The sequence below is a fragment of the Equus asinus genome, chromosome 16 (genome assembly GCF_041296235.1).
Source record: "Equus asinus isolate D_3611 breed Donkey chromosome 16, EquAss-T2T_v2, whole genome shotgun sequence".
Lineage (NCBI taxonomy): Eukaryota > Metazoa > Chordata > Mammalia > Perissodactyla > Equidae > Equus > Equus asinus.
In genome coordinates, this window is record NC_091805.1 from 41,573,803 (window position 1) to 41,696,907 (window position 123,105).

Below are 123,105 nucleotides of genomic sequence, written 5' to 3' on the forward strand. Positions count from 1 at the left end.
TATGCTCTTTGTTCCAAGATGGGATATAACCACTCTGTACACCCTACCTCTTTCGCCCTCGGCTAATCCTCAGATCTGGCTCATAATAAACTCACCCTAATTTTGATTTATAGATTGATTCTGGATTATTTGCATTGCATTGTACATGTGCACGCACTTATCTGGCTTTGTCTTAAGTTTTGTCCCGTACATTTTCCATTTGCTTTTTGTTTCTGCGTTTATGTATACTTTTGCAAGGAAATGTCCTGCATTAGACTTTTTTGGCTTGCCACTCCACTCCAGCTCCTAGATGGAGGCTTTGGTAGCTTTTCTTCCGCGTAACCAACCAGGCCCCAGCCAGCAGATGGCACTACAGCTAGAGGGGGAGAGAGTCCCTTTAGGAGTTCGACAACCACTGCGGACTATAGTACTTAACGATTTCTCCTCGGAGGACTCAGAGTCGCACTTTCTCCCGGACTCTAATAAAGCAGGTCGAGTTGTGTGCAATTAAGGCTTTCAGTTTACAAAAAGGAATCTGTGGCTTTGTCTCCTCCACCCCACTCCACCATTAAACTGACGATATCTTTCGTCCAGTTGTGCAAGTGTTGTGAGAAGCGCTGTCAAGATATGGCCGATTACTGGTTCAAGTGGCCAAGGTGACCCCAGCATTAACTACATACAGGAGATAATCGAGACTCTCCTGATGGTTTAAAGAAAAATCCATACAAAAATGTAATGATCTGAATGTTTCCCAACAATGTGGAGCTGTAGCATATGAAATACGCGACTCGTTTTTGATATAATGTTCCTTATTTCATTTTGCAAGTTCAGACGTAGCCTAACTATACAGATTTCCCTAAGGAGTAAGAAAGAGTCGCGCAGCAAGGACAGGCCCGGAGGTCGCAGGGGCCGCCTCTTGAACCCTGCTCTCCGGGTCCTAGTAAGCGGAAGGGCAGGACGCAGAGCTCTCCTCGTAGGTGGCCTGCTTACAAACACACCACTCACACACAGCAGGGGCCGCAGCGCAAAATGAAATGCAAAACTGCAAGCCTTTACTTTTCCAAACACACCGAGGCGAAAAGGTCAGGTTACGCCCCAGCAGTAACTTCACAGGAGAACCCAAAAGAGACTGGGTTACCATGACCACGTACGAAGCCTCTGGATAGTGCTCTTACAAGAGCGTAATCAGGCAAGCACCACCCACCCAGGCCCCCCTAGCTCGGCAATCTACTAGCCACTCCTGATTGCGTTTGGCGCTCGCCACTTTGCCCTTGTGCCTGCGTACTAAGGCTCCTGCCCGTCGCTGCGGCCGGATCGGGAAGTGTCAAGCGGGAGTTGGGTTCCGCCGCCTTCGCCGCTACCACCGCTGACCCCGGACCCCCTAGCCAGGCCTGGGTCCAGGCGCCATGACGAACGGTGAGAGCCAGTGCCCAAAGCGGAGGATGGGAGTGAAGGACGAGGGGAAACGTGGCGGGCGGGGCTGGGACTGACGTGGCCGTTCTCCCCGCCCCCTCCCAGCCCAGCCCCCCTTGGCCCCTCGGTGCTCCTAACTCTTGTCCCCCACCCTCTCCCGGGTTCCCCCGTTCTGCGCCCATCTATAACCCCCACTGCCTCTCGTGCCTACACCCCGAGTTCTCGACCTCTACCCTGTGTTTTCCCTCTCCCCTTCCTGGAAGTTCGTTCTGGTTCTTAAAGGCCTCGAGGGGAGGCCGGACCGGGTTGAACTGTTGCTTTAGCACCAGGGAAGAGAGGATCCTCCTCCCAGCCCCCTACATTCTCATACTTTCGGACAGTAGGCTCATTGGGACGACCAAGAAATCACAGAGAATCTCAAGCCCCACACATTTTGAGGATGAATGTAGACCCTAAAAAGGTTCTTGTTTGAAAAAGTGCTGGGAAGCTTTCTCTTGTTTGATTCTAAAGTCCTGCCTGGGTGATCCCATCTGGAGACCCTGGCTAGTGTTGCAAGGATTGGCTTTAGACGCTGCCTCTTCTAAATGGTGTGGCAGCTGCCACCCTGTTTATCTGAGCTAATATTCCAGGACTCTTCAAACACTTTATAGACTTGATTTCTGTATTTCAGAGAAGGGCAGGAAGCAGGGCCTTCATGGTCTTAAGAGTCAGCCTTACAGGAATGAAGACGAGGCCGCTGAGGCAGTATGATTTGAGGGACACAGGAAAGCATTTCTTAAAAGTACCTTTTCCATAAGCCTGGCACTGAAGACTCAAATTTCACCTCCTCATGAGTTTTGGCATTGTCTGCAAAAACTTATGGGAGAAAAAGACTAGCACCTGAAGGTATCACTCTGTAAGAACTCAGTGTGTGTATTAATTTGCTGGACCCTTTTTTATGTGACACCTGTGAGATAGTTTTATTGGAGGGAGAGAGGGAGATAAAGTGGTCCAGAACTGGCACATGCTAGTTATGTAAAATACCATTTTAGAGCTTCCTGGGTAGTCGGAGGTCTGAGATTACTACACATAGTAGGAGAAGGGACATCACCCAGAGGAAGAAATCGCCGGAACCAGGAAATGCAAGCAGTCTGACATAATTTCTGAATAAATTTTAGTCACCCTCACCCCCTTTGTGGTCCAATATCTTTTTTGCAGCTAGGTGATTCATTGCGCTTATATGTACACAAAATAGCTTGGTATATGTATATAAGAAATAGAATTAATTGTTCAAAGCTTTTTTCCCACAATTATTCTACTATGTTGAAGCCTTAGATATGTATATTTTTTACAAGAATCTCTTGTTATTCTGGCAGAAATTTGAGTTGTATCATGCATGAAGAGTAAGATTGTAGTCATATGGATTCGAACTCTTGCAATTTCCATTAAGCTTTATTTTTTGCCTTAACACATTCTTCACCAACAGATGCAGATCTGAGACTTGGCTAAATATCTAGCTCTCCTTTATCACATGAGTGGTTTATAATAAGAACATATTTAATTCTCTCAGCTCAGGCTCCAAGGAGTTCTTATGCTTCTCTCAACCTATTGCCAGCCCTGACATCTCTGGGAGGCTGCTTCCACATAAACTGATGTACTCTTCTCGGGATTTGTACTTCTTGAAAGGGGAAGGGAGTGGGCAGTGAAATTATTCTAACCGGGATGTCTGTAAGCAATTTGGGGGAACAGTAAGGTGGCCTTGTTTATCCCAAAACCTTGGTTCCCTCCTGTCAAGGATTGGCACTGCAGATGAGCTTATCATCTTGATGGTGTACCAGGCACACTCTGCTCTCCTGGGAGTTGTCAAGTGGGATCACCTGTCCCAAGCTAGATTCACACCAAGGTTTTCTTTTCTTTCTGTAACAGTGTACTCCTTGGACGGGATTCTGGTGTTTGGTTTGCTCTTTGTTTGCACCTGTGCCTACTTCAAGAAAGTCCCTCGTCTCAAAACCTGGCTGCTGTCAGAGAAGAAGGGAGTTTGGGGTGTGTTTTACAAAGGTAAGATCATATCTGGACAGGGCGAAGAGATTGCCATCTCTGGGCAGTGAGGTGCTACAAAGTGGGGGATGGGATAGGCTGGGCTTGTATTTGGTTCCACTTTTACATAATTGTTTATTTTAGCATCAAGGTAATTTTAGTGTTCTCCATGGAGTAAAAGTATATAAATTTAAACAGTTTTAGGCTGGACTGGAATTGTTCGGAGGAATATTTTCCCAATGGAAAGTTTTTCTGTTTCTTTTTTTTTTTTTTTTTTGATGATTGGCACCTTAGGGGCTGGCTCCGTGGCTGAGTGGTTAAGTTCACACCCTCCGCTGTGGCGGCCCAGGGTTCGGATCCTGGGTGCAGACATGACACCACTCGTGAGGCCACGTTGAGGTGGCGTCCCACATCCCACAATAGAAGGACCTGCAACTAAGATATACAACTATGTACGGGGGGGTTTGGGGAGATAAAGCAGAAAAAAAAAAAAAAGCTTGGCACCTGAGCTAACAACTGTTGCCAATCTTCTTTTTTTTCATTCTTTTCCCCAAAGCTGCCCCCCACCCCCACCCTGTATCCCCATACATAGTTGTATATTCTAGTTGTGAGTGTCTCTGGTGTACTGTGTGGGACGCCACCTCAACATGGCCTGATGAGCGGTGCCATGTCCACACCCAGGATCCAAACCAGTGAAACCCTGGGCTGCTGAAACGGAGCTTGTGAACTTAACCACTTGGCCACAGGGCCAGCCCCTGGAAAGTTTTTCTGAATTCCTGGAACTAATATATTGGAGTCTCTTTTAAGTTCTGATTTCATTAGCTCAGATTTTTTTTACTTTTTATTTTGGGCACCTTTGTCTGGAATCCTACCTACCTAAGTCTTTTCTCAAAATAGGGCAAAATACAAACAGTTTATTGACCTAGAACCTAGAGCTTAAGGGTAGTATTTAAATACATTCCTGGATGGGTTCTTGAGACCCTTGCTAGTTCTCTTCATCTGTGACTAGAGATTTCACAATATCACCTTGAAAGTGAGGACTTCTGTAAAGGGCAGCGTGTGATTTCTTTTCTCTTTTTACTTTTGTCTGCTAGCCGCTGTGATTGGAACCAGGCTGCATGCTGCTGTGGCAATCGCCTGCATTGTAATGGCCTTTTACGTCTTATTTATAAAATGAATTCCAAAGCATCCATCTCACCAACTGCCAACCAAGGGGACGAGGGTGAAGAACCTGTCGGGGCCTGGGCCCACCGTAGGAGAGTTCAGCTAAAATCATCCAAGTCCCCAGGATGACACCATAGCATCTGCCCCTGCCATATGTGGGGAAAACTCTTCATGGTTACAGACATTATTTATGCTTCAGGAGACTCCAGAAAGCCAACTTACTTTGATCTGTGTGTAAATCAGTCCTTGGCAGAGAGCATATAATGTCCAGATGAATTACATCCCTCGGTGATAAGATTACATAGCTCCTGCTTACAAACCTGCCACCTATTTTGTTCTTTAGCTCCTCATCAGAGTCTTTTCAAACTGAGGCTCAGAAGGGAACGACATAGGCTGTGTTCACACCTCTTGGAAGGAGTGATAATCTTCAAGACTTGACTTTTTTTTCACTGTTTGATTTGGATTTGGCAAATTGGGAGAGGGACTGGGTGGGAAACAGGAGTTATACATGCCAAGAAATGTTTTGGCTTTGGAAATGTGTCTTTCATATACCCATCTGGGAACATAAGAGAGATGCATGGTCCTCATTGCAAAAAGAGAACAGATGAAATAGCTATGCTGTGGGCTGGTAACTCAAGAGTTTTGCCAAGAGAATCTGGGCATACATAAGATTTGGGAATTATCTGTCTGTGATGAGACCAGAAAGCAGTAACTTAGACAAGAAGAAATGTTCTATTCACCAGAATCCCCAAAAGGAGACTTCACCCCATCAAATGGTATATGGAAAATGAATGCATTGTTGCTATTTTCCTAAAGTCTTTTGTATTTTCTAAATTACTGAGTGCTATACACTGTTACTCAGTTTTAAATGCCACAACTAGAGGAAAGAGAAACTATTGAAGAAATAGTTGTTTAATATATTTGCAGTTAGAGTAGAAGAGATAAATAAATCTAGTATATTCATATACTAGTAAAGTCATCCAGTGTAAGAATTTGTTGTGATGTTAGATGGAAGTTTTGTCCTGTTATCCAATATACAAACTTATTCTTTGTTTAAATCTGGGTTTTTATGGCAATTTTTGGTTGATTACTTGTTTGTCTTGGCCAACTCTTAATTTTCTTCCTATTGCGGTACTCTTTAGCTGTCTCTTGGAAAGTCTGTGTATTATAAGAACATGAGAAATTTGAGTAAGTGAGAGAAGTTGCTGAGATTCTTAGGCATGTTTGGACAGTTTATAGAATCCATGAATAAAATGAGGGTGTTTTCTAAAGTAAAGGAAAGCAGAGGTTTGCAGTTGAGACTGATGGGCTTTTCCATGGAGTACGATAGCCCCTGAGCAAATCATTTTAGATGACTCAACGTTTGAAGGGAAGAGTTCTCCATTCCCTCCTCATATATGCAAAAGGATCAACTGTTGCATTTATGAAGCCTAGAACTCCTCTATTTTTTTTAAAAAGGAGTTGGTCTGAAATTAAGTTGTTGTAAAATGCAAGCATAGGTATAAGTCTACCAGTTGAATTGTCCATTAAAGTGAAACTTGACTGTGGACAAGGTAGCTGTGGTTGACCCCTGTGTGGCAATAAATTGTCTTTTGTCTTACTCCAAAAGGACAAAAGCTGCTAGGAAGTTTAGGTTCTGAATTATGCAGTATAGTGCTTTGAGGGTTTTTAGAAGTATAGAAGGTCATCAAGTAAACACTACATGTCTTTTCATCTCAGAGTCATGGCTGTTATCTCTTCAGGAATTGGTCCACAGGGTAAATTTCAATGATTCATATGGTTTCCATTGTTATTTCTGAGGCTCTTTCACATGAGAGAAAGGAAATCTAGTGGAACAGGAAAGAAGAGTTACACCTGTGGGTGTCAGTTTGGATCTGTTGGCCAACAAGAATGTCACTCCCTGGAAATACAGGTTCAGCACGTTTTGCACTTGTTATTTTGTAGCTTTAATGACTTTTGTTTTCTAATAGGGCTAACGTCTCTAAGCTTGGTGCTTAGAGCTGCTTCATGTTTTACACTAGTTCTATTTCACAGTTCTAGTTCTTCAAACCAATTTTTACAGCCTGTTGTGTGGGTCATCTTAACCTAAACTCTTGAATTGTTATATTTTGAGATATTTTCATACCAGAATGTACCCCAAAAGTGTACGGAGTGAAGGTAATTTACAGCAAGAAATACACAGCTTATTTCATTTCTTGACTTTATGTAAGCAGATGAGCAGAAACCTGTTTAACTCATTACTTTGGTTGATGTGTCATATATTTTTGACTGAAAATTGCAGGAAATTGTTCCTCAAAGGGAGTCTTTTTAGGGGTGGAAGAGTGAGGATAGCAATATTGCCTCTGATTCAGACTGGCATCACCATAAACCCTATATGCCAGGGTGGAATGAAGTCAGCTTTTTATAGTTGAAACACAATTTTTTTATTCACCATTGTCTGCACAAATCCTTGAAAATAAAATTTCTTTCCCTACCATTTTTTTCCATTTTATTTGTCACATGCTGAATTTGTTGAACTTTATTCAGTACTCCCCTGGAGTCTGCCCATAGTGTGTATACCTTTTTAGTTTATATTAGTGAGTAGCATCATTCCTGTTAACCCATTGTGATGGTCACTGAATGTATGAATCTGTGAGGGTATAGCTTTCTCTTTTGGGGGAGCTGATATATGTATCAGCATATATACATGAGTAAATTTTTGTGTGTATTAAATAAGGTAGATAAAACTCCCCAATACATTTTACTACCACTGCTGTTAAAATACAGTTATCATCTGCCATTACCAGCCATAAACATCTTCATTCAAATGAGATTATCAGGTTAACCAGAATATCCTTGAGCCAAGGGGATTTTGGCATATGCAATGAATCCTTTTCTGGCATATGCAATGAATACTTTCCCCCCATGTGTTTATTCCAAATGCACGGTGGGACTAGCACAAGTTATAAATTCACAAATGGTTTTCTACTAATCTCCAAAGTTCTTCTGAATTATCTTCTCCCTACGCATACCTATTTCATTGAAAAAGGAGAAAGAAGCAACTGAGACATTAAAATGGTGCTCTCTGTTGTGAAAGGAACTAATTCTACTTATATAATCACTACTTTTTTTCAGTCTACTCGTTCTGGAGTTTGAAAGTCAGATATGTTTCTTATTCTTCTCCCCAAAGCCCTCCTGTACATAGTTGTATACTCTAGTTGTAGGTTCTTCTAGTTCTGCTGTATGGGATGCTGCCTCAGTATGGCCTGATGAGCAGTGCAATGTCCGCGCCCAGGATCCAAACTGGCGAAACCCTGGGCTGCCAAAGCCGACCACGTGAACTTAACCACTCAGCCCTGGGGCTGGCTCCTCAGATATGTTTTAAAAGATATCAGGGTAAATGAAGGTTCAGCAATATGACTGCCATACCATCAAGTTCTGGGTAGCAAGGGGGCTCTCTGTGAGGACAGGGATATGCCTTCCTACCTTTACTCATATTACAAATATTCTGACTACCTAGTCTTTGGATTTAAATGATGTCTTCTCACCTTTCCCTTTGGTAAAATAATGTTTGCCTTCTCCCTTGGAGGAAGGAGCTCCTGGGCAAGCTGCTGTTGGTAATGACCAGGATTCACCTCAATGGGAAAAGAGTCATTCACCCATAAATTTCCTGAGATTGAATCATCTTGTTTCCAGAACTTGGATCAAAGACTTGGATCAAAGATTAAAGAAAAATTATAGGTATGGATATAAATTTGTAGCTGCACAAAGATCAAAAGACAACCATGATTCAGTATTGTAGGAATTTGTCCCGTCCCTCCTTGGGACCTGGGTTCCCCTCCGAGCCACGAGAGGGCAGCAGAGCGATCGCTCGACGGGGCCCTGCGCTCGGCGTTTCCTCCCAGAATCCTCCGAGGCGGGGGAGGGGCAGAGAGCTTTAAAGGAGGGTGCGGACTTCCGCTGCTTTACGGAGGGAAAGCGGCCTGGGGTTGGGGAGTGTGTGTTGTGCTGTGGTGTTGTGTGGAAGGCGCGTGCTGGCCGAGCGTGTGAGTGGACGGGCGCATGTGTGAGTGCGAGCGTGGGGCGTGCAAGGCGAGTGCGCGTGCCCGCCCCTGCGCCCTTCCCCCCGCCTACACCTTGATCTTATTTGATCGGGTTGTGACCCCAGCCCCGCCGGGCCGACCCGAAATGAGAAGCTCCCCTCCTGCGAAGCCCACTCCTCGGGGCGCTGTGCAGCGAGGCCCCCTAGGCGGCGGCATCGCCGCGGCCCTGAAGGTCCCGGAGCCGGTCCTACGGGGCCCGGCGCTCAGAAGTGATGAATTGATCAGATAGACGAGGCCGGGCTTGTCCCAGGCCGCTGATTATCGAGGCGATTCTGATCTGAGCCCGACTCCGGGGGCTCGGCCGCCCGTGGCGCTGGGGCTAATGCGTTAACGGTCGGCGGGGACCCGCCCCCCCCCCCCCCCCCCCCGCCGCGGCAGCGGGAGCTGTACCGGGACGGAGGCCTTGTTTCTGCTGCAGCTTTTCTTCCTTGCTTCCTCCCTTGTTTTCTTTAGGCCTGCCTTGTCATGATGACTGTATGGTGCCAACACTGGTGCCCTCTGGTGTAAAGGCACTATACAGCGTCTGCCGCTAAGGGATATAGGTATATATGCGTGTCTGTATACGTGTATGTATCCGTAAGAGAACTTGGAAAGCTTACAAGAATTCAGATTCCAGGGACCCGCCCCAGATTTACTGAATTAGAATTATCAGGGAGGTCTGGGAATCTATATTTTTAAAAGCCTCGATGCATGATGGATCACGGTAATTTTTTGATGTTCAGTATCAAATAACCTGCATGAGGTGACTATTCAGAGTCACCTCTCTGCCACTTTCAGCCATTCTAAGTAATGAGAACTGAAACTTCATGGTGCCGTTTGGCAGCAGATAGCATCTGAATAGATTGGAGTGTCTGTGGAAGAGGGTTGAGATGGTTTGATGGTATTTAAGGACTGCGCCTGAGTACCAGGAAGAAGCCTTTTCAGATCTGAATTAACAACGCAGATGCTATCCAAACTTAGAAATGGGAATTTGCCCTAAAATATTCTAAAAGGTCTGCCCATATCATGCCCAGTCCAACAGTAGGTTCTTGTGAGTGGCTTGTAATATTAGAAACCACATTAATGCATCAGTTTTTGGGTTTCAAACCCAAGCACCAGATTGTTGAACCACGTTTATAAGAATTGGGGGTTATATATCACAGCACAAATTGACACAGAAAAGGGAAGACTTCCAGGCAAGGAGACACTAGCAGAGTGAGAGAATGAGCAAAGGCAAGGAGCCAGGACCAGGGAGATGGGGCCCTCATGGAAAAGTAGAGCCAGCAGATGACAGCTCAGGAGGTCTGAAATCTGTTAAGTGTGACCCCAGCATAAATATTAATGCTACATAGAGCTACTAAAATTACAGTGTTGGTAAGCTCATTAAGAGCATGGGCTGTGTCCATTCTTGTTTCCCCAATGCTTAGCTGAGTGCCTGACATAAAGGTTTGTGAGAAATGTTGAATGGATGTATCTTATGGTTGGAATGACTCCAGTTTACAAAATATGAATACCTGTCTCCTGCCGTAAACAGCGCTGTTGTGTCCTAAATCGTTTACAGCAAGATGACTTTCCAGGTTGCAAATATGCGCAGCAGGACTAGTTTCTAGAAGTTAGGAAACTTCCCTGCCATATTTTAAGAGTAGTCACGTGGCAACTCATAGTCCATGGGTAACAGACACTTCAGGCTTCATCTTGCACAAATCTATTTAATGGAGGATGTTCTACTATGACTGATTAATCCAGGGGCTTGTCAGCACTAGGTGGAGAAGAAGCCACCATCGGTCTTTCGGGAGTAGCCTCCATTGGTGGCCGCAGTGTGAGGGGAAACTGGAGAAAAGAGAGAGTGCGCTGTGAATTTCAGATCCTTTACCTTGTCTGGGAACCTGTAATCACCCATACATTTATAGGTACTCTGGAGAAGGTTCTTGTAACAGCTCGGGAAACTGGCATATAGAGGACTGATGAGAGGGGGCTATAGGTCTTCCACTCGCAGGTTTCTGCCTCTTGCTGGAAATTTAGTCCCCTAGACCTAAGGCTGAGTTAGAGGCTCTGAAAATGGAATTCATTTGCTAGCTGTATAGTCAGCATGTCCCTGGTATTAGTCTGAGATGTGCCAACTTAATCACTGCTCTTCCAAGACTCTCAGTTATCCCTGAAGGTCCCTAATAGCCAGTTACCTCAACTCCTTGAATCTTGGGTCCATTTAGAAAAACTCTTGCCCCAACTATCTGCCCACACAGTCTTTTAACCCTTACCTATGGATCCCTGGATGCTGTGGATAGACTCCTTCTTAGGGTTGATCCAGTGTCTGATGTTAGCTCGGGAAGTGATGGGGGGTAGCGAGGGAGGGGGTAAACATTCTCCAGGGAATTGGATCTTGCTGCGTCTAGAAGATGGTGTGGGGAAGAACAGGGGAGAGTGAAATCAATCAGGAGGAGAAAAGTGAGGAGGGAAAGATAGTTGCATGTAACCTCAAAAATCAGCCAAAGGCCCTTTTTACTCTCTGTGGAATTAGCCGAAGATTTTGTTTATACAGATGAGCACAATCTTGGACGATCTCTGTTCATTTTAGATAATAAAAATAGTGAAATTGCATTACAGATACAGATGTAAGAAAACAGGGAAATCTGTGTACAAATGAGTACCCATTGATTGTTATTTCCCATGTGACACTTTACCTTACATGATTGGATGGCATTGCCCTTAGGGTGGAGGGGCTCCGCCTCCACCACTTACCCACGGGTATCCTGGGTGGTCTCCTGCTGTAACAGTATCTCACTTTTGTTCTTGAACATCCCCATGTGGTGATCGTACAAGGCTGCTAAGCGGAAATCCAGGTCATCCTTTGGTATCTACAGGGAAAGTCAGCCACCCCCAGGGTTAACTTGCCACCTCTGACCCCTCTCTGGTCAGGTTCTGTTGGGCTCTACTCTTCCCCAAAAGCAGAGCAAACCCCTTTTGGGCCTGAAGATCTACCAGCTCCATACACACCAAATTGTTGTACGTGATGACTTCTTAACTCTTGTCAATATAGAATTGTCTCTTATGGTTAGGTCCAAGGAGTGGTGAGCTCTCCCTGGAGACATGGGAATCACTATACTGTCCTTGACTTTGGCTTAATGGGTGTTACCTCATTCATGGTTGTAATCAGAAAAGTGGGAAGTCTGATGAGAAAATGATTTGCACCAGATAATCAACTGGAGCAAAACCCAAGCCTTCTGACTCCCCAGAGGCCAGATAAATTGGTATTTGGTTTCGGATTTGGTAGAATCTTGGACTGGGGACAAAATAAAGGTGCTGAAGCAGTCAGGGACAGGCTGCCTTTTAAAAAGGATATTAATGAGTCCTAAGTGGATGTAAAGAGAAATAGCATTTCAATGCTTGGTACCTCAGGATCAAAAAAATAAGCATCTCGCCTCATGGAGTTGATTGTGGGAGTTGAGTTGAGCCGATTCCAGGGTTCCTGTTGCTGAGCAAGGTGAGTTGGGTTCTTATATGGCAGTTTCTGCAAAAGAAAAACGACACCCAGGGCCTGGTTATAGGAGGCCTTGCTGATGTGGTAGCTTCAGTGACATCCATCCCCTTATGCCATCCTATTTTAATTGAATCTCAGAGGGACATCTGCCAAGAGAAGAACGAAATGGGGCAAGACTCTCAGGCTTCTGATCCTCCTAAGTTTTCAATCTCAGAACTGGCAGAAATGGGCCAGGAATAGAGGGAACAGGGTGGAGTGGGACAGGGGGTGAAGGGTGGGGAGCAGATAGGAAAGATGATGAGCTCAGGTTAAGATGTCCTATGTTTCAAGGAAAGGTAAGACATCCTAATGCAATTAACAGGTAGAAAATTGGAAGTCTGCAGTTGTTGGAGGAGAGCTAAGGACAAGTAATAGAGATCTGAGGGTCCACATGAGGTGGTGATTGAAGCCTGCAAAAAGGAGTCTGGCCAAAAGGGAAAGGGTGGTTCATGAGAACTGCACACTATTGTAACTGGGGCGAGGGAAGGGACACTAAGGCAATCAGAGACAGGAGAATCAGGAGCATGCAGTGTCTGAGCAGGAGAGAGAAAGATTTCAGTAAGCAGGAAAGGGTCATCGTGACTGCAGGAATGTCAAAGAAAAGATCCATTGGGCATTGAATCCCCTAAATAAAACCCCACAAGCATGAATGTGAAAAATACATAACTGATTTCTTCATCACATGTAAAATGCCATACTGTCTGCCACTGTATCCCAGTGCCTAGCACAGCGACCTAACCCGTGGTACACACGGTGTTTAAAAATTAAATATTGGGGCTGGCCTGCTGGTGTAGCAGTTAAGTTCATGCACTCTGCTTTGATGGCCTGGGGTTTGTGGCTTCGGATCTCAGATGTGGACCTACACACCACTCATTAAGCCATGCTGTGGCGGCGTCCCACATACAAAATGGAGAAAGATTGGTACATCTCTCCTCAAGCAAAAAGAGGAAGATTGGCAACAGATGTTAGCTCAGGGCCAATCTTCCTCACCAAAAAAAAGAAAAAAAAGGAAAAAGAAAAAAAAATATTGGCTGAATCAGTGACTGAATTCCAGTGAGTACAACTACAGCCTAGTAGAAATCTCATTCGACCTATCTGATGTTGGAAACCCCCCCATCCCATATATGGCAAAGTGCTGTGTGACTCAGCTCAATTAGATATTAAATGAACAGTATGTACCAGGTACTGTGCTATCACCAAGAAAGACAAAAATGAAACAAAACTACAAATATATATGATGCAAGCATAGGCAGCTCTCCTCCCATTCCTTGAAGGCTACATACATCTCTATCAGCAGAAAGATGAGATTGTTACACTGAAAAAGTTGACTGTTAAGCATGAATGCCATCTTCACATCCACTTTCCTTCCATCTCAAAGAAAGGGAAGTCCCTTTTACTCAAGAATAACTCTTCTTCCCTAAACCCAGGCCTTCGTTGCACCATCCTGGCATCCCCTGGACCCAGCTTCTCTCCCATTCCTTTATCACTGTCTAGCTGCCACTCTATCACCTTCCCTACAGAGCTAGGCTTCTTTAAGAGTCAACATTTGGGCCAGCGCGGTGGTGCAGCGGTTGAGTTCACACGTTCCACTTCAGCGGCCTGGGGTTCACTGGTTTGGATCCCAGGTGCAGACATAGGCACCACTTATCAAGCCATGCTGTGGCACGCATCCCACACATAAAATAGAGGAAGATGGGCACGGATGTGAGCTCAGGGCCAATCTTCCTCAGCAAAAAGAGGAGGATTGGCAGTAGATGTTAGCTCAGGGCTAATCTTCCTAAAAAAAAAAAAAAAAAAGAGTCAACATTTACTATCTCCACTTCTTCCCCATTCCCAACCCCTCTTCAGCCCACTGCAATCTGGCCTCTGCCTCAAGCACCCACTGAAACTGCTCTTGCTGGTGACCAATGATCTTTGTGGCTACATCAGGTGGATCCTTTCCAGACCTAATCTTATTTGACATCTGCTGTGTCTGGCACCACAATTCTGATTCCAGGAAATCATCTCTCCTCCTATGTGGGTTCAGCTCCTCTCGGTTTTCCTCCTGTTTCTAAGCTGTTACTTCTCAGCTTCCTTCTCAGCTCTGCTTTTTCTCTCTGCCCCTTAGAGGTATTCTCCAGGGGGTTAGTTTCTGCCTTTCTCACTCTCACATTCACTAGAGGAGCTGATTCCCTCCTATGGCTTCAACCGCCACGTGAATACTGTGCTTCCAGATGTACATCTCCAGCCCACAACTCTCAACCATGTTGCCTACTATTCACCTTCACTTAGATGTCCCACAGGCACCACAAAAGCAACATCTACATAATTGATCTCAACATCTTCCGCCCTGAACCTCCTTTCCCTGGACTCCTCATTCAGTAAATAGTATCAATTAAGCCCTCAGAAACCTAGGAGTTATCCTAGATGGTCCGCTCACTTGGGGCCATATTCAGTGGGCCACAAGGTCCCATCAGTCCTGCCCATTGCATCTTATCGCCATCCCCTGCATCACTGCTTTAGATCATTACTCTTCCTCCTGGAGATTGCTGCACCTGCCTCCAGCTGATCCCTCTTGTCCCACTCCCATCTTATCCAATCCACTGCCCCTTGTGTTTTCTAAAACGCCCATGTAGTATGTCACTCCAGTGCTTAAAGTCCCAAGATGATTCCCCAGCACTTCCAGGGTGAAATCCTAGCTCACTAGCATGGTTACACAGCACACCCAGCCCAATAGGATCACTTCTCCAGCTCCTGCTCTCTTCACTCCTCCATCTCACACCAATGCTCCAGCCATTGCCGAGTCTTTGGCCCCAAATAGGCCACCCTCATTCTCCTTTCCATGTACGTGTACCTGCTGCTTCCTTTGCCTGAAATATCTGGTTCCTGTTTCTTTCTTCCTAACTCACATTCCACCTCCTCCCTCACCTGGCCCAGCTAACTCATATTTGGATATCAAAATTCACCTGCTCTGGGGAGCTTTCCTTTAAGCTCCCAGTTCTCATGACACACTGCGTATAAATCCCTCACAATACATGTGCTATTGTGCAGGCACTTTTGCTGTTGCTTTGTCAGTCTGGCTTTTCTTCTAGAGTTCCTTGAGAGCGGGAGCTGTGTCTAATTTATCTATATATCCTCAGTGTTTAGCAGAGTGCCTGGCATATAGTAAATAATAAATGTTGAATAAACAAAAGGAAACTTTTTGATTTTATTAAGCCACAGTTGCCATTTAATCCACCTTATTTTGCACCACTTCAAACATCTTAAATGCTTCTACCAGAAAAAAGATCATCTAAATTCTCAAATCACTGACACACATACAGAAACACATTCCAGCTTGACAAGAAGACAGAGATGGTGTGAAGACAGATGTATAAAGCGTGGCCTGGTGGCTTTCAGAGGATTCTCTCCCATTCCATATCTCATATCTCTTCAGAGAACAGCTTTCCAAACAGGCCAAAGGGTGGCTTGGTGGAACCTGGGCCTGTTGAAGCTCCATTATACCAATCACTCTGCTTTGGGCAGAGAGCCCCTTGCTCCTCTGGACCAGAGCTCTACTTCCCTGTGCTCAAAAGCATGTCTGAAACGTTAGCAGACCCGAATATGGGGACATGGAGGCAGGCAGAAATAAGACTTCTCCGTTATCTGACTCAATGTCCTCACGAGAGTCCTTTAAGTTACTACTTCTGCTTGTCGTGCCGACAGAAAGAAGAATGCCCTCGACCCTGCTGAGAATCTATGCCAGATACCACAGTACCTTGGAAGCCCGCATTTTTCCCAAGTAGGAATCATCGTTATCCAACGTAGGCTGCTGGAAAGGGTTTCGGGTGGGAGGCATGGTAAAATGCAGGGAGAGACGCTCTTATGAGGGATGGGAGGCCTGCGCAGCCGCACAAAACCTGGCACGTGGAGGATCCCGGGTCCCAACTGTTTGGAACGCCCAGTTTCTGTTGCCAGGTAACTGCCCTGCCATCTATGACTGAGGTGAATTCCCTTCGAGAAGGGCGCCACCTGGCGGTCCAACCAGAGAGGCCCCTCGGGAGGAAGCGGCTGGGAATACAGAGGGAAAGCGCAGCTGAGCGTACTGAGGAGCCCTGGATTTGCACTCCTGAGCCTCAGTTGAAAAACGCCGGCCTCCCGGAGTGTAGGACTTCTGCAAAAGACTTCGGTTGAGAAAAGAAGTCCTAAAAGATAACCCAGAAATTTCCTTCTGCCTCACATCTAAGAAAAGGATTTTTCAAAGCAATGAGAGAATGGGATGTCAAGAGAGGGAAGAGCCCACGTGTCGTGCTTGGAAGGTTGTCAGCTAAGGCAAAGGCTCCTTGCTTAAACTCGATTTAACTACACGAGTCTCCAGGCTTCGCATAGAGCCGGTTGTAAAGGCACGGATGTATTTGGCGGGATGGAAGTAAGATCTCTAGAGGCGGCTGTTGCAATAACGCCTACGGGGCCGCTCTTCTAGGCTATAACTTCTAGAGGAGAGACAGACGGCCTCTCAATCTTATTTCTATCGCTTCACACACAGGAGGTGCTTAATAAGTATTTGTCGGACGCCATGTCTGCACAATTAGAGATGCTCATAAATAGCCTGGGGCCCGAAAGGGTAGTGGAAAACATGAATTTGACGGCGATGGCTTGGAGGATGTTTCCACCGCGTTCTTTACACGTGTCCTATGGTCGCCTGTTGGGCCGGTTGCAGACCCCAGGCGCGTGCACTCCCACGCGGCGCGCGCCAGAGGCAGCAGCTGCCATGGCGACCAGCAGGTGAGCGGCAGAGAAGCGCGTGGTCCCTGCCCCACCCGCGCGGAGGGAAAGAGGAGGCGGTTGCCAAGGCGACGTGGGTAGGAGGAGAAGAGGAAGGAGGGAGAAGGAAGGATGGGCGGCCTTGGCGTAGCCGCAGGGAGGTGACTGAAGCGAGTCCAGCCCCTTGCATCCTCCCCCTGAGAACCTCCCTCCCCCTTTTTCCGCCTTCTGCCAGCAGTAGCAGCAGCCGCAGCACCTGAGCCGCTGCTGCCGCTTGCTCAGGACAACGCTATGGCTGAGCCTGGGCGCAGCCTCCATCCCTCTGCCAGAGGCAGGGGAAGAACTGAGCGGCGCACACTTCGGCTTCTGTGGCTGCTGCTCTGGGTTGGGACCGCCTTCCAAGTGACCCAGGGAGCGGGACCGGAGCTTCACGCCTGCAAAGAGGTACTGTCCTCCCCGACCCTACCCGACTTTGGTCAGAAAAATCTTGGATCCCGGCGAAGACCTTGGGGACCTAGGCACAGACAGTTTCAGAGGCCTCGGAGTTTAGATTTCTTGGGGTATGAGGCATGGGGGGAGGGAAGAGGAGCAGATTGGCGTCGTGGAGAGCAGCCCACTGGAGGACTCATGAAATTGATCATCCTCACAGCTTGGGCTGCTGAGCTCAGGGGGAGAGGTCCCAGCTCCAAGGAGCCCAGGAGGAAACTGGGTCGCTGGACTCGGGAATGAGGGAAGAAGAAGACATGAGTTGTTTTCCAGCTGGGATGAAATTACCTTAAAAGTGGTTGAAAACAAAGATTATGTACAGAAGGACAAAATAGAGAGTGTGAAAGGGGAGAAGTGGGGAAAGAAAAGAGTTAGGAAGGCCAGAGGAAAGTAGTGGAGTGAAGTGGGAATCTTTGTAGTTTTCTCATGGCTTCAAGAAGGAGTGTGAAGGTGGGAGATGTGTGAGAAGGACTGAAGGAGCCCATCACGTCTCTTTCTCCCCTCGACATTAAACATCCAGTTACCTTGCCCGGCTGCTAATGGATCCTCTTTATAGCTTTGCCTCCCCCAGTGCGCTTTGCTTAGTACCTGACAGCACACGACCCACCTTTGACCAGACTTTGAGTTCTGTAATATCTCATTTTCCACCAATCTCTACTTTCCTTCTCCGGACTTCTGCTGACATATGTCATCAGTCTTTTTCAAGGTGTTTCTAAAATGTTGCCAACATAATTCAGACAATAGGTAGTGAATGTCTTCCAACCAAAATGCCTTTTGAACATTCTTTTTGGAGGGATACAAAAAGGTATTAAGGAGTCACAAAACTTAGTTTCCATAGTATTGAAAAAACGATATTCGGTTGTGCTCCGAGTAAATTTTTTTAACCATATGGCAGAGGCGGTAACGAAATATTTACAACAACTGCATTGGGAAGGCAAAATAAAAGTTGTTCTGTTATCTCTGGGAAATGTGAAAGACTTCATAATAAATCAAGAGTCTAGCCTTATAAAAGTAATCCCAAATGCCATACTTGACTAAGGTTTTGAGAGGTTGAAATATCTTTTATAAGTTGTCAGTGTTAACTGATTAGCAACAACAGCCCCACCCCATATGGAAATATATTATTATGAAGATGTTCTAACCACCAGACTATCTACAGCATAACAGATCGTGAAGAAGTAAGTGAGGGAGAGAAAGTTTTGTGTAAATAAAGATATGTGACTTCTTTTGTGAATATGGCACACGTGAGCCCAGTCAGTGGGACTTTTGGTAACTTTTGTCAGTCCCGATGATGACCTGCCCTGGGCCGTCTATGTTTTCACCCAGCCGCTTTATGATTTGTTTTAAAGATGGCTAGGAACAGGATAATTTTGTCAGTGGCCGTGGCTTACTGGCCTTGGTGGCCTGTGGTCTGCCCAACTGAGGTAACCAGTTCAAGCAAGCCCACTTGCCCAAGAATTCAACATGGGAGTTTCCTGGTGAAAGGTAAGACTCTTACAGTCAACTACCACTTCTTGTTGAGATCTTTGTCAATTATGGGAAATGCGAGACATTTAAGAAATGAAACACTTCGTATCATCTTGGTTTGGAGAGAGGGAAGAATATTGATACTTGAGAACTCTAACTTGTATGTAAATTTTGCCTTTAGTCCTTTTAAATGACTGACATTCGCCTAAGCAAAAGGTGTTGCCACAGAGCATGAGCTGAGGGCAGTGGAAAGCGGTGGAATTCCACATGCCGGGGTTCCAGTCCCTGCCTGTTACTTACCACCAGTTTTTGGATCGGTAGAATGGGTATTTCAATAACACTTATCTCAAAGAAGATTGCTTTGAGGGTTGAAAGAGTAAATACAAACAAAACACAATTAAAGTTACCTAACCCCCTTTCCCGTTCTGCTTCTTTACCATTAGATCCATACCCCACGCTAGAGTGAAAGTGGCCTAGGAGTCATGCTCATTGGCCTCAGGCGTCAGCAAGTCCTGTTTACACTCTCCTTGAGCAAACAGTAGCTGCTGAACACTCTCAACTCAAAAACAATAAGGAAGAGAATAAACCCATTATTATAATATTCTTCATTTGGCAATATGAACTGACCCAACAAGTTTGGGGGCTTCCAACCCTAAATGGTGAAAAAACCAATATAGGGTAGACTAGCCTTTCTCCCTTCTTAATCTTCATATGAGTTTCTTGTGAGTCTATGTTGCGCATTAATGGCCAACGCTGCCCCTGATGATAACAAGGCTTTTCTAACCTTGTTTCTGAAATTTGAGGCATCCCCCTGGCTCTAATCAGGGGAAACAGAGAGATTTAGCAGAAGACCTACACCGAGGTGGCAGGGAACGGGGAGTTCTATACTGCTAAACTTGTGCTGGGGCTGGGGGTTTCTTTCACAGCTTTACAATAACCAGGGTCACCAGTGGAACTATACATCCTGTATGGTGTTTGTCTTCATGAATCATTTCTTTAATCCTGTGCTAGCCCACGCTAAGTGCTAACTGAGAGCCAAAGGAGCATTTCCTATAGCATAATGAATCTAAATCAAATGAGAGAGTGGCAGAAAATGCCTTTAACAGATCTGCCTTGTCCTGATGCTCCAGTGCTAATTGCCCCCAAAGGGACCTCCCAATCTATATTGAAAAGCCTGTAAGGCTTAGGAATCTGGCAGGCATGGATTGGAATAAAATTTTTTGAATGAGTGATGACTCTGCCACTTAGTAAGGATGCTACTTTGAGCAAGTTAATTAACTTCTGACGGCCTCAGATTCCTGATGTATAAAATGTGGATGGTAGTACCTATCTAATGAGGCTCTGTGAGGATTAAACTAAGTTAGATAACATGTATAAAGTGCCTAATACATCCCCTTGACATGTCATAGGTTCTTAAGAAATATTGGTAGGCAGAAAAGGTAAGTACATGGATAATGATGTATAGATGATGACATAAAGTTAACGTGTGGTAAACAATGCAGGACTGGCAATATAGAGATGGAAAGGAAAACAAGAAAACTTATTGGAACAGCTGGCACTTGACCTGCTTCTGGAATAATCATTTCAGTGGGCAGAGATGGAGGAAGGGCACTTTCTAGCTAGAGGGAGGAGCCTAGGGAAGGTCCTCAGGTGAAAAATGCAAAGGAGCCTGAGAATTGCAAGTAGAGCACGTGGCTGAAAGGTGCAGTAGGTGTGGGGTATAATAGAAATCAAGACTGGAAAGTTAGAAACTAAGTGGAGACTCCCTGAAGGATTTCTGGCAGAGATAGCAGCCTGCTCAGAGTGGATTTGCACAGATATATAATAAACATGGTTGAAGTAGGCCAAAAGATGAGCGCAGAGAGATGGGGGCAAGGAGGCCAGTTGAGAAGATTTTGCTGAGGTCAAGGAGGAGGTTAACGAAGGGACTGTACTGGGATAGTGGCAGTGGGATCAATGGAAAGGCATAGCTATGACAAATATGCGGAAGGTAATGGTTACAAGTTTTGGCAACTGATTGAAAGTGTAGGATGATGGAGAGGGGCAAGCCAAGGATTCTCGTCTGGGTTTTGGAAAGGGAAAATGGTGGGAGCGACTAGCCAAAACACAGAAAGAACAGCTGCACGGAGCAGAGTGGTCTCTTTTCATAGCTCTGACTTCCCTGGGATCAGCCCCTGTGCTGGGTGGGAGAAAGTCCTGAGACTCTGGCATGCTACTTCACTGTATGGTCATAGATTCCAGGCTTCCGTAGTTCCTCCTGTATTTGGTTCTAACACATTATTCAACGCTGGGACTCCACAGGGAAATGGGTAAAACTAGAAAATATTCAGGACCCCTGAGCTTTTGGGAAATATGTCACCAAAAGTATAAGAGATAAAATGACTATACTTGGAACAGACATTTCTCCAAAGAAGATATATGGATGGCCAAAAGGCACATGAAAAGATGTTCATCATCGCTGATCATCAGGGAAATGCAAATCAAAACTACGCTAAGATGTCACTTACACCCATTAGAATGACAAAAATAACCAAAACAAATAGTAACAAATGTTGGAGAGGTTGTGGAGAAAAAGGAACCCTCATACACTATTGGTGGGAATGCAAACTGGTGCAGCCACTATGGAAAACAGTATGGAGATTCCTCAAAAAATTAAAAATAGAACTACCATACGATCCAGCTATCCCACTATTGGGTATCTATCCAAAGAGCTTGAAATCAGCAATTCCAAAAGTCCCATGCACCCCAATGTTCATTGCAGCATTATTTACAATAGCCAAGATGTGGAAGCAACCTAAGTGCCCATCAACAGATGATTGGATGAAGAAGATGTGGTATATATACATACACAATGGAATACTACTCAGCCATAAAAAAGAACAAAACCATCCCATTTGCAACAACATGGATGGACCTTGAGGCAATTATGTTAAGTGAAATAAGCCAGATAGAGAAGGACAATCTCTGTATGACTCCACTCATAGGAGGAATTTAAAAATGCAGACAAAGAGAACAGATTAGTGGCTACCAGGGGAAAGGTGGGGTGGGGGGGCACAAAGGGCAAGGGGGTGCACCTACAACACAACTGACAAACAATAATGTACAACTGAAATTTCACAAGATTGTAACCTATCATTAACTCAATAAATTTTTTTTTAAAAAATGACTATGCTTGGGAACCATCAAGATTGGATTTTTAAACATCCTGCCATATTTGGTAAAGAGAGAAGATTAAGAATCTCCATTTACCATGAAGTACTTATGGGGTAGCCAGATGCACGGCTTTTGTTTGATATCAGAGGGACCTAACAAATAATGGATTCTCGAGATGTGAAGACAGTTAAGAAGTCACTTTGTCTATTCTCCTGTCTCAAGGTGAGAGGTATACTAAAACTGAATCAGACTGATAGTTATTTGACTTACTTAAAAAAACTTTGAAAATTACAAAAGTGATACATTTCATTTGTAGAAAAATTGGAAAATAGTAAATAAAAAGAAGATAGTAAAAATCACCTATGATCTTATCACTGAAACTATCGTTTCTATGTACACATTTGTGAGACAGGCAGAAAAGAGGTACAGGGTGTGGAGTCTGCGGAAAACGGGGCAGGCTGGGTTCCATTTCCAGCTCCTCCACTCAGTAACTGTATGACCACGGGGAAGTTATTTAATCTCCTCGTGCCTCAATGTCTTCATCATCAAGATGGGAATATTAACAGAGTCCACTTAATTATTACAATATGACAGTTAAGCGAGTTAATACACGTGAATTGCTTAGAACAGCTCCTGGTGCATAGTAAGTACTCAATAAATGTGAGCTGTTATAATTAGATTTTTAGTGAAAGTATAATTAACATGGTCTTATAGTAGTAAAACATTAATAAGAATTTAATGGTGGTAAAGGTGGGTTTAATTGAAAAGGGAAAAAGAGTAGATGTGAAAGATATTCTGAGGAAAAAGTTGACAGAACTGGGCAAAGAGAGGCAGGAGAGCATAGTGTCTAAGTCTGGAGTTGTGCTGTCTGCAGTAGTAGCCTCCAGCTGCATGTGGCTGTTGAGCACTTGAAATGTGGCTAGTGCAGCTGAGGAAACGGATTTTTAATTTTATTTCATTTTAATTAATTTAACATGTATTAATAGAGTTAAAACATATTCAACCCAATTATTGAAAAACCGTTTACTGTGTTTGTAACAACTAGAGTATGTGAATCTACTTTCTTAACTGTCAATTTTATGAAATCTAAATAGAGGTCGAATATTTTTTTCTTTTTTTTTGAGGAAGATTGGCTCTGAGCTAACATTTGTTGCCAATCTTCCTTGTTTTGTTTTTCTCCCCAAAGCCCAAGTACATAATTGTATATCTTAGTTTTAAGTCATTCTAGTTGTGCTATGTGGGATGCCGCCACATCAGGCCTTGATGAGCGGTGTGTATGTCCACGCCTAGGATTCGACCCAGAGAACCCTGGGCTGCCAAAGCGGAGCACCAGAACTTAACCACTTGGCCATGGGACTGGCCCCTGAGATCAAATATTTCTGATGAAAATTTAGCAACTGAATTGAGATTTGCTGTAAAATGTAAAAATCATGCCAGATTTGGAAGACGTAGTTCAGAGAAAAAGAATGTAAAATATCTCAATAATATTTTATACTGATTACATGTTGAAATGATAATGTTTTAGATATTGTCTAAATAAAATGTATTATTAAAATTAATTTCACCTCTGTCTTTTTACTCTTTCAAATGTGCCCACTGGAAAACTTAAAATCTTGTGTGTGGCTCACATATGTTTCTATGGGACAGTGCTTGTCTGGAGGTAATGGCTGTGCATGTCTGGGGTCTGCAGTTGAATCCTAGTTACCATTTCAGCTAGATCATCTGGGACAAGATTCTCACCACTCTTTGCCTCCATTTTTTTGCATGTGAAAAATGGGGATAATTTAGTTCTTTTCTTTTATGGGTTGGTGGGAAGATTAAGTACGGTAATGCTTAAAGTGCTTTGCAAAATCCATAGCATATAGTTAAGAGCTCAATAAATGTTGTGCTTGTTACTCTTTTATGATCTGCTTTTAAAAAACTTAACAGGAACATCAATCCAAGTCATTAAATGGTCTTGCATGGTATCATTTTAATGAGGAGCTGGATGAACTACCCTAGCTAATCTCTAATGCCACCCTTCCTCTTTGACCATCTGCATTAGACCCATCTCTTCTCACCTCCCTAATGTAGGTCAGCAAGTCTTCCCTCTCTTGGGAATTACCCATTTTTCCCCTCTACTGAATCATTCCTACCAATCTTCAGACGTTCTATTATTTCTCCTATCTTAAAAAATAGAAAAAAACAGCCCGACAACTTCTCTTGAGTTCCGCTTCCCCCTCCAGCTGCCACCCCATTTTACGGCTCCCCTTTATAGCAAAAGCTCTTAAATTCTATAATGTCTATAGCCACTGTCCTAAATCCACTCTTTGCCTTCTCTCTTGAAGTCACTCCAAGCCAACTTTCATCCCCACAACTCTACCAAAACTGCTATTGCTCAACCCAATGGAAATTGCTCAGTTTCAGTGATACTTCATCTACCCTCATTTGGTAAAGCTATGATCACCCTCACCAAGTAGGAGCACTTCTGCTCTTGACTTCCAGGACACCAACTCTTCTGGGTGGTTGATTTTTCTACCCCCTCCCCGCCGGTGGCTCCTTCTCTGTTCCCTTGATTAATTGTAAATTAATTGTAAATCTGTCAGTTTCCCAGGACTCAGTCATTGAACATTGTATCTATTGGTCGATCAATCAATCGACTTATCTCTGTTTCTATCCAGTATCTATCTATCTATCTATCTATCTATCTATCTATCTATCTATCTATCTGTCTATCACTGTTTCTATCCAATCTCTTCTATTTTCGTTCCCTTGGTGATCTCATCCAGAATCAAGGCTTTAAACACCGTCTGTACATCAACAGCTCCCAAACTCATACTTCCAGTCCAGACCTCGTCGCTGAAGTCCAGACTTGTGTATCCAGCTGCATAATGACGTCTGTATGTACATATTTGATTGGCAGCTCAGACTTACCATTTCCAAAACATCTGCTTTCCCCACCATCATCAAACATGTGCCTCCCAGAATCTTCCTCATCTCAGCTAATGGCAACCTCATCTTTTCCAGTCGCTCAGGCTCCACATCCTGACTTCTCTCTCTCCTACTCTCTAGATCCAATTCATTAGAAATTCTTGTTACCTCTCCCTTCAAAGTGTTTCCAGAATTTAACCACTTCTTACACCTCCACTGCTACCCACCCTTGTCCAGGCACCATCACCTCTCACCCAGAAGATGACAAAAGCCTCCTAACTGGTTCCTTTGCTTCCTCCCTGCCCAGTTAGCATCCAGTGCTCAGCTAGAGTCAACCCATGGAAAATGAGAGAGATTCTGTCCCTCCTCTGCTCGAAACATTCCCAAGGCTTCTATCTCAGAGCAGAAACCAACTTCTTACAATGGCCCACAAGGTCCTACCCACAATCTGCCCCTCCCCCACCTCTCCAACCACGCCAGCCTCCTTGCTGTTTCTCAGACCTGTGGGGCAACTGCTGCCTCAGGGCCTTGGCAGATGCTGTTTTCTCTGCTTGGAAGGCTCTTCCCTGGGATGTGTGGTTTATTTCCTAATCCCCTTCAGGTTTTTCTTGAAATATCATCCCACTCTCTATCCCATTTTCTGTTTTATTTTCTCCAGAGCACCTACTGCTCCCTAACATACTCTGTATTTTATTTATTTCACTTATTTCTGTCTTTCCTCTGTAGCACATAAGCTCCATGAAGACAGGGATTTTTGTGTTTTGTTTAACGCTGTGTCTCCAACACCCAAAAGAGTAACTGGCAATTGTGGGCCCTCAATAAATTAATGTAATAGATGAATTATATTCCACTGACAGGATTTATTCAACTGATCTCCTGTTGTTGAACATATAGGTTGTTTCCAACTTTTGGCTGTTATAAGCAATGCTAAGAGGAGCTTCTTTTTACCTATACCTTTCAGCACATCTGTCATTACTTCCTTGGAATAAATCCCTAGAAATAGAATCGCTGGATGAGGGGGTAAGATCACTTTCAGGCTTCTCATATGTATTTCTAAATTGCTTTCCAAAAGTCTTTTTTTTTAAATCAGTTTATTCTCTTACTAGTAGTGTATGAGAGGCTTCATTCCCCTACCGTCATCACAACACAGTTTTTTAATAATCTCATTGTTATTTTAATATGCATTTCTTTTGTCATTACTTTTGAACATATTCATTTTCTCTTATTCTCACTTGCTGTTTAAATCTATTTAATTATGTAACAATTGATATATACCAAATATACATATACACATATGTAAGTTTTTAACCCACCACCCAACTTAGGAACTAGAACATAATCCATGCTCACAAAGCTTCTCGGGGGTTTATCGCCAGTCCCAGCCCTAAACATAACTGCTGTCCTGAATTTTGGTTTTATGTTCTCTTACATATTTTCTACTTTTATTTCTCCATATACATGTATATATATATACACACACACATATATACGGAGATTTAAAAAAATATTTTCATTTTCATACATATATATATCTCCTTAAACAAAACCTTCTTTAGTTTTATTTTTTGCCTTCATAAAAATATATCATACCATGTGTAGTCTTCTAAGATTTTTTTTTTAACTCAACATCATGCTTCTAAACTCATTCATGTTGTTGTGTGTCACTCATTGTGTTTTGTTCGTTTATCAGTGTTATAAAATACTCCTTTGTGTGATGCTTTCACAATTTAAAAGTTCATTCTCCTGTTGATAGACATTTGGGTTTCCAGTGTTTTGGCATTTCAAACAATGCTGCTGTGGACGTTGTTAAACCTGTTTCCTGGTGTGCAGGTACAGATTTCTCCAAGGTATAAGCCTAAAAGTGGGGTGCTGGGTTGTGGGGTGTGAGCACATTCATCTTCACAAGAGAATGCCAAATTGTTTTCCTCTCATCTTCCGGCACTGTATTAGACAATGCTCTGCTGATATTTGTAGGGTTTTCATGGCCAATTTTTTCAGAAGTGGGTGGCCAGGTCCTTCTTCCTAGTCTGTCTTAGTCTGGAAGCTCTGCTGAAACCTGTCCACTGTGGGTGACCCTGCTGGGATGTGAAATACTGGTGGCATAGCTTTCAGCATCCCAGCAACACGCAGCTGCCACAGTATGACAACCGGTAGATGGGTGGTGTGGTTCTCTGACTGGGAGATGACTCTGGGCCGTGGTGCTGAGAACACGGAATCGTGACAACTAGACCACCAGGACTTTAGTCACTTTAGCCCCAGACATACTAAGTTAGGGCTTAACTGTGGGGTCACTCTCCCTTCAAGAGTGATGTCATTTCTGCAGAGCTCTTAAGGGTCATGTTTACCTAGAATTTTACAGTTTTCTTCAGTTTTCAGTGGTTTGTAATCTGATGCATCCCAGGTTGGATGGGTTTTCTTCTATTCTGGAAGCTGGACAGACATATTCACACTCAGGTTGCTCACTAAAATAGGGTTTGAGTGAAAGCAACTCCAGAGGTAGGCTTCTGGAAATTGGTAGCATCTCAAGGTCTCAGGGTATCACTTAGGGTAAAATAGAAGTGTCACTAGATAGGACGTTACCACTGCTCTCCACTCTACCTGAGAGGAGTCTAGTTATAGTAACGGCTCTCAGGGAAATGCCCCCTGGGCACATTTAATCCCCATATTCAGATTTGGTGGATTCAGTTACAATTTAGAGCTTCCCTTTGTGTTCACGATGAATCCTAAAATGAGGGGCTTCATGCTGCCTTACACACTGGAAGAATGACTTCTGAGAAAAGGACATTGCCAGGAACCATCTAGTCCTAAGGAATTCAGATAATTTCTGCAAATATAGATCTTGTTCATGCGTTGATCGTCCAGTAGTGGAGGTCTTCTTTGCCTGTGTACCCCTTATTTTAAAGAGAATTGCTAACTAGAGAACCTTACATTCTTAATCCAGAAATGGCTTCTCCTACCTGGATAATCTTTCAATAAAAAAGGCATCTGTATCAGTCAGCTTTTGCTGAATAACAAACCACCCCAAGACTTAATGGCTCAAAACAACAACCATTTTAGCCTACAGTTCTGTAGTTTGGCTGGGTGGTTCTTCTGGCCTAGGGAAGCTTGGCTGATCTCTGCTGGGTGCCTTATGTGACTGTGGTCAGATGGGGGGTTAACTGAGAGACGATCTAGGATTGCCTCGCTCAGATGTCTGACAGTTGACAGGCTGTTGATTGAGGTGTTCAGGTTCTCTTCCAGGTGGCCTCTCATTCTCCAGTAGGCTAGCTTAGATTCATTCATGTCTCAGAGTTCCAAGTGCAGAAGGAGAATAAGCCCCAATGTGCAAGCTCTTTTCAAGGCTTTGCTTGTGTCTTATTTGCTGATGTCCTGTTGGCCAAAGCAAATCACAAGGTCAGGCCGTGAAATAGGCTCCACCTCTTGATGGGAGACCCTGCAAAGTCACATTGCAAACGGGCATACATATTGGGATGGAAAGAATTTATTGCCATTTTTACAGTATACCACTGTGAAAAGCAGAGTTGATACTCAGAAATGAGCACTGCAGTCAACTTATAATTATACATTTGGTTAAGTGCTACGAAAAAAAGTGAAGGATATGATGAGAGATTATTACAAGGAGGACTAATGTATAATATACCACAGAGTCTTTTATATACTTTCAGCATCTTGCTGGAAAGATGTCAGCTGAGGAATCTTTAATCACTGTTATGTGTCGATATAAATCATTGCTTCAGGAATACAGCAAGAAAACTACAGCACAGTAGAGAAATATCCTACCCAAGGCAATGCATGCAGAGCATTGATTTTGGAATGGGGCTGAACTCTAGATTGCCTATTCCCTTTTGATCTATCAAATGCTGTTTTTAAATAACTTTATTATTTTTGTAACAATGCTATATTCTTATTCTAAAAATTTGATAAATATAGAATACAAAAAAGGACACAAAACTTACTGAAATTTCATAACTGGTTAAAATCACTGTAAACATTTTGTTACATCTTTCCAGACTTCTTTCTACACTTACAGAATTTTTATAACTTTATACTTATATGTATATATATAACTATATAATTCTCCATAAATGAGATCATATTACACATGCTGTTTCATCACCTGCTTTTCTCATGCAATAATATACAGGGGATATCTCTACCTGTTAATAAATATATGTCTACTTCATCATTTTTAAGACTGCATAGAGTTCTATAGCGTGTATATAATGCAATTTATTTAACCAACCAACTCAGATAGCTTCAATTTCTATTAGTATAAGCAATACTTAAATGAATGCCTTCACGTATATATTTGTAAACACTTGTTCAATTGTCATTCCATTAAGTCGTTAAGTTATATTCCTAGAAATGCTGATTCCTTGATCAAATATAAAATATATTTTATATTGCTCTATATTATCCAATTTCTCTTTTGGAGAAATTGCACCAATTTTACTTCCCATTAACTTTGCATGCCCCCACCTTTCCTCACATCCTTGGCAATAATATCAGTCTTTTCCGACTTTGGCAAATCAGTAGGCAACATGCACACGTGCACACACAAACACACACACCTTTATTCTTGCTTGGTTCATAGCTGAGGGCCCCCACATGTTTCAAACCAGACCCTACCTACAGCTCCCAAGTGACCTCAGAGTGTTTCTGGAAGTTATTACTGCAAGAGAGATAGAATGCTTGCTCATTCTATAGCAAACAATATAAAAAATTCCAGGGCCGGCCCCGTAGCCAAGTGGTTAAGTTCGCGCACTCCGCTTCAGCAGCCCAGGGTTTCACTGGTTCGGATCCTGGGCGTGGATATGGCACCGCTAATCAGGCCATGCTGAGGTGGTATCCCACATGCCACAACTAGAAGGAGCCACAACTAAAATATACAACTATGTACTGGGGGGATTTGGGGAGAAAAAGCAGAAAAAAAAAGAACATTGGCAACAGTTGTTAGCTCAGGTGCCAATCTTTAAAAAAAAAAAAAAAGAAGAAGTGCTAAGAAGTCATACATACACACAAAATCCCTATACATTATTCCTGTTCTAAATCCCTTCTCAACTGCTTCACCCTCCACCTAGCCAGGAGCGAAAACTCTGCTCTTCGCCCGCACTGTGGCCAGCCTCCCCACTCCTCTCTACCACATTTCCCAGCGTAGTCGTCCTTGGAGAGAAGCTTGTTTGCCTTGAAAAGCAGAGTTGATACTCACAAATAACCACACCAATTGACTCATAAATTTGGTTAAGAGCCACAAATGAAAAGTGAAGGATATGCTGAGAAATTATAACGAGGAGACCTAATTTAGATGGGGAAGGTCAGAGCAGGCCTCTCTGAGGAGTGAGTTGAAGCAGCGAGCAGCCAAGGATGCGGAGGGCTTTGGCGGGTGAAGATGAGGGGACAGCTTGCAGGCAAAAGAGTCTGGTGCTTAGGAAATGGAGAGAAGGCCAGTGTGGCTGGGTCACATCATTTTACACTTGGAAAATGAAAAAGTATATCCCCATTTTGGAGTTTCAAAAACTGTTAAAGGAAGATGTGAAATTTTCTTCAAAGGTTCCTGGGGGCGTGGGTTTGTTTAACATTTTTTATCATTTATTTTTACATTTTAAAGTAATATCTGCTCATAATAATAATTCACATTTATTGAGTGTTCTAAATGACCTGCTTATGTTAACTCATTTAGTCCCCAATAACTCTATGAGGTAGACACTATCAATACCCCATTCCTCTACCCCACACCATCCTTGTCCTCTTTCCTGCTTTATTTTCCCCCACAGCACGCTTTACCATCTGACATATATTTAACATATATACATACATACGTATTTTTAAATTGTCCATCTCTTCTCACTAGAATATAAACTATTTGAGGGCCAGTATTCTTGTATGTTTTATTCATTTTTATAGTTCCAGTGCCTGCCACATAATAGATACTCAGAAAAGTTCTATTCCGGGGGCCAGCCCCGTGGCTGAGTGGTTAAGTTCATGTGCTCTGCTTTGCGGGGTTTCGCCGGTTCGGATCCTGGGCGCGGACACAGCACCACTCATCAAGCCATGCTGAGGCAGCGTCCCACATGCCACAACTAGAAGGACCCACAACTAAAATATACAACTATGTACTGGGGAGATTTGGGGAGAAAAAGGAAAAATAAAATCTTTAAAAAAAAAGTTCTATTCTATTCTGAATGAATCTCCATTTTGTAGATGATGAAACTAAGGCACAGAGAGATTAGCCTGTCCGGGGTCACTGGGCTGGTAAAAGAGCAGGAACTCGGGCAGCTGGGCTCTTAGCCACCGTGCGGCTTTCTGCCTGTCCCTGCTGACATGCAGATAGTGCAGGGGCCACAAGCTGAAAGTGAAAGTTTCCCCTCCACCCGCAAGGCCCCAAAGGCTAACCTCTGTCAACATCTGCTTAAATATGCTCTGCTTGAAATGTTTTAGGCCTGTACAAGCACATCTGGCTATTCTCTTTTTTTTTCTCCCTAAATCCCCCCTGCACACAGTTGTATGTTTTTAGTTGTGGGTCTTTCTAGTTGTGGCATATTGTCTATTCTTTTTTACTTTCTGTACAATCAGATCAGAATATTCGTCCTGTTCTGTACTTCACTGTTTTCATTACTCTGCCTTTATTTTTAACTAAATTGTGATTCGTTATATGTATGTACCATAATTTATTGAAACAGAAACGGTAAATAGATCGATTCCAGTCCTTTGCGTGGTAGCAGTGCTGCAGCGAACATCCTCCTACAGAAACTGATGCATCTGTAGGATACATTCTCAAAATGTAGAGACTGAGGGTCAGATTCGAAGTGTTCCATATTTCAGCAGATTTGTGTCAAGTTGGCAGCGTGCATTTGTAAAGATAGCGTTAGTCCTCTCCATCTGCGGTCGCGTGGAGAGGCGGGAGGCTTGGCTATGAGGCCTGCCACCAGAATTTATTCTCACCCAGGAATCACTGAGTCCCGGAGGGCCCAGCTGGAGAGCCCGTCAGCTTTATCAAGCTGCCAGCTTTTCCAAGTCAGGGCAGACGGGCCCAGTGACTAATTTTGCCAAATTTTCTGAAAATAATTTGGTCAAACTCATAGCTTTTCCTCAATCTGTATTTTCCCTCTGGTAAGTGATAAAAATTGTGCCATTTGTCACATTTCTTCTTAAGCTCTCCTTCTATGTCATACCAGATAAAGCACAGAACAGATAATTATAGTTAGTTCTTGACAGCTGCTGAAAGAAAATATATTTTTCATACTTCCTAGGCGCTCCACTTTTCAAATTCCTTTAAGTCTGAGAAGCCGAATAGGAGGTTATCACTTATTATTATCACTATATAAATATATATAGGAAAAATATATTTGTCATGTATTATTAAAGGCATTTTAAAAAGACACACAGAACTATGCAGTGTGAAAAAATAGATAAATTGAGTTTCAAAGGCCTCGAATGTGATTTTTTAAATCTGAATCTTGATGATATGAAATGAAAGGCAAAAAATAAACATATGTATAGGACTTGAATGTAATAAGCCCGCATGCTAATTGGCGTATGCTTTCTCCTTCCCCCATGAAAAACAATAGAGAAAAGCTGCCACTGAATTAGAAAGGAAACCGAAATTCGCTGTTTTTTGGCTTGAAACTGATTACTTCACCCCCCAAACCCAATCCTATGAAAATAAAAGAGTAGTGAGTAAGCCACCAAGAGAAAATATAAAGGGAGCATCAATTATATCTGTTCATCTGACGTTGTTCCAATTCTCCTAAGGATGGTTCTGGCTCAGGACAGCACTTGGGGAAAGTCAAGCATGTCAAACCCTGTGCTAGACACAGACTAGATGCTCCATAAACTTTGAAGTAATGAGTTAACTTATTCTCCCTGTAAAACACTTGTAAATGCTTAGTGCTAGGGCCTCCATTTACAAATATTAATTCAGCAGTGTAAATCAGCTGTAAAAGAAAAGAAGTAACGGCGGTACCCAAACACAAAATAAATAACAGGTTAGCAGGAAGTTAGAAGAAGACAAAGAATTCCAGAGAAAAAAGGTCAGATTTTTAAAAGAACATATAGAGTTTTTAGTCCTGGATTATTTAAAAGACTAACCCCGCTTCTTGTATTCACCGCCTAGTTTCTCCCATGTGGGGATAGATCCATGTAAGATTTCCAAAGAATGTGTGATTGTGGCCAGTGCACTTGATTATCTTTAATGCAGGCAATTGCTTATACATTCTCATTTTACTCAGATGGCGAGTAACGGAAGGGAGTGGCCATGAATGAGTGTGAGCAGATAAAGGTGATACCACTGGGAGTTTGCAAACAGATTCTGGGGAGCCTCTCTGCAAGAGGAGATAGGCTTTTAATTTCTAGATAACCTAAAAATCCAAGGATTTCTTTTTAAAAAAAGTCATTGTTATCATCCCATCTTTATTAAAATCTTAATTTTATACTTGCACAAACTGAGGACCAAGGAGATCAACAGATTGGTTCACTCTGGGGAGTGTCACTTAGATGTAAAACTGTGATCCTATAGAATGCTGGTGTTAGGGAGGATCCCAGCAGTCACTCAGACCCGGGGCATCCTCACCAGCTCTCTAAAATAGCTGAGTGGGTGCTTATCCTCAGGTAGGTTATATTGCTCAGCAATTACAAATGTTTAGGAAAGAATACTTTTTAGGAAAGAATACTTATTAAAGAAGCTCACCGTGTCTAGAGTAAACTCATACCCATTGGGGCAAAAAGCATTCTTTTTAAAACATTTGTATTTGTTAAGCAACATAACTGGTCACTTGATGGCCCGTTATTTCTGACATTTATTTCCTCCACTCTGTACCCTTTCTGTTTTTTATCCCTCTTAGAAATATTGACAAATACTGTCCATATTGGTACCTGGTGCCAGAGAGCGGGTGTCATCAGAGTACTCACAGTTTGAAAACACCAATGATAGATTTCCTCTAGAGATCATGGACCCTTGTCATGTTTTCTCCACCAAATACTTTTTTTTTTTAAGATTCGCACCTACGATAACATCTGTTGTCAATCTTTTTTTGTTTTCTTCTTCTTCTTCTCCCCAAAGCCCCCCAGTACATAGTTGCATATTCTAGTTGTGAGTGCCTCTGGTTATGCTATGTGGGACGCCGGCTCAACATAGCCTGATGAACGGTGCCATGTCCGCGCCCAGGATCTGAACCAGCGGCCATTGTCACACGGCCTTCTCCCTCTGTACCTCTCTGTGTCTTCACATGGTCTTCTTCTAAGGACACCAGTCATTGAATTTAGGGCCCATCCGAATCCAGGATGACCCCATCTTAACTAATTACAACTGCAAAGACCTTATTTCTAGATAAGGTTACACATTCTGAGGCTCTGGGTGGACATGAATTTTGGAAGGACGCTGTCCACCCAGTATAAGGTCCACCCATAGTAAGGACTCAGTAAGTGGAAGCAATTATGATTAATATGTGCCAAAGGGCAAATGAACAGAGAAAAATTATTTCAGTGTGGGCTGCAGTGCTTAGGGAGAGCTTCACAAAAGTGAGAGTCAAGTAGGGCTTTGAAGAAGTGGTAAAGTCTAGATAAGAACTGAGGATGTGGCAGGGTCTCCCAGGTGGGGAGAACAGTGTGTCAGTACTTTGACAGTAGAGTTATTAACCTTGTAACATCAGAAGTCTCCTTTGGTCCAACAGGAATTAAAAACTATAATCTTTTATGAATGGATAAGCACATATATTATCTATTGCTGTCTATTATCTATTGCTTTATAACAAGTTATCCTAAAATTTAGTGGCTTAAAATAACAAACATTTATTATCTCACAGTTTCTGAGGGCCAGGAATTGAGAAGCGGCTCAGCTGGGAGATTCTGGCTCAGAGTCTCTTATGAGGTTATGGTCAAGGTGTCGGCTAGGGTTGCAGTCATCAAAAGCTTGTTTGGAATCCAAAGCTTGAGGATCAGCTTCCAAGATGGCTCCCTCACGTGGCTAAAGGCAGGAGTCAGTTCCTCGCACGTGGGTCTCTCCTTAGGACTGATGGAGTGTCCTTATGATGCGGCAGCCAGCTTCCTCCAGAGCAGGTAGTCAGAGAGAGAGCACAGAAGAAGCCACAACACCTTTTGTGATCTAATCTCAAAAGTCACACTCCATCCCTTTCACCATATTCTGTTCATTAGAAGCAAGTCACTGAGTCCAACCCACACTCAGCGGGAGGAGAATTAAGCTCTATCTCCCTCTTGAAGGTGGAATATCAAAGAATATGTGGACCTATTTTTAAATCACCACATCACAGCATATGGTGAAATCATCCATTCCTTTCTCTGTTGGACTGGTTTCCTAAATCTCCATGTTATTATTATTATTTATTAATACGATAATCATTTTGAACATTCATAGTGTGCCAGGCACTATGCTTGCACCCGGGAATTTGGAACGAATTGGCCCAATGCTTGCCCTCAGGAGTTTACAGTTTAATGGGAGAGAGGGAATATGTCCATCAACATAATGTGCTTACGTAAGAGGTGAAAGGGAATATGAACAATGGCCTTGGGTCTGGACTACATAAGGGAAACTGCAGAAATGAGAGAAGGCTCTGGGGTAGGCGGCACCTGAGGGCCCAGGGCAGCATCTGAAGATTGACCCGCCCCCTGGTATAGAGTGGATGCTGAGCAGGTCGTGGGGGAGGGACATTCCAGGCCAGGAGATGGCAATGTGCAGGGCTTGTATGGGGGAATTTCAGGTTGCCCCAGGTGGCTTTAGTGGAGTGGGGAGAAAAGAGAATGGGAAGGTGAATTGAGGCCAGTCTTGGAGGCCCTTATAGAGTAAACTGTGTTAAGGAGGAAGATCGAACTGGATTCTGAACACACTGGAGAAGTTTTTTGGGCAGGGTGGCGAATGCTTAGACAGGCATTTTGGAGAACGGAAAAAAAATCAGACCATAGACACCAGTGTGTATGTATGTATGAACTCATTCATTCACTCATTCATTCAACAAATTTTATTGCATACCTCCTATGCATCAGGCATTGTTTATAGAGAAGTTATAGTCTAGCGGAAGATGTATATGTATATATATATTATCATCAGGGAGATAAAATTACAACTGCAACAGATGATACAAAGGAAAGGTACATGGTGCAATGAGAGCACATATTAGGGGATTTGACTTAAGCAGGAAGTTAAGAGAACTCTTGTCAGGCCAGTGATAACCCAGCTGAAGTCTAAAGGATGTCCAGGGATAATAAGCCATGAAGGAGTAGGAGTCAGCACATGCAAAGGGCCCTGAGGTGAGTACAAAGGACTGAAAGAAGCCCAGTGTAAGCGGGAGGAGTAGATAAGGAGGAAAGGAGAATGTGGTTAGAAATGAGGTAGGAGAGGAAGGCAAGGATTAAACCATGAATTGTCTTATTTTAATTAACTAATTAATAGTGCTTCCACCTAAAAGGACTTCAATTTTCAGGATATATCCATTAAAATCCAAATATAAAATAAAGATTGTGGTAGGAAAAACACAACTTAAAATTGACAAATGCAGAAAGAATAGTTAAATGAATATATGCATGCTATATAAGCAAATTGAATGGAAACTTGACCCTGAGCCTCCCAGTGGCCAAGGTAAAAAAGGAAAACATTATAGAATATGTAACACTCAGAGCCCATGAAGAAAACACATGAGAAAATCACTTAGCAGGCGGATGCAACAGAAAGATGTACTGATGGGCAAGCTGTGGCATGAGAATGGAAAAGATTAAGAACGTCAGAGGAAGACATTGCAGAGAGATTCACTGATCAGTTAATATAGTCACTGAGACTCTATGATATCTGTAGATATTATCTCCTAGCATCTGCAGAGACTATTATTTGTCATTTATATATATATATAATAGAAATGGAATATATCTTACTTTTTAAGCCAGAGTAATTTCCTTTGGTCTCAAATTGAAATAGCAGGGGACATGGTGTTTAATTACAATCTCTCAACCATTATAGAAGTTGGCACTGCTCAGAGTGGGAGGGGAAAGCGAGATGGCCTGCTCATCAGCAGGTGTAAAAATAAAGAAGTAGGCAGATTTGTCCTGTCTCCTCCTGTGATTGCTAAAAAACAGGAGGATCATCTGAGGCCTTCTTGAAAACTAGGGAGAATGGCATCCTGCCTTAATTTTTTCCACCAAATTTCATTCTTGGACCCAGGCCATTTCTGCTTTGGCAAAGTGAGAAGGTGCTGATGTGAAATCTGTTCCCAGTGATGGGGATCCAGGGATGGGCTCCCCTGGCCCAGAGGAACGTTTTGAAATCGCTGTGCGCGGTGGTTGCCAGAGCCTCAGGCGCTGTCAGGTGCCTGGCTGTGGGTGGGAGCAGAGGAACGCTGTACCAATTTTAGGAGCACATAAAGCAGCATTCCATTTTCTCCCTTGTAGCAGAAGCCATCTGAAAAAGCCAGCTTAGGGCAAACGGCTTGAAATTGAGCCTCCTGCTTTAGGTCCTGTTCTTTCCTCTAGCTCCCTTTCCCCAGCCCCACCTCCCTTTTTCACAATGGACAACACTACAGTTTCCCAAAGGAGAACATTGCAGGGGAGTCAAAAGCACTGCTCCCTCCTCTTGCTTTAGGTTTAGGTGTTTTTCAGATTTTACACTGCAAAGCCTCATAACCTTCTCCAGGCAGAGCCCAGGGATGGAACCCTGGTTTGGGCCTTGCACAGGCCTTCTCAAAACCTCACACGGTTCTGGGGCTCTCTCCTCCATCTGGCTGCCACCCTCCTCTGTTACTGAGACCCTCAGGAAGAAAAGTGTCTTCCTTTAAGAACCAGGTCAGGGGCTGGCCCAGTGGCACAGTGGTTAAGTGCACACGTTCCACTTCGGTGGCCTGGGGTTCGCTGGTTTGGGTCCCGGGTGTGGACATGGCACCGCTTGGCAAGCCATGCTGTGGCAGGTGTCCCACATAGAAAGTAGAGGAAGATGGGCGTGGATGTTAACTCAGGGCCAGTCTTCCTCAACAAAAAGAGGAGGATTGGCGGCAGATTTGTCTCAGGGCTAATATTCCTAAAAAAAAAGAATCAGGTCATTCTTACAAAGGAGTCCTGAGACCCAGCCCTCTGTCCAGTGAACAGCTGGCTTTTATGACTCTCTCCTGTTGGTTTACTGATAAGAAACACATCTGTTCAGTCGGCTGCTGCACCTGCTGCTTTGGTCTTTCTTTCATGATCGTGGAGGTGAAATTCTGCAGGATTGAGTTGGTTCCACCTTTATCATTACTTCATACAACTTCGAAGCCCTTTGGCAGCTTTCAAAGCATCTTGCCAATCTTGTCATAGAGAGGACTGTCGGGTCTCTTTCCTAGACCTGACCTTTTCCTGACCTAGGAAAAGCTGAAGCTGAACTTGAATGTGCTCAGTGGCGTTTTCATCAGAACTTCTCCCAGGAGGTGTCATTTCCAACAGAGGAAAGAAACTTGAAGAAAGAGTTCAGATTTAAATAATTACCTTGAGTCACTCTCTCTCCTCCCTCCTTTTTAAAAATAGTGAGATAATGTAATGCTCAGCATGAAAAATTGCAACAATGGTTGGAGAAGAAGGCGAGGTTTCTTGAAATCCTGCAACTACATAGGCGACAAAAAAAAAAGATCAAGCCGATCCCTAAAGCCCCACCCATGCTTGATTCTCCCAGCCAGCTTCCCGGTTTACTGCAGGGGCTCCAGAACTGTAACAGCGCTCAGCGTCACCTGGAGGGCTTGCTAAAACCCAGACTGCTAGCCCCACCCTAGAGGTTCTGATTCAGTGAGGCGGTGAAGAAGCCTAAGAATTTGCATTTCTAACAAGTTCCCAGAAGCTGCTGGGGCTGCTGCTCCTGCGACCACACTTTGAGGACCAGGGGTTTAAGTCTAGTGGAAAGGACAAGGGCTTTGAGGACAGGCAGTCTTGGGCTTAAGTCCCAAACCTGCAGCTTGCTCACCAGCCGTGTGACTTTGGGGCGTGTGCCTGAGCACCTCTGAACCAGCTTCTCCATCCTTCAAATGGAAGAAATTCTATCTACCCCACAGAGTTCATTGAGTCAACAAATATTTGTTGTATGACTATTGTAGTACCGGGTTCAAAGCTGGGCAGTGGGGGCGTGACAATGAGTGAGGTACCCTCCCTCCACCAGCAGGCTAAGATGTCCTGATTTCCTACATTTCCTTCTAAAGAACATTTTCCCGTGGGTCAGAGTCATCTGAGGAACACGACAGCAGTGTCAGCTCCCACCCAGGGGGATGAAACGCTGCTGCAGGCTGTCCCCACCTGATGCGCACCCCCCAGATCCAAGAATCGTGCCTAAAAGAACCTCTCTAAGAGAGGCATTAACTTTTTAAAAAGATACTCGATTAAAAAAAATTTGTGAGAGGCCAGCTGGGTGGTGTAGTGGTGAAGTTCACACACTCTGCTTTTGAGACCCAGGGTTCACCAGTTCAGATCCTGGGTGCGGACCTATACACTGCTCATCAAGCCACGCTCTGGTGGCGTCCCACACAGAAGAACTGGAAGGACTTACAGCTAGGATATACAACTATGTACTGGGGCTTTGGGGAGGAAAAGAAATTTTTTTTTGAACAGGTAATTCATCTACGTGATAATTCAAAAGTATAAGGGGGTACAGAATAAAAAGTAAGTGTTCCTCCCACCCCTGTCCCCCGCCACCTAGTTCTTCTGCCAGGAAGCAGCCCCTGCTGCCTTCAGATTTACCCCCGGAGTTCGTTTGCGCAGTTGGGGCACCCTGCAGGCACCGGAGGTACATGGAAGACGTGATGGCAGCCCTGACCATAGGCTTCTCTCTGCAAGAACAAAACCAGAGGCAGGAGAATGCTCGTGGGACAACGTGCTAGTTACAAAATCAAAGTATAATGCATAAGTTATGAGGGGTTCCTTTAAATTAATTTTAGTTATTCAAATTGGGATTGGGGAGTTGAATTTTAAGCCAAATATTATAATCCAGGAGATTATAGGTATGGACTGGAGGTAAAAAGAAAGCTAGAAGACATTAAAGAAATCACTTTTTTAAAATTATTAAAGCATGTTATTTCTCACGTCACTTTCTACCTGATATTATGTTTCTATATCCATTTACAGCATTCTTGTCCTATGGTGTACAGCTTATAGGATGATACTTTGTATACCATTATGTGAACAGCACTTCCTGGGAGCACAGTGCACAACTGATACAGCTGTACACAGTGGTCCCTGTCTATGCCAGGACTGCCTTGCTCATGTTTGTATCCCTTCACCGTATACTTAGTAAATACTGTTAGCTGAATTACTTTGAGGTAAGGTAGGCAACGTCTCAAAATGTTATGGCTGGGGCATAAGTTCAGAATAAAGGGAGAGCTGGTTGGAGAAGTAAGCAGGGGCCAGGGAGTGAAGGCCCTTGTCAGCCTGAGAGGGAGTCCGGTGCGTACTCTGCGGGCAGCAGTGGGGCAGTGATACATTCTGCTTTGCAGTGCAGATGAGTCATTCTGGCTGTAGCTTGGAGAGTGGCTTGGAGGAGAGGAGGAAGCAAAGCCTGGGCAAGTAGTGAGGCGGCTCCTCCAGGCAAGAGGGGAATGTTCTGGCTTGACTGGTAGCAGTGCGGATGGAGAGAGGTGGACTGATGAGGAGCTATTTGGGAGGGAGCAGTAGCTAGGTCTCGGTGATTATATGTGGGGCCTAAGAGAGAGCGGTGTCAAGGACATGGTTCCTGGCTTGGGGAGGTGCTAAATCTAGCAATTTCAATATCACAGCGAAAGGACAATGCCAAGATTGGCGTTTTGGTTTTTAAAGTGTTTGGAATTTATTAAATATTTTAAAGAATTAAGTAAAACTAATTATTTGAATCCTTCAAATGCAGTTTCTATAGCACATCAAGTAAAATATACATTTGTAAAAATATAAACATTACTTATTATCATTGTAATATAAATTGCTAGCAGATAAAGTTAATGAAAAGGAAGTATTATTCAAAAAACCCTGAAGACCAGTATAGCCATCACAAAGTGGAGGATGGTACCATTGAGTTAGTTTTGGGACACCAGAGGGCAGAGCAGTTGAGAACTGTCTTTAAAGGTTGGATGTGAATGCCTGAGGAATGTAGGCAGTTAAAGATAAGGTTCAGGAGCTCAGGAGTAAGGGCTGAGTTCAACATATAAACTTGGAATCATCAGTCCATGAGGACAATTGAAACTATGGAAACAGCTTTGTGTAAGACAGTTGAGCTGAGCTTTAGAAAAGGCTAGGATTTTAATTGAACTAGAAGATGTTTAGGTAGAAGCGTGGATTTACAAACCGAAGAAAGAGCAAATCAAAGAAAGCTGTGGATTTAGGACTCAATGGATACTGTTAATGGTGTGCTGGTAAATGTTTAACAATTTGCTCTTCAGAGGTGAAGGGAAACCCTGCTTGATTGTGTTTGCTGATTTCCGTGGTGTAAATACTCCCATCGTGGTCAATTTCAAGCTGTCAGTGTCACTGAGCATGGAGTTGTGAATGGACGAGCACAGTCAGCTCTTGTGAGCTTGTGTAAGTGAGCTCTAGCCCATGGCCGGAAGTAGTCCTGATGGAAACAGAGGATCCTGTCAGGGAGTGGTGTTAGATATGTTTAAGAGATAAAGTGAACCACCAGCGTGGCTGTAACACCGCTAGGGTGTTGGCGAGGATGTGGAGAAGTTGAAAACTTTTACGGTGCTGGTGGAAATATGAAACGGCACAGCCTCTGTGAAAGGCTGTTTGGCAGTTCATCAAAACGTTAAATACAGAGTTACCATATGACCCAGCAATTGCACTCCCAAGTATATTCCCAAGAGAATTGAAAACATATGTCCACACAAAAACTTGTACACAAATGTTCATAGCAGCACTATTCATAATAGCTGAAAAGTGGAAACAACCCAAGTGCCCATCAACTGATGCACGGATAAATAAAAAGCAGTATATCCATACAATGGAATATTACTGAGCCATAAAAAGGAATGAAGCACTCATACATGCTACAGTATGGATGAACCTTGAAAACATTATGCTAAGTAAAAAGGCGCAAAAGGCTGCGTGTTGTATGATTCCGTTTATATGAAATGTCCACAATATGTAAATCCATAGAGACAAAAAGTAGATTCGTGGTTGCCAGGGGCTGGGAGAGGGGAAGGTGGAGAGTGGCTGCTAATGGGTAAGAGTTTGAGGACTCTTAACACTCAGCTTGAGAAACAGGGTTCTGGGAGATGGTGGTGTTGCAGCTGCTCAGATGTATTTGCTCCACTGGAGTTGTGGAAGCTGTCTGTTGACTTTCAGGCTAGAAGTCCGTCTTCCAAGTTCAAGTTCTCCATCGTAAACAGCTAACACATCCAAACATTAGGTGTCCTTGGAGAGTTTTGCATAGGCCAGGTCCTAGTTGGCCTGTTTCTTTCAGGTATGATTAAAAGCTCAGGTGAAAACATTTAATGGAACATTTTGATCTCATTAAAACCCAAGAAAAGCACATCTTTGAAACATTATCTCGTAAAGCCCTGCCTTGCAGACAGGTGTGAGTGCCAAACTCTCACTTATCAGAAACGGATTGGAATTTATGAAGGGACATTTCGTTTCCTGGTGACAAAGCCATTTCCATCCTAGGGATATTTACCAGCAACCCTGCAAAGCCCTGGGCACCCGATGGACTGGCAGCAGTTACCGCGTGTCTAAATGTCATCGACCAGCCCTTCTCCTGGACAGATTAGCTTTAGGGGAGTTGCTGGAGGAGAAACAGCCGAGAAAGGACAGATGTTGTTTCATATGTACGAGAAGACTGGGATTAGAGAAGAGGGTGAGTCAGGGTGGGCAGTAAACATCGGGCGAACCCGGGAGGGTCTAACTCCTGCTGTCGTCATAGCTGTTAGGCCAGAAATGTCACTGGGCTCCTTTCTCCCAGCACTGCTGCCAGAAAGAGGAGAGGAGGGCCTGGGTGCCCCCTCCACGAACCCTCTCCAGGCGAGCTCATAGAGTAGCTGGCTGCTGCTTTTGTTTTTTTCCAGACAATTTACAAGAGCTCCCCTGAACATAATCTCCTAATTGTCCCGAGAGTTTGATGTTACTCGCTTTGGGGGGATCTATTTAATTGTGTTATTGTGGGGGGGTGGGGGCCGGTTATCAGCCCTGTTACATGGGCAAGGGCAGCGAGGCACGGGGAGGTTTAAGAACCAGTCCACGGTCATGCGGTTGGGGGGTGGCAGGACAAGACGAGCGTCTGGATCTCTTAGCTACTGTGTTTCAGGCACTGTTCTGGGAACTCGGGCTCCATCAGCGAACAAAAACAAAGATCCCTGTTCTTAAGGAGCTTGCCTCTGATGTGGAGTGGGGGCAGGGACAGAAATGGACAATAAACATAATGAGTAGCTAAGTTATCAAGCGTGTTTGAAGATGGTAAGTGCTATGGAAAAAAGTCACTCAGGATTTGAGGGTCAGCGGGACGGAGGGGAACGGATTACTGCTGTAAACAGGGAGGTCCCTGCAGTAGGGATGATACTGGGGGGTTTTGTGGGGGACAAAGTGACCAGCCCAGAGTCCGGTACAAGGGTGCTCGTATGTGCTCACTAATGGACCACACCAGGCCCGTCTGCCTAGCTAGCCTGTCAGTGTCTCCCAGGAGCCTCCAGGCCAAGGCTGTGCCCAAAATGGACAGGCAGCTCAAGTTACAGACGGTCTGGACAGCAGGGTCAGGGTCCCGCCTGGCTCAGAACGTGGTGGCACACACTGGCCCAGCTGGGTGCGGAGACCCAGAATCTGCTTTGTGTGATGTGTCCATGGCCAAACCAGCAGGGCAGGCCCTGCTGGGGCCACTAACCACTTTCCCTGCTGTTTTGATCAAAATGGAAGCTGGAAACCCAGAGTAGAAGAGAAAACGCTGAAGAAGGGACAACGTAAGGCCAGGGCTCCTCCATACTCTTTCAGACTGGGAGCCCCAGTGCTCCCGGCACCATGTTGCTAGGCAACAGCACACAGATTGAGGACAGCCAGCAGGGCCAGCCGGCTGGGGGTCTGTTTGTTTCCCTGCTGCCTGCTGGGTCTGGTGCCTCCTCTGGGGGAGCGGGGCCATCGCTTTGTAGGTGGAGGAAACAAGCGACTACCTGGGGTGATTAAAGGAAGGCCAACAAGGCATCCTGGAGCCTGTGAGTCTGCCCCAGTGCCTGCAGTTCCACCTTTAGCAATTTGATGTTTCAAGTGAAGACTGTGGTGATAAACTTTTTTGTGTGTGAAACTTTGGGTTCAAACAAAATCTTAACTGACACGAAAAAACAAAAAGAGATTTAAAAAGCAATATTGCTCTGTTAAAGGGAGAATCCCCACTCCCCTTCGAAGGGGCTGGCTTTCTAAACCCCTAGACTCTGGAGTATAGTTTGAAAATCCCTGGGTTAAAGTACTTCAGGACCCTGTTAAAAAGTGAACAGCCTTTGTTTGATAAAATTTTAAGCTATTTTAAAATTACTAACGCATTATGACAGATTTTAATGTTTTTCTGTAGGTGGGGGGGATGGATAACGGACTCCTTAGAAGATGTGATACCCAGAACAACACACACATGCAAGCACTTACAATTCTGCGTCTGGTTGTGGGGGCAGCCATCCACGGACTGTTGATTAAGAACCCCTGTCTTGTGGGAGATTTGTTTATCTGATTTGCTTCCAAATGGGATAAATACTTAAGTCTTGAGGCATAGAAGAGTGAGGTTTGGAAGAGGGAGGAAGGAGAAAAAGATTTGGAGAATTAGAACCTAGGGGGCAGGGCCTGGGAATCTGAATTTTTAAGGTGACCTCCAGGTGGTTGTGATGGTCAGACAATGTAGGCACCAGAGGTCTGGGGCTGGTGTGTCTAGGTCCAGGAGACACTGCTACTGAGTGGGCAGTCCAAGAGGGTGGGAAGGAGGGACAGAGGGAGAGGCCCTGATGCCCTCCCCAGTCTGACCAGCTGGAGAACAATAGAAAAGGATCTGTGCCACTCCACGCGGGGACAAAGCGAGGTGGTTGTGCCCCCGAGCCGCAGCTGGAGCATGGCCCACAACCTCCGTGAGGGCACTCCAAAGCAAAAACAACAAACAACAGAAGTCCAGGAAACCGTCCAGCCAGGACTGGGCCTAAGAGAAAGTCTCTCTTGGGGCACTGATGTTCAAGTTCTGACATTTCTCCGTGGTCTTCCACATTCTGCGCTAAGCAGAGCTCATTCCTCCCTCCCAGCAAAAGGCTGGTCTCTCCTGGACAGGGGGAATTGTTGACTGGGGTCTGCTCCATCTGGGTCAGGTGCTCTCCAAGCAAAGGAACGTTTGCAACTGAGTCGACAAAGACTCTCAACCCTGCTGCGCCGAGCTCAGGGCACCTGCCTGGCCGACCCTGCCCCGTCTTGACATTGTCCCCGAAGGATCTTCCTTTCAGGGACGGAGAGGGGAAGGTGGGTGAGCCTGTAGTTGGGGGAAGAGCAGGAGGCGGCCCCCTCCAGACCCAAGCCCTCTAGTCAGAATCCGGGTTTACTTAAGAACCTGTTTCTTAATGCAGGCTCTGTCCCAGCCAAGACAAACCCAGGTTGTGTTGATCCCCTGCTTCCTTGGGGGGTTGTGGCTCCTGATTCTAAGGTGCAGGATCTGGGAAACCTGCTTGGCTCTGTGCTCTGTCTGTGGGGTGCCGGTGGCAGGGGGGTAGCCCTTCTCCCCCAGCAGGCTCTGGGCAGTGATTCTTAGCCCTGTCCATGTTTTCCTCAAGTGTATACATTTATCCAAATTGTACAGTTAACATTTGTGGATTTCAACGTATACCAATTTTACCTTTAAAAAGATTAACTATAAAAAATAACTTCAGTGAGCCGGCCCCATGGTGTAGTGGTTAAATTTGATGCATTTTGCTTCAGCAGCCAGAGTTCACAGGTTCAGATCCTGGGCGTGGACCTACACCACTCCTCAGCCATGCTGGGGTGGTGACCCACATATAAAGTGGAGGAAGATTGGCACAGATGTTAGCTCAGGGCTAATCTTCCTCAGCAAAAACAAAAACACTTCAAGTGGGGAGGAGTAGGTGGAAGTAAAAGGGGAGTGGGTGGAGGTGGATGAGCAAGACTGGCAGAAATTAAGTATTGAAGCTGAGTGATAGGGACATGGGGGTTCATAACATTATTTAAAATATATACATTTGAAATTTACTATAATAAAAAGTAAAAATAAAACAGCTTAGAGATGACTGTTTTCTCTTTAGAAGTCTACCTTCCGGATCAAAATCTTAAAGAAACTCCTACTCTTTACCCTAACAATTCCACTTCTGGGAATCTATCCAAAGGAAATAATCCGAGATACACAGAAAGCTTCATTGTAGTGCTATTTAAAATAAGGAAAAATTGGACAAAACTCAATGTCCAACAATAGAAGAATGGTTACAGAAACTATGGTGCAACCTTGAAGACATAAGAAAGCACTTGTGACCTGAAATTAAATGGAAAAAAGTCACAACACAGACTATGAGCCATATGATCTTCACCGTGTTTTTAAAAATGGTGTACATGGATAGAAAAAGAACCTGGAAAGAAATACAATAAAATGTTACAGGTAGTGACCTCTGTGTGGTGGGCTTAAGGCAGATGTCTATTTTCTTTTTAATTATAGGCTGTATTTTCATCTTTTCTCCAATCCACATGTATTACTTTGATTATTATTTTAAAAACCAAGATGTGCCATTTTTAAGGAAGCAGGGAAAAGGTAGAAGGAAGAACAGATTTCCACGCAGGTACCAGCTGTAAAATAATAACGTACTGGAACCGGAAGGAATCTTAGAAATGAGAAATTGCCTCAGTCCAACTTTCTCAGGCTCTGGACAAGAAGACTGCGGTCCAGAGGGGTGGTCACTCCACTGAGGGTCTTTGCATCCCAGCAGCACCTTGTTAACCCCTGGAGGGCCTGTTTAGGGAGCAGCCCTTTGACGCTCCAGTCAGTCTGGCCCCGCCTTTACCAGCATCCTTGGCCAACTGGGCTGGAGAAACACCCTGGCAGGAAGAAGGCCGGTGGAACCGCAGACCTCACCACCACCCGGTCCCGCAGTTCTCCGTCTGACAGTTCTAGCTGGCCATCTCCGTCTTCTCAGCTCTGCTGTGGCAGAGGTGACTCCTAAGCAGCTAGGCTAAATGTTTGTGGGGTCTGGCTTTCACACCATCATCAGCTGAAAAAGAAACAGTATGGTTCAATGGTTAGTGTCAAGTTGGAGTCGGAGATGTGTTAGTGTCTTTGCCAGAGTGCTTGGACATTGTCTTAGTCCATTCAGGCTGCCATAGCAGAATACCATTGACTGAGTGGCTTAAAATAGGCAAACATTTATTTCTGACAATTCTGGAGGCTGGAAAGTCCAAGCTCAAGGTGCCAGCAGATCCAGTGTCTGGTGAGAGCACTCTTCCTGTTTGCGGAAAGCCATCTGCTCGTTTGTATGTGAGCATGGCTGAGAGAGAGCGGGCTAGCTCTGTGCCTCTTCTTTTATTTATTTATTTATTTATTTTGAGGAAGATTAGCCCTGAGCTAACTACTGCCAATCCTCCTCTTTCGGCTGCGGAAGACTGGCCCTGAGCTAACATCCGTGCCCATCTTCCTCTACTTTCTATGTGGCACGCCTACCACAGCATGGCTTTTTGCCAGGTGGTGCCATGTGTCCACCCATGATCCGAACCGGCAAACCCCGGGCCACCGAGATGCGGAATGTGCGAACTTAACCACTGTGCCACCAGGCCGGCCCCCTGTTCATCATCTTGTAAAGACAATAATCCCATCATGGGGCTCTGCTTTCACAATCTAATTATCTCCCAAAGGTCCCACCTCCAAATAACATCACGTTCGGGCTTCAACATACGAATTTTGGGGACACACAAATATACAGTCCATAACAGACATCAAGAACCTTCTCTGGAGAAAGCAGGAGCAACGCACGAAGAGCGTGCAGTGACAACTAATGGTGGAGAATGGTGGAAGATGGGAAATTGGCTTGTTTGTACATGTGTTTATAGTCTGTGTCCTCCCCACCCCACCCCTGCCAGCACACTCCCCCCACATACACAGCTCCTTGAGAGCTGTGACTGTCTCACACAGCACTGTTTCACCAGAACCTAGCACATAACAGGTTCTCCATAGATACCTGTTGAACATGGAATAAGTGAACATCATTTTCCTAGGGTGTAGAAGACCTGACATGTTCTAAATTAACACGATTTCTAGAGTTTAAATATTTCAATTCCAAAAGAGCAGAATGTTTGGGGGAAAAAATTTAGCAGTTAATATTTATTTGCACAACTGCAATGCAGTGCTTTCAAATGGTTGTTAATAGCAAACATGTAAACGTCATGGAACCACTAAGAGCATCTCCCGTGAGGCTGTCACGAGGTCCACTCTGTCTGTGGCCTTCCACTCCTTCCTCCACTCCTCCCTCTTGGTGTCTCTTGAATTTGGCCAACTGATTGGATGGTAGTTTAAAAAAAAATTTATTTGGGGTATGTTTCTTAAATTTAGACTGTCAGATCATCAGGCTCCTGCTCTCCGGGGAACTTAATAGCATAACTCAGAGATTGGGCATGCTCTCCAGGACCTGTGACACAACTTTTTTTTTCTAGTTTAAAAAAATTGTGGTATCTACACATAACGTAAAATATACCATCTTAGCCATTTTTAAGTATAAGGTCAGTGGCATTAAGTACGTTTACATCGTCGTGAACCATCACCACCATCCACTGACAGAACTCTTCATCTTGCAAAACCGAAACTGCTCAGGGGCCCAGTCCTTGGCAACCACCCTTCCACCTTCTGTCTCTGTGAATTTGACTACTCAGGGTATCTCACATGAGAGGAGTCATACAGTGGTTGTCCATTTGGGACTGGCTTGTCTCACTTGGTATAATTTTCATTTTTATTGCTACTGTGGATTTTGATTGGTGGGGGCACCAAAGCCAGCCCTAGGTAGAGCTGAGAAAGGAGAGGGCTTACCTCCAGCTAGCCTGCTTTCCTGGCCCATCCTTCCCTCACTTCCGACCCATCTCAGTCCCTGCTCATGGCTGAGTGTCCTCACCCCCATCATCTCGTCTCTGACTTACCCAGGGAGAGCATCGGATTGGCCTCGTGTGGGCCACGTGTCCATGCCTTGGCAGACGAGGGGGCCACCTCATTCGACAATCCCACTGAGACTGACTATGCTCAGGAGGGGATGTGTCCTCCCAAAGAGGCTCTGTCATGAGAGGAGGGGGCAGGCGAAAACGACAGAAGTCCACAACAGGGGAGGTCTTCCAACGAGTTGAAAGTGCCTTTCAGCGCCCCCATTCCAGGCGCTGGCTCAACTCTTTCCGCCGTGGGCCCTGTTTGCAAAGTCTTTTATACCCTTGGCTTTCCTCGCAAAGTTTTCAGCAGCTTGAGAGCCAGTGCTGGGCCCCAGACACACTTTGTGAGTGTGATCTGAGCCTCCACAGGCCACCTGCAAACACCAGCAGCCTGGAACACAGGGTCTGGACTCAGATTGCCCGGGTCAGTCCTAGCCTGGCAATGTGCCGGCTGTGCGGCCTTGAGCAACTGGCTTCACCTTTCGATGCCTCAGTTTTCCCATCTGTAAAATGGTAAAATAATAGTACCTACTTTGTTAGGTTGTTTTGAAGATTGAAAAACCTCCTGTGCTGGGGCTGGCCCTGTGGCCGAGTGGTTGGGTTCATGTGCTCCACTTCAGCAGCCCAGCATTTCGCCGTTTGGCTCCTGGGCATGGACCTAGCACCGCTCATTAAGCCATGCTGGGGCAGTGTCCCACATAGCTCAACTAGAAGGATCTGCAACTAGAATATACAACTATGTACTATGCACTGGAGGCTTTGGGAAGAAGAAGAAGAAAAAAAAGTTTGGCAACAGATGTTAGCTCAGGTGTCAATCTTTAAAAAAAAGAAAACAACCTACTGTGCTAAGTGCTTGACATACATCATCTGATTATGCTCACAACCAACCTATTGCAAATGGGGAAAAGGCAGCCTTTCTGGGCCCATCAGCCCCAAAATAGAGCACACACCCAGTATACAGAACTCGAGCTAGACTGCAACCTCTACTCGCATCCTGAGCCAGGCAGCCTTGTGGGTAGCCTCCACAACTGTGCACAGCAGCCCTGCCTATGCGGCACTATCAGTATTTCCCCATCTTCCAGATAAGGCATCTGTGGCTTAGAGAAGTTGAGTACCGTGTGGTAACGGGGTGGCAGAATCACTTCCAGCTTGCCTATTTATTTAGGACGCACCAAAGAGGCTAACAACCGCCACATGCCTTTGTCACCAGCTCATCAGCTTACACTTTATACGTCTTCTACAGTGGACAGCAACCAAATGCATCTCCAGCACCTAATCCTAATTAGAGACAATCACCAATCTCTAATCTATTACTTTGATAATCATTTAAAAAACTAAGACTTGTTATTTTGAAAGAATTGAGGAGAAAAGTGGAAGGAAGGACACATTTCCATCCAGGTACCATTCTGACTTGTCAATTATTTTATCATTTCAGCAGTCCACTCAACACCTAGACGACAAGGGCTAAAAGCATTGTGGGTGTGAGTGACTCCTTCTGGAGCTGAAAGATCAGTGTTACCAACAGATAGCTCAATATTTGGCAAAGCAGGTTCCCACTTCAGTGTTTTTTCCTCTTCTTTCTCATGTTCCAGGAGCAATACATGTGGCTGGGTGTATGAGGGGAGGGCAGATTAACTAAGGTGCCCACTTCTCATTTCCAAACCTTTCTTCCCTTCTTCCCCTGATGGACAGGCAGCAGCTACTGCCCACTGTGCCTCATTTAAAATTGTGATTTGGCTGTGTCATATCACTGTACATGGGGAGAGCAAGGAATTATATGCTGGGCATATATACTGAGTATATTTGTGTGTCTTCTTTGTGAACCTGCATTTTAAGCAGACTATACACTTTCAAAGACGCATCACTGAGTGAATTGAGGTACAATCAGAGAATTGATCTGTTCACAGAACGCTGAATATAATTTGTGAGTGTTGCCGTTATGTCTCTGATTTAACTGTTCATCTAAGCTTATGTCTTGAATGGTGACATCTCAAGGTGTGGTTCAGATCTGAAACAGCTGCAGCAGAGCCAGCCGCCTTGGACGGTGTCAATGTCCCCCAACGACTTGAAGTAAATTAGCACATATTGAAAGGGAAATTTCCTAAGGCTTGGAACCACCATTTTCCCAGCAAACTTCCCACCTGAGTGGGCCCCAGGGGACACCAAATGAAAGACGATGAAAAGAAATGGACTTGGCCCAGAGTCTCCAAAAGGCCAAATGCAGTCCGAGTGAGCTGAAATTATCTGCTTGAACAGGTCAGATATTTTAACACCAATTCTCAGGCCTCGGGAGTGAGCCTGGCTGCTGGCAGACCACCAACACTGTCTTTTAAAATTCTTAGATTCGGCTGTTAAATTTGGCCCAGTGAGAGTCTGTGTTTGATTGGATGTACGAGGGTGGAGGATTCCTCATGGGAAGGCCTGGGCTCGAGCTCAGTGACTTACCAGCTATGTGACTTTGGACAAACCATTTCACCCCTGCCGAGAGTGTGCTCTTGTCTGCATAATGAAGGAAACAACCCTGCTCTGCTTGCCTCATGGGGAGTTTGAAGATCAAATGAGATGGTGTTTGGGAACTGTAGAAGCAGTATGCAAATGACCGGCATAATTATGTTCACAGGCAGAACATCAAATCCTTTCTGCCTGGTTCACTTAATTCTCCATTTAATTTACATACGGTGGATTTCACCCCTTATTCCTGCAGCAAAACCCTTTGGAGAGCATCATTTTTAAACCTGAAATTGATATATGTGCAGTTACCCTATTTACCTCAGAGTCCTCTGAGATAAGGAAAAGACTGGAATTATGAGGAAAAATAGACCCAGAGGGATGTTAGCCCAAGGGCAAAAAGAATTCCCATCCTGATAGTCTTTTTTTCCTAGATGACACTGGCATCTAAATGCAAAGCCAAAGATTCTCATCAAAAGTTAGGCTCACTGGGCCAGCCCCGGGGCCAGTGGTTAAGTTCGTGCACTTTGCTTCAGCGGCCTGGGGTTCGCTGGTTCGGATCCTGGGCGTGGACCTAACGCCGCCGCTCATCAGTCCATGCTGTGGTTGCATCCCACATGGAAGAACTAGAATGACTGAGAACTAGGATATATAACTATGTACTGGGGCTTTGGGGAGGAAAAAAAAAGATTGGCAACAGATGTTAGCTCAGGGCCATCTTCCTCACACACATACAGCAAAAGAAAAAGAAGAAGAGGTAAAACTGTATAATAGTTTGCTTTAAAAAAAAAAAAATGTTAGGCTCGCAGTTCCCTGCATTTTCCCCTTCTCCTCTGCATCTTCTCCCTCTGGATGAAAGTGCCGAGTCTGTGTGTCGCTGCCCTGAGCCGTCCCCGGCACAACGCCTAGTACCGCTAAGCGCTCGGCATACAATGTGCATTTGGTAAATATTTCTAATAGAGGAAAATACAAATGGAGCTGTCGAACTGCTCTCATCATCCTAAATTTCTGAAACTGCAGATGGAGAAACATGTTTATCATATTTCCACGAGTCTGAGATGCCATTGCTTCTAAGACACACCATTTTTTATGTCCCACAAAGAAAGGAAAAGCTCTATCAGTTAAAATAGGACACAACGCATCCTTATTGTGTCAATTATAAGCCACATCTTGATGTCACAGACGCTAAAATGTGAAAGAAATATGCACCTTAGAATAGATGAAACGCGGCACATTTACCTGGCCTGAAAGGGAAAGCTTTCTCCTTTTGATTCCGATGCATTCTTAGATTAGCAAACTTCAAAACGGCCTCATTTTTAGTCTCCGCTCCTTGCCTTTATACATGTTGTGCAATCATGCTTTCCTGTGGGTTGAAGGAGGACACTAAATCTATTTTTCTTTTTTTTTTTAAGATTTTATTTTTCCTTTTTTTCTCCCCAAAGCCCCCCGGTACATAGTTGTGTATTTTTAGTTGTGGGTCTTTCTAGTTGTGGCATGTGGGACACCACCTCAGCATGGCTTGATGAGTGGTGCCATGTCCCTACCCAGGATTCAAACCGGCGAAACCCTGGGCCGCAGAAGCGGAGCGCACGAACTTAACCACTCGGCTATGGGGCCGGCCCCTATTTTTCTTGTGGACATAATAATACAAAGTACTTCTGCACTCGAATATAGTTTTAGGTAAACGCCAATTGTAAAATACTTGTCAGAGCCCAAATCACATTCATTCTCTGGTCTGTTGTTTTTTACAAGATTTAAAAGAGTAAGAAATGTTTAATGGTGTTTGGCACATCAATTGTGCTTTCTTTCTCCCAAGTAGTGCTTTGTACTCTTCTCGTTGCTCTGCATAGGGCTGAGTTTGGCTGTTTTGTTGTTGTTACCTAGTTGAGTCTCAGTTCAGGTAAAGCAGTTGAACTGTGAATTTCTTGTTGCCCAGAGAAATTAGGCATGAACAGGCTCACGTGATGAGAACACATCACCTGCCTGGGCTAAATATGATGTTTTTAATAAAATGCAAGGTAGAATTTATAGTCTTTCTGGGCACAAGAGAGCATGAGGAACACAGGGAAAGAGAAACATTTTTTCTGTGACAATCCTTTGTAAATATATTCATGGACCAGTCCTTGCTCATAAATTCTACAGTTTGAGATAAAGAAAAACTCCATCTGTTTCTAGCCTGTTCTTTGGTTACCTTCACACATTTCTCTGATCAATCAGGACACTATTTATACACAATAGCAAGTAGAGTCACACACACACACAAGGATTTCTAAGGACTCAATGGTGTCCAGGTGGAGAGGAATGATCCAAATAATTGTAGCTCCCATATCTGCTTCATAACAATCATTTTGGCACCATGATCCCTGGCTCCCTGCCGGGGTTCCCTTCCGTCACTGTGTTGATGAGCGCTGGTAGCCATTGTGCTGGGCAGGAAGTAGGTGGGGAGCTGTTAATGTTTGATCGCTACTAATGCACGTTTTGCCTACTGTTCTCTCCCCTGCAGTCTGAGTACCACTATGAGTACACCGCGTGTGACAGCACAGGTTCCAGGTGGAGGGTCGCCGTGCCGCACACCCCGGGCCTATGCACCAGCCTCCCCGACCCCGTCAAGGGCACTGAGTGCTGTAAGTGGCCACCCTGCTTGGCTTCGGCCTCTGCCCCCAGCCTCCTGCCAGCCAAGCTAGGCCCCTCCTGAGCGTGCAGCTGCCTTAAGGAATCAGATCCTTCCCCCAGCTAGTCCCCATCCCCAAACCTTTCGAGATTTGGTGCAAGAATGTTATTTCGTGGATGCAAACTGGGTATCTGAATTTTCTTCTTTTTTTTTTTTAATGAAAATCCCATTGGGGTATAAAATATAAGTAATTCCAGCCGAGCACCAGTTAGATATTTTTTCTGTTTGCATACGGTTTCTTTTTTGCCTGTGCATTTCCCTCCAATCTGCACTCACCAGTCACAATCAGTCATTAGGAAAGATTGCTGTTTGCTCTCGTTTTGAAAAGGAAGCCAGAGTAGATGAATCTTTGCAGAGACAGACCCTTAAGATGTACTGGGCATCACGCCAGGGAACAAGAACCCTCCCCGACTGTGGGGCTGACTGTGCAATCAGCAAGGCGGTGACTTGCCTGCAGCTCCCGTCCCCACCTCTGTGACTCTGTAGTCACAACTTTCCTGCCTTGGCAGCTATTTCTCCTGCACTGGTATTTTTAGAAATGCAAAAGCGGGTAACAATAAAAATCGAGGACTAGAATCGAGGAATGCTTGAAGATTTGGCAAGGAGATTGAGGGCATTCAAAATCTAAAATAAGCTTAGCATAGTGCCTGGTTCAGAAGGTATGCAGATAAATACTTGTTAAGTTAGTAACTGGACATTGCTAAGATTTGAGCAGAACTGAGGTGTGACTAACGGGAACAAACGAGCCATCTTCAGTTAGCTTGACCAACTTTATTGAGCACCCTGTGCACATGCTGTGTGAACCACAAAGATGAATAAGGCACAGTTTCTGCCTTCAGAAGCTTACAGTCTGGTGGAAGGAGCATTCATTCACTCATTCATTTTTTCAACAAAGCTTTATGGAGCTCCTGCTATGTCTGTGTCAATCACTGAGCCTCTGTCCCTGGAAAAGCTCAGAACCTAGAGGGAAGAACACATCAATATGATGTGTTAATATGAGGTTGAAAAAGAATGGGAGTTACGATGCTTGAGGGATCAGGAACAGCTGGGAGAACCCCTTGAGCAAAAGTTTGGAGGTGGAAGAGCACCAGACACATTCAGGGGAGAACAGCGGTCCAGAGTGGAAGGAACACAGGGAGGCTGACAGGTGGGGCTGGTGTGGAGAAAGGCCTGTAGTGAGAGATCAGGCTGGAAAGTTAGCTAGATCAGGGGGAAATATGGATGACTGAACGCAGGACTGAGAGCTTCATTCCATAACCGAGGGGGAGGGCCTGATTATTTTTTAAATAACAGGAATAATAGTACATATCGGTGTTTTAGAAGGATACCGCTGACCACAGAATGAGCAAAAATAGGAAACGGGAAACTAGTTAGGAGGACGTCGCAAGGGTGGAGCTAACAGGTCACGAGAATCCCGACAAGCATGGCGGCAGGAGAACCAGAAAGGAGGCGACAGAGGCCAGAGACTCAAGGGGGAAATTCAAGGCTGAAGGGCCGTGTGCCATTCAGAGGAGCCGGCTCCAGAGACCACCGTCTCCTCTTCTCTGGAGAGCTCTGCTAATGGCCAAGGCTGCTCCCTTAGGACACGAGACCACTGGGGACAAGCCCAAAGTCCTGCAGCAAGGCAGAGCTTCCATGGGCCTACATCTTTTCTTTTTTTTCTTTTAAGTAATAGCTTTATTGAAATGTAACTTACGTGTTATAAAATTCGCCCCTTTAAGGTGTAAAATTCAGTGGTTTTTAGAATATTCACAGAGTTGCATAACCATTACCACTATCCAATCTCAGAACATTTTCGTCACCCCAGAAAGAAGCCTCATATCCATTAGCCATCTCTCCTCATGTCCCCTCCCCCAAGTCCCTGGCACCATAAATCTCCTTTCTGTCTCTCTGGATTTGCCTATTCTGGACATTCCAGGTAAATGGAATCATATAAGACATGCCACGGGTCTAAATCTTAGTGGATCAAACTCCTAGATCTCAATCCTCTGCTCCTCCCCTTGGGATGCCCACAACCCGCCCACTTCTCCTGGGACAGCAGCAGCCTCACCACCCAACCCTTGTCCCTGCTCTGTGTTCCAGCCTTCTCTTGCAAAGCCGGGGAGTTTCTGGACATGAAGGAGCAGTCCTGTAAGCCATGCGCCGAGGGTCGCTACTCCCTTGGCACAGGCATCCGGTTTGATGAGTGGGACGAGCTGCCCCATGGCTTTGCCACCATCTCAACCAACATGGAAATTGAAGACAGCACTACAGAGTCCACGGAGAACTGCACTTTGTAAGTCCTCCCACCCCCCATCTCCCAGCCTGGCCCCTCCCCGTGCTGGGGAAGGGGCTACAAAGAGCACGCCACAGCCTCCACTCCTGCCCCTCAGGCTGGGCAGGGAGGATGGAGAAGAGGGAGCCATGCTGCCAGGGTGAGGGCTGGAGCAGGTCCCCACAGACTGTTGGACCACCTCAGTCCACTCTTGCTGGCCTAAGCTTACCAGTGACTGACAGGCATGTGCAACAGGTGAAAAACATGGAGAAATAGAAGTGGACAAGATGCACAAAGGTTAAATAGCCCAGTCCATTTAAAACAAAATCCAATTGAATTTCCACCATGGAATTTCGGATCAGCCAATAAACTTCCTCAACTTGATTGCAACACAATGTGCAAAGCATTGGGTATCTTCCTGGCTCTGGTGCTAACTTCTAAAGATCTGCCAAACCTGAGTTTATAGGTTTAGGGAGATAGAATCAGACCGCAGCTTTGGCCAGTGGTGGCTGAGATCACCTTTGAGATCCTGGTGACCAGACAAATTTCCAGCTCAGAAGGAGATCTTTTCAGTAATTGAAAAGCTCTGCCCAGGTTGCTTGGAGAACCAGTGAGCTATCCTTATGAAACATTTGGATATTTAATTCCAGGGATAGGAATTAAATGATGTGCCGTCTATAGTTCAGGCACTATTCTGGATGCTTTACAACTATTATTTTCTATAATCCTCACAAGAACCCTATGAACTAGGCATTACTGTTCCCATTACACAGATGAGGAACTGGAGGCTCAGCGAGGTTAAGTGACTTGTCCTTTGTTACCCAGCTTACGACTGGTGATATTGGAATTCACAACCAGCCCCAAGCTTTCTACTGCCCCATGCTGCCACATTTGAATGACATATGGCATGTAAGGCAATATTGGGTCCTAGGGAGGAAAAGCATGGCGATACATAGACGTAAAAGACAATCGTCCACTGCTCTTTTTTAAATATCGACAATACAGGAGAAAAGTGTATGAAAGTTTCTCTTATACCCAAGCAATCAAAGGTATAAAAAGGAGTTAATAATTGTATTACACTTGGATTTCTAAAACTGGGAGCAAAGCCTTCCATTCCTGTACTTAAATCGCCGAGAACTACCATCGTCTGAGCCAGGCAGCAGGCATCCAATAGTCCGATTTTAATGTTATTTTAGAGTTCAATATTATGTATCCAAATCATTAGCATGACAACATTGTTGGCAGAAAGGAAGCTAGAGAGGGTTAAAGCTGGAAGGAGAGGGAATGTGTGGGTTAAGAGGACCAACCCCCATTTGAGTCCTAATGGAGAATGAGATTGACCCGGGACAAGGTGCAGGTCCAGCTCACTCAACCAATTCCTACCCGCGCGAAGGAAGAGTTTCTCTCTCTCTGGAGACTGTACTCACAGTCCAGAAATCGTTATCTCTCAGCAAGGCGGGATGTGGGCCTGTAGGTTAATCACAACCTGTGTTTCCACCGCACAGACTGCCTCAGGACCCGGATCTTAAGGCATCCCAGACATCCTTGGGAGGGGGGAAAGGATGTGTCTCCTCTGCAGAAATGGAGAGGAAATGGCCGCCTAGAGAGGTTTTGTGGTCTCCTCACAGCCCCTCAGGAAGGCAATAACTGAGCTGGTACCAAGATACCACGTGTCTGGCTTTCCTCTGCCGTGTATTTACCTGAATCCATGCCCATTGCCTCCAACCCAACGGGAAATAGAATGCATGGTCCAAGAGGGAGGGGATCAGGTGTGTCTTGTTCTTTGCTGTGTCTCCAGCATCTGACATCAGGCACAAAGTAGACATGGAATAAATAATTGGGAACAAAACAGGCCAACTGAATGGAGTTTCATTCATGGCAGGATCTCGAGTCTTCAGGGGCTCATCCTTGGTTTGCAGATAAATGTCCCAGGACTAAGGTGGTGAGGACAGTCCTCAGACCCAAGACTGGGATAAGCAAGAGGCAACAGAAGTGAAGAGGGAGTGATAGGAAGGACCTTGCATGTTAGTAGAGAAGAAAGGACAGAAGCCCCAAAACTGTGAAGGTGAAACAAGAATGAGAGAAAGGCAGACGTCAACATTAAAAGGGTTTCAAACATTGGAAGCTTCTAAGTTTACCTGTACGGTTTCTTCTTTCTAACCAGAACTTATGAATCAGTGCCACACAGCGTGAGCTAGGCAGGGTGACTGAGTGCTGCCATGTGAGAATTCTTCTTTGAAAACTTGCCTCCCTTTCCCCTGGGCCATGGTAAAACAAAGCAGGAATAAGCAGATCACAGCTGAATGACTGTGGGCAATTTCCCTCATCCTAAAAAGTGGTGATAAAAGTAACATTCCTGGGTCAGCTCTGGTGACCTAGTGATGAAGTTCAGCATGCTCCACTCCAGCAGCCTGGGGTTTGGTTCCTGGGCGCAGACCTATACTGTTCCGTTAGTGGCCATGCTGTGCTGGTGGCCCACATCCTAAGAAATAGAGGAAGATTGGCATGGATGTTAGCTCAGGGCAAATCTTCCTCGGCAAAAAAAAAAAGTATTCTTCTTATAGGTCATGGTAAGGACTAAATGAGATGATACATGTAAGAATTTGGAGCCATGCCTGGCACTAGAATCAATCAAGACATGTTGTCATTATTGAATGTGAAATGATCTTCCCCAGGGATAGCTCCAACAAACATTGGAATTGTGATGCATTTTTCAAATGTAACCCATTTATGGCATCCTTTTAATTATTCATCCAGCCTTAGGAGTTATTTATAGCTGATGCCATGGAGCACATCAGCATCGTGTTGTCTCTTTCAACAGGAGAAATCAATAGCATTAGGTTGGCTGGGGTATCTTGGATGAGCTCAGCTTAGGTATTCTGGATATGCTTCCATTCGAGAATAACACTAACTGTTGAAGAGCTGGAAGTACCATATTATTCTGACAAACACAGGGGGAAACCAGTGGACTAATCTGAGGTTCTCTTTGTTGATCATTACTAATAATTGGTGACCTGGGATGGTCTCAAGCACAATCAGTGAGATTGTCTTTGGTCACCCGTTTCCTCCATTAACCTGTTTAATCCCCTGTCCCTCCTGTGTGCCAGGCCCAGGGCTTGGTGCTGAGGATACAATAGTGAGCAAGATTAGTTTGGTCTCTGCCCTCAGAGCATCTATAAACCAGCCAGGAAGACAGACAAATAAGAATTAAAGTATGTTCAGAAGAGGAAATCAAATTGCAAATGAACTAAGAAAAGAAGTGCAACCTCACTAATAATCAAGGAAATAAGACTTAATGCCCAATGAGACACTAGCTGCTACCACGTCATCTTGGCAACAATTTTAAAGTCTCGCTATTTCAGATTTGGGGAGGATGTGGAGCTACAGGAACTCTCTTACACTGCCGGTGGGTGTAAATTGATAGCAACCACTTTGGAGAACAGTGTGGCAGCAGCTGGTAAAGCTGGAGGTCACATTCCCTCTAACCCAGCAGGTCTGCTCCCATCCTTCCACTCAGACGTGCGTGTAAGCAGAGGAACAAGAATGTTCCCAACAGAGTGTGCACAATAGCAAAAAATTGGAAACAATCTAAAAGTCCATCAACAAGTAATACGTAAATAAATAAGGTAGAACCACACAAAGCAATATTATATGGCGGTAAGCATGAAAGAAGAGCTTTGTGTTTGAATATGGATGAATCCTGCAATCACTATATTGAAGCCAAAAAAAAAGCAAGTTTCAGAATACATAAGTATGATACATTTACATAAGGTTTAAAACATGCAAAGCACTGTCATACAGTGTGTTGTTTAGAGAGACATGCATAATTAGTAAAGGACAGAGATTAAGCACCAAATTCAGGAACGCGGTTCCTTGGCTGTGGGGACAGGAGTGTGTGATAGGAAGGGGGTTGGGCTTAGCTGGGGGTCCACCAAGGCTTCTGCTGTACCATATTTCTTAAGCAGCATGGTAGGTCTTAAATATTTCATGATATATTTAAATGAAATCGAGTAGGATTGTGTTACGAGAAGGCAAACAGAGCTAAGGGCCCCCGTAGCAGAGGCAGGTAAAGATTCAAGTGGGACTTCTCAGATTAGGTGACATTTATTCTAAGACATGAGTAGGAATTAAACAGAGGGAGGGAGGCAGAAGTTTGTTCCCAGAAGAAGCAACAGCATGTGGGAAGACCCAGCGGTGAGAGAAGTTCAACAGAAATTCTGTAGGGCTGGAGTACAGAGAGTGGGTGAGGAGTTTGTGCCCAATCCTAAGGGCAACGGGGGGTCACAGGGGTTTTAAGCAGGAAAGTGGCGTGGTCAGATTTTTGTTCTGGAGGGTCCCTCCAACTACATTATGGAAAAGGGGCTGGAGGAGGCAGGGCTGGATGCAGGCAGGCCAGTTAGGGGCCAGCTCAGAGCTGAGGAGGGGAGGGGGGGGAGTAGGGAACACCCTTGGGCAGAGTTGAGAGATATTAGGGCATAAAATCGATATGAATAGATTGATGGTCTCTGGGGTGGCCTTCCCCCTTCCCGTACAATCCAGTTACATGTAGCATCTAAAAGTGTACATTTCCAGAAAAACAGGTAGATTAGACTGGATGGACTGCGAAGGTCTGAAAATAGCTGTATCTACTGACTTTCTTTGACAGCTTTGGAGTCAGGCAGACCTGGGTTTGAATCTCAGCCCCTGCCTCTTGCTGGCTGCGTGATATTGGGCAAGGTACTCACCAAGCCTCAGTTTCATCATCCATTAAATGGTGAAAAAAATAGTACTTCCTCTTACTGACGAAAAGAAATCATGAATATAAAACATGTAGTTCAATACCTGGGAGACAGTAAGCAACTAATAAATGTTATCCCCCCACCCCACCCTCACTTGCCCACTATCTGCTGGGCAGTTCTGCACACTGTGGGGGCATGCCCACCTGTCTTCCTCTTGTTGCCTGTACCCCTAGGCTCCTTGATCTGAAGGCCATTTTTCACCGAGCATTTTTAGGTCCAAGCTTCTACTTGTGAATCACAAATCTGGATTTCCCCAGAGACCTAGCAGGACAGGAGAACTGCACATTGCACAAAGCCTGGTGGGCTGTGCCCCTGCCAGTGAACTTGGCTCCTGTTCCCTCGCAGGTCCAAGTGGGTTCCCCTGGGCGACTACATCTCCTCCAACACGGACGAATGCACGGCCACGCTGATGTATGCTGTCAACCTGAAGCAGTCCGGCACTGTCAACTTCGAGTACTACTACCCAGACTCCAGCATCATCTTTGAGTTTTTTGTAAGCCCTTGGCCAAGGCGGGAGCGGGGAAGTAAAGACTCCCCGAGGCTCAAGTTCATTTGCAGGAACCACAAGCGCAGTCCTGCTTGGGAAATTACCACGGTTGTTTTCGCTCTGGAGAGAACTGTGGGCAAAATGAGCTGAGGCTTCAAGACGCGAGGGGAGAGGCAGAAGTCAAGGACTCTGGGGGAGAAGAGTTGAGTCTGGCAGATGTCTTGGTGTTTTGCCCTGCTCAGACATGCAAACAGCGTATAACGGCTTCTGAATTGCTCATTAGTTCTTTGGTGTTAATGCACTGATGTTTTGTGTGTCTGACTAGCCCCAACCCCACCTCAGGGCTCATGAGTTCTGAGCTCAGATGCTAAAAGAAATTGGCAAGGGCCCTCTGGAGGGCTGCTGCAGTGTGGGGTAAGGAACACATTTTCTTAGAAAGCTGAGACTATGATCTCTACCTCCTGCTGCCTCAGGTCCAGAATGACCAGTGCCAGCCCAGTGCGGATGACTCCAGGTGGATGAAGACCACAGAGAAAGGATGGGAATTCCACAGTGTGAGTATCATCCCAGCCTTCCCTTAACCTTTGCTGGAGAGACCAGCCTTTCCTAGAAATCCCAGAAAAGGGACTGAGGATCTTTCCTCCAAGAAGTGCTTCCTCCCTGTCTGGGCTTCCACCCCTCTGTCCCTAGAAGGTAGGGGTCTGATGTGAGGAGGACACTATAGTTTCTCTCCTCTTGAATTGACAGAATACGGGCAAAGACTGACTTGTTGCTCCTATGACTTGACCCCAAGGACCAGCTGCTTTCCAGCTTTAAGGGCTGGGTCTCCTGGGGATGGGCCATGGATAACTAGAACCAGAGAAGAATGAGGGAGTTCCAGTCACCTTATTATCAGTGCCTTCAGGCCCCTTCATTGGTCTCGCCCTTTTGAGATGCTCGTGGTATATGCGACTGAGGGAGAAGCGGGGGGAGAGAGCATGACAAGGTTCTAGGACGAGGCTTAAGAGGAGAGGGGAGCTTAGTCAAGATGGGAGGAAGGGCAAAGCTGAAGAAGCTGAGGGAGAGGGTCCGAAGAGACACTGTCGTGCAGACTGTAAGAGGAGGGGTCCCAACAAGAGGCTAATCCGGCAGATTAGGGAATGTCTGTCTCTGAGGCTGAACTAACTCTTGCTGTTTGTGGTTTTTAGGTGGAGCTAAATCGAGGCAATAATGTCCTCTACTGGAGAACCACGGCCTTCTCAGTGTGGTCCAAAGTGTCCAAGCCTGTGCTGGTGAGAAACATCGCCATAACAGGTACCGAGAGTGGGGCTGGGTCTGGGGTCTGTTGCTGACGGCTGGGCCTCGTGACTCTGCAGGGAGGGTGGGGGTCAGTCCCCAGGGGGCTCAGTCATTGCTTTTCTATGTTGATCTCCCTCCCTAGGGGTGGCCTACACTTCAGAATGCTTCCCCTGCAAACCCGGCACATACGCAGACCAGCAGGGCTCCTCCTTCTGCAAACTTTGCCCAGTCAACACTTATTCAAACAAGGGAGAAACTTCTTGCCACCAGTGTGACCCTGACAAATATTCAGGTGATGTGTGTGAAGGTGGGAAGAGTTTTGTGGGGTGGGTACCAACAAACACACAGGGAGAAACAGGAAGTGAAGCTGTGCTTCTGGCCATGCTGAAGATGGAAACTCTCAAACCCTTGCTTTCCAGGCCTGGGAGGAGCCTTGCCAATCCACACTTCACCAATCACTCTTGAAATGAAATCATTCAATATTTACTGAGCCTCTGCTATTTGCCAGGCCCTAGTCTAGGTGCTTGGAATACATCAGTGAACAAAACAGACAAAGGTCCCTGTCTTCCAGGGTGGATGGAATCTACATCCTGGAGATGGGGGTGGGGAGACGGACATAGGCAATAAAAAAGTAACTAGAATAAATATAGACTCCATTATATAGTACATTGGACCGTAAAAAGTGCACGCTGCCCTGGCAAAAAGGAAAAAGCAGCTCAAGGTCAGAGGGACTGGGAAAGTTAGGGAAAGGGGTTGCAGTCTTTTTTTATTTTTAAGCAGTGAAATCTTTTTTTATGAAATTTTTATATAAGATTATAATTAGAAATAATAGATACAGTAAATATGATATACATTTACATATTTTAATTTATAACAATTATTATCAAAGTTAATTCAAAACAGCCATGAGGCTGTATTGATGAGCAAAACCTTTCGATAGCAAGGGCTTAAGATGGAAGTTACAGGGCTGGCCAGGTGGCGCAGCAGTTAAGTGCACATGTTCCACTTCGGTGGCCCGGGGTTCACCGGTTCCGATCCCAGGTGCGGATATGGCACCGCTTGGCGAGTCATGCTGTGGTAGGCGTCCCACATAGAAAGTAGAGGAAGGTGGGCACGGATGTTAGCTCAGGGCCAGTCTTCCTCAGCAAAAAGAGGAGGATTGGCAGCAGTTAGCTCTAGGGCTAATCTTCCTCAAAAAAAAAAAAAAAAAAAAAGATGGAAGTTACAATCATTTATTAGCCTGAACATCCACTGAATTCAAAGCAGGCCTTTTAAGGAAATCCAGGGTTCCCTGGAACACAGTTGAAAAACCACTGCTCTAAGGGAAAATAAGAGGACAGCTGGAAGCAGCCTATTTCTACCTTCCCTGAACAGCTGTCTAAAGCACCCCAACAAGAGAAACAGGGAGCAGGGCTCTGCTGTAAGATGGGCAGGGTCCCCAGAGGGCCCTCTGCCCAGGTAGTCCAATGGTTGGCACAGGGGCCAATCTCCAAGACAGGTTTGGAACAACCAAGTAGGGAGAGAAAAGAGTCCCTTCTCTTCCCCTGCAAATAATCATAACTGTTCCATTTTTCCTTTTTCACACAAAACCATATACAAATCCAGTTCAAGGCCTCTCTCAATCAGACCCCGGTCCCCTCACACGGACACACCCACTCCTCACACAGGTCTTACAGTGTGTGTTTGCTCAGCTAAGACCATTGACCTTGTGAACTGCTTATTTTCACACTATTTCTAAAACAAAAGTCCTATTTATCTACACAGATCTTGTGCCAAATGAGCATAGTTTTCAGCAAGAACAGGAATGTTTAGATCTTGGAGGAAGTTTTTATCTGTAAGTCTAAATTCCTGCCTTTCCACTTGAATTTCTTATTCCTCTTCCCTGCTCTATCAATGGCAGCCTTTGTTGATCCCTTTCCCGCCCAGCAGTTGTACAAGGGTTTGAATGGCAAGGTGGTTCCAGAAAAACTGCCTAGGAGTGTTTGATTAACTCTACGTAAACTGCTTTTTATCCAGAGAGCTGTTTGAAAGTGTTAGGTTGGTAGTCTGGATTCCTGGAGTCCATTCTCCTTCTACCACCAATTTCTCAATCCACCCCTTTAAATAGGAAGTGAGTTTTTACTATGAAGAACATGGTCAGTTTGTTGACCACGTCACCAGCTTGGGCTACAAAGAGAGTTGCGTTTCTTTGGGACTTGACTCTTCTGGAATACAGAGTCAGTGGGAGGCTGGGAAAATGCAGAGAGAGTCTAATGAGAGTCTAGATGGAATGTGCGTGAAGGGAGTGACGGAGGCCCTGGGACCATGTAGTCACTCATTTACAAATGAATTCCGAGTGCCTGCCAGGTGCCAGGGCTTGGGCTTGGCGCTAGGGTTAGAGTTGGTGCCTGCCCTCCAGCTTATGTCAAAAAGTGGAGACATGGTCATAGAAACACCTAAGTGTAGTCAGTCAATGGTGCAGTGGGAGCTGGGATAGGAATGCTGAGTGTAGTGGTCAGTAGAGGCAAAAATGGGAAGTGGTCTGTCCTCTCTGGGGAGGGAGGGAGGAAAGTCTTCACTAGCTGTGGTCTTGAAAGATGAGCTGAATCTTGAAAGATGAGTTGGTGATTCGATGGGGGAGGATGTTCTGGAAGAAGTATGAGTCAAAGCCAAAGGCTCAGGGATCTTGGAGTAGCTTGGCCTGGCTGGGGCTTACCTGGAGAGAAGGTAATACAAGGCTAAGAGGTGGGCAGGGAACAGATTATGGATGGTCCTTCTGTGCCATTGCTAGAAAACTGGGATTTGATCCTATCAGCAGTGGAGGCCATTAAAGAATTTTAAGCTGGGGAGTGACACGATTTGGCTTGTGCTTTTGAAAGACCACTCTGGCTGTCATGTGGAAAATGGATGAAGAAAGGAAGGGCTGGTGGCAGAGGCCACAGTGGAGAGATTTTGCAACAGGCACCGTCGCTGGTATCTAGGACCTAGACTAAGGCAGAGCCAATGAGGGTAGAGATGTTAAGAACAAAGGCTTAACTAAAAGCATCTTTCTCGCTGATACCTAAAATTCGATCATTAGGATCAATTCCTTTGTGTTACATTTAACATTAGGGATTCATTTCCTAATAGAATAGCATGGGGTTTAAGAGCAGGGACTCCAGAACTAAATTACTGTGGTTCATATCCCTGCTCCACCACTTACTGTTTGTGCCACCTTGGGCAAGTCACTTGTCTGTGCCTCAGTTTCCTCATCTACAAAATGGGAATAGCAATAATCATATCTCCCTCTTAGTGTTATCATGTGAATTAATTGGTCAATACAGATGAAGGGTTTAGGACAATGCCTGGCATGTACTAAGCATTAATTTTATTAATTCATTTCCATTAAGGCCTGTCCCAGCAGTCCTCTTCTAGTATGAAAATACTCTTGGCATAGGTAACAAGTCACTTATACAGTACTTTACAGTTTACAAAGCATCATCTCACTTGTTACTCATAGCCTAGTGCAGGAGTGATGTCTCCATTTACAAATGAATAAAGAGCATCTCAGAGAAGTTAAGGGATTTGCCCAGAGTGTGCGGTGGTATCTGAGCTGGGCCTTCTGTTTATTAGGTACTTAAATCCTCAGGAGAAATGTTTTCCTTTGATAAAACGGATCAGAATGAGAGAACATTGTACTCCTGGAGGCAGGTAGAAGATACTGAAAGGAGGAGGAAGGTGCATGGAGAGGAGTGGAGCCCCCTACAGACTTTATCTTCACACAGTTTGTCCAGGAATCCTACAGGAACCACTGTTCACGCCGTTACTAAATATCTAGGCAGATCTTTCAAAGTTGACTAGTACCCGACTTAAACACCTCGATGAAACCTGAGCTGGGAAATGAGGTCAGTTTCAGCATTTGGGTTAATCATTTATTAAAATCACGTTAGCAGCTGTCAATGTGTAAACAGCTGGCCCATTTTTGCTAAAACCTGCAGTGAGGGTGTCAGGTTGAGCAAATATTTGATAGGCAGAGAAAGATCTTTGTGCAGAATGCACTTTCTAACATGTAACTTGCCATTTGCTACCCCCAAAACACACAGGCCTGGGAATTGGTGTGTTTTCACCATCTCCCCCAAATTTCTCCAGGCCAAGTCTGTCCAAAGCAGGAGTCCCTGGGTCCCTCTATGCTGAGTCAGGCCTTCTGTTTGTTAACCAAGGAAATGAGCTGAGAAGACCCCAGCTGTTTCTCAGCCAGCAGTTCCCTCTTGCCCGGGCTAATAAGACGGGGACAAAAGAGGTGTGGGAATGTGCCATTGAGGGAACTCCCCAGTGCAGGCCAATAAGGCTGTAATTAGGGGAGTCTCTGGTCTAGGAACTCATGTGGTACCTTGGGAAGAAGAAAGGATCAGTTGAGAAATAAGGCTTAACCAAAAGGGAGAGAAAGAGACTTTTAAACCTTATTAAAAATCCCACGACAGTTACCAAATAAAAATAATTCCCACAAACCCAGGTAATAATAGTTACCAGCATTTAATGAGTCCCTACTTACGACGTGTCATGTATGTGCTGCTCCAGTAAGGTAGATATTATTATTCTTCCTCAACAGATGAGAGCACTAAGGCTCAGAGAGGTTAAGTAACTTGCCTAAAGCGACGTCACCTCTAAATGATTGAGTGGGATCCAAACCCAGATCTATCTGACTTAAAATCTCCTTCCACCCTCCCACACTGCCTGTCAGGGAATGGAGAGAGAGGAGGTCTCACCATTATCAAACGCTTACCTGCAGGTGACACAGGAGTCATATTTAGAAATAGTGGTGACAGCTGTAGTGGAATTGTGCTGGCACTCTATGAAGCAGTTTTTTTTGTTTTTTGTTGTTGTTTTTTTTAAGGTTGGTGCCTGAGCTAACAACTGTTGCCAATCTTCTTCTTCTTCTTCTTTTTATTGCTTTTTCTCCCCAAATCCCCCCAGTACATAGTTATATATATTTTAGTTGTGGGTCCTTCTAGTTGTGGCATGTGGGACGCCGCCTCAACATGGCCTGATAAGTGGTGCCATGTCCGCATCCAGGATCCAAACCAGTGAAACCCTGGGCCGCTGAATCAGAGCGCGTGAACTTAACCACTCGGCCACGGGGCCGGCCCCTGAAGCAGTGTTTTTTATTCTGGAGAAAGTAAATTCCCTGGAAATTTTAAAAAATGTGTCTGCGTGAATTGTGTATATTTTTCTGGATAGAGGAAACAGATCTTTTTTCAAATTCTCAAAAGGGTTTGTAATTCAAAAAAGGTGAAATCCATTTTTAAAGAGGGATTCATTGAAATAGTTCTTGCTATCCAGGGGTTCATAGGGTTAAAGCAGAACTAACACAGATATAAGGAGAACTTACAGAGAGTAGAATAAATACAACGATAGTTAATAACATTTTTCCCTAGGTACAGATCAAGGGTTAGAGATAGTCCTGGGATGCTTATGGGGTGGGGGAAAGTGGAAAGAACCTTACATCTTAAGTGGAGTTGAAGGAAATTATCACCTCATCTGGGTAGGATTGTTGTGTGAAGAAAGGCCTTCAATCTAGGCATATATTAAGAGAAAATTCAGAGAAAGAATTGGAGTAAGTATGAAGGCACTGTCCTGGGCTTTCCTACATGTTGCTTCAATCTTTCAGGAGTAGAAAAACCACACGCACAGTCAGGATTCTGAGGCGCCTGGAAGATGGTGGGTTTCAGGGAACCTGTGTTGGTGGTTAACCTGCAAGATGCCCTTTCCAGCTACCTGCCCTCCTTGCCGGTCCTTTGGCCAGTCCGCTTCCCCACACCCTGCTCCACAGTGCAGGCCCAGGGGCTTCTCATTAGCACCAGGGAGAGGTGCAGAGGGGGTACTCAGCATGGCTTTAGGGACTGGAAATGATGCCATCAAGGCAAAGGGAAGGAAGGGTGGGTGTGCAGGATTTTGTGCTTTCTGCAATGTCTATGTCCTGCTATACCCCAGGGTCTTGGGGATCCTAGGGTCATGCGCGATCGGTCAAGAGCTCTACTTTCCTATGTAACTTCAAATATCTGTCCCTGCTTTTGCAATTTAGACAAAGGGTCCTCCTCCTGCAGAGAGCGCCCCGCCTGCACAGACAAGGACTACTTCTATACTCACACAGCCTGTGATGCCAACGGAGAGGTGGGTAGTGTGGTCTTGGGGCCCCTTTGCCCCCTCCTTGGGCTTTACCACATTGAAATCCCAGCAGTCAGTGAAGCTGGCACGAGAGAAAACCCCACAGACTTCCTCAGGGACTCTGGGCCAGTGGGGAGGCAAAAGGAGATGGCCTCATTCATTTTCAGGTCAGAAACTCTCTCGCCCACATTTGTTCCACTGCTTATTCATACACGCTCTGTTTCAAAAAACCATTTCATTTTCTTTTGCTTGGTTTCTCCCGTTTGCTCAGCCCCCCTGGGCAGTGACTGCCTGTCCATGCACACTGATTTCCACACGGAACTCGTCAGACTTGTCCTGTCAGTACAGCTTTTGTGGGTTGGCAAAGGGAATTGATTCCTGCTGCCTGGCTCACTGGAGAAGGCCTGACTTGTTCAGTCTCTGCCGTTTCCCTCCTCCCCCAGGCTTTCTGCTTCGGAAAGACTGTCCCTTGTAGTCTGCATGGTCACTGAGTCTTCAGGCATTTTTTGAGTCTTAATTGCTGTGCCAGACATTGTGCTCCAGCTGGGGATTCAGAGAGGACTAAGCCAGGCTTCTGCCCTCAGGGAGCTCACAGTCCTGAGCAGGAGGGTGGAGAGAGGAGAAAGATGGGCCTGACCAAGACCACAAGAAGGATGTGCAGGGCACCAGGAGAACCCAGAAGAGGACTGACCAGGACCAGGGACCAGGGAAGGCTTCTCAGAGGAGGTCATTTGTTCATTTCAACAGTCAGTCGCTGTGCTGGGTGCTAGGTACACAGCAGGTAACAAAACCAAGAGAATGTCTACTCTCATGGAGCTTAATTCTTGTTGGGGAGTGAGTGGAGAGAGAGACAAGAGATAAATAACAAGTGGGTATATGATATATCAGATGGTAATAAGTGGTAGGAAGAAAAAGATAAAAGAGGATTAAGAGATGGAGAATGACGGGGGGGGGGGTGTTGCTGTTTTAGAGAGGGATGGGATGACCTCTTTGAGGAGGTGACATTTGAACAGAGATCTGAATGAGATGAGGGAAGCCATAGTGCTTTCCAGGGAGAGGGGCACAGCAGGAGTAGAGGAGGCAGGCACGTGCCTGGTGAGTTCGGGGAACAGCAGTAAGTGAGCAGGAATGGCTCAAGGGCACAAGTGGAGGGAGATGTCTTAGATGAGACATTCTGGATGTACTGTCTGTATCCCTAAACCATTCTCAAGAAGATAGAATTAGGAGTCGGGAAATCTTCATTCAGCACTAAGCATACGCTTGGCATTAGGATGCATAAATGTTTGCTGGCTGGACAGCTGGCTGAACCCTCCCTTTGCTAATTAGGCGCGGGATAAAGTCTGCTCCTTAATGCTGATTGTTTTTCATAGTCGTCTCTTACTCCCCCTCACCCTCATGTTTGGAACATCATCCCCTTCTCCAGCAGCCAAGCGAGAATGGCTATATATTTTGTCCGTTGCACCTTAGGCTCGGTTCTGTAGTGTCTGATGTTCTGAATGACCTTGTAAAAATTGTCATTTTCTTGGCCTCGGTTGGCTCACTAATTAAATGAGGATAATCCTGCTCCTCTTCTCGCTCCTGGGCATAGCATGTGACTGTATGTGGCTGTCTTTGCTTCCTTCTGCCCCACTCTTTCCCCTCCCGGCTTAGGCCAAGGCCTTCTAGATGTGCAGTGTGCTCTGATGCCTGCAAGCCTGCAGGCCTGCCCTCACCTGACTGCCTCCGGGGCCTTTAGATGCTGGGTTGGGCCAGAGCCAGTGCTTCCACTTTGCAGCCCAGCCAAAGCACAGCTCAGAGGAGGAGGCCTGAAGCATGTATGGCTAAGCAGTGCACACGAACATGCAGTCACCAGGAGCACCTCACAGAAGTCTCATGCCACACTGGTTCTGTTCAGTCTCATGATTTCAGTTTGTCTGTCCTCTAAGCTATATTCTAAAATCAAAGGACACACCTCGCACTGACTCCAATGATTGCCCTTGTGGCCTTTGCTGTGCCTCAGTGGTTTCTCAGGGACCAGGATGGCCAATCCATTGGGGCTTCTAAATGTGCTGCTCCAAGAGATGGCCCAAGTCAGTCTTCCTGCTCCCCAGACCCTTCTCTCTATGAGACTTGAGGAGACAGGCTGGGTGAGACGAGGTCAGAGCACAAGCCTGGGGCTCTGGCCATTGGTTGCTCTTCACAGGGAAGAAGGCTGAGCTGAGCAGGGGGAGGAGGAGCTCCAGGGCTCACCATGAGTGAAGGCAGCATGGCCCTCTAAGACCTTGTAGTTTCTTATCCTGAATAAAATAGACAGATGCCTTCTTTATCCACCTTTTTGCATGTATGATATGCTGCACAGATCATTTTCATCATCACATCAATGCAATCCACAAGAGCACGTTTTGTCTCTGACTTGACCCAAGGGCCACACAGGAAGCTTGGAGCTGCGCAACCTCACGCCTGACTCAGCAGGGGCCTCCTGCAGGTCATCTTCTCTTCTATATCCAATGCCTCTATCCAAAGACTAAGGATGGCCCTAGTGAGTGACAAGCACAATGCTTCTCTTGTCCACTGACCTGATGGCTGCTGTTCCTCTTGGCTTCCCCTCCTCACACAGCTTCATTGAAATATAATTGACACATAACATTGTATAAGTTTAAGGTGTACAACGTGTTGATTTTATAGATTTATATTGCAAAATGATGACCACCATAGCGTTAGTTAGCCACCCCCCCATAACATCACATAGTTACCATTTCTTTTTTGTGGTGAGAACATTTAAGATCTACTTTCTTAGCAACTCGCAAATCTATAATACAGTATTGTTAACTGTAATCACCGTGCTGTACTTTAGATCCCCAGAACTTATTGGTCTTATAACTAGAAGTTTGCACCCTTTGACCAACCTCGTTCCCCTTGCCTTGATGTCCCAGAGAACACAGTGTCCGCACCCCAGCATGGATTGTTGTTATGTGATTGCTGCCCTTGCTAGATGGGGAGCTCCCTGAGCACAGGGGCCATGTCTCATTCATCTCTGAGTCACCAAGTCTGACACATAGATGTATTAGGCTTTCTATAAATGTCTACTGAACAAATGAAAAAGCAAAGAAAATACTTGGAAGACAAATTGGGACACCTCAGTCACTCCCTCTTTCCCCAGGGGTTATGAAAGCCACCTCCACTCCCTGCCTTTCTATGTTGTGGGATTTTCACCAGCTGCTTTTCCTGTGACCTTGATCGTAATAAGATTCTACATTGGAATCAGAGCATTCTCTGGAGACTGCTGGTGCCCTGTTCCCTCTGTCACACAAGTCCTCATTACCTTTACCCCTCTTCATCCAGTCAACATTCATTTCACAGATATTTATTGAGCATGACCATGTGCCAGGCACTGGGCTAAGTGCTTGGGATACACTGGTGACCAAAACAAAGCTCCCGACCCTAGTGGAACTTTCATTAAAGCCCAGATCACGCCCCTTCGCCATTCTCAAGGTAAATTCCTAAAGATGCGCTAAATCCCACGCAGGCTGAGCCGTTCTTAATCCATTTCTGCAGACGCAGCTCATGTACAAATGGGCCCAGCCGAAAATCTGTGGTGAGGATCTCGAGGGGGCGGTGAAGCTGCCCGCCTCTGGCGTGAAGACCCGCTGCCCGCCCTGCAACCCAGGCTTCTTCAAAACCAACAGCAGCACCTGCGAGCCCTGCCCTTACGGCTCATACTCCAACGGCTCTGGTAACCCCCTCCCCGCCCTATTACCTGAATTGCATCTGTTCCCACATCACCCACATGGGCGGGCCACATGGGCACTCAGAGTGGTCGGCTGAATGCCGACTCTCTCCTCCGAGGGAGGCAGTAAGGGCCAGGCCACCTCTGAGGACTAAGTTCGGGAGACGAGAGTCTGGGAGGGGTCCTGCCTGTAGGTCAGAGTCATACCTGGAACTGCCTGCCTTCCTCCTCCTTCCAACTGTGAATGTGACTCAGGCCCGAAGGTACCCAATCCTCACGACAGAGGCTTCCAGCACATGGCAGGGATGCTAACGAGGAATTGGGGGAATTTGTGTACCTGTTGACATGAACGCATTTACTGATAATAATGTGACAAATAATATGAGCTCTACGAATCAGAATGGAAGATACATTTAAGTTTTGAAATGAAAAATTTGGTGGGCAAGGAGGATAGCTGGGATCTTGGAATGAAGGGTCAGTGTTTACGTCTTGAGTTGGTTAATCACATTGTCAGAATGTTTTTGAGCCAACTTGATATAACTATGCAATGGTGCTGACCCACCGCTCTTGTTTGGCTGTCCGCTATTGTTGCTGCTTGTCTGTGTGACAGCAGCTCCAGTCAGGGTGGCCGCAGCCTTCCTGCTGAATGCGAGCATCTTGTGGTTCCCCCAGACTGTAGCCACTGCCCAGCTGGGACTGAACCTGCTGTGGGATTCGAATACAAATGGTGGAACACGCTGCCCACGAACATGGAAACGACTGTTCTCAGTGGGATCAACTTTGAGTACAAGGGCATGACAGGTAACTGCCTCTCCCCGACCATGAGCTGTCAGCTCCCTGCTCTCCCACAGAGGCTCTTCCCACTTCCCATTTCTTCATAATGGTGATGCCTGGAGGAAAATGAGCCAATCATGCCACACATTCCCTTAAAAGTTTCACTCTTCATGGACATATATTCTGCTAAACCTTAGTTTTAGAGACAGAAACAGAACTAAAATTGTGCACACACTCCAAAAGTCTTGCACACAGAGCCTCAGAGTCTTTGAACAAAGTAGCAGGATACGTAACATGGTTCCTGTTCGGCGGTGGTTCCGGACGCCTGGAGGACAGTGTTACCTCTCTCTTCCAGAGTGTCATCTGGGTGCTCTTTTACCCTGCACCCGAAGCCGCAGGGTGTTAACTCTCCCCTCTCCTTTTCCAGGCTGGGAGGTGGCTGGTGATCACATTTATACAGCTGTTGGAGCCTCAGACAATGACTTCATGATTCTCACTCTGGTTGTGCCAGGATTTAGGTGAGGAATACAAAGCTAAAGGGAAGCCCCTGCCACCTTGGCCACATCCAAGTCCCATAGAGCTTGGGATGTTGTAGAGGGGAGGGCTTCCGGTATGCTGAAGTACCAGTTCAGAACAGAGCACAGGAATGGTCTGACGAAGTTCACCTGAGTGCCAGCACGTTCTTAGTTGCTGCCCATGCTGATTTGCCTACTGCTCTGTCATCCATCTGGCTTCTCCTGTCAAATGGCTGCATGCTACCCAAATTCTTCCTCCTCACAGCATCAGATAAGATTTTTGTAAAAAATCGGGCCAGAGGTGCCCATAGACAGTTCATCTTTATTTGAGACAAGAAGAGTAGAGGGATTGCTCTTATTGTCATATTTATCCCCATATCCCAAGAAGACCTAGGACAACAAGCAATTTGTTTGCCATTAAAAAAAAATAATACTATAGGCAGTGAGGTGTGGTGGAATGAGCACTGGACTGGAAGACAGTGCACTTGAACTTGGCCACTGACTGGCTTTGTGAACTTGGGAAAGTCACCGTGAGGCTTTAGGCTTTAGGCTCCTCATCTGTAAAACAAGGGGGATTCACAGACTGTGATTTTGGACTAACTCAGGTTGTGATGACTGTTCCAGCCCATTAGTTAGCACAAGTGTGTAGACAGGAGCTGAGAACTGGAGGTCCTCAGAATTCAAGCAAATGGCCAAAGCCAAAACAAAAGCCATAAATGGATTTCCAAAGCCAAAGTGAACTCTTCCACCCATATATGCTTTAAAGACGGGAGGGAACCACTGAAGGGGCTTCTCTATTGCCAGTCTGGCTTCTCCACTCCCACCTTCAAGCCCCCTCCTTTCCTTCCCTCACAGTGCTCAGCCCACGGTAGTCATGCAAAAGGTATTCATTTCCCTTCCCCTAGCTTACCTTACTCAGAGCTGAGCAGATACATCCCATGTTTTCAAGGTGAGCAAACTTTTTAGATTTTTTGGAGGTAACATGTCCAAAAGTACTTTTCAATTTGCAACTCTGATTACAGTAGTAGAGCGCTTCTCCATCCCCCACCCCCATCCCCACCCTCTTGGGCCTGGCTTTCTCTTTCCCAAGAGAAGGACCAGCCTGAGAATTTTGCTGAAGAAATTATAAGTTGAAATACTGCTCGTTCGACCCAGGCAAAACCCATACTATCCCAGAGAGTGAGCTGCGGAGTGAATACAGTTTACATCTTATGCAGTGGTGCTTCTCGAACTTTAATGAGCATACGCATCACCTGGGAGCTGTGTTAAGGCACAGATTCTGATTCAGTGGGTCTGGGGACCTCACTCTGCTAGCGAGACTATATGGCATTTTACAAAGCACTTCCACATCTGTCATGCCTTTGGAGCTCACCCAATGATGGGAGATAATAAGAAAGATGTCATCACATCCATTTTACAGATGAGGAAACTACAGTTCGGCCAGGTCAAGGTCACATAGAATTGGACTTAGTCTATTCTCTTTCCAGCATACTCAGAACTTAATCCTGTCTCCCAGCAGACCCTTTGCTGCTGTCTGGGCTCGTCAATAAGCACCACCTGGCCTCTGGAACTGACTTAATTTCTGCCTCCATAGACCCCCACAGTCGGTGATGGCAGACACAGAGAATAAAGAAGTGGCCAGGATCACATTTGTCTTTGAGACCATCTGTTCTGTGAACTGTGAGCTCTACTTCATGGTGGTACGTTTTCCTTTCTCTGCCCACTTTGGGGCTTACAAGGACTACTGGGAGGGTTGGCTCCCTCTGCCCCATTGGCACATCAACGTAACTGACACCCTGGCTTACAGTGATTTCACAGAGGAGGGGCCCAGACTGTCCATCAGGGAGTTCACAGTTTAACATGGGTCTGACCAACTGTGATGGCCCCTAGGATGGCAGTGGTGTGAGCACCCTCTCCCCCACCCCCAACCACTCAGCCATCCCACCTTCTCCTTTTGTCTGTCTTGGGTTCAGGGTGTGAATTCCAGGACCAACACTCCTGTGGAGACATGGAAAGGTTCCAAAGGCAAACAGTCCTACACCTACATCATTGAGGAGAACGCCACCATGAGCTTCACCTGGGCCTTCCAGAGGACCACTTTTCATGAGATAGTAAGCTCCTGCCCTTCCTCAGATCCCCAGCTCCTAGAAGAGACCTCTGAACCCGGGAGGATGCCTAGTATTAGCTTAAGTATGAGTTTGAGGTTCAGGATCCAAGGGTTAGAAGGATCCTGAAGAGTCAACAGAGGACTGCCTATTCCAGCCCCCCGAGGAGCATCCAGCCTTGTCCAGATGACTTCCTGGGGAAGATGACACTGTAAGCTCCTTAAATTTCCTGTCCCTCCTCAGCAGTCCCCATGACATGTGTGGTGCCTGACCTGGTACACCCTGTCCAGCCCCCTCGTTGTTTTTAATAATAATAACTTCGGTTTTATTTTCTTAACTCAAAGTAATGCAGGTTCATTGCAGAAGACTTAGAAGATATAAAAAAGCAAAAAGAAGAAGTAAAATCACCCATAATCCTACTACCCAGAGATATCCCAGTTAACATCTAGAGTATCTCCTATATAGTCTTTATTTCTCTACAAATACATTTTTTTTTCATTTATAAGGAAAAGACCTGCTTTTTTCATATAAGAGTATCTACTGCACATTTCCCCCTTACTATTTTTATACACCATTTTAAATGGTTCAGTCTTATTTTAAAGTGACACAAAACGTACATAAAGAGTTACTGTCAAGTGAGTAAAAAGAATAGGATGCTTCTAAGATTTTTCTCAAATATCAAGATAAAAAAGATTGTCACAGTTTACCATTTCCAGAGAGCTCAATTGCTACTGTGTCTCAGGCCTCCGCCAGCTCTCCTCTTGTTTCCAGGGCAGAAAGTACACCAATGATGTCGCCAAGATCTACTCCATCAATGTCACCAATGTCATGGATGGAGTAGCCTCCTACTGCCGTCCTTGTGCCCTGGAAGCCTCTGAAATGGGCTCCTCCTGCACCTCTTGTCCTGCTGGCTATTACATTGATCGAGATTCAGGAACCTGCCACTCCTGCCCCCCGGACACAATCCTGAAAGCCCACCAGCCTTATGGCATCCAGGCCTGCACACCCTGTGGTCCAGGGACCAAGAGCAACAAGGTACCAGCAGTCAGCAGTGCATCCTAACCTTGGCCCTCGGGATGGGCCACTTCAGAGGGTGCAGGTCCTGGGTGTGGTTCTTGAGGGGCTGATACCCAAGGACTCGTCCTGGTGTATTCCCAGGTTGGAGTCCTGAAGGGCACCCATCCAGGCCGCGCTTGGGGATGGCGAGTTCTTAGCTGTAGCGGTTGGTTTTCAGGGTCTAGGCCTCAGTCATACACAAGTCTCATCTTTAGGACATAGGTCAGGAGATCTGTGGCCATCTGGTCCAGAGGGTTACTTGGCATCTGTGCAGAGACCTGAAGAGAAGGAATAGTGAGACCTGCGGCCCAAATTCAGCCTACTTCAATCCAGCCTGTTATCATAGGAATTTGCCCCCTCTTCTTTGGAAAAGGAACTCCCCTTTGCTGAGACATATGGTTAATTGGCATTAATGCCTTCTATTCAGTGGTTTCTTCTAAACTGGAACAACAGTGCTATTTCCCCACGTACTTTCTGAATCTAAGTACTATGACTAAAAGCGTTTAGTTATTCATGAACGCTTTTAAGTGAACTTGTATTTTACTGATCACAACCATGGGACGCACATCTGTAAGGCACTATTTATAGTCTGCTGACGTTGTTCACTTTAGCTGGGAAACAATTCTACAGACCCCGGAGACCTCTTTTGGGCACCGTGGACTTTTGCCACAAACTTCCTCCTGGGGCTCCCTCTGCTGCTATGGGAGGGAATGATAGCTGTATAAGGCTGCTGCTGAAGGGACCTAAAACGGAGCAAGGAAGCAGCCTACGGAAATCAAACCCCTTTTGAGGTTCAGTTTCCTAAAGAGAAGCTGGGAAAGAGGAAGCAGGAGTCAGTGAGTTTTAAATGGAGATGGGGGGTGGAGGCAAGGCTGGTAGTTTCTCTTCTGCCAAAGGAAGGAGGGCTGTCCTGTGTCTTGAGAGACTTCTATAAGCCAGGCATAGGGACAAGGCTGTAGAATCTGACCGAACTACCTGCTGCAAAACAATAGGTTTGGGTTCGTACATCACGTATGTGCTAATAATTGAGTGGCAAGATTTACATAAACCCCACCAGCCCCTGTTTCACTTCTTTTCATGCCCACCTCCAATCCTCACTTCCCCTTCTCTCACTCCACTCGGGCTGGACCAGGCTGGGGAGAATGGCTGCCACTCCGCAGGGGTCCCCTCAGCTGCCCCAGCAGCTGGCCTGATGGTCCCTTTCCCCTCAGATCCACTCTCTGTGTTACAACGACTGCACCTTCTCAGTCAGCACTCCGACCAGGACTTTCGAATACAACTTCCTGCCTCTGGCAAACCCCGTCTCTCTGGCTGGAGGGCCAAGCTTCACCTCCAAAGGGCTGAAATATTTCCATCACTTCACCCTCAGTCTCTGTGGAAACCAGGTGAGGCGTGCAGGGGCTGACAGCGTGAGCACTGGGAGGGGTTGCCAGTGGGTCAGAGGCCAGAGAGGACACGGGAGAAAAGCTAGAAGATGTCCAGGCCACAGGGCACTGAGGAGATTCAAAGGTTTTTCAATGATGATTATTCTCCCTGAGGACTTTTTTTCTCCAACATTAAATCATTTAGATTATAAACATTTAGGAAATTAAAGATGTTTAAAATAAAGTGTCCATTTACTCCTACCTGACCTTTATTCCTTCAAAATGATGATATAAAAACTCTGCAGGAGGGAGATTTCTTTTTCCCTTCACAAAGTAGTCTTCACTAATCACAGTACTTGTCCTTTGTTTTCTAGAGGCTGGATGAAATAAACTGTTGTTAGTTCATCTGCATGTGTCTTTGCTGACAGTACAAAGGAAAGCAAGGTGAAAGGCTTTATAAGATAAGGAAGGAATGTCCCCCTCAGCCATTTCACGCTGCTGCAAATGTTTTGGATACAAAAGTGAAAGGCAGAAAAGTAAAGGGCAGTCCCATCACTACTGCGCTTGACTAAATTACAGACAAGCCAGGATCAGCATTAGGAAAGTTAGTTTCAAATGTTACAAAATAAAGAATATCTCGGGGCCGGCCAGGTGGCACAGCGGTTAAGTTCACACGTCCCGCTTCTCAGCGGCCTGGGGTTCGCCGGCCTGGATCCCGGCTGCAGACACGGCACCGCTTGGCACGCCGTGCTGTGGTAGGCGTCCCACATATAAAGTAGAGGAAGATGGGCACGGATGTTAGCTCAGGGCCAGGCTTCCTCAGCAAAAAGGGGAGGACTATGCCGAGGTGAGGCCTTTATACCACAAGCTTCTACCCATCTAATGCAGCATGCAGAAAGGTTGATTTGCATTTATACAGAAAACATGTCAAAAAAGAAACTAATCTAGGAAAGACTAGAGACAGATGTCTCTACCTTGTTTTTAAAAGTCTCTGAAGAAGTTAAAATAAAGCCTCAGAAGTGACAGTGATAACTCAGGAATTGAGACTGATAAAAGCAAACCCCATGTAGCAAAAGTTTCATTCAGTGAGTTGGGAGAGGAGATGAAGATGGGGAATTTGAAGAGTTTGTGTCTTTTTTTTCCTTTGCTCCTTTATTCTTTTCAGAAATGCTTCTTGTGTACTGTCACACTATAGACCCTCAGTTCAAAGACAAAATAACGCCGTTTTATTATAATGTAAAGGTTTCTTCCTGTTCTCATATTCTTTATTTCTTACAGTCGAGAAATTACAATCTAAAATAAAGTGAGGGGCTGGCTTGGTGGTGCAGCGATTAAGTTCACACGTTCTGCTTCTTGGAGGCCCGGGGTTCGCCAGTTCGGATCCTGGGTGTGGACATGGCATGAGTTGGCAAGCCATGCTGTGGTAGGCGTCCCACATAGAAAGCAGAGGAAGATGGGCACGGATGTTAGCTCAGGGCCAGTCTTCCTCAGCAAAAAGAGGAGGATTGGCAGCAGTTAGCTCAGAGCTAATCTTCCTAAAAAAAAAAAATAAGTAAAATAAAATAAAATAAATTGAGATACCAGATTTAGCAATTTAACTCCATTTGTAATAAAATTTATGATATTGAAAATCCTACATTCTAAATGCTTAGTCCACTTGAATTTAAAATATTGAACAAATGATTTTGTATTAGCAAACAAGTTATATATTGATATTTCATAAATTTAACAATTTTGAAGGAACAATATCTCAATATTTCCTCTATACAAAGTCTCAGGGAAGAAGGGGTCTCAATTCCTACTGTCTTCCCGAGTTCTATGTGGTTTGGGCTGTTAAAGACTGGAGGAGAAGCAAACTTTCTTCCCTTGATAAATATTTTTCTTTTAAAGATTGGCAACTGAACTAACAACTGTTGCCAATCTTTTTTTTCCTGCTTTTTTTTTTCTCTTTCTCCCCAAATCCCCCCCAGCACACAGTTGTGTAATTTTTAGTTGTGGGTCCTTCTAGTTGTGGCATGTAGGACACCACCTCAACATGGCCCAATGAGCAGTACCATCTCCGAGCCCAGGATCTGAACCAGCAAAACCCCAGGCCGCCGAAGCGGAGCTGCAAACTTAACAACTCAGCCCCGGGGCCAGCCCCCACCTTTTTTAGTGTAACATGAAGTCTTCCTTCTTCTTTTTTTTGAGGAAGGTTAGCCCTGAGCTAACATCTGCTGCCAATCCTCCTCTTTTTGCTGAGGAAGACTGGCCCTGAGCTAACATTGTGCCCATCTTCCTCTACTTTCTCTGTGGGACGCCTGCCAGCATGGCTTGCCAAGCGGTGCCATGTCTGCACCTGGGATCTGAATCGGCGGACCCCGGGACCCTGGGCCGGTCCCCAATATTTTTTTAACGGAATAGGTTCCAATTGGTCCTAAGACGTCCTACCTCCAGGCAGGGAAGGGGCTGGTTATGGAGTCTGTTTTAACCCCCAGGAGTCACTGTCTGGAAAGTGCTTCCAGGACAAGCGTGGTGGAATCACACACCAAGGGAGACACAGAGGGCGAATGTGAACCAGGCCAGATGTTGAAATAAATTTCATGGGATCACTTACATATTTCAGTATCTGCCTAGAAAACTGACTAGGATAAGGAAGACCCTTAAGCGGTGGGCTGGTAGATTAGATCTCCAAATGCCACCATCGCAACCCTGCTCACATAAGGCTCCCAGGTGATGCCAAAGAAACAAAAAGACTGGGGATCTCTGGGCCAGAGTTCCAGAAGTCAGGACATCTAGGCCTTATTCTTTACTATTTTTTTTTAACCTGTCTTGTAATTAGAAATGGGATAAATCATTCCATTGCAACGTATCATTGGAAAGCTGAAGCTTTAGATGTAAAAATACTGTTCCCTCTTCCCTTTTGGGAGTTCTTCTGTGACCACCACTCCTTCCCACTTCTTCCTCCCCACATCCCCCTGCCCAGGGTAAGAAAATGTCTGTGTGCACCGACAATGTCACTGACCTCCGGATTCCTGAGGGTGAGTCAGGTTTCTCCAAATCCATCACAGCCTACATCTGCCAGGCGGTCATCATTCCCCCAGAGGTGACAGGCTACAAGGCCGGAGTGTCCTCGCAGCCTGTCAGCCTCGCTGATCGACTCATTGGTGAGTAACCCAGCTGCTCCAGCCTGTTTGAATTAGTATGTGTGTAAGAGAGCGTGAGGCTACCAGGCTCCAAGGTAGAAGGCCCCAGATGAAGGGCCCAACCTCTTTACCTCTGTTTTCTATTCCATCTTGGGTGCCAAGTGCCCCTGGGCCTCTGACAAACCTTTGGTTCACCCTTTCATGAGCCACTTGGCCTTGTGATGAGATGAAGGAAGGTTGCATGTGGACAGGTATTAAAAGAATGGAAGTGGTTGCCAGCTAATGCTGCTAGTGGGAACTAACTAGGAGCTCTAATTTGGCAGGGGTGACAACAGATATGACTCTCGATGGAATCACCTCCCCAGCTGAACTTTTCCACCCGGAGTCCTTGGGAATACCGGACGTGATCTTCTTTTATAGGTGAAAATGAGAGGCCAGGCTAATGCAAGTGAAACTTAGGGGTCCTCCACAATTTCTGTTGCATCCCTCCCTCCCCAGCCACCCACTGCTTATCAAGCCAGAACACATCCACGGTCTAGCAGATCTGCCCAGCAATGATAGCTAAAGACTGGGAGTTCCCTGATGGCAGCTTCTTGGGTATTACTGGGGCAGGTCTGCCCCTGGAGGCGGGGAGAAATATTGGATGATCTGTGGCTGATTTCCCTTCCTGCCTGGGGAGACTCCAGTGTTGTGTACATGCTAACCTTTCCTAGACCAGTGCATTTCCGCTTGACCAGATCTCCTGATCCCCACTCTCTCCGTGTGTAAACCAAGGCCTGTGCACTCTTATGCGTCAGGCTAGAGCCCAAGTCCTGACTTCCCCAGCAAGGGAATCGTTCCATGTTGACTTCACTTAGTGGCACAGATGAGTGACTCATTCTCCTGTGGGGGCTGGCTTTCTCTGCAGGTCCAATGATGTCACCCAGTCCTGCAGTTCTGGGAGATCAACCACCATCCGCGTCAGATGTAGTCCACTAAAATCTGTCCCTGGAAGTCTGTCACTGCCAAGGTAAAGGGACGTAACAAAGTCTCCCTTCCTTGGACTCACTCTATCCTCAGAGCCAAAGATTACTGAAAAAGGGAAAAAGAGACAACAGTCTGAGGTCCATTAATGGGCTCTTAGGGACACAGTCATGGCTCCAAACCCTCACTATTTAGATGTCAAGAATGAGGCAGAGGGGCCGGTCCCATGGCCGAGTGGTTAAAGTTCCACGCACTCCACTTCGCTGGCCCAGGTTCACAAGTTTGGATCCCAGGTGCAGACCTACTCCACTCATCCATCAGCCGTGCTGTGGAGGCATCCGCATACAAAGTAGAGGAAGATTAGCATAGATGTTAGCTCAGGGCTAATCTTCCTCAAGCAAAAAAAAAGGAGGATTGGCAATGGATGTTATCTCAGGGCGAATCTTCCTCACACACACACACAAAAAGGGGAATGAGCAGAAGGAAGAGTTAAAGCTACCTTCACATTCCCAGACCATTACGTGGGCAGCTGCATAGCAAAGTGGCTAACTGCTGGGGCTGAGAGCCACATTTGATTCATCTCCTCCGCTTACCAGCTATGCTATCATGGATACATTTCTTAACTTCTCTATTTCCTATCTTATCTCTTCTTCTTTTTTTCTTATCTATAAATTCAGATAATGATAAGTTTCCTCAGGAATTTATTGAAAGGATAAATGAGATTTGAGAACTTCTCATGGTGTCTGGCATGTACTTGCTATTATTAGGATTGGGAGGGGCCGGCCCGGTGGCACAGCGGTTAAAGTGCACACATTCCGTGCCAGCGGCCTGGGGTTCACCGGTTCGGATCCCAGGTGCAGACATGGCCCTGCTTGGCATGCCATGCTGTGGTAGGCGTCCCACATATAAAGTAGAGGGAGATGGGCACAGATGTTAGCTCAGGGCCAGTCTTCCTCAGCGAAAAGAGGAAGATTGGCTGCAGTTAGCTCAGGGCTAATCTTCCTCAAAAAAGAAAAAAAAAAAAAAGGATCGGGAAAGGTTTAGGGAATCCTAGGAATCTCTCCACAACTAAAAGACCCAATTCTGAGTTTAATAGCTGAGTGCACTAAATCAGAAACCCCGGGCTGCTGAGGTGGAGCACCTGAGCTTAAACACTCGCCACTGGCCCCACTCACCTCCGTTTTTTTTTTTTTCTCACATAACACCAACTAACATAGTGAGAGGCGCTAGGGTCTTGAAGAAGATGGTTTGGGAGATGCTGCTCCTGAGCAAAAACCAATCAGGGAGATGGGGGGCAAAGCAGGATGTTTTGGCCCAGCAGTGGTGTCAAAATGTAAGATCACTCTTCTTGTTCTAGAAACTGCACAGTAAAGTACATAGCAGATGTCCATGACCTGAAGCCCATTCCTGAACCCCACCCCCAGGAAGCCACAGCGAAGTGGCTTTTGCAAAATGTCACATGCCCATGGGGAGAACAGGAGCCTCTGATGGCTTGGTTGGGCAGCCACACTAGAGCTCAGACACCTTACCTTAGCTCTCATCTGATGTCAGCGGAAGCAAATGGGCAGAGGATGGGAAGTCTGGTGGAGGCTGGGAAGGCCTCTTATCATCAGGGAAACTGGAGAGCAAAACCTGTGTTAAGGACTAGTTGGAAGGATCCTGGTGGAGCTAACAGTTTGGCAAGGAGAGAATGGATCAGGGAAGCTATGAGATGACAGGATTCCAACCAGATCTTCCCCTCCAGTCCAGCAAGTGAGCACTCAAGTCTCCTTTCTGCCTTGCCAGCACTTGCTCTGATGGGACCTGCGATGGCTGTAACTTCCACTTCCTGTGGGAGAGTGTGGCCGCTTGCCCGCTCTGCTCGGCTGCTGACTACCACACTATCGTCAGCAGCTGTGTGGCTGGGATCCAGGTAGGTTTCTGTGCTTGGGGGCTTCCCAGGAGAGGAGGGAATGTGATATCAGAGTCCCTTGTTTTTCTTTCCAACAGAAGACTACTTACGTGTGGCGAGAACCAAAGCTATGCATGGGTGGCATCTCCCTGCCCGAGCAGAGAGTCACCATCTGCAAAACGATAGATTTCTGGCTGAAAGTAGGCATCTCTGCAGGCACCTGCACTGCCATCCTGCTCACCGTCTTGACCTGTTACTTTTGGAAAAAGAATCAAAAGTACATCCTGGGGTCTTGGAGTTTGGGGATGGACAGGGTTGGACCACTGAGCTGGGAGGAGAACATCTGAGAGTATAAATTCATGGGGCTTTTCTCTGAAGTTGGCCACCGACCCCATGACTCTGGCCACTTGCTGAGCCACTTTTCCAGTGTATGCCTTGTTTATCCTGGCTCCTGAAGAGAGAAGGTACCACATGGCAGTCTACAAATGGCTACTAGATTCCCAAAAGAAAAACAAAGAATATCTTTGATTTGTAACTGTTAATAATAAAAATGATGACTTTACCATTCTCATATTTCCATTAAGCTTTAAGATCACAGAAACAGCCCAGCCTTAAGGGAAAAAGATCACTGACCTAGGAGCCAGGATTCCTTAGCTCTATGCCCAGCCCAACACCATTTTGCTATGCTTCGTTCAGTTTCCTTAGCCATGGTATGGGAATACTGTTTATAGCCCAGCCTCCTTCCCCCTTTCCCTCTTATTCCACACTTTGGTGTCTTGTCTTTCCCATCCCGTTTCACAGGCTGGAGTACAAGTACTCCAAGCTGGTGATGAACGCCACCCTCAAGGACTGTGACCTGCCAGCAGCCGACAGCTGTGCCATCATGGAAGGCGAGGATGTGGAGGATGACCTCATCTTTACCAGCAAGAAGTCACTCTTTGGGAAGATCAAATCATTTACCTCCAAGGTAGGGAGCCTGACCAGTGCACTGAGGTCAGCCTGGAGGGCTGGAGAAGACACCAGTCCTAGGCCCCTGAATGGCCCCACACTGTTCAGGGACCACTACTCTGCTCCCCACCCTCCACACTATTGTTTCCCTCCACCCTGAAAATCCTGGCTTCTGCCTTCTGTATTTCCACACCAATACTCTTTCCCCTGGGGCCCAGGGCTGCTCTTGACCAGGCTCCTTCTCTCCCAACATGCACTCCAGTTGATGGACTGTTTGGGCCTTTTAACTTCCAGAAGGAGTACTGAACCATCCATGTTGTAAGAATCATTTCCCTTTTTTTTGGAGGGAGGGGAAGAGGTGATCTTTAGGATCAACTTCTGCAAGAAGTGAGGCTCTCCTTTGACCACTGGAGGGTGCTGTCCCCCAGATGTCTGGGCCCTGTCCTTTGGGGGCTGAGTCATAGCTAAGTCGAAGCTGTTCACCACTGAGCAATTCTGAGCTGGAAGAGTTGGCTCTGTGTAGGTGGGTGAGTGAGTTTGAAGCTCATAAATGCAATACAGACATCACTGTCGCTGGGGGTGGGGCCAGCAGAGAGCATGCAGGCAACTCCTCCAGGGCCACAGCCCTCTGCAGCCCCACTCTGCCAGCACCCACACCTCACTGCCCTGAACCAGTTCATCCAAACAGGTGTGGGTGGGGAGGGAGGGAAGAGGGGAGGAGAGGGCTGAGGGATGGTGAGGAAAGGAAGGTGGATAGGTGATTAGATTGCTGACTCTCGTTCCCTTTCTGCTGGCCTACCAGGCTGACTCCCTTGACCTCCTTAGATCTTGGGGGGCATTTTTTACCCATGGGAGAACAATTCACCCTGGGACCCTTGAGTCCTCACAACAGCAAAGATGCAAAGCAGGGGGTTTTAGAGATTTTTCTTATCCTCTGACTGAATGAAGGGAGCAAGAATAGAGGGTATCTTATGTCTGTGTTTCCACCAAGCCCCTGAAAGCAGAAATTCCATAAGGGTTCTTTCTGTCACCTATTTTCCATTTCTCTCCTTTGTTCTCCAAACTTGCCCCTGTGCAGCAGCCAGCTCCTGTCACCATCTCTCTTTCAGAGGACTCCTGATGGATTTGACTCGGTGCCACTGAAGACATCCTCAGGAGGCCCGGACATGGACCTGTGAGAGGCACTGCCCTGCCTCACCTGCCTCCTCGCCTTGGCACGTCACCTAGCAGGCCTGTAGCGATCTGGGTGCCAGCTTCCTGCAACACCCACTGCTGGAAATCTCTTCATTGTGGCCTTATCAGAAGAAGTTTGAATTTCAGATTTTTGTTTTTTTACAGAGTACCCAAGCCCTCCTTTCTGCTTGCGTCAAACCTGCCAAATATACCCACACTCTGTTTGTATATTACTCCCTTGCCTGCATCTTGTTTCTCCAAGTGGCTCAGCCGCCGGAGCCATAGCTTCACCTGCTCATAGTGCTTACAACTCTGGAATGAAAATATTTCTCTCTTCCTACATATAGAAACTACTTCCTCTGTCCTCCTATTGCAGGGCAGAAGCAGCTGGCAGTTTCCCTGATCATATGCCCCCGGCTCATGGTCTCTTTAGGAGAGAAGCTGGGTGAGGACGGGCTTGGCATTCCCAGTGGACCGTCTTCATGGTAGCCTGAATTCATCTCTCCCGGAAAACCAGCTCAAACTGAGTGTAACGGATAGGCCAAGGGCCAGGGGAGTAAGGCCTGGGTAAGAAAAGGCTTGATAAGCACAAAGAGACGCAATAAGGAAGCTTTTGTTTGTTTGTTTTAGGAAGACTGGCCCTCAGCTAACATCTGTTGCCAATCTTCCTTTTTTTTCTTTTCTCCCCAAAGCCCCAGTATATAGCTGTATGTCCTAGTTGTAAGACATTCTAGTTCTTCTATCTGGAATGCTGCCACAGCATGGCCTGATGAGTGGTGCTATGTCCGCACCCAGGATCCAAACCAGCGAACCCTGGGCCACCAAAGTGGAGTGAGCAAACTTAACCACGGGGCCACGGGGCTGGCCCTAGAAGCTTTTGTTTTGTTTTATTTTTTAAACTAGGTACTTTAGGGGCCAGCCCCGTGGCGCAGTAGTTAAGTTTGCACGTTCTGCCGCGACAGCCCGGAGTTTGCAGGTTTGGATCCCAGGTGCGGACATGGCACTGCTTGGCACGCCATGCTGTGGAAGGCGTCCCACATAGAAAGTAGAAGAAGATGGGCACAATGTTAGCTCAGGGCCAGTCTTCCTCAGCAAAAAGAGGAGGATTGGCAGCGGATGTTAGCTCAGGGCTAATCTTTCTCAAAAAAAGTAAATAAATAAAATAAACTAGGTACTTCATTTCCTTTTCTTAAGTAAGCGATAAATATTCTCACTGGAGCCGAAGGGAAAAGTTCATCAAGAAAGGGCCCAAAGCTCTAGTGGGTCTCTTGTCTCCATTTTTTTTTTTTTTTTTTTTACCTCCCACTATCTCCCTGTGACACTATAGAGAACCAGGTAAGCCCCAAACCCTGATGTTCTCGCCTCGTTCTCTGTCTGCTCTTATACACAGAGATGACACACCCTGCCAGTGAGGGAAATTCCCCGTTCTTGAGTCCCCATTCCTAGAGGCTTGGGCCATGTCATGGAATAGGGGTATCATATTTTGAAAGAACACAAGGAGGCCAAGGTTTTGTTTTGGGTTTTTTTGCTGAGGAAGATTCGCCCTGAGCTAACATCTGTGCCAATCTTCCTCTATTTTGTATGTGGTTCACCACCACAGCATGGCTGCTGACGAGTGGTATAGGTTTGTGCCTGGGAACCAAATCCACGCTGCCAAAGTGGAGCATGCTGAACCTAACCACTGGTCACAGGGTCAGCCCCCAAGGCCAAGGTTTTAATGCGGCCTTACTGGAGTAGACCTGAGATGGCCATGATGTCTGCTTCTGAGCTTACCTCACCTGCTCAGCCACAGAATAAACAGCTTCCAGGCTAGCCAAAAAAGGAATTGACTCCCAGCCCATACCCCAGCTGCAGAATCAGATCAGTCTTCAAAGAGGAAAGACTAGAGGAGTTGAACAAGGTGTTCACCAAACAGGGACACTTTGCACTTTCCTTTTTCCTGTTCCCATTTCCTTTGTGTGCTAAAAAACTAAAAAGACGTCTGGCCCCAATTTCTGGCAGCACCCTCTTGAAAGGTGAGTAAAGAGAGTGTCCTCTGTGCCCCTGTTCTCCACTTTTACACCAAGTGTGATCGATGAGCTTTAAGTAACTAGAATGGTAAAACCAGAGCGAGGGTTTAAATTCCCTTTTTCTTTCAACTACTAACAATTCTCCCTCACTGACTATCTCTTGGTCAAGGGCCCAGTGGCCCATGATTTGTGCCTGTCTCCTTTCTCAAATGGCCATTTGGTGACCAGATGGTAGGTATAGAAAGGAGATGGCATTTCTAAGTGGTTTGTCTGCCACAAAACTGTTTGCTGATCCTGATTAGCCATTGCTGCCCTAGTAGTGGTCTTACAAAAAGGTCACTGAGAACTGGAGCCCTGCTATAACTTCGGGCCAACGACAGATCACTGAGGGCAGGCAGTCCCTTTGGTTCAATAAATCTAGAAGCTTTTCTTTGGCATCCAAATTCTCCCTCCTCCTGTGGGAGTCAGGCTCTCAGAACCTGTGGCTATGTGGGAATTCCTCCCAATGGATGTAGATAGCTAGCTCGTGAGCTCCAGCCTAAAATTTTCTGTAGTCTCAGCAACACCTTGGGCATCTGCTTTCCCACCAAATAACTTTCTTTTGTGACAAAGGCTACAGAAGGTACTTAGTACATTATTCTGTTGACTTTATTGTGGACTGCCCCCAGAGCAACCTCAAACTCCACTGACTTAGTCATAAAACCTTAGGGATCTTCTTTTCACTATTCCGTAGTGTACCAACTTCTACAGATCTTCCCTGTGTCCTGCCAGGAACTCCTGAGTTATGCTATCCGGGTCACCTGTTGCTCCTTTAGCATCTTAGACACATGTTAGATATTTTTTAACAGCTCTGTTAGAGAGATATAATTAACATCCCATACAATTTGCTCACTTTAAACGTACAATTCAATGGGTTTTAGTGTATTCACAGAATTGTGCATCCATCACCACAATCAATTTCAGAACAGACACATGTTAGATTTTATATGGGAAAAGCCTTTAGCCCTTGAACTTAGGCTATGGTGGTTTGCACAAGCTACTGGGGGAGGACATGTGGGCTCAGGAGATAAACTATTTACATCCTATTTGGTTACCTGGAGTCCTAGAACACACAACTAACTCTCATCATGTAGGCACCACCTGCCTTTGGCTGGGAATACAAATGAAGATTGTGTTTTCAAGGACCAGGGGATTTCTTATGCCAACAAAACTTTTTTTTTGGTCTGACTTTACATTAAAGATAAGACTGACTATATTTATACAACAGAGACTTTGTAATGGATTTTTCAGCTTTGTGAAACCAAACTTTATCTCATCAAGACTGATTGGATATCCTTTTTACTCTGTACTCCAAGAGTAGTTTGTTAGGGGATGGGACTTGCATGTCATTCTTTTTTGTGTGAAATAAAAACATATCTTTCGAGTTGTTCTCCTTGAACATGGGTTGGGTCACTGGATGGGTGAGCGAGAAATGGTAAGTGTCTTTGACACTTACACTGAAGATGAGAAAGATTCTGGAACCCCAGAGTGACAGAAAAGAGCACACTCTGGAACAATACAGACCCAGGCTAGAAGCCTCTTACCACCTATTGAGGAATCAGCCAACAGCCAAAGGCTCAGTTTCCACAATAATAAAATGCAGCTAATGATACCTTACCTCCCAAGATCGGATGAGGATCAAAAGAGATAACACATAAGATCTTAGCATGTTAGTTCCCTTCCCTTCCAGTTCAGTTTTCTCTCAGGTGGCATTGAGGCCAGCAACACAACAATGTGTCCACAAATACAAGCAAAATTAGCTGCTTTGGGTGTGAGGCGGATGATAATAGACTAGGTGCGGATAAAATCCTAGGGAACATCAAGGACTGACCTTTTCCCAGAGTAGCTGGATCTTCCTGCTCCAGTCCTTCCTTCACTCTAGTTGAGGGCACTCGATCCCCTGCAAAGAATCCCCCTCAGCTGGTTGGTTGTGACTCACATCTGTTTTGACTGAGTGGTACCTGGGTTGTAAGGGTGGTTAAATGTTTTAAATATCACTCCTGCTTGTAGGATAAAGTCTAAACTCTTAAGTAGGACAGCAGGAAAGGAAACTCATGTTAATTTGGCTTCTCTATGTGTCAAGCCTGCACTAGGTAGTTTCACAGCATTGCCCACTAGTTCTCAGAACAGCCTTAAAGGTAGGTCCCAGCCCCATTACAGCAGATGGAGAAGCTGCGTCTCCAACAGATTCAGTAATGTGGTGTACAACAGTGAAGAGACGATGACATGGGAGCACGCAGTTCACTTACATGAATTCAGCCACATACTGTGCAGGGCCCTAGTGCATCAAACAAGCAACAGACCTGACCAAGCGTGAAACCGGGGGGGCACGCAGGGAAACGTGGGGATGATTTTAAGTTTCCCAATCACCGACAAAGTGAAACGCATTGTCAGGTGACCAGGCAAGAAGATACTAATGACTTGGTCTAAATCTTAAAGAAAGCATTTAATTAATCAAGAACCACAGAGCAACAATGGCTATTGAAGAGACAGGAAATTGATGTAGGGTTGCATATACAAAACTTTATGAATAAATGAAGAGCTATTCAAGGAGTATTTGGAATATAAACTAATTCCATTTTAGTGCTGAAATTAATAATCCCACATAAAGTGCAATTCCCTGTAAGATGTGGTGGGAGTGTGGTAGGAGAATTGACACCTCACTCCAGTTCTAACAGAGGGAGAGGCAGGATCAAAGCATCCCCAGGTCCTGGCAGCTTTCCCCTGACCCATGCTATTTTTAAACTGTTCTTCCTTGGTTGCCCAAGGACAGTAACATCAACTTCCTTTGTTACTATCTCTCTGATAGAAGGGTGTGGGCAGCTGCCAGCTTGAGCTTGCTTGTCAGTTCCTCCAGAAAGAGAAAGAGAAATGCTACTGTACTGTGGGAACCTAGAAGGGTGCTGAACCCATCTGCGGTCAGGGAGAAGAGGGCATCAGAGAAGGCTTCCAGAAGGAAGGAGGAATTAACCAGTTTGGAGGAACAGGGGAGGGAAAGGGAGTTCCACATAGAAGGAGCTTGTACAAAGGCACAGAGGCAAGGAGGGGGCTACAAGCAGCTAGGTATGCGGAGTGTGAGGAGAGAATGCCAAGAGGTAAAGAGGGAAGATGCTAGAGAAGCTCTGGTAGGAGGGCAGACCACGAAGGGCTTTGCAAGCTATGTTTGGACGTTCTCCTGAGGGCAACAGGTAGCCACTGAAGGCTTCTAGCAGGGGAATGAGAGGACAGGGCTTGCTTGCCAAACACTGAGAAATCCTACTCCAAATCCAAGACAAAAAGAGGAATGCAAAGAGGTACGAGGGGCCAGCCAGGTCGCACAGTGGTTAAGTTCAGTGCGCTCCACTTCAGTGGGGTGCAGACCAACACCACACATCAAGCCATGCTGTGGCAGTGATCCACATACAAAACAGAGGAAGATTGCCATGGGTGTTAGCTCAGGGCCAGTATTCCTCAAGCAAAAAGAGGAGGATTGGCAACAGATGTTACTTTAGGGTCACTCTTCCTCACCAAAAAAAAAAAAAAAAAAAAAAAAGAGGTGCTAAAGTGAGGCCCAAGAGAGCCCTCCCATATAAGCCAGCTCTGAACTGGTGAAAACTGAGGATGGCATCTATGGCTGGGTGCCCTGCCCTCTTTTCTTGCTCCCTCTCTGCAGGTACTTATTCCCTCTGGGCTGCCCCCTAGCTTCCCAGGACCCCCAAGGCAGTTTCTCACCTAGGATTCTGCTCCCTGATCCTGGCACAAGCTTCTAACCCCTCAGCCTACTCCCTGCAACTCACCTAGCCAAGGGGATGTAATAAGCACCCACCATGTGTAAGGTGCTGGGCTAGGTCCTGTGGAGATAAAGATGTAAATATCCAATGGTCCTTGCCCTATGAGAAAAAGCCACATTTTCTAGCTAAGCTCCTCAAGGCCCTGTTTTCTGCTAAGGAATGTTAACAAAGGGACAAGCCCAAACAGACTATTTTAGACACTTACCAGCATTGAGCTTTCGGCTCCATTGCTTAACCTCCCTGGGCTTAGTTTCTTCCTATAGAAGATAAAGGGGTTGGCCTAGCGGTTTTCCAGTTGGGGGTCCTTGAACCCCTGGGTCCTCAGATGCAGCACCCAAAAACTATTCTCAGCATTAAAGCCTAACAGAAATCACACATCCAAAAGTGGTATGGCCTCATGCCGTCACTTCATAACTAAAGGATGACGTTTATTTGTTTTGTTTTTGTGTTAGCTTCTGGCAGGAATTACTCAGAAATGCTAGTTGGCAGCCCTATATGTCTCATGAATAAGAAGGGAAAATGAGTTATTGCTTTTTAAATCATGCTTGTTAGACAAAGATATTTTATTTTATTTTTTATTTATTTATTTATTTTTGGAAGATTAGCCCTGAGCTAACGTCTGCTGCCAATCCTCCTCTTTTTGCTGAGGAAGACTGGCCCTGAGCTAACATCCGTGCCCATCTTCCTCTACTTTATATGTGGGATGCCTACTACAGTATGGCTTGCCAAGCAGTGCCATGTCCACACCCGGGATCTGAACCCATGAACCCCAGGCTGTCAAAGCAGAACGTGTGCACTTAACCGCTGCGCCACTGGGCCGGCCCAGACAAAGATATTTTAAAACATAGGGGACAAGGTGATGAAATGGTTAGGAATTATTAGGCTACTGGGGCTGGCCCCATGGCCTAGTGGTTAAGTTTTGCGTGCTCTGCTTTGTGGTCCAGGTTCGGTTCCCAGGCACAGACCTACACCACTTATCAGAATCCACTCTGTGGTGGTGACCCACATATAAAATAGAGGAAGACTGGCACAGATGTTAGCTCAGGGTGAATCTTCCTCAGCAAAAAAAAAAAAAAAAAGAGGAATTAGGCTAGCAGATAGCTAAGAGTCACCTCCAGCTCTAAAACTCCTACGATTCTAAGCTGATAAATGAAGTATGCTATTGTGTTAGTTTGTTATACTCATCAGACAACATAAGCATTTTAAAGGAAGATGTCTGTTATCTGATGATAAGACTAATAGTAAAAATTCCTAAGGAAATTTGGAGAGGCCAGAATTTTAAGGTCATCCTTCCAATTATACTGATGACCTCCTTAAAGGATTGGCCCAGTGGCCCTCCTCCCTGAGGCCTGGGCCCCAGGGCAGTCTCAGGAACACCCATCACTGTTTTGAAACTTAGCAGACAATAAGTTGGCAGTGCCTTCACTGACAGGGAAGCAGTCAGATCCCCACCACAGGCCTTGCCCTCAGAAGATGCCAAGGAACCCAAGGCTTCAAGGACAGTCTTCTTATATGTTTTCTTCCTAGACCACAGCTCCCTACCCCTCCTGTCTACTGGTTTTAGATCTAACATTCTGGGCAAGTGGAACCTAGAGGGGCAAACCCAGACCACCCCCTTCCAAGCCTCCCTCTGGATCACCACTTGTCAGCTCCACACTGTTAGCCCTGTCCTACATCTCAAGAGTTGGCTTGGCAGAGGCTTGCTGGGGAGTAGGGAAAGCAATGCCACATCATCATCACAGGTGCACATGCAAGTGGTGTAAGACCAAGAAGGTCTTAGCACAGCTAGCTTTGGGGCATTCGTGCGGAGCTCTAGAGTCTCTGTTAGGTGGAAGGATGGGGAACACCTATCCCCACATCCTCCTAATAATCTCATTATCAGGGAGATTCTTTGATAACTTTGGCTCCAATCAGCCACCAGAATATTTCACTGTAAAAGCCTGAATGTTATAAAATGAACATAGGAAGAAATCTTTGTTCAAGGAATTTTCAAACAGATCCAAGATATGGCCTCAGTACTTTGTACTGCCTTCAAATCTGCTAAATGGTTTCCCCTTGGGTAAACTTCCTCAAGTGTTTCTCTAAAAGATTCCATTTGCACTTTTCCAACTCTATGATCTTAAGGGTTGGTAAAGGAACATTTTGGTTCACCCAATAATCAGACTAAGAAAGGTATCCTAGCTCTAGGGCAAGAGAGCAGGAATCTTGAGTTGAGGTATCCAGGGACTAAAATACATAGTCATACCCTTGTTTCAAGATGGAGAAGAGAGCAGAGGCTCAAAGAGAGGGTCCAGTCTTAGGATCCAAGCTTGTAAGATAGTGACAAACAAACAGCAAGCCATAGGATACTGGAGTATATGAGGAAGCCATTTGGTGTAAACCTAATTCGGCCTAACCATGTGTTTTTTTTCCAAAAGGGCCTGACCTGGCCTTTGAGCATCCAATGTACATCTGCTTTAAGCATTTGCTATATCCCAAAAACGGGAGCAAATGGCCTTAAGATAAACATGCAACTTCCCCCACATGGGCATTTCTAAGGATAAGCGTCTCTCCCCAGGCTAGGAACTGATTGCTGTACTCACCTGTGACCACCCAGCTCCAGACAACAGACCTGCCACCAGCTGTATCCATCCAGACAGCAGATCTACTACCTGCTGTGTGAATAGCTGTGCTGTGCCGGCTAGATAGATAACCTCGTGACTCTTGTAAAAGGGACATTCCTATCACATGTGATGTACACTCTTTGTTCCAAGAGGGTATATAACCATTCTGTGCACCCCACTTCTTTGGTGCCCTTCCTTGGTGAAGGAAGGCACCAGGCCAGCCCTCAGATCTGGCTCATAATAAACTCACCTCAATTTTCATTTACAGATTGGTTATGGATTATTTTCACCGACAAGAGAAACCGGCATCTACCAGAGGCGCCAGCTTCCGAGCCAGTGATCATTTTGGCAGGCCTCTGCCTAGCCTGAGATTTGGCCTTTAACACGAGGAAGCAACTGAGGCACTCACTTTTCCGGGGCAATCAGAACCCCTAGAGGCAGGGAGAACGCAGAGTACGGGACAACGCCAGAGCCACACCCTGACACAGTACTAGAGGCCCATAGCCGCCTCCGGCCGAGAGGGGGCGCCCTTGCACGCCCACTGCGCCTGCGCGGGGAAGGCTGGTCAGCGCGCCGGCGCAGTGCGTCGGTCTCAGGCGGACTGCCGCGGTGAGTTCCTGACTTCTCTTACTGTTAGCGCTGGTGAAGGAAACATGGTGCTGGATCTGGATTTGTTTCGGGTGGATAAGGGAGGGGACCCAGCCCTCATCCGAGAGTCGCAGGAGAAGCGCTTCAAGGACCCGGGACTAGTGGATCAGCTGGTGAAGGCGGACGGCGAGTGGCGACGATGTAAGTTCCAGGACGCGCGGCGTATCCCGGGTCCTAATTCCAGTTTCATCTTTCGGATCGCGTTACCGCTCCTGCGGCCACAGCTTCCTCCCACGTTGCAGTGGCTCCGAGGCGCTCTCTGTCCCCTAAACGCACCCTGAGACTGGGACCGTCCCACTTCTTCCTCCGCCGGGCGGTGCGAGCTCTCTTCCACGCGTGCTCCCGGCGGTCGCTGCTTCTCGGGCTGGGGAGGAGCAGGGCGCATGCGCACCAAGAGCTGTCAAGCCTCGCCACACCGGTAGCTCGCAGAAAGCCAGGGCGGGAGGGTTGGGGGTCTCCCCTTTGCTAACCCTATCTTTGGTCGTCTCCGGTCTTTTTCTCATCTTCAGCAAGGCCAGAGTGGTCTCCCTCTGTTTTGATAGAATCTGAGAGTGAGTCACATCTGCAGCGCAATACTTCCACTCCACCCATATTGGAAGCAGTTGGGCACTTTGGAGGCCGCCCCTGGCTAAAAGCAGTGATCCCGGAACCTGTGGGAAGGCCGTCCCCCTGACCTGTAGGCATACCTTTAAGGATCGAGAAAAATCTTTCCGTTGTAGATCAGACACGGGGAGAGGGGTGAGATGAGGCAAGAAAAAGCTTGTAATTTGAGGCTGTTTAATTGTGGTTTGTGGCAGTTTTCCGGAAAAGACATTGGCAGATTTGAGCTAGAACCTGGAACTGATCCGGGCATCTTTCGTGGAGCTAAATAAAACCACAGAACCCTTGCCTATCAACCTCTGCCTAGATTAACTGGAGTAGGCACTGATTGGCCCGATGCTGTCAAGCACGTGTGCTTCGTTTTGTCTGATGCAATAGGTCTGCAACCAGCTGAGAGCCAGGTTTGTGACAGCACGCTGCAAAGGCAGTCGCTGTCCGAGCGTGTGGTGGATTTCTATTAGGAAAATTGATTTTCCTAAATTTATAAGTGTATTGCGCCCCAAGAGAGTATGTGTTTAGCTCGGGTTGTCAGCTGATTCTGTATGCAGCAGTCTGTCTAATGTAGTAGTTTGACTGTGAGATCCGGCTACCTGAATCGGAAGTCTTGAGTTGCAGTGGAATTAAATTAAATGGAAGGAAAAACTAGACTGGCCACTGTTTTACTGAGTCAGGAGTATCAGATTTTTGTGTCAGTCTAGCCATTGTCCAGTGCTGAATGGCTTTGAATGTGTTAGCTAGTCTCTTGTGTATAATGTACACATCCACAGGAAGTTCTGTCCCTTACCTGACGAGTGGGTGTGTGGTGAGGGGGTGAGTTCTTCAGGGACAAGGTTGTGTTTCGGTCATCTCCATGTCCCAGTACCTACCTTATACATGTATATACAGCATATACATGTACGCAAGCATACATATAAATCCAGTACCTAGCACTGCACTTGGTCCTTGGTAAGGCCTGGACAAAGGTTTGTTGAATTCATGAATATCTTCTGTGTTCAGAGCACCTTGCCTTTCTGTATGAAAAGTAGTTTATGTAGTTTATTTTCAACACATCTATTGATTAGACTCTTTTCTACCTGACCTCCCTTACCAATGTTCTCTTTGTAGCCAAAGGGAGTTAATGATTTTTTCCAAGTTACTGGCTGCCCAAGCTGGGCATTGACAGGTCTTGTATCAAGGTTCTTTTATATCTGAATCTCGGATCAGAGGTTATCATTATCTGCAACATCTATCGTTAGCTGCAGCAAGCATTTATTACCTAGAGCCAAGTTATGAACTCAGATCGTGTTCCCTGACTGAGGACACAGCAGGCTTCACGAGGCCCTCCATTACAGCTATACCTGTTTGTCTGCCTGTAGACCTCCAAGGTGCCGGCGGGACTCTGTGTAGAAGACCCCAGGAGGCTGACAGAACTTAGAGATACAGCACCACATCAGAGCATACCACAACTCTTCTAACTCCAAGGATTCCATCTGTGATTTCTTCTTTTTAATTCAGCGTAATATAATCAGGACACATTTGGGCATATGAGAAGCATTTGTCTCGACTATTCTAAAGCCAGTAGATTTCCATGTATCTTGAAATCGACTGCTAACTACAGGAATTCTCTCCTCCCCTCAGAAGTGCTGTCCTGAATGAGATTTCTCTTTACTATCCATTGAAGTTGTTATTTCCTCTTAACCCTACTGCACACATCTGAAGCCAGGCCCTTATTGTCAGAATAACTTTCTAGCTGCTTTCAGTTTTACCTCGTCTTGGGCCACATCTAGGATGTGATCTTTTTGGAATGCAAGTCTAATCCTTTTACTTCCAGGCTTAAGTTTTGCAGTGACATTCATACCTAAAAGCAGTGCTATCTGACAAAATATAATGTGAGCCACACGTGTAATTGTAAATTTTCTTGTAGCCACTTAAAAAACGTCAAGAGGGGCTGGCCCAAAAAATGTCAAGAGGGGCCGGCCCAGTGTTGCAGCGGTTAAGTGTGCACATTCCGCTTCAGCGGCCCGGGGTTCGCCTGTTCAGATCCCGGGTGCGGACATGGCACTGCTTGGCAAGCCATGCTGTGGTAGGCGTCCCACATAGAAAGTAGAGGAAGATGGGCACGGATGTTAGCTCAGGGCCAGTCTTCCTCAGCAAAAAGAGGAGGATTGGCATCAGATGTTAGCTCAGCGCTAATCTTCCTCAAAAAAATATATAAATAAATAAAAATTTTAAAAAAGTCAAGAAAAACAGATGAAATTAATTTTAGTAATATATTTTAACTCAATATGCCCCAAAAATTGTATTTTCAACACATAATCAATATAAAAAATTATTGAGTTAGTTTACATTCTCTTTTTTATAAATCTTTGAAATGTGGTGTATATTTTACAACTTACAGTACATCTCGATTCAAGCTAGGCATGTTTCAAATGCTCAATAACCACATATAGCTAATGGCTACCATATTGCACAGTGTAGCCTTAAAGCATAAAAATTCAAATTTCTTAGCACAATTTACGAAGTCCCACCTAACTTCCTGGTTTTATCATCTGCCACTCTCCCACAGATGCCCTCCACTCTTTCTTCTAGCCTTGTAATGCTACTTGTATACTTTTTTTTTTTTTTGAGGAAGATTAGCCCTGAGCGAACATCTGCTGCCAATCCTCTTTTTGCTGAGGAAGACTGGCCCTGAGCTAACATCCGTGCCCATCTTCCTCTATTTTTTTTTATATGTGGGATACCTACTACAGCATGGCTTGCCCAGCAGTGCCATGTCTGCACCTGGGATCTGAACCGGTGAACCTCAGGCTACCGAAGCGGAACATGTGAACTTAACCACTGCACCACCAGGCCCGGCTCCTACTTGTATATTCTTTTGATCTCAGACCTCTTAACTTCAAGTTCATGGGCCCACATGCAATAAGCCTATCACTGAGACTCAGTGCTTGGAGATGAAGAAAGGTTTACTCAAATTCGACAAAACAAGAAGGTGAGAGGATAGATTCTCTCAAATCCACCTTCCCAAAAGAAGTAAGCAGGGGATCTTTATAGAGCTAAGGGGCTTGGGAAGAGGTGTTTCAGAGAAACAAAGGGGAAATGTGTGTTTATTTCACTCCAGATAAGCCCTTGGGCAGTCTGACTTCTGGGTATCAACTGGCAGCTGGGGGCTGGTTATCTAGTGACCATAAATTCCTTAAAGGCATTCTTCATATGCAAAACAAGCTCATAAATCCTTGTGACCCTGAGTCAGCCACCCCTCAGTTAAACAGGAAAACAGCAAGTTAACAAGATTAATTTCTTTTCATCTGTGTCTGTGTTGGGAACAAGCTCAAAGGGTAATCATGTTCTTATTGAATATTTACAGTAACCCTCAGGTACCCTGCTTCACTTGCACACATCCATCACTGTTGCTTCTTCTTGGAATATTCTCTGTCGGGGTGCTGCCCCTACTCCCATCAGCCCCCTTTGCCACCCAACTCTGCTCCCTTGGCACTACCTCAATTGCTGAGTGCTCTCCATATATTATCTAATATGGCTCTGTTGTGGCAGTTATACTATTTTTATATGCAACTTTTTAAAACTTATTTTTCATTGAGATGTAATGTTTTCAATAAAGTGCACAGATCTTAATTTTTTTTTTCTTGAGGAAGATTAGCCCTGAGCTAACTACTGCCAATCTTCCTCCTTTTGCTGAGGAAGACTGGCCCTGAGCTAACATCCATGCTCATCTTCCTCTTACTTTCTATGTGGGACGCCTACCACAGCATGGCGTGCCCAGCGGTGCCATGTCCGCGCCTGGGATCCAAACTGGTGAACCCCAGGCCGTCGAAAAGCGGAACGTGCGAACTTAACCGCTGTGCCACCGGGCCGGACCCCTAACATTATTCTTAATGATGAAATAGTGAACGCTTTCTCTCCAAGGTTGGGAACAAGACAAGGATGGCTACTGTCACCACTTCTAATCAATATCACTGCTGGAGGTTCCAGACAGTATGATATAAGGCAAGGAAAAGAAATAGAAGATCAGAACAGAAGTAAAACTGTCGTTATTTGCAGGTGACTTGATTGTGTATGGAGAATCTGAACTATTAAAACTAAATAAATTTAACACGATCACTGTATATAATATACAGAATCAGTGACATTTCTGTGTGTGAATAACAATTGCAAAGCATCTGATAGAAATATATTTAATAAATGACATTCAAGATCCCTACACTGAAAACTACAATACATTGCTGAGAGAAATTGAAGATAGTGAAGAGATATGCTATGTTCATTGATTGAAACCTTCAGCTTTAATATTGTTTTTGAATTTTGTTTTCTTTTATTTCCCAGTACCTAGCATGGTGTTTTCTTTTATATTCCCAACACTTCAATACTTAGCATAGGGCCTTGCAAATAGGAGGGACTAAATAATTTTTAAAAACTTTTTATTTCAAAATAGATAGAGCTTGGGGCGGCCTGGTTGTGTAGTGGTTAGGTTCACATGCTCTGCTTTGTTGGCCTGGGGTTCTCGAGTCCAGATCCTGGATGCAGACCTACACTGCTTGTGAAGCCATGCTGTGGTGGTGTCCCACATACAAAACAGAGGAAGATTGGCACACATGTTAGCTCAGGGTCAATCTTCCTCACCAAAAAAAAGATAGAGATTTACAGAAAGTTACAAAAATAGTACAGAGAGGTCTCATGTGCCCTTCACCCAGTTTCCCCAATGATGACATCAAACATAACTGGTACAATATCAAAACCAAGAACTTGGCATTGCCACAATCCACAAACCTTACTCAGATATCACCAGTTTCGCAGGCACTCACTTGTGTGTGGCTCTATCTGATTTTATCTCAGGTGTAGGTTCATGTGACCACTGCCGCTCTCGAGGTGCAGAACTGTTCCACCCCCACAGCGATCCCTCTTGCTGGCCCTTTGTAGTCCGTTCCTGTTCCCCTCCCCCGTCTAACCCCAGCAGCCACTAATCTCATCTCATCTCTGTAATCAATGTGAATGAGAAAGTAGTTATATCATTTTGTGCTAAAGTTTAGTTTAAATTTGATTTAGTTAAAGTTTGGTGAAACCTTAAACAGTAGCTATTTCTAGGTGCTGTCTCATTTCTGGCCATCATTTTACCTGTGAAAAGCTTGATTTTTACTGTATTGCTCCTCAAGCTTAGATTCAAGAGGTCCAGCTTTTGCTAATCAGACTTAGACTGATGAGTCACAACACCAATGTGTTCCTTTGGGCCGGAATACCTATGTAACTGATTAGTGCACCATCTTCCCCTAAGAAACCAAAGTATAAGAAACTAAATTATTCTCAAGGCTGCCAGATGAGCATTCGGTCAGAGCAAAGGGAATACGTTAACTATTTCTAGCACTCAAGTTCGTGGGAATAGAAACATGACTGTCCCCTTTCTAGATTCTGGCACATACCACATAGTTTCTTTAAATGTATTTTAAGATAACTGCGCAGGTTAATGTTACTGTATTTTCCAGGTTTCTCGGATGTGTCACTCTACAGTGGCATCATCCAGGTTACGATACTTTTTTTTTTTTTGAGGAAGATCAGCCCTGAGCTAACATCTGCTGCCAATCTTCCTCTTTTCGCTGAGGAAGACTGGCCCTGAGCTAACATCCATGCCCATCTTCCTCTACTTTATATGTGGGACGCCCGCCACAGCATGACTTGCCAAATGGTGCCATGTCCACACCCAGGATCCAAACCAGGGAACCTCAGGCCTCCAAAGCGGGACATGCACACTTAACCGCTGCGTCACTGGGCTAGCCCCTATGATACTTTTTAATTTCAGTCTCAGAATGGCCTTTTCCTTGTCACCAAATGCTGGGGAACCCTATTGCAGTCACCAATATATGCCAGCTAAACTTGGGGGCTCTGAAGCCATAAGACTGTACAGCCTCATGAGACAGATCCTTGAGCTCTGCCTGCACTTTGGCCTGGGCTGAGATCAGTCCTGAAGAGCCGTGGTTAGGAGACGGAGGTATCTTAATTATGTGCATATCTTTGGTATATTCTTGGGTTCTTTATTCTTTAGGCAGGTTTCGGGCAGACAACTTGAACAAGCTGAAGAACCTGTGCAGCAAGACGATTGGGGAGAAAATGAAGGTAAGAGAACTGAGAAACAGTCTGGAGAGCTTGAGCAGAGGTATTTAATCTTATTCTTGTTTTTTCTGTTGTTGTTGTTTGGTGAGTAAAATTGGCCCTGAGCAAACATCTATTGCTAATCTCCCTTTTTTGGCTTGAGGAAGATTGGCCCTGAGCTAACATCTCTGCGAATCTTCCTCTATTGTATATGTGGGATGCCTCCACAGCATGGCTTGATGAGCAGCATGTAGGTCAGTGCCCGGGATCCAAACCTGTGAAACCCTGAGCTGCCAAGTGGAGCACGCAAACTTAACCACTTGGCCACAGGGCTGGCCCCTAATCTTATTCTTAGTTAATACATAATTTCTTACTGAGTGTCTAATTCTATGAGATACTGCATTTCTTACCAAGGGGAGAAAATTATTTTAAAAAGAAAGGAAGGAAGAAGGAGGGAACTAAGAGGTACTTTCAAGGATCGGTGGGTCCATCTTCTGTCTTCACATATGTTAGGGCTGCTGTGACGGAATACCATAGACTGCATGGCTTATAAACAACAGAAATTTATTTCCCACAGTCTGGAGGCTGGGAACTCCAAGATTAAGGTGCCAGCAGATCCACTGTTTGGTGAAGGCCCACTTCCTGGTTCACAGACAGTCTTCTTGCTGTGTCCTCATAAGGGGTGGGCCTGAGGGAGCTCTCTGGGGTCTCTTTTATAAAGGCACTAATCCCATTCATGAGGGCTCTGCCCTCCTGACCTAGTCCCCTCTGAAAGACCTCATCTCCAACTACCATCACATTGGGGATTAGGTTTCAACATACGAATTTTGGGGGACACAAACGTTCAGTCTATAGCAAGGTAAGATTCTTGCCATACAAGTCATTCAGTGTCTAGTCTATTCTTTTTTTTTTTTTTTTGGAGAAAGGTTAGCCCTGAGCTAACATCTGCTGCCAATCCTCCTCTTTTTGCTGAAGAAGACTGGCCCTGAGCTAACATCTGTGCCCATCTTCCTCTACTTTATATGTAGGACGCCTACCACAGCATGGCTTGCCAAGCAGTGCCATGTCCACACCTGGGATCCGAACCGGCGGACCCCAGGCCGCCGAAGTGCAACGTGCACACTTAATCGCTGTGCCACTGGGCTGGCCCTATTCTATTCTTATAATAAGAATATAAATTCCACCAGTAATCCTTTTCAGTTCTTTTTTTTTTTTTTTTTTGAGGAAGATTAGCCCTGAGCTAACTACTTCCAGTCCTCCTCTTTTTGCTGAGGAAGGCTGGCCCTGAGCTAACATCTGTGCCCATCTTCCTCTACTTTATATGTGGGATGCCTCCCACGGCATGGCATGCCAAGTGGTGCCATGTCCGCACCTGGGATCTGAACCGGTGAACCCTGGGCCGCCAAGAGGCGGAACGTGTGAACTTAACCGCTGCACCACCGGGCCAGCCCCTAGTTATTTCTTGAGCTCAACCTACAGTGCCAGAGGTTTCTTTCTTTGGTTTTTTTTTTTTGAGGAAGATTAGCCCTGAGCTAACATCTGCTGCCAATCCTCCTCTTTTTGCTGAGGACGGCTGGCCCTGAGCGAACATCCATGCCCATCTTCCTGTACTTTATATGTAGCACGCCTACCACAGCATGGCTTGCCAAGTGGTGCCATGTCTGCACCCGGGATCCAAACTGGTGAACCCCAGGCTTCCGAAGCAGAACGCATGTGCTTAACCACTGTGACACCGGGCCGGCCCCAACCACGGGTTCCTTATGGCACTTTATCCCAGTACAGCCATGCTCTTTAATGAAAAGAGCACAGATATGGAGTCCAAATCCTGGACTGGTAGCTGTGTGACTTTAGCAGATTACCTTCTGAGCCTCAATTTTCTCATCTGTGAAATGACAGTATAATACTCGCCTAGAGAACAGGATTGTGAGAACTAAATTTTTTAAATGTAGAGAACCTGGCACAATGACTAGAACATTGTAGTTATTCAACAATTGCGAGTAACGATGGATGGCAAGTAGTTACTGGCCTTCATCCAAAAAATCCTTCCTGTACCTGAAGCATAAGTTTCAGCTTGACCTTGCTTTGGTATCCAGAATAGTGCATGTTTTAAATCTTTCTTCAAAAATACTTATAGCCCTTTAATCGCGTCTTAAAAAACATATTAAATGCACTCTACAGTCTTTCTCATTTTTAAGTTGTAAACCTCTAACTTAACCAAAAAATTTAAATTGTGGAACCTGAACCAGTGAAGAGCATAACAAAAAGATTCCCTTGGGATTCTAGCACCTTCTACTTCGTGACAGTCGGCATCCTTCTTTTTTTTTTAATTTTATTTTCGGATATACATCATAATGTATTTTGAATTCTGTATAGATTACATCATGTCCACCACCCAAAAACTAATTATAGTGCATCCCCTCACATGTGAGCCTAATCACCCCTTTTGCCCTCCCCCCTCCCCCCTTCCCCATGGTGACCACCAATCCAATCTCCAGTGCTATGTGTGTGTTTGTTGTTTTTATCTTCTACTTAGGAGTGAGATCATATGGTATTTGACTTTCTCGCTCTGACTTATTTCGCTCAGCAAACTACCCTCAAGGTCCATCCACGTTGTCACAAATGGCCGGATTTCATCATTTCTTATGGCTGAGTAGTAGTCCATCGTGTATAAATACCATATCTTCTTTATCCATTCGTCCCTTGATGGGCACCTAGGTTGCTTCCAAGTCTTGGCCACTGTGTACAATGCTGCGATGAACATAGGGGTGCAAGTATCTTTATGCCTTTGTGTTTTCAAGTACTTTCAGCTTGTGACTGGCTGCGGAAATGGATATCGAGAATCATACAGTTTTCTTCCTATGTTGCTTATGATGCTTAATCATTTGCATGTCAGAGGCCCCATGGTTATGTTAATTCCCATGTATACTCCTGCCTGGGTGTTCTTTGGGACAGACAGATAGTGCCAGCCAAGTGTTTTCACAGCAAGAAGATGGGAGTGAGTGTTTTCATTTGCACTACCATCCTTAGATCCCTTTACTGCCAGTGCTGCGAGGAATGTTATCCCTGGCTGTCCACTGCAATAGTACTAGCAATGCTTTAATTTGGTATAGCACTTGAGAGCATTCAAAACTCTTTCATATGCGTCTCATTTTGGTTTTGATCTTTGCTGCAAACCTGGAGTGTAGGTAGTACAATTATCAGCCCTATTAAAAGGGTAAGGGAATTGGCTTAGGGAATGAAGGGGCTTGCCTGAAATCACACCGTGAGTCAGCTGCAGAGCCAGAACCTGAACTCAGAACTCGAATGTGCTGCCCTGAGGGGTCATCAGATAGCTAGGGAGCCTCAGCTATCTTGGCTACCAGATGGAAAATCTTGAGACTTAGGCCATTTTTTTCTACCTCAGTAGTCTATGTTGTTTTTGTCAAGACTCATACTGATACTTTTAGAATTCTCCAACTTTTTTTTTTGAGGAAGGTTAACCCTGAGGTGACATCTGCCGCCAATCCTCCTCTTTTTGCTGAGGAAGGCTGGCCCTGAGCTAACATCCGTGCCCATCTTCCTGCACTTTATATGTGGGACACCTGCCACAGCATGGCTTGTCAAGCGGTGCCATGTCTGCACCCGGGATCCAAACCGGCGAACCCTGAGCCGCCGAAGCAGAACGTGCGCACTTAACCGCTGCACCACCGGGCCGGCCCCAAGAATTTTCCAACCTTTTAAGATGATTTTGCTTGACTCACTGAAGGGTGTGAGTTGGGTTATGGTTAGAATCCTGACTTCTCACTTTGGTGTATGAGAATGTGTAATGAGCCTAAAGGATTCTATGCTTTATCCTTAGAAGGAGATTTAGTCCTTTCTCATGGTTCAGTTTTGTGCAATGGGACATGAAGTTGTATAAACATAATTACCTATTGTTATATGTATGGAATTTTAAAAAATCTTTAGGGTATTGAACGTGATTTCTATATATCATTTTATTTATACTTGCAAAGCAGACCCTAAATCTTCTCGACTTAGTTTTGCTTTGTTTTGTTTTGTTTTTTGAGGAAGATTAGCCCTCAGCTAACATCTGCTGCCAATCCTCCTCTTTTTGCTGAGGAAGACTGGCCCTGAGCTAACATCCGTGCCCATCTTCCTCTACTTTCTATGTGGGATGCCTACCACAGCATGGATTGCCAAGCAGTGCCATGTCCGCACCCGGGATCCAAACCGGTGAACCCTGGGCCACCGAAGCGGAACATGCGTACTTAACTGCTGCACCACCAGGCCGGCCACTCAACTTAGTTTTATTCGAGTTTTGCTGAGGTCTTATATATCTTGTTATAATGGCCTTTGATATTTTTCTTTACCTACTTTTAATTTAGGAATATTTGACTTTCAAAATTATCTTTCCTGGGGCCAGCCTGGTGGCGCAGCGGTTAAGTGCACACATTCCACTTCCATGGCCTGGGGTTCACTCATTCGGATCCCAGGTGTGGACATGGCGCCGCTTGGCAAGCCATACTGTGGCAGGCGTCCATGTATAAAGTAGAGGAAGATGGGCATGGACGTTAGCTCAGGGCCAGTCTTCTTGAACAAAAAGAGGAGGATTGGCAGCAGTTAGCTCAGGGCTAATCTTCCTCAAAAAAAGAAAAAAATTATCTTTCCTGTGGATCTGGGCAAGGATTGGAAATGATGATTTGGCAGAATATCATAAAGAAGGATGAATAGGGGCTGGCCCAGTGGCGCAGTGCTTAAGTTCCTATGCTACGCTCTGCTTCAGCGGCCTAGGGTTAACTGATTAGGATCCCAGATGCAGACCTGCACACTGCTTATCAGGCCATGCTGTGGCAGGTGTCCCACATATAAAGTGGAGGGAGATGGGCACAGATGTTAGCTCAGGGCCAGTCTTCCTCAGCAAAAAGAGGAGGATTGGCAGCAGATGTTAGTTCAGGGCTAATCTTCCTTGAAAAAAAGAAGTATGAAGAGAGAAACCAGAGAGAAGAAGTGCAGCCCTGGGTACACCCCTGCCACTTGGCCAACTTGCATTGATTGCTCTAAACTTAGTTCCAGATTTTGTGACATTTTACTCAAAAATTTCGTTTTCTTTGGCTCCCTACTAGTCCATAATCCCACCCATCTCTCCCCTTAGCCTCAGTGCTGGGGTTGTTCTCAGCAGGTGGATGAGGGTTTACAAATCCGCACGCAGGCTGGCTCCTGAGCGGCACGTGAGCATTTTCACACATTCTCGGCCGTGACTGTTCTGCGTCCAGGGCAGATATTCTTCCGGCCTTCCTGATGGTGTCAGCCCTCTGACCCTGATGGGACAGTCAGTCTGCCCAGGATCAGAAAGCTAAAAAGTGGCAGGACAGGGACTTGAGACTTTGTCTTCTTGCTTCCAATTTACAAGTTTTTCTCTCACTTGTTACATCTTTTAAAGGCAGTTATATAGAAAGTTCTGTGATTAGTTTATATGATATATTAATTTGGTATGCACTTATAAAACTATGTCAGAAAGTTTCTTTTATTCAGTAGTTTTTCTTTTTCCTGCAGAAAAAGGAGCCAGTGGGAGATGAGTCTGTTCCAGAGAATGTATTAAATCTTGATGACCTCACTGCAGACGCTTTAGCTGTAAGTTATTGTCTTTTTCTGTTTCTAGATTGGGATTTCTGTTCTCTTATCTTAACTTTACTCCTTGACGAGCAAGTGCTGACTCTGCTTCACGCAGCTTTGTGGCATCCTTGAATTTCTGCAGCTGGGAGATGTCTCCATCCGCTCTATAGATGAGCCTGGACAGCAGAGGTGGAGACGGGTGGAGTGGAAAAGACAAGGGGAGGAAGAAGAGAAAGGAGGAGCTGAGCTATTTCTGATTACTCCATTGTCACAAAGTCAAGGAATTTTTGAATTTACTGTCGTTCAGTGAATATGCACTACAGTGAGCCTAGAGCAGTAACTTTCAAGTTTTTAAGTCACTGAACCCTTTCTTAAAACCCATAACACAAAAGCATAGCAAGAGCAATAAACACAAAAGAGCAAAGTTGCTTTGCTTGAAGGGCTAGTTTGGGGGTGTTATCCCTGACCAGCCCTCCCAGCTGAGGGCTCCCTACTAGAAAGCAGAGTGGAGTTTGAAACCCCTACACTAAGGAATACAAAAGAAGCTTAAGACAAGGTCTCTTGCTCCCAATACATATATTGTCTTCCTAGAGAAGAGTTAAAGGTTGGAGAGCTAACATCATGGAGACCTAAATCGGTTTAATCAGGAATATTTCAGAAAGTGCAAGTTAAGGCAAAGAGCTCTGAAAAGAGCCACAGCTTTCAAACTCCTGAGGTTTACAGGAACAAAGAGAGTGGCCGCAGTTTATCCGTCTCTGCCGTAGGCGCCCCGAAAGAAAATGCCAGTGGATTTGTAGGACGGGACTGTATATATCCCTGTGTGAAATACATCTCAGTTCTTTGAAAGCCTTCACTGTCAGTTTTTAAAATGCTGTCGCACGGGTTGTCATTAGAGCACAGCAGGGTTAGGGCGACAGAGTCTCATTCCTACTCTGTCCGTGACTCACTGTGGCCTCTGTCGGCCTGGCCTGTTCACCTACAGAATTTGAAAGTCTCGCAAATCAAAAAAGTCCGGCTCCTCATCGACGAAGCCATCCTAAAGTGTGATGCTGAGCGGATAAAGCTGGAGGCAGAGCGGTTTGAGAACCTCCGAGAGATCGGGAACCTCCTGCATCCCTCTGTGCCCATCAGTAATGACGAGGTGGGTGTCGGGGCCACAGCGGGCGGCTGCCTCATGTCTCGCTGTCTGTTGGGAAGGGGGCGGGGTGGGAGGAGGACAGGGAAACACTGGCACTGGGTATAATAGGCCTTGTGTCAGAAGCAGGCTCTTTGTACGTTCGCTCTGCCCACCAATTGAGAAGTGAAAGAGTCAGATCCCCGCCTGATTGGGAAGTCGGGGAGACAGCAGGTAGGAAGGGACTTCTGGCATAGAAATCTCTTCTAAATCAGGCTGCTGTCCTCCACAGCGTGTTGCCCATGGTAGCAGCAGTCTCGTGGGAGGGATCTGCTAAATCAACCTCACCCCTCACCCACACCCTGCTGAGAAGCCGCAGGTTGAAGGGAAATCTGCATGATAAAAGTTGCCTGCTGAGTGGGACCGTCCCCAGCACAAAGCTGCTCTGAGCCCAGCCTTTGTTTCCTGACACCTCAGCCATGGCAGGGCCCATCTGTGCCTCTTTCATTCATTCCCTGGTGAACGAATGTTAAACTCACTGCAGGCTGGGGTGGCAGACTCTGGAGGTCAGGGCCCTGATCCCGCCCTCATGTGGCCCCGGGACCAATGAGAGCCTGGAAAAAAAAAAATCTACATTCTCCTCTGCACCCCAGGCGATGCTGATTGTCCAGGGGACAGTTGTCCTGCGGGATTTTCAAGGAGTCATTTATAAGGGGGAAAAAAAAACCCTGAGAGAATACAACGGATCTTTTGGAACATCATAACTTTGGTTCTGTGGGCTAGAATCACTTCTAGGAATTTATAAATTATTTTTCTACTGAGCACAAATTCTCTGGCAAATTCCCCTCTCTAGTCTCTGTAACAATGAACAACCCTAGTGTTTGAGTTAAGCAATGGCCTCACAAAGCTCTAGGTTGTTCTTGGAATAGGATTTAGAAAGACGGAGGTTGTAGAAGTCAGAGATCCTGCATCTTTCTCTCCTGGCCTTGTTTCCTTAGGATGCGGACAACAAAGTGGAGAGGATCTGGGGCGACTGTACAGTCAGGAAGAAGTACTCTCACGTGGACCTGGTGGTGATGGTAGATGGCTTTGAAGGCGAAAAGGGGGCCGTGGTGGCTGGGAGTCGAGGGTACTTCCTGAAGGTAAGAGCCAGGAACCAGTAGGGATGGGATTATAAAGAAGGAACTAAAAAAAAAAAGGTGCAGAAAACATAGCTTTCTTAAAGGGCCCTGCAGTTCCACCGCTTGCACTCGCCTTTCTACTGCAAGCCTATTGGCAATTAGATGCAATTCTCTAAGGCGGGAGCGTGCTTATTCAGGCTTCCCTAGGACAGAAGCCACTGAGTGATCCTCCATAATGAATGTATGTTTTGCTAACTGAATCAAAACAGTCTCCGCCCTTAAGGAGCTCAGTAATTGGGCAGCCAAACAAGTAACAGTCAAAACCCACTGTGCTAAGTGCTGTGGTGTGAGGAGGCCTGGAGTGCTGTGAGAACCAGGTGGAGGCAGACCCACATGAGTGGGACAGAGGGCAGATGAATTCAGGGAAGGCTTCCGGAAGGACATGGTAAAAGAATTTTGGAAATACTGTACATATATGCGTATACATAGGTATGCTCTACATACACAAATGAGTCCAGTGTTACAAGAGTTAGCACACGACGGGGCTGGCCCCGTGGCCACAGGGTTGGGTTCACACGCTCCACTTCGGCTGCCCAGGGTTTCACCGGTTTGGATCCTGGGCACGGACATGGCACCACTCATCAGGCCATACTGAGGCGGCGTCCCGCATGCCACAGCTAGAAGGACCCACAACTAAAAATATACAGCTATATACCGGAGGGCTTTGGGGAGAAAAAGGAAAAGTTAAATCTTTAAAAAAAAAAAAGCACAAGAAAACTCATGCCTCCGGGGCCAATCATCCTTTTCCCTTGCTTTGGTATCTTAAAGAGACTTCTCTTTACAGTGCGCCTGGATGGTGTGCTGGGCATTGGTGTTAGGAAGGAATCTCTTGAGTCAATTGTTGGGATCCACGGTCTTTGCTGGCCTCCTGTGTCCCCCCAGTTGCTGTGAGTGTGAATTCTAGCAGATGAACACGATGGCGACAGAACCCAGTCCCAGTGCTGTGTCTCTGCTCCTTTAGGGGGTCCTGGTGTTCCTGGAACAGGCACTCATCCATTACGCCCTCCGCACCCTGAGGAATCGGGGCTACACTCCCATTTACACCCCGTTTTTCATGAGGAAGGAGGTCATGCAGGAGGTGGCACAGCTCAGCCAGTTTGATGAAGAACTTTATAAGGTGAGTGGCTGGGGGCAGTCTGGCAGAAGGACTTCTGAAGTTATGAAGCTTAACTTCAAAAGACACAGAGCAGCGCTGTCCTGTCGAACTTCCTGCGATGACGGAATGTTCTGTATCTGTGGCTGTTGGGTGCTTAAAAGGTGGCTGGTACAACCAAGGAAGTAAAACTTTAATTTTCACTCATTTTAATTTAAACAGCCATATGTGGTAGTGCCGCCATATTGGAGAGTGCAGACCGAGAGCCTGTTTTATCTTTCCCCCAGGGAATCTGTGTGATGTATCTAAATGAGCATACTTTAACATTATGAGCTTAGCAAAGAAGCACATGTATTGAGTGCTTGGCTGGTCTTCCCACTCCTGACCCCAGACCGGAAGCTTCCACAGGGCAAGATATACTTTCCCTGGGATAGGTGTGGCTTCCAGTTTGTGGCTCCTTCTCACCCATCTCAGGGAGAGCCAGAGGATTCAAGCCAAGGTTCAGAGGGTCATTCTGATCAACTGGCTCTTGATACCAGCTGTAGCACCCCCAGTCTACGCCCAGCACTCAGACTTTCTAGAGCGTCTCTGCTAACGGCCGTCCATCGCAGCAGTTTGCTTGTCCCTCTCCTTCAAGACTGTTCTGACAGAAGGGGGCGACTTTGTTCTTAGTGGCTATTCCCTTCCAAGACCCATGTTGGGGAGGAGTTGGACGACTGCTCCTGGCCTCATCCCGCTTATCTTATGTGGAGATGAGTTAATAATTAGAACCTTCTTCCCACTGGGTCCTGGTGATGAGTTCAAAGTTATGTTTTCATTCAAAATACAGTGGAAAACGAACTGCTCTCCCTAAACCCTGAGCATTAGTATAACCTTGGTATCCCCCCTCTCCTTTCCTTTCTCTCTTTTGATAAGGAGAGAAAGTAGTCATGTATCAGCTGAAACTTCTGTCTTTTCTCTTTCTTTCGCATCTCAACCCCAAGATTGGATAATCTCTAACAGAACTTTAGAAGGATGCCCTTTAGAAGGTAACACCAGGGAGAAGCTTATCCAGAGGATTATGAGAAATATTAGGTAGCAGGTGCTGCCTGTGTTTCCTGCATCCTCTGTCCAGATGCTTCTCGGATCCACGGCGGGGGGAATCACAGGTCTCAAGAGTGAGGGATTTTGACTGGCACTTCTTGCCTAATAGAAACCTGAGTTTATTCGTTCTCTGGAGCAGTGCTGTCCAATGGAACTTTCTACAATGATGGAAATGTTCTGGATCCACACTATCCAGTATGGCAGCCACCAGCCACATCTGGCTGTTGAACACCTGAAATGTGGCTAGTGCAATCTGAGGAACTAAATTTTAATTTCATTTCATTTAAATAGCCATACGGGACTAGTGGCTGCATCATCCTTGACTGTCCAGCTCTAGAGTTTTTCTACGTTATGTGTGAATAGCCTCACAAGGGGCTAAATTCCCACTGTTGGGTAGCAAGGTCGTTTTCCAGGTCCCCAAACACTGGCCCAGAGGAAGTTTCCTCCCGTACCTTTTTTTTTTTAATTAAAGTAATACCACATCACAGAAAATTTGGAATTGGTGGGGGGAAATCATCTTTCCCATTACCTGATACAACAGTTGCCATTTTTAAAATTCTTTTGAGGGCTTTTTTCGTACATATATCATTTTCACATACTTGTAATCACAATGTATGTAGAATGTCTTTTTACTTAGCGTTAGATCTAAAGCATTTTTCGGTGTTACTACATGGTCTTAACCATCGTTTGTCCTTTTTTTTTTTTATTGCAGTGACATTGGTTTGTAACATTATATAAATTTCAGGTGTACATCATTATATTTTGATTTCTGTGTAGATTAGATCATGTTCACCATCCAAAGACTAATTACAATCCGTCACCACACACATGAGCTTAATATCACCCCTTTCACTCTCCTCCCTGCCCCCTTCCCCTCTGGTAACCACCAATCCAATCTCTGTCTCTATGTGTTTGTTTGTTGTTGTTTTTGTCTTCTATTTATGAATGAGTTCTTACAATATTTGACTTTCTCCCTCTGACTTATTTTGCTTAGTTTAATACCCTCAAGGTCTATCCATGTTGTCACAAATGGCTGGATTTCATCCTTCCTTATGGTTGAGTAATATTCCATTGTGTATATATACCACATCTTTTTTATCCATTCGTCCCTTCATGGGCATCTAGATTGCTTCCAATTCTTGGCTATTGTGAATAATACCGCAATGAACATAGGGGTGCATGTATCTTTCTGCATTCATGTTTTCATCTTCTTTGGATAAATACCCAGCAGTGGAATAGCTGGATCTACGTATGGTAGTTCTATTCTTAATTTTCTGAGGAATCTCCATACTGGAATAGCTGGATCGTATGGTAGTTCTATTCTTAATTTTCTGAGGAATCTCCATACTGGAATAGCTGGATCGTATGGTAGATCTATTCTTCATTTTTTGAGGAATCTCCATACTGTTTTCCATAGTGGCTGCACCAGTTTGCACTCCCACCAGCAGTGTATGAGGATTCCTTCCCTCCACGTCCTCTCCAACACACTTGCATAACCATCATTTCTTAGTGGTTTCAGAATGTTACATGGACTAGATGTAGGGCAGTCAGCTCTTACCCTGTTGAATCTTTAGGGGGCTTCCTTTTTTGCTATTAATAGGTAATGTTACAGTAAACTTTGTGCTGTTGGTAGCTTCTTTTTTCTTTTATGTTACTTTCATCGGCTGAACACCAAAGTGATTCTTTGAGGATTATAACCACTAGACGAACTCATAAGCACCGAGAAAGTGGACACTATGTCTCCTTTTGCCCAGCATTGGCAAAAAGGACTTGGCATTTAGTAATGCCTCACAAACATTTGTTTTGAGTGGATTAATTTAGATTGCTACCAGCTCAGGTTTATTGCACACCTGTCAGTATTGGCCATTATACATCATTTATAAATGTTTCATTTAATCAGAATATTTTACCTCCTTTTAGTTTGCATGTCTTTGACCTCTATTAGGGAGCCCATTTGGGACTGACCCGTTCCTCCCTTGTCTTTTTAGCGTGCCTGCTCACTCCCAGGCAAGGATAAGGACAGTTCTTCCCGTCCCGTCTCTCATATCTCCCCTGCGGTTCCTTGCTCTAGCTGAGGTCCTTCCTCCTCCCTCACGCTTGACTAGTAAAAGTCCCTCCTCCTACAGGTGATTGGCAAAGGCAGTGAAAAATCTGATGACAACTCCTATGATGAGAAATACCTGATCGCTACCTCAGAGCAGCCCATTGCTGCGCTACACCGGGACGAGTGGCTACGGCCAGAGGATTTGCCCATCAAGTATGCTGGCCTGTCCACCTGCTTTCGCCAGGAGGTGGGCTCCCATGGCCGCGACACCCGTGGCATCTTTCGAGTCCATCAGTTTGAGAAGGTGAGTAGACAGGTCAGGGTGAGGAGTAGGACCCTTCCACCTATCTGTCCAGGGTGGTTAGAGGAAAGACAGGATCTGGGTTGCTCAGGCCCACCCTGGCTCCACTCTTTCCTCTTGTTGCCTCCATCTGTGTGTCTAGGGAAGAGCCTGAGAAGCGCATGGTGGAATGGCTGTGAGCACAGACTCTGGAATCAGCCTTCCTGAGTCCAAATGCCAACTCCACCACTTGCCAGCTGTGTGGCCTTGAACAAGTTGCTTAACCTCTCTGTGCTGTTTCCTCCTCTGTAAAAGGAAGATAATAATAATACCTACCTCGTTAGGCCTACCATGAGGCTTAAACTAGTTGATATGTATAAAGCACTTAGAACTGTACCTGGCACATACATGGGAAGCTGAGTATGAGCATTTGTTCTTATTACAGTCCCAGTCCAGTTCACCATGGCGGTCTCTTGCTGGGGGCCCAGCCTCACCTGACTCCCAGTGGTGTGGGAATAGGTCTTCACTACGAAGCTATCTCCCACTTAGGTCCTTTAGTTTATTCACCCCGTCCCATTGTCACTGTCTCTTTGGGTCCCTCCTTGCAGATTGAACAGTTCGTCTACTCATCGCCACATGACAACAAGTCGTGGGAGATGTTTGAAGAGATGATTGCCACTGCCGAGGAGTTCTACCAGTCTTTGGGGATCCCTTACCACATTGTGAACATTGTCTCAGGTATCAGCCTCCCCTTCCTGCATCCCACAGGCATCACCCTCACCAGCTGAGCTGCCACACAGAGAAATAGCTCACAATCCAGTTAATTGCCCACATTAATTAAAATATCACACTCGTCTCACTTGGGAGTGTTTGGTGATAAGAATATCTGGGCGTGATTTCACTTCTGGGGATAGGATGTGAATTAAAGAATTCTTCAGGTTTGCTAAAGGTTAGCCTTCTGAAATACCATCCGTCCTTCATGAGTTCTAGGGGTTCTTCCTTACAGGTTCTTTGAATCATGCCGCCAGCAAGAAGCTTGACCTGGAGGCCTGGTTTCCGGGCTCGGGAGCCTTCCGTGAGTTAGTCTCCTGTTCTAACTGCACGGACTATCAGGCTCGCCGGCTCCGAATCCGATACGGGCAAACCAAGAAGATGATGGACAAGGTAGACGGCCCCTGGGGAGGCGGGCAGCAGGGCCTTCAGGGCGGAGTAGACCCATCTTACTTCACAGCCCTTGGAGCAAGTTATTTCCCAGCATCATGGGAAAATCTGAGCTGCTCAGTCTAGACCAAAAAGGGAACCTGAAAATGACTTCCACTGAATCAGGACTGAGGCCTTTTAGATAGAAACCTGAATCTAGCTCTTTTCTACAAGGTAATTCTAGCTTTTCTCTTTTTGGCTTTCTGTTTTCTGTAACTCCAGATAAAGAATAATCCCCATTTGTCTACACAGAACAAGTCAGAGGCAATGTCTTCCCTCTTCTTCTCACCCAAGAAGGTCTGGGTTGTAAGCTTCTCTCTTCAAACCCAATTTTCAGGCCCTTATCTTTTCCAAGTCAGGGACTTGACTGGGGTTAAGACTACTCTGGTAGTTTCTTCCTTCCCTCAAAGGGCCCAACTCTCCTCAGAATACTGGGACCTACCGCTTGGCACTCATGGAGACATGAGGAATCTTCCTGGAGTTATCTAATAGGCAACACATACCAAGCAGAATTCAGGTTTAGAAGAAGATCAATAATGGGTAGAACCCATGGTTTTGATTTGGATGGTTACAGTAGAGGGTCTGGCTGGTGGATGGTTCCTGGTCATCAGAAAGGCCAGCGAAGGGTAGAGTTTCACTGCCCCCTGTGGGGACCCTCTCTCCACAGGTGGAGTTTGTCCACATGCTCAATGCTACCATGTGCGCCACCACTCGCACCATCTGCGCCATCCTGGAGAACTACCAGACCGAGAAGGGCATCATCGTGCCTGAGAAGTTGAAGGAGTTCATGCCGCCAGGTCAGCCTTCCAGCCCAGCCCACCGTCCTCCTCTGCTCTGCCTGCACACTCTTCTGAATAGCAAGCCCCTTTCAGAATGTACCTAGTTTTCTCGTTGAGACGTGGTCCCTGAAACTCTGCCTGTCCTCTGGTGCTGGGCATTGCTTGAGAAAGGCGGTGAGGTTGAGAAAGTAGCCAGGGAAGGTATGGTCTTCTATTTAAATGCGGCTAAAATTCAGACTAGAGAAGAAAAGAATAAAAGAAAGCAGTGCCCATTGTGGGTGCCCTTTTGTTCAAAGGGGCCGTTGTCTTGCGGAACTCTCCCTGGAGGGCCGTGGGCTTTCACTCCTGAGAAACGATAGGTTATTTGTTTGGCTCTTCCTCTCCAGGCCTCCAAGAACTGATCCCCTTTGTGAAGCCTGCCCCCATTGACCAGGAGCCATCAAAGAAGCAGAAGAAGCAGCATGAGGGCAGCAAAAAGAAAGGGGCAGCAAGAGATGTCACCCTGGAAAGCCGGCTGCAGAACATGGAAGTCGCCGATTCCTGAACATTCCTTCCTTCCAGTTCGCCAGGCTTTCATGTCTGTCAGCTGAGATCTGCGAGCCTGCCCACGGGTCCACCCACTCGTCACCTGCCCCATCTGACTGCATTGCTAGAAGGAGAACCGCGGCCATGTACAACGCAGTGTTCTGTCTCTTCGCATGGGCATAGGATCCAATCACGGATGACTGATGAAACCATGTAATAAAGCATCTCTGGGGAAGGCTAGAACTCTTCCTCAGTCTTCTGGCCAGGGCTTGAACTCTGTCTCTGACAGTTCTCCCTGGAACCATCCTCACTTCCGCTTTTCCTTCTAAATAAGGCTGTTCCATTTAGTAAGTCAGTGAGCCTTCGAGAAGGTAGGTGAAGGCAGAAGTAGATTTAGTAAAGGCCCAAGGGGAAAATGAAAGCTTTTAAGTCTTAGACATACAAGCTTGCAGGAAAAGGGCCAGGATCCTCCTCTGTAAATTTGCTCCTGCTTAAAAGCAGTTAGGTAGGACCAGCTTAGAGACCAGAGTTCATATAAAAAGCCTCATAACACCTTTGTTCCCTAGGAAGGGCCCCATGGAAAGGGAGGGAGGCTGTGAGACCTCAGGGTAGGTGAGACTATATTTAATCCAAAAGAGCCCATAGATTCAAGAGATAGGGCAGGGCCTTAGTAACGGCTGCTTCTCTTTCCACTCATCCCTGGGGAGACCAAATGCAGGACAGCTTGTTGCTGCAACTCCAAAGGATACAGGTAGCCACAGGACAGAGGGGAAACAGCAAGGCTGTTTTCATCCCTTCTCTGGAGCTCCCACTGTTGCCCTAATAGCCAGTTCACCCTTTCTCTGGGGAGGGTGATGTTTAGGCTCTTTATTTACCTGCTGCCTTTCATCTGCAATCTACAAACACTTTATTTTAATAACCCCTTATGTTGGTTTAGTGCTTCTCTCCTAGGAGCCTAAAATACTTCCTATAGATGCTCTCTTTTATCATTGCGACAGTCTCAGGCTGGAGGGTGGGGACATGATTACACCCCTTCCATCGTAGGGAAGACAGGACAGGGTGGGTAGGGGAGACAGGCAACATGGCGAGGTGGCGGCCGTGAGCCCTGACTCCTCAGCCCTGTTTGATTGTTGTGTTTCTCGGGGATGAGAGCAGGGCTCTGAACTGGCCCATCACTAAGGAGCCTTTATTTCGTCTCAGCTCCCTTAGTCCCTAAGCAGCAACCTCCGTGGGCCTGCTGGAGCTTGGCACCCAGGAAAGAGGCCATGTGCTTGGTTTTCCACTGGGAGCTTAGGGCTGATCTTTTTAATTTTGCTACTGGGAACCCTATCAAAACTGGGGCTCCAGAAAGGGTGAGCACAGCGGCTCTCTTGCCACAGGCAGGCTCCACCAGCTCGCCCTCGCCATCGCCCGTTGCCCTCTGCTCTGGGATGACAAAGCCGGGGCATGAGGACAAAAGACCAAACTGCTCCCATTTACTCAGAAGGACCAGAAATTCACATTCCTGTAGCCTCAACTATTTGGTTTGAAGAAAGGCAGTTTACACAGTGAGCAGGAGGCTGGTTTGGGTCCCCACCACACCTCTCTTCCCCGTTTGAAAAGCCTATTGGACTTTGGGGCTAGAAACTTTCAAATGGCCCTGAACACCCCCATCTAGACTTACAGGTCATTACAGCTGCCACCCTCTGCTCCCCATGCCTACCCTCTTCATCTCCCGGTGCCTGTGACCTTCCTTCCACCAGGAGGCACTGCTTTTCTTCTCAGCCCTAAAAGCAAGCACTGTGAGAGGGCAGAATCTGGGGCCGGGGCCACATACCTGCCTCCAGGCTCCCCTGCACTGGCTGACTTATCTTCTCCGCTGACCAGTTTTCTGTATCTGGGTACACCTGGGACCTGGACTCCCTGCCACTTTATGCAGAGAGCGCCTCCTGCCCTGTGCTGCTGGCTGCCCAGCCCCCCATGCCAACCTTCCCCTACCTGCCCTGCGGCTGGGTTGTGTGGGCTGGCTTGGGGGCCTGCCTAGTGAAAAGGGATGGGTGGAGGCCTAGAAAATAACTGCTGTGTGGACCAATTAGTCTGTTAGCAGTAAGTCTATACCCCCTTCTTGAAGCCAGAGGAGAGGAAAATAGTAGTTGTGAAGGAAAGGCTGACCCTATGGCTGAGGTCCCTCCCTGCAGGTCATACACAAGAACACACATGCAGGCGGGCACACATACTCATTTACTGAGTGCTTGCTCTGTGCCAGGCGTGATTAGGAGCAGGGGTTATAGAAAGAATGGAACACAGTCCCTGCTCTCAAAGAACTCACAGTCATTGGGAAAGGTGTGGCCTTCTTCCAGAGAGCTGAAAACCAGACTCTTTCCCTCCCTGGAGCAGTGGGATGAGGCTGATGCAAGCCTTGTTTAGGATGGGTGGTTGGCTGGCCTGGAAGCTGAGCACTTGGGAACAGGCCCAGATAACCTTGACTCCACCCTGGTAGTTGCCTTCCGCAACCCACGGCTTATGCCCTCATCCCTGGCACCTTGACCTGCCTCATCTCCAACCTCAGCTACCCAGGTTACCTCAGCAAACAACCCCCACAGGCCCCGTCGAGTGAGTCAGAACCCTGGGTCCCTCACCAACCCTTGGTTCCCACACTCAGGAATTCAAGACCCAGGATGCAGGTCAGGGAGCTTCAGGCAAGAGAGTGGAAGCTCCAGGACTCTACTAAGAGATAGAGACAACTAGAAGCCAGGCTTCCAGAGAAATTCTAGAGCCAGGCAACTGTGGCTGTGACCCAGTGTGAGACCAAGGGGCCTCCCTGAGCTCAGAGTCTGCTGGGAAGGTCAGTTTATCAGCCGCCAAAGAGCCAAAAGCTGGCCAGTGGTGAAATAACCGGCACTTTCCCTGAAACCTGTCCTGCTTTTCCTTCCCTCAAGCTTTTCCGGTTTACCCAGGGTCCTGAGACACCACCTCTCTCTCCAGCCTCCCATACCTCCCACTGGGGGCCTGGGGCAGCCCTGGCTGCGCTCCCAGGATGAGTCTGACAGGCAGAGCCGGGATGGGCCCTGGAGAAATGTGCTGCATGTCAGAGCCTGTGCCAGGATGAGGGGCCTGCTCTACTCCACCAAGTCACCCCCCACCCCCAGCGTGGGGTTCCCCAAAAGCTCCTCCCAGATACACACAAAAGAGGGGAGCAACACCCGTGTCACCAAAGGAGGTGGTCCTGTTGGGGCTCACACTGCTGCCTCTGGCATTGCCCTTTTAAGACCTCTCCCCACGGGGCGGGGGTGCTGCAGGCAGGTTCCTGTTGCAGAAACCCAGCAAAGTGCAGCTCCCCTGACCTGGCGGCATGAGGGAGATTGGGACGCCAGCCTTGCAGGTTCAACCTTTGGGTCCCTGGACCTGAGGGACAGAGCCAGGGGGATCCAGCGACCTCTGATTCTGAGAAAGCCCCCTTTTCTGGAGGGGAAGTCCCTGTCTCTTGCTATTCTAATTGGTTGGCTGACAAGCCCTGCATTTTGGAGAGCGTCTGGGGCCCTCGCTGGACTTGGGTTTCCCTCCCCGGACTTGGGTTTCCCTCCCCCTACATAAGCCTACTGTCAGAAATTGCCTGGAAAATTATTTTCCTTGAGGTGTAAATTGCTGAGAAGATGGTGTGACCCTTCCGGGAGATTTGTTTTTTTAAACCCTGAAGAAAGGGAAGAATTAAGCTCCCATTTAGAATAGCATTTATCCTTTCCTCCTTCCATGTTGTCTCAGAGAAAAAAATGTTTTTCTTTCTACTCTCTCTCCCAAACCAGCGCTTGTCTGCTTGCTCCCTGGGTCTCCCCGCCATTCGGTCTCCCCAGTCCCTGTTCTGCAGCTAGCTCTCTCCTGAGGCTCCCTCTCCATCCCTCCCCTCCCCACCCCTTCCCCTCACTACCAACCTGCTTACATTTCCCCACCTTCAAACAGCCTTCCTGCCGTCCTGCCTCTGCTGTCAAATTGTGATCCCATCTGGCTCCTTTCCCTCAAAGGTAAATAAACAGTGGACACTTGTAGTCTCTGCCACCTCATCAACATTCTGGACCCTCCTAGTCCCCACCCCCTCAGAGGGAAGGTGGAATGTTCCAGACACGGGAACAGCATGAGGGAGCAGGAAGGAGGCCTGAATAGATGGAGTACGGAGAGTGAGGGGGATGTTGAGTCTAGGCTAGAGAAGTGGCAGGATAAGGAGACAGCACCTGCCCCTAAATGCTGGTTCCCTGGGGCTCTGGCCTCTCTCTGCTCTTTCTCTGCGTGCGCTCCTGCCTCTACATCCCAAATCCATGATCTCTCATCACCTATCTCTGGCCCCAGCCCTCCCACCCCCAACATACACAGTGAGCATCTCCACCAGGATCTCAAATCCGTAAGTCCGACCCTGTCTGATCCTCTAGTCCCACCCTCCTCTGGGTATTCAGGCACCCAAAACAAACACCGGGGAGTCACCCTGGACCACCCCCTCCTCATCCCCAGCAGCCAGCTTCACACAGTCCCACTGAGTCTCTTCATCACTCAGATCTGCCCCCTTGGCAGCCTGTTCCTCAGCAGCAGCACAGGCTCTCCTCCTGGACTCTCGCTGGTCTGCTGGACCCCAGCCCCTCCTCAGTGGGACTCCTCCCTGTGCTGGAGGGGTCTGTGGGGGGTACAGCCATGATCATGCCCTCCCCTGCCAGTTGCTTTGGATGGCTCCCTCAGCTTATGAAATAAAGTTCAGACTTCTCAACCAGAGTCCAGATCCAGCAATTCAGATGAGCAAGCTCTTCTGCTCTTCTTCTCCCCACCGTGAGCTCTGAGCTCCAGCCCCACCTGACCACTTGCTTCTCCCAGCACTGACCATGCATTGCACCCCTCCGTGTTTGCTCATGCTGTTCCCTCTGCCAGGATGCCTTTTTCTCCTGCGTCTCCGTGAGATCCCTCCTTCCTCTTCAAGATGATTCAAATGCCACCTTTACAAAACCTTCCCTAACTCCTCCCACCCCCACACAGAAAGAGTCATGAATACAGCTCCACCACAGCATTTGTCTCTGTCCGCATTAGTCTGGTTGCTCTTTGAGGCCAGAGCTGGAGTCTTGTTCAGCTGCGTACCTCTCACACCTCGCTTGGTGCCTGGGGCGTGGCAAGGCCAGACAGGGCTCGCTCCTTGGCCTGCCCTGATAACCTAACAATTAAAGTATTGCAGGTGTTGCCTTGGGATTTGCTGCTCACAGCTCAGCCCCAGGCTCCAACCCTTCCCCTCTGTGCTCAGGAGCCAAAAATGATCTCAGCTGGGACTTAGAGGGACTGTCCATCAGTCTGGAATGCTGGGCCCACTCAGCCACCCTCAGCAAACAGCGCTGGCAAACAGTTGTGGACCGAACCTATCACTGGGTTAAGGCCATCTTTTAATGAGCCTCAGAGGAAGTCTATCCAACTTGGCTGGGACATCAGGCCTACAACTCCTGGCTGTAGCTGGCATTGGGAGTAGTTTTGTGGTGAAAGTGTGGCTGCCCACAGAGGACCCTAGAGACTCAACTGGCCCCCAAAATGGTGGCTCCAAGAGTGGAAGGACACCTGGTCACCTCTCTATACCATCCATTCATTCATTCATTCATTCATTCATTTAACCAAGCGCCTACTATGTGTCAGGTACCATGCTAGGTGCTAGGTGTTAGGTATTTAAGACACACACATTCTCCCTGCTCCTGGAGCTTACTGCTAGTGGGTAAGACAGATGTTAACCAAGTAGATTAACAAATAAATACTCTATATAATTACTAATTGAGATATGTGCCATGAAGGAGGGGGCATTTAAGACTGCCATATTCAACAGCTGGAAGGAAGCCAGGGTGCCCAGAACAGAGTGAAGGAGGAGGAGTAAGGAGAGGCTGAGCACCTT

At 46.1% G+C, this 123,105-nt stretch overlaps 4 protein-coding genes, 1 long non-coding RNA gene and 1 other non-coding gene across 10 annotated transcripts; 4 read left to right on the forward strand and 2 right to left on the reverse strand.

Moving 5' to 3' along the window:
* The first annotated feature begins 1,255 nt into the window (after positions 1–1,255).
* Positions 1,256–7,048, forward strand: TMEM167B (transmembrane protein 167B). Its single transcript, XM_014835168.3, has 3 exons — positions 1,256–1,395; positions 3,298–3,429; positions 4,503–7,048. The coding sequence occupies exons 1-3, from the start codon at positions 1,386–1,388 to the stop codon at positions 4,583–4,585; spliced, it is 225 nt and encodes a 74-aa protein (XP_014690654.1). The 5' UTR covers positions 1,256–1,385; the 3' UTR covers positions 4,586–7,048.
* A 1,465-nt stretch (positions 7,049–8,513) lies between these two features.
* On the forward strand, positions 8,514–8,935 carry LOC123277776 (small Cajal body-specific RNA 2). Its single transcript, XR_006514992.2, has one exon. It is a non-coding gene; the product is annotated as a small Cajal body-specific RNA 2 (non-coding RNA).
* Positions 8,936–10,261: 1,326 nt separating this feature from the next.
* Positions 10,262–16,092, reverse strand: CFAP276 (cilia and flagella associated protein 276). Its single transcript, XM_014835167.3, has 5 exons — positions 15,887–16,092; positions 12,025–12,141; positions 11,373–11,488; positions 10,892–11,022; positions 10,262–10,463 (listed from the first exon to the last, which is right to left on the reverse strand). Exons 1-5 carry the CDS (start codon positions 15,965–15,967, stop codon positions 10,393–10,395), a joined length of 516 nt encoding a protein of 171 aa, XP_014690653.1. The 5' UTR covers positions 15,968–16,092; the 3' UTR covers positions 10,262–10,392.
* Positions 16,093–16,973: 881 nt separating this feature from the next.
* Positions 16,974–86,822, forward strand: ELAPOR1 (endosome-lysosome associated apoptosis and autophagy regulator 1). 3 transcript variants are annotated; one of them, XM_014835163.3, is made up of 23 exons: positions 17,069–17,316; positions 53,882–54,002; positions 56,132–56,324; positions 61,427–61,574; positions 62,042–62,122; positions 62,756–62,861; positions 62,989–63,138; positions 68,887–68,975; positions 72,504–72,681; positions 73,348–73,476; positions 73,877–73,967; positions 75,559–75,664; positions 75,938–76,075; positions 76,841–77,104; positions 78,337–78,510; positions 81,455–81,635; positions 81,938–82,034; positions 82,522–82,623; positions 84,363–84,489; positions 84,567–84,745; positions 85,270–85,435; positions 85,679–85,734; positions 86,495–86,822. In XM_014835163.3, the coding sequence occupies exons 1-23, from the start codon at positions 17,164–17,166 to the stop codon at positions 86,592–86,594; spliced, it is 3,129 nt and encodes a 1,042-aa protein (XP_014690649.3). In that variant the 5' UTR covers positions 17,069–17,163; the 3' UTR covers positions 86,595–86,822. The 3 variants fall into 3 exon arrangements, with proteins under 3 accessions (XP_014690650.3, XP_014690649.3, XP_014690652.3); XM_014835164.3 differs by lacking the exon at positions 85,679–85,734 and having other exon boundaries at positions 16,974–17,316; positions 86,526–86,822; XM_014835166.3 differs by lacking the exon at positions 85,679–85,734 and having other exon boundaries at positions 17,070–17,316.
* LOC123277630 (uncharacterized) lies at positions 79,695–96,024 on the reverse strand. 2 transcript variants are annotated; one of them, XR_011494884.1, is made up of 5 exons: positions 95,420–96,024; positions 84,107–84,919; positions 82,319–82,685; positions 81,494–81,658; positions 79,695–80,024 (listed from the first exon to the last, which is right to left on the reverse strand). It is a non-coding gene; the product is annotated as an uncharacterized lncRNA (long non-coding RNA). The 2 variants fall into 2 exon arrangements; XR_011494883.1 differs by having other exon boundaries at positions 95,261–95,518.
* SARS1 (seryl-tRNA synthetase 1) lies at positions 95,532–117,534 on the forward strand. 2 transcript variants are annotated; one of them, XM_014835214.3, is made up of 12 exons: positions 95,569–95,799; positions 102,287–102,357; positions 107,866–107,943; positions 108,908–109,066; positions 110,038–110,181; positions 111,182–111,337; positions 114,523–114,744; positions 115,329–115,458; positions 115,727–115,884; positions 116,143–116,217; positions 116,588–116,717; positions 117,086–117,534. In XM_014835214.3, exons 1-12 carry the CDS (start codon positions 95,664–95,666, stop codon positions 117,241–117,243), a joined length of 1,617 nt encoding a protein of 538 aa, XP_014690700.1. In that variant the 5' UTR covers positions 95,569–95,663; the 3' UTR covers positions 117,244–117,534. The 2 variants fall into 2 exon arrangements, with proteins under 2 accessions (XP_014690701.1, XP_014690700.1); XM_014835215.3 differs by lacking the exon at positions 116,143–116,217 and having other exon boundaries at positions 95,532–95,799.
* The last annotated feature ends 5,571 nt before the right edge of the window (positions 117,535–123,105 follow it).

What these genes read in the sequence shown, in the direction of transcription:
- TMEM167B (XM_014835168.3), top strand. An exon ending in TTGGGGTGTGTTTTACAAAG is followed by an intron (nt 3,430 to 4,502) that starts GTAAGATCATAT and finishes TTTGTCTGCTAG; the next exon opens with CCGCTGTGATTGGAACCAGG.
- CFAP276 (XM_014835167.3), bottom strand. Translation starts at nt 15,967, where the DNA reads ATGCCTCCCACCCGAAACCCTTTCCAGCAGCCTACGTTGGATAACGAT. An exon ending in GAAAAATGCGGGCTTCCAAG is followed by an intron (nt 12,142 to 15,886) that starts GTACTGTGGTAT and finishes TTTCTTTTGCAG; the next exon opens with AAACTGCCATATAAGAACCC. An exon ending in CTTATTTTTTTGATCCTGAG is followed by an intron (nt 11,489 to 12,024) that starts GTACCAAGCATT and finishes CTTTCCCTGTAG; the next exon opens with ATACCAAAGGATGACCTGGA.
- ELAPOR1 (XM_014835163.3), top strand. Translation starts at nt 17,164, where the DNA reads ATGGCTGAGCCTGGGCGCAGCCTCCATCCCTCTGCCAGAGGCAGGGGA. An exon ending in TCCACGGAGAACTGCACTTT is followed by an intron (nt 56,325 to 61,426) that starts GTAAGTCCTCCC and finishes GTTCCCTCGCAG; the next exon opens with GTCCAAGTGGGTTCCCCTGG. An exon ending in TCAGTCTCTGTGGAAACCAG is followed by an intron (nt 78,511 to 81,454) that starts GTGAGGCGTGCA and finishes CCCCCTGCCCAG; the next exon opens with GGTAAGAAAATGTCTGTGTG.
- SARS1 (XM_014835214.3), top strand. Translation starts at nt 95,664, where the DNA reads ATGGTGCTGGATCTGGATTTGTTTCGGGTGGATAAGGGAGGGGACCCA. An exon ending in TGCCCATCAGTAATGACGAG is followed by an intron (nt 109,067 to 110,037) that starts GTGGGTGTCGGG and finishes TTGTTTCCTTAG; the next exon opens with GATGCGGACAACAAAGTGGA. An exon ending in CATTGTGAACATTGTCTCAG is followed by an intron (nt 115,459 to 115,726) that starts GTATCAGCCTCC and finishes TCTTCCTTACAG; the next exon opens with GTTCTTTGAATCATGCCGCC.